The sequence below is a fragment of the Rhinoraja longicauda genome, chromosome 9 (assembly GCF_053455715.1).
Source record: "Rhinoraja longicauda isolate Sanriku21f chromosome 9, sRhiLon1.1, whole genome shotgun sequence".
Classification (NCBI taxonomy): domain Eukaryota; kingdom Metazoa; phylum Chordata; class Chondrichthyes; order Rajiformes; family Arhynchobatidae; genus Rhinoraja; species Rhinoraja longicauda.
In genome coordinates this window covers 53,729,070-53,873,248 of record NC_135961.1, presented here as the reverse complement: position 1 = coordinate 53,873,248, position 144,179 = coordinate 53,729,070, and the positions used below count along the sequence as shown (strand labels likewise).

Sequence of the window (144,179 nt, the reverse complement as noted above, 5' to 3'; positions counted from 1 at the left end):
CTGCCTAACTCAGAAGTGTCTGTGAACCTGGCCGAACTTAATCGGGTCACTCTCCGATCTGTTGACTCAGTTCCTCACATTTCTGTTGCTGTCTCACCAATAAATGTTTTCAGGACATTGGGCTTTTCATTCAGATCTGCAGCAGCTGATTCTGCTTTTATATATAACTCTGAATTCCCCCATGTGGTTAAAAGTGCAGGTCCCTAAGGATTACCAAGGCTTGCCATGTGACACACTCTGCCAATTATGCAACCTCTCTCTCTCTTTGTCAAAGTCACCTCATATTTTGTGTGCTCACATATTTTGAACCTGATGAAATCCTTCCCGTAAATTAAATGGAGGCAATATCGACAAAAGTTTCATCACCATTACAGACCATGAAGGAGAAGTTGCTGTCTTCACACCATATTACCAAACTCTCTATCTCTTTCCCCTAACACAATAGACAATGGAAGATAGACAATAGGTGCAGGAGTCGGCCATTCAGCTCTTCGAGTCAGCACTGCCATTCAGTGTGATCATGGCTGATCTTCCACAATCAGTACCCCGTTCTAAGCTTGTGAAAAAGACTGTGACTGCTGACAAGACTCTCAACTGTTCATGTATCGTCTCTTTTCCTCTCCATCCTCCCAGAAGAAGGATAGGGTTCCTCTTGTTCTCACCTCCCATCCCTGTCAGCCCCACATTATTAATGAGCTTTCCCACTGAGCAATTATGATGAAGGACATGTGCAAGGTGTGGAATCAGTCGGGGTTGAAGCTTGGAAGCAGCAATTTCTTTTTTTTAAATTTTAAAAAAATTTTTTTTTTTTAATTTTGAAAAGCATATGTACAAATAGAAATTAAAAAACACATTTGTTACAGAGTTCTTACATAGCTTCAATTTTTAAATTTTTGAAGAGAGAAAGTAAATTTTTTTAAAAAACTATAAACTTGGGGAGAGAGAATAAGAGGGTTAAAAAAAAAAAAAAAGGATCTAACTATAAAAATTAAAGGGAGTAGATCCGGGAGACAATAACCACAGTTGTACATCCAACCCCTAACTCAAGTTTCAACTTTTAATTTAAATTTTTTATTTTAGTCCTGTGCCAAACCCATTTACTTTTCTAAAAATTCAATAAATGGAGACCATATTTTAAAAAATAACTCAGGTTTGTCGATTAAGGCAAATCTTATTTTTTCCAAATGCAGGGTCTCTGTCATTTCCGTAGTCCACATTTTAATTGTGGGGGTTATTGGTTTTTTCCAGAATTTAAGTATTAATTTTTTCGCAATCATTAGACTGTAATCAAGAAAATGTACCTGACTTGCTGTAAAATTTGTAGTATGTTCTGATAATCCTAATATAATTAATTTTGGATCCATATCTAATTTTTTGTTAATAACTTTAGAAACTATTTTAAAAATCTCCAACCAGAAATTTTGCATTTTGATACAAGTTACAAAAATATGAGTTAAATTAGCTTCTTGAAATTGACATTTATCACAAATAGGAGAGATACTAGGAAAAATCCTATTTAATTTCGTCTTCGAATAATGTAATCTATGTATTATTTTAAATTGTATTAAGGAATGTCTAGTATTTAATGAACATTGATGTATAATTGGCTAATTGGTTAATTGGCTGGGTAATTGTAAAAATTGTCCCTAGTGGGTGTAGGATAGTGTTAATGTACGGGGATCACTGGGCGGCACGGACTTGGAGGGCCGAAAAGGCCTGTTTCCGGCTGTAGATATATGATATGATATGATATATGTTGTAAACTTTCATCCCATATATCTTGCATTATAAGTTGATTCAATTCGTCCTCCCATGCTCGTCTATAAGATTCTGATGACGGAATGTCAGTGTCAAGGAGAGTATTATAAATAAAGGATATTAATTTATTTGAATTATAATGTCGATTCAGGCATACATCAAGTGTTTCTGGACCTCTAAACTTATATTCTTGCATGTGTGATTTTACATAATCTCTAAGTTGTAAATATCTAAAATAATTATTAACATGTAATCCGTACTTCTGCTGTAAATCCTGAAAAGAAAGAAAAGTTCCCTTATGATAAAGATCTCCCACCCTTTTAATTCCATAACTTTTCCATTGAGCAAATCCTCTATCTAAGACAGACGGTTTAAAAGAAGGGTTATTCGCAATAGGAAGGAAAACAGATAATTTACTCAATTTTAACGTAAGCTTTAATTGTTTCCAGGTACGGATAACACTGTGTATAATGGGATTACCTCCATATGTTTTTTTATTTAAATTTATTGGAGCTAAGAGGATCGCACCAATATCAAATGGTAAACAATCCTCTTTCTCCATCTTTAACCAATCCGGTTGTTGATCAGAATCATCCAACCAGCAGGTTATATTTTTAATATTAACCGCCCAATAATAAAATAAAAAGTTAGGTAAAGCAATTCCTCCATTAATTTTAGACTTACATAGATGTCTTTTATTTATTCTATGAGTCTTGTAGTCCCAAATAAAATTAGTAACAATTGAATCAATTTTTAAAAAAAACTTTTTTGGAAGATAGATCGGAATTGCTTGAAATAAGTATAGTAGCTGTGGAAGAAAGATCATCTTTATAGCATTACTACGACCAACTAATGATATAGGAAGTGTTTTCCAAAATTGGATATTTCTGTGTAATTTAGTGATTTTGTGCTCACATATTTTGAACCTGATGAAATCCTTCCCGTAAATTAAATGGAAGCAATATCGACAAAAGTTTCATCACCATTACAGACCATGAAGGAGAAGTTGCTGTCTTCACACCATATTACCAAACTCTCTATCTCTTTCCCCTAACACAATAGACAATGGAAGATAGACAATAGGTGCAGGAGTCGGCCATTCGGCTCTTCGAGTCAGCACTGCCATTCAGTGTGATCATGGCTGATCATCCACAATCAGTATCCCGTTCTAAGCTTGTGAAAAAGACTGTGACTGCTGACAAGACTCTCAACTGTTCATGTATCGTCTCTTTTCCTCTCCATCCTCCCAGAACAAGGATAGGGTTCCTCTTGTTCTCACCTCCCATCCCTGTCAGCCCCACATTATTAATGAGCTTTCCCACTGAGCAATTATGATGAAGGACAAGTGCAAGGTGTAGAATCAGTCAGGGTTGAAGCTTGGAAGCAGCAATTTCTGTAAGTGCCCTCTATTTCTCCCAGTTATCCAATTGCGACGTTGTCCTAGTTTTTTCTCTTTCCATTAGTACAGCCAGCTATCAACAACACATACAGTATATAGACAAGGAAGCACCATCTCTTTCTTACTTCTCGCATCAACCAGTTTGGTCTTACCACATCAGAGATATACTCTTTGGCCTTTCCATCCCTCCCTCACATTCTCTACGACATAAAACAAACTTATTTTTTCTCTTAAGATAGACACAAAATGCTGGAACATCTCAGGTGTTCTTAGGTCAGAACCCTTCTCCCGACCTGAATCATCACCTTTCCATTTTTCCCCCGAGATGCTAGCTGGCCTCCTGGAGTTACTACGGCATCTTGTGTCCATCTTTGGTATAAACCAGCATCTGCGGTTCCTTATTATTATCTTTTCTTTCCCAGTACTGACCAAGGATCCCAGTTTGAAATGTGTACTGTCTCTCTTTCCACAGATGCAGACAGACCTGCTGAGGGTTTCCAGAGTTTGGTGGTTATATTTCGTGTTTGCAGAATCTGCAATTTCTTGGTTGTCATGGATTGGGACATGCTGATTAGAAAGGATCTTTGTTGCATCTAAACATCAGTTACTGAAAGCAAATATGTAACTACAGTGTGGTAACTGTATTGTTATAGGGCTTAAATACAAGTACAAGGATAACACACCATTTACACAGGGCCATTTTAATTTTCCAACCCAGGAGTATAATTACCGCATGTAGAAAAGTTTGGAAAATGATAATATGTCTGCAGCTTGCTTGCTTATTTCTTTTCATATCTTGGGCAGGAAAGGATCAAGTCTTGGGTAATTGTTTGCTACCAATGTTTCTTCTAAATTATTTATTTTGTATGACTGACGTCAAGCTGTAAAAAGTGAAGAGATTATATACAAGTAGGTCGCCAGGACTCGAGAGACTGTGTTATCAGGTAATCTAGGACTTTATTCCTTATGGGGATTTCCTTATTCCTGAGGGGTGATCTTACTGAGGTGTACAAAATCATGAGGGACATAGATAGGATGAAAGCATATAGTCTTTTTTTCCCAGGGGAGGGTAATCAAAAACAAGAGAGCATAGGTTTAAAGTGGGAGGGGAAAAATTTAAGAGGAACTCAAGGGGCTGTAGGTGGTGTTTTCTATATGGAACATGCTGCCAGAGGAAGTGGTTGAGTTATGTGTAATTCAACATTTATAAGGCATTTGGACAAACACATATAGGAAAGGGTATAAGAAAATAACTGCAGATGCTGGTACAAATCGATTTATTCACAAAATGCTGGAGTAACTCAGCAGGTCAGGCAGCATCTCGGGAGAGAAGGAATGGGTGACGTTTCGGGTCGAGACCCTTCTTCAGACATATAGGAAAGGGTTTGAGGGATGGGCAAATGGGACTAGCTTAGTTAGGGCATCTTGGTCAGCACAGATGGGTTGGACTGAATCTAGTCCTATATCTCTCCATATCACCATCTATATCCCTCGTTTCCCATTCCCCTCACTCTCAATCTAAAGAAGAATCTCGACCCGAAACATCACCTATTCCTTTTCTCCAGAGATGCTGCCTGACCCGTTGCATTACTTCAGCTTTTTGTGTCTATCTTCGGTTTAAACTAGCATCTGCAGTTCCTTCCTACATCCGTGCTGTAAGACTCTATGACTCTACTCTGTATGTTAAAATCTGTCAGTTTTTGTTGTGGAATACAGAATTACTTCTCATGACCGAAGGTATTTATTCACAAAATGCTGGAGTAACTCAGCAGGTCAGGCAGCATCTCAGGAGAGAAGGAATGGGTGATGTTTTGGGTCGAGACCCTTCTTCAGTCTGAAGAAGGGTCTCGACCCGAAACGTCACCCATTCCTTCTCTCCTGAGATGCTGCCTGACCTGCTGAGTTACTCCAGCATTTTGTGAATAAATACCTTCGATTTGTACCAGCATCTGCAGTTATTTTCTTATACTTCTCATGACCAGTCATTTCCATGATCTATTTGATAATCTTGCCTTGGTTTGACCTTATTGAATCTGATAAATGTTCATCTGCATCAAACTGATTCGGTTTCTCTCCCTACCTGCTCTGAGCTGCTGAGTGCTCCTGGCTTTTGTGTTATTTTCCTTCCTGTCTCCACAGTCTTTTGTCTGTAACTCTATTGGACCAATATTTCCCCCTGGGCAACTTTCTCCCTCCTAATAGATTCATGAAATCTTTCGGCGTTAGTTATGACTTTCTTCACACTTGCTTTTAATGGAAACATATACGTCAGGCTATTGTTCATTGACTGAAGCACAACGTTCAACACCATCATGCTGTCCAAACTCAGGGATCTGGGTCTCTGCTCCACTCTATTCATCTGGTTGCTCGACTTCCCCATTAACGGGCCTCAGTCAGTATGTATTGGCAACAATATCTCCGCCTCCCTGACCATCAGCACAGGAGCACCTCAAGGCTGTGTGTTCAAACCAATGCTCTACCCTCTGTATACCCACGACTGTGTAGCCAGGCGCAGTTCCAAAGCCATCTTTAAATTCTCCGATTATACCACCATCATTGGATGAGTAATGGTTTTGCTGAGTCAGGGTACTGGAGGGAGAATGATAATGTAGTTGAGTAGTGCCAGAACAATCAGCATCAGCAAGAAAAAGGAACAGCTTATTGACTTCAGGAAGGGAAAGCCGAGGGACTATGCACCTGTCCATGTTGGTGGAATGTCAATGGAGAAAGAGTTAAAGACTTCATGTTTCTGGGCTTTCACATCTCCGATGGTCTGTCCTGGGCCCAGCACACTGGTGCAATCTCAAAGAAAGCTCATCAATGCTTCTACTACCTCAGAGGATTGAGGATATTTGGCACGTTGCCCAATACTCTATCAAACCTTCGCAAGTGTACAGTGGACAGGTTACCAGCTGGTTGCATCATGGCCTTGTTCGAAAATTTGAATGCTCAGGAAATGAAGGAGGCAGCAAAAAGCAGTGGACATTGCCCAGTCCATCATCGATACTGACCTCCACCCCATTGAAGGGATCTACAGGAGGTGCTGCCTCAAGAAGGCAGCTAATATTGACAAGACCCACACCATTCCAGCCCACGCTCTCTTCTCACTGCTATCACTGGGAAGCAGGTGCTAGAGACTGAGAATTGTTACCTCCAGGTTCAAGAACAGCTTTTTCCAATCACCCAACAGGTTTTTAAATTAATTTGTACACCCTAACCACAACTCTATCTCAGCAATGAACAGACTTTACATGACTGTGGTTACTCTACATACTTTGGTAATGCTTTATCATCGTCTAGTTTAATTGGATAACTTACGGCGCTCTTGTTGTTGCTGTTGTGATTAATCTTTACTACAGAGATACAACCCCTTTGGCCCACTGAACACGTGCCAATCAGCGAACACCCCGTAAACTAGCATTATCCCACACGCTAGAGACAATTTACAATATTACCGAATCTAATTAATGTACAAACGTGTATGGTTTTCGGAGTGTTGGAAGAAACCAAAGCACTCGGAGTAATCCCACATGGTTGCACAGAGAACGTACAAACTCCGTACAGGTTAATGTGCCAAAAGCTAGTAAGTAAGAATTTAATTGCTCCAGTCCATTCATGCCGCATATGAAAAATAAACACCACGTTATTATGTCCCCTCACACATCTCATTTCTTTTCGCCCCTCCATTGCATCTGCCTGTTTAATCGCCACTCTTTCTTGCATTTGTATAAGGCATTTCTTTTAGATATGGGTTGCGAATGTACAGGTGTTTCATATCTTCTGCTATTTCAGCCAAATAATTTGCTCAGAGATGAATCAGAACAGCCTCAAATGACTTCTAAACCTTGATTAGCAAAGCAGTGAAGCCAATTGGTATCCATGCTTGATAGGAACTCCAGAGCAGTACACTTCAGTGTCCTTCTCACAGTGAACCAAGAACACGAAACATCTCAATTTTAAACAGAAATACTCAACTGTAAAATCGTAGATTCGGATATGCAAATTGACCTTGAAAGCAGATGAAAGGTAACCCAGGCTGGGCGACCCATCCTGGGACTGTACTTACCCACTGCACAGAGGGACAGAGTCAAGGCAGAGGATATCAGCGCAAACATGTTGTTAAACCTGGTTTGCAAGGATTAGACATCTGTTCATTCAGACCCGATGTTCCTGTCGCTGTTGAGAAGTGACTCTTCAATTTCCCCACAAGATTGTTTCATTACAAATGCGTGGAGTGTAAAGAGGAAGTCATGGGGTGGGGGAGGAGAGAAAGGGGACAGGGAAGGGTTTGCCAAAGTTACCTGAAGCCAGAAATTAAAGATTTGAAAATTGAATTGAGTTGAAACTTTTGAAGAAGTAACCAAATAGGTTTTTGAGGGCAAAGCCATAATTGTTGGAGATACTACAATACAATACAATACAATATATCTTTATTGTCATTGTACAGGGGCACAACGAGATTGGGAATGCTCCTCCCATACGATGCAATAAATTAATTAGCTAATCAGTATTAATTTTAAAAACCCAATGAAACAAATTAGAAACAGTTTTAAAACAGAATAAGGTGCAAGTAGATCTGTGCCGGTTCACTGTGCAATGTGACCATCCGGCTCAGCAGGACCGGTTCATGGCAGCTATGGCCCTGGGGATGAAGCTGTTCCTGAGTCTGGAGGTGCGGGCGTAGAAGGCCTTGTAGCATCCGCCCGATGGTAGAAGTTCGAACAGACTGTTGCAGGGGTGTGAGGAGTCTTTGTGAATGCTGATGGCTTTTCTGAGGCCTCGTGTGTTGTAGATGCCCTCCAAGGCTGGTAGCTGTGTTCCGATAGTCTTCTGAGCTCAATATTTTCGCGATGTTTCAGAAGACGGTGTAATCTCGACCTGACTCGGCATTGTCGTGGTCATTGTCGTCGGGTAAAAGAAAAGTTCGGCGATCTGCTACGACTTTGAAAGTCGCCGGCAGTCGCCAAAAAAATCGCCTAAGTGGGATAGTCCCTTAAATCGACTAGATTAAAAAATGGCTTCATGGAAGGCAGCTGGTGATGGTGATGGGTTGCTTATCGGACTGGAAGTCTCTGACTTGTGGTGAGTTCCAGGAATCAGGGCTGTGCCCATTGTTGTGTGTGGTTTATATCGAGGATTTGGCTGAGAAAGTAGAAGGCATAATTCGGAGATGGCAATAAAATGGCTGATTTCATAGATAGTGAGGATAGTGAATTTGTTATAGAAAGAATATTGTTAAGCTAGAAAGTGTGCAGAGCAGATTAATAAGGGTGTTGTCACGATTTGAAGGCCCGAGCTAGAGCAAGAGTTTGGGCTGGCCAGGACTTTATTCCTTGGAGCCCAGGAGGCTGATGGATTATCTTATAGAGATTTATAGGATCACTAGACCAAGTGGACCCTTTGGGCCCAAAACTCTCCTGCATTTGTACAGCACCCTCTCCCTCTCCCCTCCCCTCCCACCTTCCCCTCCCACCCTACTCCATCCCCCTCAACCCCCCTTACCCTCTCTCCTCCCCCTCCCTCCACCCCCCTCCCTCCCTCCCCCCTCCCCCCCTAGGAGATAGATTTAAACTTTAAAATGTGAATAACTTTAAATATATAACACCGATTTCAATGAAACCTCTTCCATTAGCAGCAAAGGGATGACGGTGAGTAAGGTGGGCCTAAAATTGTCGCACTATCTTGTACCGTTTTGGCTGTAGTTCAGGAACAAACAAACAAGAGTTTTAGTCTATAGATGAGGGGAATAGATAAGGTGAATGCACAGTGTATTTTACCCAGAGTAGGGGAATCAAGAACCAGAGGACATAAGCGAGAGAGAAAAGATTCAATAGAAAACTGAGGGGCATCTTTTGCAAACAGAGGATGGTGGCTATACAGAACGATCTGACAGAAAAGGCAGTTAAGGCAGGTACAATAACTGCATTTAAAATATGTTTGGACAGGTATATGGATAGGAAAGGTTTAGAGAGATCTGGGGTAAGCCTGGGTAAGTGGAACTAGTGTAGATGGGACATCTTGGTCAACTTGGGAAATTTGGGCTGAAGGACTTGTTTCCGTGCTGTGTAACACTATGACTCAAGTACAAAAGTACATTAAAGGAAAGAGGGTAACTAGTGAGTGAATAGGTTTCCTCAGATATAAAGTTACTCTGCCTCAGAATTTTATAAATGTTCCATTAGATCGCCCCTCAGCCTCAGATGCTCTAGAGAAACCAGTCCATATTTATGCAACCTCACCAGATAACGACTGCCCAGGCAGCTTCTCCAAAGTAGCCAGATCCTTGTAATGTGGTGACCAGAACTGCACAAACATTTCTAAATGTTGCCCAAGTTTCACGCAGTTGCAACATGACTTGCCAGCGTTTGCACGCAATATACATTAATGACTTGATTGAAGGGATTAAAAGTACCATTAGCAAATTTGCAGATGATACAAAGCTGGGTGGTAGTATGAACTGTGAGGAAGATGCTATGAGGTTGCAGGGTGACTTGGACAGGTTGTGTGAGTGGGCGGATGCATGGCAGATGCAGTTTAATGTGGATAAGTGTGAGGTTATCCACTTTGGTGGTAGGAATAGGAAGGAAGAGTATTATCTGAAAGGTGTCAAATTTGGAACAGGGGACGTCCAACGAGATCTGGGCGTCCTAGTGCGTCAGTCACTGAAAGGAAGCATGCAGGTACAGCAGGCAGTGAAGAAAGCCAATGGAATGTTGGCCTTCATAACAATAGGAGTTGAGTATAGGAGCAAAGAGGTCCTTCTGCAGTTGTACAGGGCCCTAGTGAGACCGCACTTGGAATACTGTGTGCAGTTTTGGTCTCCAAATTTGAGGAAGGATATTCTTGCTATTGAGGGCGTGCAGCGTAGGTTTACTAGGTTAATTCCTGGAATGGCGGGACTATCATATGTTGAAAGACTGGAGCGACTAGGCTTGTATACACTGGAATTTAGAAGGATGAGAGGAGATCTTATCGAAACGTATAAGATTATTAAGGGGTTAGACACGTTAGAGGCAGGAAACATGTTCCCAATGTTGGGGGAGTCCAGAACAAGGGGCCACAGTTTAAGAATAAGGGGTAGGCCATTTAGAACTGAGATGAGGGAAAACGTTTTCAGTCAGAGAGTTGTGAATCTGTGGAATTCTCTGCCTCAGAAGGCAGTGGAGGCTAATTCTCTGAATGCATTCAAGAGAGAGCTAGATAGAGCTCTTAAGGATAGCGGAGTCAGGGGGTATGGGGAGAAGGCAGGAACGGGGTACTGATTGAGAATGATCAGCCATGATCACATTGAATGGCGGTGCTGGCTCAAAGGGCCGAATGGCCTCCTCCTTTCAACATATGACAGTCCCGCCATTCCGGAAATTAACCTAGTAAACCTACACTGCACGCCCTCAATAGCAAGAATATCCTTCCTCAAATTAGGACACCAAAACTGCACACCGTACTCCAGGTGCAGTCTCACTAGGGCCCTGTACAACTGCAGAAGGACCTCTTTGCTCCTATACTCAACTCCTCTTGTTATGAAGGCCAACATTCCATTGGCTTTCTTCACTGCCTGCTGTACCTGCATGCTTCCTTTCAGTGACTGATGCACTAGGACACCAAGATCTCGTTGTACGTCCCCTTTTCCTAACTTACCTTGCCTTTCACTTGCCTTTTTGTCAATAGTACTTAACTCACGTGTATCAAGAAAGCCTCAGAGTTAGTATTTTAAAATAATCCCTCCAAAATAAGCAGACGTGGTTTTCTTTAGAGTTAACTGCCTCTTCCACTGCTTCTTAAAAATACATTTACCAAAGTGAATAAATTCAGATTTCAGGATGATATTGTCTCTTGCAAAATTTGGTTACCCATCACACATCTCCTCTCTGCCCGACGTTAGGTCGCCTCATATAAAACTTCCCATTGTTGTGACAGATTCTAATAGTGAAAGGCCTGTCGAACATGATGCCAATTTAAATTATTCCCATCTGCCTGCACATGGTCTCACCATTCTATACTTGTCAATGTGTTTATCTAAATGACTTTTAACTGCCACTATCAGATCTGCCTCCACCACTTCCCCTGGCAATGTGTTCCAAGCACCTAACACTCTCTGTGAAAACAAGAACTTGCCCTATATATATTCTTTAAACTTTCCTCCTCTCATCTTAAAGCCATGATATCGGATATTTGACATTTCTAGCCTGGAAAGAAAGATTCTGACTATTCTAACCTGTCTGTGGTGCTGTAGTCAGGAGACTCTTTGCCTGCAGGTCCCGGAGCTGGATGTGTGAACATACATTACAATCGCTCCACCCTTCTAAATCTTTATATCTACAGCAGCATTTCTTACTCTAACTATTGAGGGAGTGCAGCGTATGTTCACGAGGTTAATTCCCAGAATGGCGGGACAGTCGTATGTTGAAGGACTGGAGCGACTAGGCTTTTATACACTGGAATTTAGAAGGATGAGAGGGGATCTTATTGAAACATATATGATTATTAAGGGATTGAACACGCTAGAGGCAGGAAACCTGTTTTCCAATGTTGGGTGAGTCCAGACCCAGGGGCCACAGATTAAGAATAAGGGGTAGGCCATTTAGAACGGAGATGAGGAAAAACTTTTTCAGTCAGAGAGTTGTGAATCTGTGGAACTCTCTGCCTTTTAATGTGCACCATCCTTAGGTTCAAATGCCTTTAGAAATTTAAATACTCTCTATCTACAGGACCTCCTCCCTTCCCTCTGCTTGTTACATACTCAGAAAACACAAAGAATACAACCGAAATGAAATCACGTTGATTTGGTTTTTTTAAAAATGAAACCTTCCTAAATGATTAGCTATTTCTTATTTTACTCAGTCAGGGGATGAGAGCTTTGCAGGCTGAGATAACCTTTCATTGCCCATCCCTCATTGGCCTGGAGAAGATGAGCTGAACACTATGATCCTGGAGGTCATAACGTCATAAGTGATCGCAGCAGAATTAGGCCATTTGGCCCATCAAGGCTCCTCTGCTTTCAATCATGGGTGATCTATCTCTGCCTCTCCACCCCAATTCTCCTGTCTTCTCCCATCACCCCTGACACCTGTACTATTCAAAGTACACCCACAATGCGATGAGGGAGAGAGTTCCAGGTTGTTGAACCAGCAGTGGTGAAGGAAGATTGTTATGTTTCCATGTCAGGATGAGGTATGGAGTGGAAGACAACTTCTAGGAGGGTGGTGTACCCATGCTTTTGCTGCCCTTGTCCTTCCAGCTGGGAGAGATCGAGAGGTCGAGGGTTTGGCAGGTGCTGTCTAAGGAGTCTTGGCGAGTTGCTGAAGATGCTACAAGCTGCTGCTGTGTACCTGTGGTGGAGTGAGTGAATGAATGTTGAGGATGGTTCAATGTTTTTTTATTCAATAGTTCTATATTATCACGTCTGCACTGCACAGTGAAATTTGTGCACCTGTCATCAAGTTTTGGTGTCATTTACAAAAATGAAAGAAAACGCCCAAAGTTTGCTGGATGTACTGGAGCGCCCCCCCCCCCGCCCACCACCCCTCCCCCCCACTTACCCCCCCCCCCCACCATCCCCCCCCACCATCCCCCCCACCATCCCCCCCCACCATTCCCCCCCCCCACCACCCCCCCCCCCATCATCCACACACCTCACCACCCCTCCCCCCCCCACCACCCCCCACCAACCCCACACTGATCCAGGTAAGCCCGGGTGAGCCCCAAGCTGCTTGCAGGGCCTCCTCCATCACCCTCGACCAGCTCGGCCGGTTGACCAACGTCCCTCTCCTTGTCTCCTTACCCATCTGTTTCTGTGACTCAGGGAACACTTCCTGCAGCCGACCCTGAAGGTGCTGGAGGCATACCGCTATTCTCACCCATAGGGTTAAAGGCAAACTGCTCTGCATTGGAAGAGATGGGGGATCTGTTGCAAGTATCCCCATTACCACCAGAGGGCACTGTCGTTCCATAATTCTGCATCAATCGCGGGGGTGGGGGGGTTGAATTGTTATTTTTCCAAAGATATATTTTATTCTGCTTATCAATTTCCAAAGTAACTTTAAGTGGCTCTCCACTTACCAATGAAATTGCAATAGAAGCATTTTGGCCCATAGTTTTTCCCGATTCAAAGCATGATCATTTAACCTTCCTAATATTGGCTGGGACTGCAATAGTGTTAAGGGCTCACCTCAGATGGGATGGAATTTGTTGAGTGTGAGGGAGAGGAGAGGGCAGAGATTAACCTATTCTGGGACATAGGGCAGGGCAAGTGCCTGACGTGTCAGTGAGGGAGCACTTTGGAACAATGCCCAGAGGTCTATGAGTTTAGTTTGGTTTAGTTTAGAGATACAGCGCGGAAACAGGCCCTTCAGCCCACCGAGTCCGCACATTAACACAAGCCTTCACGCAGTAGAGACAATTTACACATATACCTACAAAGCCAATTAATCTACAAACGTGTTACGTCTTTGGAGTGTAGGAGGAAACCGAAGATCTCGGAGAAAATTCATGTGGTCACGGGGAGAACGTACAAACTCCGTGGAGACAGCACCTGTGGTCGGGATTGAACCCGGGTCTCCGGCGCTGCAAACGCTGTAAGTCAGCAACTCTACAGCTACGTTTTAAAATAGTTATGGAAAATTACAATTTAAGTTTTAAATTAGGGCAGGGCTAATTTGAACAGTTATGGACAAGAACTTGCAAAGGTTCATTGGAGAAAGATGTTTGTTGGCAAAGACAGCATTGATCCATTACAATTCACCCAGCACCAAAACAGATCCTTGGCAGACGCCATCTCCCTGGCCCTACACATGTTTACATTGATATTACATCTAGGCTTAAGCTCAGGGGTGACCGAGCATTTGCGGTTGCAGCTCCTAGACTGTGGAACAGCATCCCTCTCCCCATCAGAACTGCCCCCTCCATCGACTCCTTTAAGTCCAGGCTCAAAACCTATTTCTACTCCCTAACGTTTGAGGCTCATTGAGGAGGCGCTGTGAACTGTTTGCGTGCTACTGTATGTTTCATTTTTTTTTCCATTGGAACCTAATCAGATGTACAGCACTTTGGTCAACGTGGGTTGTTTTTAAATGTGCTATACAAATAAAATTGACTTGACTTGACTTGACTTGCATTGGATGTGCTGAGCCCGGTGGGCCGAAGGGCCTGTTTCCGCGCTGTATCTCTAAACTAAACCAAACTAAACTCATAGACCTCTGGTCATTGTTCCAAAGTGCTCCCTCACTGACACGTCAGGCACTTGCCCTGCCCTATGTCCCAGAGCAGCACCCTGTCCTCCCCCACTCCCCCTTCCCCCCTCCCTCCTCCCCTCCCCCTAAACTTTAAAATGTGAATAACTTTAAAAATATAACACCGATTTCAATAAAACTACTTGCATTATCACTAAAGTGACAATGGTGAGTAAGGTGGGCCTAAAATTGTCACACTATCGTGTACCGTTTTGGCTGAAGTTCAGTCACAAACAAGATAACAAACGATAGTTTTAGTATATAAATTAACACGTGTACCGCGATACAGTGAAAAAACTTTGTTTTGTGTGCTATCCAGGCAAATCATACCACACATAAGTACAATCAAACCAGGCACAAGTACAACAGGGAGTGCAAACATATCAAGCATACAGAATAGAGTCTTACAGCCACAGAGAAAGTCCAAATAAAAGAATACAAGGGCCGCAGTGCGGTAGGATGGGAGATTAAGACTATAACTTTATTTTATGCTAAGGGTGTAGTCCCAACTCATCCTTGAGTCCTGGCAATATCCTCGTAAATCTTCTCTGCACCCTTTTTCAGCTTGACATCTTTCCCATAACATGGTTCCCAAAACTGGACACAATACTCTAAATGCAGCCTCACCAACATCTTGTACGTGTACAACATGACTTCCCAACTTCTATACTCAGTGCTCTAACTGATGAAGGCCAATGTGCCAAAAGCCTTTTTGACCACCCTATGATGCCACTTTAAATTAACTATACACCTGTAGTCCTAGATCCCTCTGCTCTACCACTCACTGTGTCGGTCCTGCCCCATGTAAGTCCTCCCAAATGCAACACCTCACACTTCTCTGTATTAAATTCTATCAACCATTCCTCAGTCCACCTGCCCAACCAACAAGATCATGCTGCAACTTTTGATAACCATGTTCACTATCTACAATACCACCCACTTTTGTGTCAACTGCAAATTAACTAACCATGCCATGCACGTTCTCGTCCAAATCATTGATATAGATGACAAACAGCAACGGGCCTAGCATCAAACTCTGAGGCACACCACTAGACACAGGCCTCCAGTCTGGAAAACAACCTTCCACCATCACCCTCTGCTTCATTCAATGAAACCAATTTTCTATCCATTCAGCTAGATCTCCATGAATCCCATAGGATCTAAGCTTTCAGAGCACTACCATGCAGAACCTTGTCAAATGCCTTACTAAAATAGATGTTTACAATATCTCCAGCCTCAACCTTTTTAGTCACATCCTCAAAAAACACAATCAGATTCGGGAGATACGACTTCCCACTTACAACACCATGTTGACTATCAGCCCGTGTCCATCTAAGTACATATACACCGATCAGCCAAAACATTATGACCACTGACAGTTGAAGTGAGTAACATTGGTTATCTTGTTACAATGGCACCTGTCAAGGGATGGGATATTTTAGGCAGGAGAAATGGGCAGGAGTAAAGACCTGAATGACTTTGACAAGGGCCAAATTGTTATGGCCAGTCGACTGGGTCAGAGCATCTCTGAAACGGCAAAGCTTGTGGGGTGCTCCCGGTCAGCAGTGGCGAATACCTACCGACAGTGGTCCGAGGAGGGACAGACCACAAACTGGCGACAGGGTGTTGGGCGCCCAAGGCTCATCGATGCGCGAGGGCAACTAAGGCTATCCGAACTGACTGTGCGAAGACGATGAGCCAGTGGAGGGAATGTGATGCTCTGGGCAATGTTCTGCTGGGAAACCCTGGGTCCGGCCATTCAAGTGGACGTCAATTTGACATGTGTCACCTACCTAAACATCATTGCAGACCAGGTACATCCCTTCATGGCAATGGTATTCCCTGATGGCAGTGGCCTCTTTCAGCAGGATAATGCGCCCTGCCATACTGCACACATTGTTCGGGAAATTTGTCTATCTTCAGACACGTCAAGTACCTTCAGCACCTCTGCTACCATAATACTGATTGCTCTCAACCCAATTCCAGTGACTACCGCAAGATCCCTGTCCTCCTGTCTTTCTCCACGGTAAAAACAGTGGAGAAATACTCGTTGAGGACCTTGCCCATCTCCTATGGCTCCACATAGAATTGACCACTTTGATTCCTGAGGGGTCCCACTCTTTCTCTGATTACCCTTTTCCCTTTAATATGCTTTTAACATCTCTTGGGATTCTCCTTAATGCTATCTGCCAGAGCTATCTCCTGTTCCCTTTTTGCCCTTCTGATTTCCCTTTTCAGCTTCGTTCCCAAAACTCCTCCAGGGAAACACTTGATCCCAGCTGCCTATACCTGTCCCATGCCTTCTTCTTCTAACTCTTGACCATTACAAAAATACTCTTGACCAAATACAAAAATTGGGACATTGTGATATTTCTGTACAAGTTATTGGTGAGACCACACTTGGAGTATTGTGTGCAGTTCCAGTCGCTAGTTATTGGAAAGATGTCACTACGTTGGAGAAGGTGCAGAAGATTCACTAGGATGTTACTGATCCTTACGGGTCTAAGTTATAAAGAGAAGCTGGATTGGCTGTGACCTTTTTCCTTTAGAGCATAGGAAGCTGAAGGGTGATCTTTCTGAAGTGTGTAAAATGACAAGAGGCATGGATAAAGTGAAGGAAAAAAACTGCAGATGCTGGTTAAAGTCGAAGGTAGACCCAAAATAACTCAGCAGGTCAGGCAGCATCTCGGGAGAGAAGGAATGGGAGACGTTTCAGGTTGGGATCCATCTTCAGGCTGAGTTACTCTAGCATTTTGTGTCTACCTATGGATAAAGTGAACACTCACAGTCTATTTCCCCATGGTACAGATTGTAAAACTGGAGGACATTGACTTAAGGTTGGAGGGGAGATATTTACGAGGGACCACAGCGCAACATTTTCACTCAGTCCTCTCTTATTATCCCAAACATAGCTTCACAGTTTAAGCTGCACGTTTATTAGAAAGCTGCCACATCTATATTCAAGCAGTTGAACAATTTGAACAATCAATGCAATATTTTAAAGCAGTAAACAATAACTTGAGGAAGTTCATACAACCATTGCAAAGTCTCCATATATTTGATTATCTCTAAATTCTTATCTTACTTTGGGAAGCAACCGGCTAGCTGATACATGCCATCCAAACAACCAGCTTCAATGTTTTATCCTGTACTTTTATCAATGTGAGAATGATGTGGAGAGGGATGTTCTTTCTTGATGCACATATCCCAAATGTTCCTTCTAATAAATGTCCCTTGTGTCGTATATAAAGCGATTGGAATCTCTGGGCCTTATACCTTTACATGTCTGATGTGTCTGCCTGTGCAGATATCATCCAATCTTCCCTCACCTCGACAAGGATGCAGACACAGATTCCGCTGTAGTTCAGCTGTGGGACGCTTATTTGCTGCCTGTTTAAAGAAAATTAAACAGAATCCAGTTACACAAAGCAAAATGGTGAAGAATGCATGAGTCTGAAGGGTCATCCATTCATGTTCTCCAGAGATGCTGCCTGCCCCCTTGTGTTAATACAGCACTTTCTGTGCTTCCAAGCATGAGTTCAAATTAGTTCGAGACATTGCCCAAACTGTTCCATTGAGTGTCTAAACACAGGCCCAATCTATGGTATGTATCTCTGTCCTTGAATAATGTTGTACCCCCATGGGATCTTAGACTCATAGTCATAGAGCATGGAAACAGGCCCTTCAGCCCACCTTGTCCATGCCAAGCAAGTTGTCATTCTGGGCTAATTTCACTTACCTGCATTTGGCCCTCTTGTCCCTTCCTATTCAAATATCTGTCCAAATGTTCTTTGAAAGTCGTAATTGTATCAGTTTCTATACCTTCCTCAGGCAACTCATTGGGGAAATGGACTACTGTCTGCATGAAAAAGTTACCTCTAAAGGTCCCTCAAAATTTTCTGACCCCTCACCTCAAACATACACCCTTTAATTTTATAATCCTCTACCATGGGGAAAAAGACTGTGAGCATTCACCATGTTCCTCATCATCTTGAACACCACAATATGACCGGCCACCCCACAGACTCCTGCACTCCAAATCTAAAAGTTCCAGCCGATGCACCTCTCCTCAAAAATACCTACACTCGAGATTCCCCACTAGACCAAGTTGCTTCTCTCTGTCCAGCATAGTCAGATTAATTCCCGGGATGGCAGGACTGACATATGATGAAAGAATGGATCGACTGGGCTTATATTCACTAGAATCTAGAAGGATGAGAGGGGATCTTATCGAAACATATAAAGTTCTTACGGAATTGGACAGGCTAGATGCAGGAAAAATGTTCCTGATGTTGGGAAGTCCAGAACCAGGGGTCACAGTTTAAGAATAAGGGGTCGGCCATTTAGGCCTGAGATGAAGAAAAACTTTTTCAGCCAGAGAGTTGTGAATCTGTGGAATTCTCTGCCATAGAAGGCAATGGAAGCAAATTCACTGAATGTATTCAAGAGAGAGTTAGATACAGCTCTTAGGGCTAACAGTATCGAAGGATATGGGTAGAAAGCTGGAATGGAGTACTGATTTTGGATGATCAGCCATGATCATATTGAATGGCGGTGCTGACTCAAAGGGCTAAATGGCCAACTCCCGCACGTATTTTCTACGTTTCTATGTTCTGTTTCAATAGAGAACCTATTAACATCGAAAACATTTCAGTAAGACCCCACTTTCACCACCTAAACTGAAGGAAACTTAAATCAATTTGTGACATTTGCCAAAAAGATGTAACCCTGCTTCACCCTGATGGTAATTAAGGTAAGAATGAGGTTGAGTGATCGCTTAGGGACAGATGCCCTCTCTCTGATATCATAGTGACCGATCACTGAAGGATGTGGACAGGGAATGCGAGCTCCATCTTGGCCACTACCGTCCAATCCCCAACAATTCACGGAACAGCTTTTGTTGGCAATTTCAGAGAACAATATCTGAAACCAAGTTGGAATAATGAATTAGAAATTGACTTGCTCTGGATCCCTTCACCTGGATTAAATACTCAGCATTACCAGGTTTGCAAGGACATGTGTTCATAGCCAACTGATCCAACTCGGTGATGGGTGTTAATTTACTCTCTGCACCAAACTTGTTGTCAGACTGAGCTCCTGACGGCTCATCTTCACGCCTGTCATTCCTGTCTGAATCCTCACCATTTCTGCAGCAGTTCACAGATATCACATGGTGTAGATGTGCCATTGTCAACATACCTTGGAGATGACCGTAGATGGACTGAGTGGGTCTTTGCAAATCCTAGCAGAAAACACAGAAATGTTGGAAACAGCAGCTTAGCAACTCGTGCTCAGTGAAATGCCTCAACGTCCTAAATGTGACTTTCCTTACCATGTAGATGGCGTTTGGATCTGCCTGGTGATATCCTGAATTCTACAACAGAACACAATCGAACAGTTACTTTGGTCAAAAAGCTGGCCTCAGAATTCACAGCAGTCATAACACAGTGTTATTAGAAACTACAAAGTCAGGTGTCAAGTCTGCAGAAGAAAGTGGAGGTTTTGTCAATTTAAGCAAAAGATTGCAGTGGACGTTTTGTCAAGTGCAAAAGGTTGCAGTCACTGCAAATAATTGACAGAGGATCAGGAAGATGAAAGGAACAGAATGCTGGGCACTTCACACAAACCCCATCGGCAGTGGGTGTCGAGCAGCCTGAGAACAACCTTTGTTTCCCAATCTCTGAAACTCACAATCGTCGGGCAACTGAAGGGAGAGAGGAAATAAATCGGAGCAGAGGGTCTGAAAGATTGTAGCAGGAATCCTGGCAGTACCCTTCATTGTCCAGTAGAACAAGTGCTGAATATTTTCCATGCGATGATGAGAGATGTTGGGACTACACTCAAAAGAAAAATATAACATTTCCACACACTGAAACGACTGCAATTTCTAATCTGGGACACACACTCCATGGAAATGGGAACAGCAAGCACACACACACACACACACACACACACTCCATGTCACAGAGGAGTCAGCAGTTTCAGCGGAGCTGAAGTACTAAGAATGATTATCGTCAAAGTCATGGGGAGAGATTTCTGAAAGGATTCTGAAACCATATTAAACAAGAACCTGCCTTTTTGTATGGATGCACACTCCATGGGGTTTTGGAATGGAAGTTATCGGACAATTCTTGCTATTGAGGGCGTGCAGCATAGGTTTACTAGGTTAATTCCCGGAATGGCGGGACTGTCATATGTTGAAAGACTGGAGCGATTAAGCTTGTATACACTGGAATTTAGAAGGATGAGAGGGGATCTTATCGAAACGTATAAAATTATTATACGTTAGAGGCAGGAAACATGTTCCCAATGTTGGGGGAGTCCAGAACAAGGGGCCACAGTTTAAGAATAAGGGGTAGGCCATTTAGAACGGAGCTGAGGAAAAACCTTTTTCAGTCAGAGAGTTGTGAATCTGTGGAATTCTCTGCCTCAGAAGGCAGTGGAGGCCAATTCTCTGAATGCATTCAATAGAGAGCTAGATAGAGCTCTTAAGGATAGCGGAGTCAGGGGGTATGGGGAGAAGGCAGGAACGGGGTACTGATTGAGAATGATCAGCCATGATCACATTTAATGGCGGTGCTGGCTCGAAGGGCCGAATGGCCTACTCCTGCACCTATTGTCTATTGTCTATTGTCTATAACAATTGAAGGAGTTGAGCTAATGGTGGAGCTGATGGCCAAATGCTTGGCCTGAGAGGAAGGTTCTGAGTCAACTAAAGCAGGAGAGGTCCAGAGGTTGAACTCCTCTCAGGTTAAACAGCTGAAGATGAACCATCAGTGGATTGTTAGACATGGTGGTGTGTTCTCACACGCCTGCTCACGAGCAGTGCAAGTCCCTCTCTCCATCAACAGATGCACCATGAACATTTACAAATCATAAAGACATTGCGACAATACTCAATGATCCACAAAGCCAGTGGAGTAAATACCTGATGGGAAGCCAATAGCACACTATCAGGGAGAGGGATCCCAGCACAGGTCTGCTTATCCCAGAAAACCATCAGAACTCACCGGGACATTTCTTGCCACGGAAATGTTTTCATAATCTGCTTCTGGGGTCTGATCATCAGCCACTCCGGACTGGGCTGTGAAATAGAGAACAAGTTCTCACTAAGAGCAGCCTCGGAGCTGTGAATCCCACTTTGCTGCCGAACAGCATAATGACGGCTCTTTGACAATCGAACCAGCCCTTCCCATTTCACTAACACCACACAGCAATCAGACCAGACTGAATGAGTTAGTCACACATACAGGACTGGTGGCTTCCAGAAGCTCTGCATCTGATGATGCAAAGGGCTCCAGTAACAGCAAGAACTAGCAGCACCAAAGGCAGAATGATCCAGGCAAGGCACGTCACCCCAACTTGATTCTCCTTTGTTTGAAAATCTGCAAAGAAATCACATCATTGGGTAAACATCAGTGAAGCGTAATGTCAGTGCAGAAGGAAGCCACTTGGCCCACCGTTCTGTGCCAGCTCTTTGAACGAGTGGTCCACTGATCCCAACCCACTCATTCCCCAGAGTCCTGCAAAAGGGTCTCACTGGAATGTATCCAATTCCTGGTGGAATGCTGCTATTCAACCCGTGTCCACCAGCTGACCCAACTGACCACTGAATAAAGCACAGTCCCTAGAGGCACCCTGTTCCTCCAACCTTCATTGACCATTCTGATATAGATGTACTCTGATAAAGGAAGGAAGGGGAGCACCGAGTGATCACAAGCCAGTGAGTTTACTTGGCCAGTTATTGGAATATATCCTACTGAACCAAATGAGCATTCATTTAGAAATCATTTAATGTCAGCAAGCTAGAATTGGGTCCCGTTGTAACAGTACGGAGGTGACACGCAGAGAGGTCAGGGTGGGAGTGGGAGGGGGGGGGGGGTTAATGTGGTGACAACAGGAAGCTCAAGGTCACTCCTGTAGATGGAGTGGAAATACACCACAAAGCATTCACTCCACATGTGTAGAAAGGAACTGCAGATGCTGGTTTATGCCGAAGACAGGCACAAAGTGCGAGAGTAACTCAGGGGTCAGGCAGCATCTCTGGATAAAAAGGATGGGTGACCTTTCGGGTTAGAACCCATGTTTACACCCTGCACTGTTACATTGTCTGAAGAAGGCATCTGACCTGAAACGTCACCCATTTTATTTCACCAGAGATGCTGCCCGACCCGATGCTGAGTTACTCCAACACTTTGTGTCATCTATGTTTAATTTCCTCAGTGTGGAAGAGACCACGCGCAGAACATCAAATGCAGTACGTCCGTTTGGAAAAAGGGCAAGTCATTCACCGCTTAACCTGAAAAGACTATTTGTGATCCTGGACGGTGGGAAGAGAAGAGGTGAAAAGCCAAGTGATGCTTCTCCAGTGTTTTGCGTGGAGCCATGCCGTATGAGTGGTTTGTGGGGACGGACGAGGTGCTGACGGGATTTTGTCAGATCTGGTGAACAATACAAAGAATGATTGGATGAATATGGCAGGTTCCTGGGCGGAAGGTAAGGAGCAAGGGAACTATGTTCCGATCCACTCCTGGAAAGAGGAGGAGTGGGAGCATAGATGGCAGGAAAATCAATAAGATGTGATCAAGGACTCTTTCCACTCCAGTAGAGGAGAAGTCATTGTTCAGGAAGAAGGAAGACATTTCAGTGGCATCTCTTAGGGCAACTTATTGTTTCTTCCCGTCATCATTTTGGCTCAGTTTGTCCTGCTAGATGCGTCCTTGGGCACACTATTGATGACACATCTCACAGACAAGGAAGCATGATGTGCTTACACATCATCACATTGAATTCAATCAGAGATATTTCCTTTGTACTACCCATTCCTTCCTTCTCACAGAAATGTTTTAATTCTGTTTTTTCTTTCTCCACAGATGCTGCCTGGCCTGCTGGTGGTCACAGGGAGAACATACAAACTCCGTACAGACAGCACCCCCGGTCAGGATTGAACCTGGGTCTCTGGCGCTATAAGGCAGCAACTCTACCGCTGCGCCACTGTGCCACCCCAGTGAACATAAATCTGGATATTTCAAAATGGTTACGTAAAATGACAGAGATAATTTGGAATAGGGGGCTTAAATTGGGCGAGGGCCAATTTCACTGCATTAAATCAGGATCTGGCAAATGTAGACTGTGAGAATTTACTTACCTGCAAGTCAAAATCTGCACAGTGGGACGGATTCGAAGGAGAAAGAACAAGAACTCAAGGTCAACATATTTGTGTGAGGGTGAATGTCAAGAGGAACAAGAATAGGGAACCCGGGATCCTGAGGGTTGGATAAAGAGAAAATAGGAAGCATATGGCTGGTATAGGGAACTAAAGAAGAGAAAAGCCCTCAAGAGTATAAATAGTGCTGGGAGTCGCTTAAAAAAGTTAGGAAGGCAAAGAGAGGTCAGGAAATAACACTGGCAGAGTGAACTAAAGTGCATTTGAAATATATTAAGGACAAAGTTAAAAACTGGGGAAAATATGACTCATTAGGGGCATTGGGGGCAAGCTGTACATGGAGCCTAAAGGTAAACAATAGACAATAGACAATAGACAATAGGTGCAGGAGGAGGCCATTCAGCCCTTCGAGCCAGCACCGCCATTCAATGCGATCATGGCTGATCACTCTCAATCAGTACCCCGTTCCTGCCTTCTCCCCATACCCCCTCACTCCGCTATCCTTAAGAGCTCTATCCAGCTCTCTTGAAAGCATCCAACGAACTGGCCTCCACTGCCTTCTGAGGCAGAGAATTCCACACCTTCACCACTCTCTAACTGAAAAAGTTCTTCCTCATCTCCGTTCTAAATGGCCTACCCCTTATTCTTAAACTGAGGCCCCTTGTTCTGGACTCCCCCAACATTGGGAACATGTTTCCTGCCTCTAATGTGTCCAATCCCCTAATTATCTTATATGTTTCAAAAAGATCCCCCCTCATCCTTCTAAATTCCAGTGTATACAAGCCTAATTGCTCCAGCCTTTCAACATACGACAGTCCCGCCATTCCGGGAATTAACCTAGTGATCCTACGCTGCACGCCCTCAATAGCAAGAATATCCTTCCTCAAATTTGGAGACCAAAACTGCACACAGTACTCCAGGTGCGGTCTCACCAGGGCCCGGTACAACTGTAGAAGGACCTCTTTGCTCCTATACTCAACGTGATGCCCTAAATGAGTACTTCTCATCAGAATTCACCATGGAACAGACGTTGCAGCAAATCAATCCATATGTAGTCGAAGCGCAATCATGAACCGATTGAGGAACTGAGTGGTCTATTTCTGCTTCTAATTCTTCTGTTCACACTAAACTGTTAAAGAGGTCTTGAGATGTGCTGTTCTGTGAGCTTTGATGGTGGATTAGTGACGTTAGCTATCAAGAGAGTTCGGACAACCTTGAATTATTTTCTCGGGAGCGTCAGAATATGATAGGAAAGCTAGTTCACATGTAGGTAGCTGCATTTTGCATACGGAGTTATTTATTGTCCTTGGCATAAGTTGGTATATTCTGTTAGATAGTTAGATAACACTTTGGCTTTGGGCTTGGTTTTCTTAGTTAAGCGCTTATCCTGAAGTTGTAGCACATACTTGGGTTTCAAGTGTAATTTATAAAATTACGAGACCAAGTTGGGCCCAAACCTCTCCTGCATTGGTGCAGCACCCTCTCCTCCCCCACAATATTATGCTTTTTTTATGGTGCATCTGTAGAAATTGGTGAGAGTCACTGGAAACACTCCAAATTTCCTGTTTCTGGCATGCGACCTTTTCTTTGGCACTGGGATGATAATGGTCTTTGAAGTCTTGGGGACGTCAGCATGATGTAGAGTGGGGTGAAAGATGTTTGTGAATACCTCTACCAGCTGATCCGTGGCTCCAAGGTTGAGGCCAGGACTCCATTCAGACCCATTGCTGTCCACGGATTTACTCTCAGGAAGTCTGACCTTACATTTGTCGCAAAGGGTAGTTGTGGAGAATTTTTTTTTCATATTGGAGTGCTGTTCTGTACGGGCCAGCATTTGGTGCACTGTTTTTGTTGTTTGTTGTTCATATTAAAGATTTTGAGGACAATATAGTTAACAATGTTCAAAAATTTTGAAGATCGCAATAAAATGGGTTACAAACTGTACAGTGTGGAAGAATATCCAACATGATATGGTTCCAACAGGATCTTGATCAGTTGTGAAGGTGGGCCAAGAAATACCAAATGGAATTTAACACTGACAAGTGTATGGGGTGACACTTTGGTGTGTGAAACTAGAGGAGGACTAACACAGTAAATGATAAACCCCTGGGGAGTATTGTACCACAGAATGAATTGGGATTGCAGGCGCATGCTTCCCTGAAAGTAGCGATTCAGGTGGATAAGATGGTAAAGAGGGCATATAGCATCTTTACCTTCATTGAGAAGTGCATTGAATAATAAATTTGAGACACCATGATGTCCTTTCTCCTTGGTGAGACCATACATGAGTACTGCAGCAGTTCCAGTCGCTCAGACATAGAGGAATGCCATTAAGTTGGAAAGGGTAGAGAAGAGATTCACTATGATGGTACCTGGATTTGCATGCTGGAATTATAAGGAGAGGTTGGATAAGCTGGGATAATTTTCATTTGAGCAAAGGCTGAAGAATGACGAATATTGTGGTGTACAAGGTTATGTGGAGCATGGATCAAGTGAACATTCACAGTATGTTTCCAAGGGTAGAAGCATCTAAAACTACAGGACATAGGCTTAAGGTGAGTGGGGAGGGATAATAGAGGGACCTCAGGGGCAGCTTTTTCACTTAGAGCATAGTCCTTATCTGGAACGAGCTACCAGAGGAAGCTATAGAAGTGGTTACAGTTATGCGTTTCAAAGATATTTTGGCAGATGTATGGATAGGGAGGGTTGCGAAGGATATGAACTAAATGTGGTTAAATTAGACTAGCCCAGAATACCAACTTGGTGGGCATGAAGGATCTGGTTCCATGCTGTATATCAGTAGGACTCTATTCTCTATGACCCCGCGAACTGTCCACCTGATCTATGATTCTTTCAATAATGTGCAGATGCTGGGGAGGTTTGTCTGGGGGAGGATAGATGCCACTCAGCTAGAAAGAGGGCAACCAGTATATTACCAAGGACTGAGATACAGGGGGAGTTGACAGCTTAGGACTGTATTCATTAGAGCTTAAGAGGATGAAGGTTGAAGTTATACAAGTGTATATAATCATAAGGGGCATAGATAGGTTGAATGTACACAGACTTTTACCCAGGATTTCGGAATCAAGAAATAAGGGGAACAGGCTTTAAGATGAGATGGCAGTCACATGAAAGTAATTGAGGCAAGTACAACAGCAAGACTTAAAAGATATTTGGACAGCTGCCTAGATAGCAGAAATTTATGGGGACATGGGTCAAATGCGGGCAAATGGGCTCGCGTATATGTAATAGAAGCAAGTACAATAGCAAGACAAAGTACATTTGGACAGCTACATTGATAGCAGAGGTTTATGAGACGATGGGTCAAATGCAGGCAAATGGTACGGATACAGTATATGGGCATCTTGTTCGGTGTGAACGAGTTGAGCCAACAGACCTGTCCACCTGCTGCATATGAATCTATGACTCAATGACTCAGTACATTTCTAATAATGAATGTTTCTGTGGAACTGAAAACATTGTATCAGGGTTCCTTATGAAATGTTAACACAGGAACATTATTGGAAATAGAGGCAACATAAAGTACTCACTGGTTACAGTCAGCTGGGTACCTTTTCCAAAGATGTTCCCCCAGATGCCACAGATGTAATCATCAGAGTCATTGATCTTCACCTCTCTGATGGTCAGTAAATAACTGTTACTGGTGATGTCCCTAGAAAGTTGAAATCGCTCGGAATAGCCCGATGACCTGTGAACACTACCATCAGGGTAAAGAGTGAGGATTATTCCATCGGATGTCAATTTATTGCGTGAGTTGTACCAGTGTCCCTGGAACCTCTCCACAGTGTTTCTCACATCGCTGCTCTCCAGGGCACACCGTATTTCCACCCTTTCATTTTCATGCACCCGCAGAGCTTCTGGGGATTGTACCAGGGCCGTGCTTGCTTTTATACCTGTGGGTAATAACAAGTGAATGTCAGAGGGAGCAGAGCCCAGTGGATATAATGACAGTGCCAAACAGGACAGGGACGGAGTAGGATGGGTGGTGAACTAACCAAACGGATGCATTAATGGGGTGAACAGGAGGCTGGAGGCAAGCCTGAGACAATTGGATTCAAAATTGGCTTGGAGGAAGAAATCACAGGGTATCCGTTTAGAGTTGTTTTTCTTATTGGAAGCCTGTAACCAGTGGAGTGTTGTAGGGGTCGGTGCTGAGTCCACTGTTGTTTGTTATCTACATTAACAATTTGGATGATAATGTAGTTAACATTAGAACATTGAACATAGAACAATACACCACAGGAACAGGCCCTTCTCCCCATAATGTCTGCACCAAGCATGATGCCGCAGCAAACTAATCTCCTCTACATGTCGTCCATATCCCTCCACTCCTCTGCATATCCATGTGCCTATCGAAAAATCTCATAAATGCCACAATTAAATGGTCCACATTTGGAGTACTGTGTAGAGTGCTGAACAGCCCATTACTGTAAGGTTGGGGAGGCTTTGAGAGCATACTGAAGAGGTCAACGAGGATGTTGCCTGGATTATTAAAAGTTATAAGGCGAGTTTAGACAAAGTTGGATTGCTTTCCCCAGAGAGTTGGAGGCTGTGGGACAATCTTATAAAAATGCATAAAATTATGAGAGACATAGATAGAGGAGACGGTCAGAATCTTTTTCTCAGGATAGAAATGTCAAATGCTAGATGACACAGTTCTAAGATGAGAGAGGGAATATTTAAAGGAAGTTTTACAGGAGATATGACAGCAAAGTTTAAAAAACATTTAGAATGATAAATGATCAGCCTGGGTAAAGAGGTATATTGATGGATGTATGGATAGGGAGGGTTGCGAAGGTTATGAACTAAATGCGGTTAAATTAGACTAGCCCAGAATACCAACTTGGCGGGCATGAAGGATCTGGTTCCATGCTGTATATCAGTATGACTCTATTCTCTATGACCCCGTGAACTGTCCACCTGATCTATGATTCTTTCAATAATGTGCAGATGCTGGGGAGGTTTGTCTGAGGGAGGATAGATGCTACTCAGCTTGAAGGAGGTCATCCAGTATATTACCAAGGACCGAGATACAGGGCGAGCTGACAGCTTAGGACTGTATTCATTAGAGCTTAAGAGGATGAAGGTTGAAGTTATACAAGTGTATATAATCATGGGGGGCATAGATAGGTTGAATGTACACAGACTTTTACCCAGGATTTCGGAATCAAGAAATAAGGGGAACAGGCTTTCAGATGAGATGGCAGTCACATGAAAGTAATTGAGGCAAGTACAACAGCAAGATATTTGGACAGCTGCCTAGACAGCAGAAATTTATGGGGACATGGGTCAAATGCGGGTAAATGGGCTCGCATATATGTAATAGAAGCAATTACAATAGCAAGACAAAGTACATTTGGACAGCTACATTGATAGCAGAGGTTTATGGGACGATGGGTCAAATGCAGGCAAATGGTACGGATATAGTATATGGGCATCTTGCTCGGTGTGAACGAGTTGAGCCAACAGACCTGTCCACCTGCTGCATATGAATCTATGACTCAATGACTCAGTACATTTCTAATAATGAATGTTTCTGTGGAACTGAAAACATTGTATCAGGGTTCCTTATGAAATGTTAACACAGGAACATTATTGGAAATAGAGGCAACATAAAGTACTCACTGGTTACAGTCAGCTGGGTACCTTTTCCAAAGATGTTCCCCCAGATGCCACAGATGTAATCATCAGAGTCATTGATCTTCACCTCTCTGATGGTCAGTAAATAACTGTTACTGGTGATGTCCCTAGAAAGTTGAAATCGCTCGGAATAGCCCGATGACCTGTGAACACTACCATCAGGGTAAAGAGTGAGGATTATTCCATCGGATGTCAATTTATTGCGTGAGTTGTACCAGTGTCCCTGGAACCTCTCCACAGTGTTTCTCACATCGCTGCTCTCCAGGGCACACCGTATTTCCACCCTTTCATTTTCATGCACCCGCAGAGCTTCTGGGGATTGTACCAGGGCCGTGCTTGCTTTTATACCTGTGGGTAATAACAAGTGAATGTCAGAGGGAGCAGAGCCCAGTGGATATAATGACAGTGCCAAACAGGACAGGGATGGAGTAGGATGGGTGGTGAACTAATCAAACGGGGACAATTGGATTCAAAATTGGCTTGGAGGAAGAAATCACAGGGTATCCGTTTAGAGTTGTTTTTCTTATTGGAAGCCTGTAACCAGTGGAGTGTTGTAGGGGTCGGTGCTGAGTCCACTGTTGTTTGTTATCTACATTAACAATTTGGATGATAATGTAGTTAACATTAGAACATTGAACATAGAACAATACAGCACAGGAACAGGCCCTTCTCCCCATAATGTCTGCACCAAGCATGATGCCGCAGCAAACTAATCTCCTCTACATGTCGTCCATATCCCTCCACTCCTCTGCATATCCATGTGCCTATCGAAAAATCTCATAAATGCTACAATTAAATGGTCCACATTTGGAGTACTGTGTAGAGTGCTGAACAGCCCATTACTCTAAGGTTGGGGAGGCTTTGAGAGCATACTGAAGAGGTCAACGAGGATGTTGCCTGGATTATTAAAAGTTATAAGGAGAGTTTAGACAAAGTTGGATTGCTTTCCCCAGAGAGTTGGAGGCTGTGGGACAATCTTATAAAAATGCATAAAATTATGAGAGACATAGATAGAGGAGACGGTCAGAATCTTTTTCTCAGGATAGAAATGTCAAATGCTAGATGACACAGTTCTAAGATGAGAGGGGGAATATTTAAAGGAAGTTTTACAGGAGATATGACAGCAAAGTTTAAAAAACATTTAGAATGATAAATGATCAGCCTGGGTAAAGAGGTATATTGATGGATGTATGGATAGGGAGGGTTGCGAAGGTTATGAACTAAATGCGGTTAAATTAGACTAGCCCAGAATACCAACTTGGCGGGCATGAAGGATCTGGTTCCATGCTGTATATTAGTATGACTCTATTCTCTATGACCCCGTGAACTGTCCACCTTATCTATGATTCTTTCAATAATGTGCAGATGCTGGGGAGGTTTGTCTGAGGGAGGATAGATGCTACTCAGCTAGAAAGAGGTCATCCAGTATATTACCAAGGACCGTGATACAGGGCGAGCTGACAGCTTAGGACTGTATTCATTAGAGCTTAAGAGGATGAAGGTTGAAGTTATACAAGTGTATATAATCATGGGGGGCATAGATAGGTTGAATGTACACAGACTTTTACCCAGGATTTCGGAATCAAGAAATAAGGGGAACAGGCTTTCAGATGAGATGGCAGTCACATGAAAGTAATTGAGGCAAGTACAACAGCAAGATATTTGGACAGCTGCCTAGATAGCAGAAATTTATGGGGACATGGGTCAAATGCGGGTAAATGGGCTTGCATATATGTAATAGAAGCAAGTACAATAGCAAGACAAAGTACATTTGGACAGCTACATTGATAGCAGAGGTTTATGGGATGATGGGTCAAATGCAGGCAAATGGTACGGATATAGTATATGGGCATCTTGCTCGGTGTGAACGAGTTGAGCCAACAGACCTGTCCACCTGCTGCATATGAATCTATGACTCAATGACTCAGTACATTTCTAATAATGAATGTTTCTGTGGAACTGAAAACATTGTATCAGGGTTCCTTATGAAATGTTAACACAGGAACATTATTGGAAATAGAGGCAACATAAAGTACTCACTGGTTACAGTCAGCTGGGTTCCTTTTCCAAAGATGTTCCCCCAGATGCCACAGATGTAATCATCAGAGTCATTGATCTTCACCTCTCTGATGGTCAGTAAATAACTGTTACTGGTGATGTCCCTAGAAAGTTGAAATCGCTTGGAATAGCCCGATGACCTGCGAACACCACCATTAGGGTAAAGAGTGAGGATTATTCCATCATTATTCAATTTATTGCGTGAGTTGTACCAGTGTCCCTGGAACCTCTCCACAGTGTTTTTCACATCGCTGCTCTCCAGGGCACACCGTATTTCCACCCTTTCATTTTCATGCACCCGCAGAGCTTCTGGGGATTGTACCAGGGCCGTGCTTGCTTTTATACCTGTGGGTAATAACAAGTGAATGTCAGAGGGAGCAGAGCCCAGTGGATATAATGACAGTGCCAAACAGGACAGGGACTGAGTAGGATGGGTGGTGAACTAATCAAACGGGGACAATTGGATTCAAAATTGGCTTGGAGGAAGAAATCAAAGGGTATCCGTTTAGAGTTGTTTTTCTTATTGGAAGCCTGTAACCAGTGGAGTGTTGTAGGGGTCGGTGCTGAGTCCACTGCTGTTTGTTATCTACATTAACAATTTGGATGATAATGTAGTTAACATTAGAACATAGAACATAGAACAATACAGCACAGGAACAGACCCTTCTCCCCATAATGTCTGCACCAAGCATGATGCCGCAGCAAACTAATTTCCTCTACATATCATCCATATAACTCCACTCCTCTGCATATCCATGTGCCTATCGAAAAATCTCATAAATGCTACAATTAAATGGTCCACATTTGGAGTACTGTGTAGAGTGCTGAACAGCCCATTACTCTAAGGTTGGGGAGGCTTTGAGAGCATACTGAAGAGGTCCACGAGGATGTTGCCTGGATTATTAAAAGTTATAAGGAGAGTTTAGACAAAGTTGGATTGCTTTCCCTGGAGAGTTGGAGGCTGTGGGACAACCTTATAAAAATACATAAAATTATGAGAGGCATAGATAGGGTAGACGGTCAGAATCTTTTTCCCAGGATAGAAATGTCAAATGCTAGATGATGCAGTTCTAAGATGAGAGGGGGAATGTTTAGAGAAAGTTTTACAGAAGATATGACAGCAAAGTTTAAAAAAACATTTAGAATGATAAATGATCAGCCAGGGAAAAGAGGTATATTGATCCTATGCAGGCAGATGGGATTAATTTAGATTGGCATTATGGTCTGTAGACATCATGGGCAACATACCCGCTCCTGTGCTCTACTGTTCTATGTCTTCAGGGTGTATAAGGAGCATGATGCACTCACCATGCAACTTCATTCTTAGAGTACTTGTGTTCCAAAACAAATGCTATAATTGTAGAATTCACACTTAATCCTCACTATGGGTGCTGTCTGTATGGAGTTTGTACGTTCTCCCCGTGAGAACATGGGTTTTCTCCGAGCGCTCAAGTTTCCTCCCACACTCCAAAGTCGTACAGGTTTGTAGGTTAATTGGCCCTTGAGTTTAGGATGGAACTAGTGTGCGGGGAATGCGGACCTCAGAAATAGTTGATGCCTTAGTGATAATTTTTCAAAACTCTTTAGATTCTAGAGTAGTTCCTGAGGACTGGAGGGTAGCTAATGTAATCCCACTTTTTAAAAAGGGAGGGAGAAAGAAAACGGGGAATTATAGACCAGTTAGCCTAACATCGGTAGTGGGGAAAATGCTAGAGTCAGTTATTAAAGATGTGATAGCATTACATTTGGAAAGTGGTGAAATCATCGGACAAAGTCAGCATGGATTTACCAAAGGCAAATCATGTCTGACGAATCTTATAGAATTTTTCGAGGATGTAACTAGTAGAGTGGATAAGGGAGAACCAGTCGATGTGTTATGTCTGGACTTTCAGAAGGCCTTCGACAAGGTCCCACATAGGAGATTGGTGTACAAACTTAAAGCACACGGTATTGAGGGTTCAGTGTTGAGGTGGATAGAAAATTGGTTGGCGGACAGGAAGCAAAGAGTAGGAATAAACGGGTCCTTTTCGGAATGGCAGGCAGTGACTAATGGGGTACCGCAAGGCTCAGTGCTGGGACCCCAGTTATTTACAGTGTATATTAATGATTTGGACGAGGGAATTGAATGCAACATCTCTAAGTTTGCGGATGACACGAAGCTGGGTGGCAGTGTTAGCTGCGAGGAGGATGCTAGGAGGCTGCAGAGTGACTTGGATAGATAGGCGAGTGGGCAAATGCATGGCAGATGCAATATAATGTGGATAAATGTGAGGTTATCCACTTTGGCGGCAAGAACAGGAAAGCAGAGTATTACCTGAATGGTGACCGATTGGGATAAGGGGAGATGCAACGTGACCTGGGTGTCATGGTGCACCAGTCATTGAAAGCAAGCATGTAGGTGCAGCAGGCAGTGAAGAAAGCGAATGGTATGTTGGCATTCATAGCAAGAGGATTTGAGTTTAGGAGCAGGGAGGTTCTGCTGCAGTTGTACAGGGCCTTGGTGAGACCGCACCTGGAGTATTGTGTGCAGTTTTAGTCTCCTAACCTGAGGAAAGACGTTCTTGCCTTAGAGGGAGTACAGAGAAGGTTCACCAGATTGATCCCTGGGATGGCGGGACTTACATATGAGGAAAGACTAGATAGACTGGGCTTATACTCGCTGGAATTTAGAAGACTGAGGGGGGATCTTATAGAAACATATAAAATTCTTAAGGGGTTGGAGAGGCTAGATGCGGGAAGATTGTTCCCGATGTTGGGGGAGTCCAGAACCAGGGGTCACAGCTTAAGGATAAGGGGAAGTCTTTTAGGACCGAGATGAGAAAACATTTCTTCACACAGAGAGTGGTGAGTCTGTGGAATTCTCTGCCACAGAAGGTAGTTGAGGCCAGTTCATTGGCTATATTTAAGAGGGAGTTAGATGTGGCCCTTTTTGCTAAAGGGATCAGGGGGTATGGAGAGAAGGCAGGTACAGGCTACTGAGCTGAATGATCAGCCATGATCATATTGAATGGCGGTGCAGGCTCGAAGGGCCGAATGGCCTACTCCTGCACCTATTTTCTATGTTTCTATGCTTCTATGAGTCAGTGGGCTGTAGGGCCTATCTCCGTGCTGTATCTCTAAACTAAAGTAAATGTCAGACTCACACCACATCCCATCCTATGCCAGGTTCTGTAATAGAACTTCTAACACCACCCAAACACACTGGTACTTACCCACCACCAAACAGATGGAGAGGGTCGCAGCAAAAAGGCATTTATCGCTCATCTCAATGGAATGCTGGCCAGAATTTAGTGAATATGCAGAAATCAACTTGGGTCACAATAATGTTCTTTGCTGATTGTGCATTCTACTTCCTTCCTCCAGCAGTACTTGGAAGTATAGAAAGAGGAAGCAGTGGCAATAGTGTTTCTGACCGCTGTTTGCTTCACAAGGGAAGTTAGTTATTTCCTGCAGCATGATGGCCTGACTGATAAGAACACAAGACAGCAGGAGCAGGACTAGGCCACTTAGGCCCTCAAACTCACCCTGCCATTCAATGTGATCATGGCTGATCTACCTCAGGCCGTGTCTCCTCTGTGCTGGATCCCCAGAGTCCACAATCTTACCATCTACCTGCAGTTCAAATCCTTCCAATGATTTGGTTTCCCCAACCCACTGGTGTAGTGAATTCCAGAGATTCACTGCCATCTCTAAAAGAAATGTCATCGTGCCTTGGTTTTAAGTGTTATTCCCATTATCTTGAAACACACAAACCCCTCATTTGAAATGCTCCCACTGGTGAAAACATGGATTCAAATAGCACAGAGACAGGCCCTTCGGCCCGACATATCCTTGCTGACTATACCTGCACAAGTGCACTAATCCAATTTGCCCGCATTTGGTTTGTATTCTTCTATGCCTTACCTATTGAAGTAACTGTCAAAATGTGCCTTAAATGTCGTGATTGTATCTGATTTCACCATCTCCTCTGGTGGTGAGTTGCAGATATCAACCTCCCTATGTGTAAACTTTCCCGTCAGATCTTTAAAAATCCTTTCCTTCACCCGAACCCTCTGCACTCTTGGATTCATAGAGAGCTGTGCTGCACGGATGCTTTTTGACCCACTTTGCCCATGCTGACTGAGCTGGCATATTGGGCTAGTCCCATTTGCCTGCATTTGGCCCTCTAAGCTCTTCCTTTCCCTATATATGTGCAAGTTATTTTAAAAGTCAAAATTAGATCTGCTTCAATACCTTCATCTGACAGCTTATTTCAGATAGTTCAGAAAAGATTTCTCAAGCAAAATGTAGATAGTCCTACGAGATCATCTAGTAGACTAAAAGACTGAATGAAGACTTTCAGGTGGTCTTTGGTAAAGTCATAGAGTGGAAACAGGCCTTTCAACCCAACATGCCCACACCAGTCAACACATCCTATCTACACTAGTCCCACCTGCCTGTGTTTGGCCCATATCCCTTCAAACCTGTCCTATCCATGTGCCTGTCTAATTGGTTCTTAAATGTTGCAATAGTCCCTGACTCAACTACCTCCTCCGGCAACTTGTTCCATACACCCACCACCCTCTGTGTGAAAATGTTACCCCTCAGATTCCTATTAAACCTTTCCCACTTCACCTTAAACCTATGTCCTCTGGTTCTCAATTCCCCTACTCTGGAAAAGAGACTCTGTGTGTCTACCTGATATATTCCTCTTATGATTTTATACACCTCGATAAGATCAATATACACCTCTATAAGAGTTGCACATGAGGCTGCTAAACAATTTAGGAGCCCATGGTATTATATGCAAGAGTACTGGCATGGATAAAAGATAGGCTGATTGGCAGAAGGTAAAGAGTGGGAATAAAGGGACATTTTCTGGCTGGCTGCCGGTGAATAGTGGTGTTCTGCAGGAGTCGATGTTGGGTCCGTTACCTTTCACGTTTTATGTTACCTATATGGATGATAGAATTGATGGCTTTGTGGCCAAGTTTGCAGATGATACGAAGGTAGGTTGAAAGGCTGCAGAAGGACTTGAACAGGTTAGGAGAGTGGGCAAAGAAGTGGCAGATGGACTACATTATAGTAAAGTGTAGGGTGATGCTTTTTCTTTAAATGGGGAGAGGATTCAGAAATCAGAGATGCAAAGGGACTAGGGCATGATGGAGCAGGAAACACTGTAGTAAGAATGGCAAATGGATTGTTAGCATTCATTTCAAGAACACTAGAATATACAAACAAGGATGAAATGCTGAGGCTTTATAAGACACTGATCAGATTCTGAACAGTTTTGGGCCGTATATCCGAAGAAGGATGTACTGGTGTTGGAGAAGGTCCAATAGTCCCATGGATAAATGGGTTGATGTATACCGTGCATTTGAAGGCTCTGGGCATGTACTTACTGGAGTTTAGAAGGATGAGGAGGGATCTCATTAAAACCTACCGAATAATGAAAGAACTAAAGTGGATGTGAAAAGAAGTTTCCAGTAGTGGGTAGGTCCAGGACTAGAGGGCACAAACTCAGAATAAAAGGACACACCTTAAGAATTGATATGAGGAGAAATTTCTTCAGCCGCATGGTGGTGAATCTGTGGAATTCATTGTCACAGATGGCAGTGGAGCCCAAGTCATTGGGTACTTTTAAAGTGGAGATTCATTGTGTTTTTTTATAGTAAGGTCATCAAAGGTTACAGGGAGAAGGCAGGACAATTGGGTTGAGAGGGAAAATAGTGCAGCCATGACCAAATGGCGAAGCAGAGTCAAAGGGTCGAATGGCCTAATTCTGCTCTTATGTCTTAACAGTGGAGATGGTAATGGCAGCTAGGGAATAAAATTGACTTGACTTGACTTGACTTGAAACTTATCCACCTTACAAAAGAGGAGCTGTTGGCAGTCTTGAGGGGCATAAAGGTAAATAAATCCTCTGCCACCAGAGGACTATCGGAACACAGCTACCAGCCTTGGAGGGCATCTACAACACACGATGCCTCAGAAAAGCCACCAGCATCCACAAAGGCTCTTCACACCCCTGCAACAGTCTGTTCGAACTCCTTCCATCGGGCAGACGATACAAGGCCTTCTATGCCTGCACCTCCAGACTCAGGAACAGCTTCATCCCCAGGGACATAGCTGCTATGAACCGGTCCTGCTGAGCCGGATGGTCACAACGCACAGTGATCCGGCACAGATCTACTTGCACTTTATTCTGTTTTAAAACTGTTACAATTTGTTTCATTAGGTTGTTTAAATTAATACTGACTAGCTAATTAAATTATTGCATCGTATGGGAGGCGCATTCCCAATCTCGTTGTACCCCTGTACAATGACAATAAAGATATATTGTATTGTATTGTATTGTGTATTTAGTCCCTTTACCCAATTACCATGAGGTCCAATTCTGCACTGACTCCATTTACAGGTTTGCAGCTGACACCATTATAGTGTGCCAGATTGCGAACAATGATGAGACAGAGCTCAGGAAGGTGATAGAGAGCTTTATTGCATGGTGCCAAGACAATAACCTCTCCTTCAATGTCAACATTATTAAGGATTTGGTTATTGATCAGGAAGAGGAATGAAGTACACGCCCCAGTCTGTATCAATGGTGCAAAAGTGGCAATGGTTGAGATTGTAGGTTTGTACAAACCCACATTTTGTCCTTGTCCAAGCATATTGACACCATTGCCAAGAAAGCACCACCAAAACAGTGCAGTCCATCACTTAAACCAGCCTCCCCCACATGGACTCCATCTATATCTCACACTGGCTCTGGAAAGCAGCCTGCATAATCAAGGACACTTACACTCTGGTCTCTTTACTCTCCTCCCCTCCCATCTCAAGCAGAAGATGCAAAAGTTTGAAAGGATGTAATATCAGATTCAAGAACAGCTTCTTCCCCACTGTTATCAGACCCTTGAACGAACCTCTCATATGTTAGGGATGAATTCCTGATCTTCCAATCTACCTCACTGTGGCTCTTGCGCTTTTATTTATCTGCACTTTTTCTGTAGCTGTACACATGTATGGTATGATTTGCCCGGATGACATGCAAAACAAAGTTTCTCATTGTATCTCTTTACATGACAATAATAAACCAATACCAATAATAAGCATCAATAATAAGTGATCAATATCACTTGATCAGAAATGAAAGTTGAATTGCTAAACATAATTATTTGGGCCTCCGTTGCTCAGTAAAAGTCATGTGCCAACAAAAATCCCAAGCCGAAGTGTCACAGTTCTAAAATCATAGAGGTGTACGGCACAGAAAGAGGCCCTTTGGCACAACCTTCCTTGCTGATCAAGTTGCAACTCTTAAGTGAATGAACCAGTCCATGTCTCATGTAGCAAGACGCAGACAATATTTAGGCATTTGATACTCAATGGAATCACAATCACTGAGTCACCCACCATCAACATCCTGGGAGCCAGGTACTCAACTGGAACTGGCTTCAAGAACAGGTGAAGGACCGGATTGAATTGAATTGAATTGAATAAAATTTTATTAGCCAAGTATGTATACATACAAGGGAATTTGCTTTGGTGCTTTGCTCACAAAAGGATAAAAACACAATATATACATGATATCCATGGCGATAGTACTGGGAACGTGATATGGAACCAAGTGTGGAAGAGGCGAGGAGCAGATGGAGCCAGGTCGGGAAAGAGATATGAAGGGTAAACCAAGGGAGATGAGGTGGATAGGTGTTGGTGATGGGCAGGTGGAACCAGTTGGAAGGAGGGTGATGAGTCTCAGTAAAGGAGAGAGGGGTGTCGGAAAATGTGAAGAAAAGATAAGAGATCCTATGTGGACCATTGGGATTGGAAGAACAGGGGGTCATAAGATCATCAGTGATAGGAGCAGAATTAGGCCATTTGGCCCATCAAGTCTACTCCGTCATTCAATCATGGCTGTTCTATCGCTTCCTCCAAACCCCATTCTCCTGCCTTCTCCCCGTAACCCCTGACACCCATACTAATCAAGAATCTATCTATCTCTGTCTTAAAAATATCCATTGACTTGGCTTCCACAGCCGAGGCAATGAATTCCACAGGGTGTGGGTTATTGAATGGTAACATTGAGGCTGAAGGATCGGATTTACTCATAGAACATAGAACAATGCAGCATGAGAATAGGTCCTTTGCCCCACAATATCTATGCTGAACATGATGCAAAGACCAACACTTGTATACCAGTACATAATCCATATCTCTCCATTCCCTGCATATCCATGTGCCTATCCAAAAGTCGCATAAATTCTCAGTGTCAGAAAGCAGAATGGTATTGTGTTGGGGCCCAGGAAGTTAGAGGGAAGGGCGGTGGCCCTGATGGACGGAATCTGTAGTCTTCCTCACTCAGGTGAAGGAAGAAGGTGAGAAGAGAATAGGTGAAGTCTCCCTGGTGGAAAGCCAAAACCCTTCCTACCTTTCCAGTCATCAAAGGGAGCTGAGAGAGATGCAGAAATGTTATGAAATATTCCATCACATTGAAAAAGTATCAAGCGACTGATAGGAATTTTATTGAATCACAAATCAACAATCTTAAACTTATTATTTTTTATTAATGTGTTTCCATCAAAACGCAATATTGATAATGCTTGTGGATGAAAGCAAGAGTGTGTTGGGGTTCAGTGCGTGGGTCACTGGATAACCTCTCCCTGGAGCCCTGGGTCATCAGAGGGCAGGGCTGGTTGTAGGGTGCTGTACGCCCTCCATATTCTTCCCACCTTGCACATGCCACCCTTCAAATCATCCCTGCCAACCAGGGAGGCAGGAACAGTCCAAAGGTTCCCAGCAGGCAAACAATGATGAATATCCAGAGAAAGATACGGTCAATCACCATAGCCACGTACTTCCAGTCTTCTTTTACCTGAAATGACGGAGGAGAAGGAATAAAGTCAGGTTAAAATTAGGGGAAATGTGGGGCTGTTGTGTGTGGATATCTGCCGCCTACCCATCTTAACAGAGAGCTTTTCCAGGATCCACTATTCAGGAGACAGGGTCTGGACTCGAATCCCCAGGTCTCCTGGGTTCTCAGGGCAAAGTCCGATGAGTTCCTAGTAGATACCTTGTAGGAAATTCCAGTCACATCAACGAGTGAAGTGGACCAGAGAAAACCTTGGTCTTTTTGTATTACAATCTGCCCGATTGTTCCAGAATTCATTGGGAAAGAAGGATTGATCTCCTGGACCCTACAGCCAGCAATATTAGGGAGCACATTCATGAGGCGTTTTTGTTACATTTGGAAACATAATAGATTTGTTGTAAGGATCACAGAAAGAGCCCATTCATCCCAACCGGCAGCAGTATTTATACTCTGCGTGTAACTGCATTAACTCAGCCTACCTTTTCCTCCTTGTTCTCATATATGCATCTAATTTTCTGTTGCAGATATATGTTTGCTTTTGGCATTTGGCGAGTTCCACTTTCCAGTCGCCCAGTGGTTACCTCTTCCAATTCCAAATATATGCTCCTTTCAAAGTCACAGAAGCATAGTTATACGGCGGAGATACAGGCCCTTTGGCCCAACTATCCAAACTGACCAAGTTGTTTTCATGGGCTAGTCCCATTTGCTCATATTTGGCCCATGTCCCCCAAAACACTTCCTATCCGTGAACCTATCCAAGTGTCTTTTAAACATTGTAAATGTATCCGTCCCTACCACTTCCTCTGGTAGCTCGTGCCATGTACCCACTGTAGAAACAAGGAACTGCAGATGCTGGCTTACCAAGAAAAGATACAAAATGCTGGAGTAACTCAGCGGGTCAAGCTGTGTTCCTGGAGAACAAGGATAGGTGACATTTCGGGTTGGAACCCTCCTTCAGAATGATTGCAGGGGTGTGAGGGGTGGGGGGTGGGAAGAAAGCTGGAAGAGTACTCTGCAAGTGAAAATGTTGCACTTCAGGTCCCTTTTAAACCTTTCCTTAAACCTATGTCTCACCTTATTAAACATATTCTCACCTGAAAACTATATCCGCCAAGTGTTGGATCTCCTGCTCTGGGAAAAAGGCAGTGAGAATTCATGATTTTATACACTTCTGTCAAGTCACCCCTCCACCTCCTCCACTCCAGGGAAAACAGCCCCAGCCCCAGCCATTTTTTACATGCCCGAAAATCTCTGCCATGATCCTATCCTAGCACCAGCCCCAGAAAAGGATCAAGCCCAAGTTCCTCAGTGATTGAGTTCTGAGCAGTCTCTCATGAACCTGCTACAGATTCCCCTACCCTTCAGAGCACTGGATCATCTGATGAGATGTTTTGCCACAGGTCTATTCAGAGATGGGAACCTTTCCCCAACTGAACAGGAATAGGTGACAGTGCGTGCTGCCAGAACGAATCATGGAGAGACACACCACATAAACAATACCTTGGCCCACTCCTGAGTCCATGCTGACCATTCACATGAATTTACACAACCATTTACACTAATCCTACATTAAACCCACTTTTTTTTATTCTCCTCACATTCCCATTAACTCGCCCCAAGTTCTACCACACACCTAGACCCTAGGGAAATTTATAGTAGAAAATTATCCCACCGACCTGCACGTCTTTGGGATGTGGGAGGAAACCAAAGCACGCAGAAGGAACGCACGCGGTCACAATGAGAACCTGCAAACTCCACAGAGTAAAAGTATGGGAGGTCAGGATTGAACCTCGATTGCTGGTACTGTGAGGCAGTGGCTTTCCCTTCTGTTCCACAGAACTACTCAACATGGAGGCACTCCACAGTGAGACTTAAATCCTTATGCGATGACTCAGAGAAGTTTGATGAGAGGATGAGAGGAATGTCCCCATTGTACCTCCCTGATACTCAGCACATAGACAAGGTTCAGTGAGTGCAAACTTTGCCTTTGTGCGATGAAGTTGTTGGAGTTGGGCAAGGGGGAGGGAGATTCAGTCACTTTGTTGTGCTCTGAGAGGCTATGTTACTGTCAGAAGTAAACTATTGATATGGTTCTTGGAAGCAGTGAGTTAGGTCCAGAGTTTTGGGTGCAAAGTCACTAATAAGCTGAAAGTTACTTATGAAAACCTGGTAGGAGTAAGGTATTAATTGCATGAAAATATTAACTACATTAATGTGGCATGTCTCATGGTCAGAGGAAAAGGTGATGAGATGGTGTTCTTTAACTTATTAAAAACTTAAACGGATGGTTTTATGACAGAACATCAAAGCAGATTCTGTGACCTGGTAACTAGAGAAGGCTGGCGATTCCCAGAGAAAATAAAATGAACGCTCTATGCTGGCTGGGATGCAGATAATAATGGAGAACCTAGTGTCAGCCTGCTATGGCTTTCCAGCTGGTATCGAGTCAATTAGTTTGGTGCAGTCAGAATGGGTTTACAGGAGTTTAGTTTAGAGATACAACGTGGAAAGGGGCCCATCGGCCCACCGAGTCCACACTGACCAGTGATCCCCATTCATTAACACTATCCTACGCACAAGGGACAATTTACAATATTTACCAAAGCCAATTAACCTACAAACCTGTACGTCTTTTGAGTGTGAGAGGAAACCAGAGCGCCCGGGCAAACCCACGCAAGTGACGGGTAATGGAAGCCTCCCGGTAGTTTTCACGTTTGAACATGCAAACTCTGTACTGAAAGTACCCGTAGTCAGGATTGAACCAGGATCTCTGGCATTGAAAGACAGCAGCTCTACTACTACACAATGGTGCTGCCAAGTGCCCACACAGGGTGCACGAAGACCACTTGAGTTAAGCCAGATATGAGGAAGGGTCATGACTACATTACCCACACAGGTCGTGGGATCTGACCAAATGGGATTGATTCATCAATGGGTTGAGATAATTAGGATAGTGACAGACTGCGAGTCCATGAAACGGGGTACTTAAAGCTCATACGCAAAGGTTAAGTAGGCAGCTACTGTGAGCTCTGAGTTGGATCCTCTACCTTGGTGTCGGTTTAACACCTTGATGAATGGAGAAGATGAAGGCCATTGTGGCTCTTGGTTCATTAGATCATAAGATCATGTGATAAGAGTAGAATTAGGCCATTCGGCCCATCAAGTCTACTCCGCCATTCAATCATGGCTGATCGATCTCTCCCACCAAACCCCATTCTGCTGCCTTCTCCCCATAACCTCTGACACCTGTACTAATCAAGAATCTATCTATCTGTGCCTTAAATATTTCCATTGACTTTGCCTCCACAGCCTTCTGTGGCAAAGAATTCCACAGATTCACCAATCTCTAACGAAAGAATTGATTACTGTTCCTGTCCAACTGACCCAACCCAATGTGAGGGAGTCTCCACATTGACTATGGACCGTCTGTCTGCTTTGTATCATTACAGCAGAGTGATTATGTAGCCATCATTACTTTGTGAACTGATAAAACTGCTCTGTTCCAAGATCTTTGAAATATCTTGATATGCAAGCCCATCTATTAGTCCCTTTTCTCCATGGTCCCTTTGTCCAGGAAGCCTCCCAAGCACCTCCCTTGCTCCTTCCCCACCCCAGCCCTTAAACCTTATCAACTGCAAACCCCGTAGACACTCCACAATCACCCAGCCACATGTTTCTGTCCTTCACCAAACCATGCACCTCTTGCCCCAGTCCACCTGACTCTGCTACTTCTGGTCCCCACCTCATCCTGTCCCCACCACAATGTTCCCAGCCATTATCTCTTCCTCCACCCAAACCCATGCTGTTCTGTCTCAAACTTCCCAACACCTCCCTGGTTGCCCCACCCTGGCCCTCTCCCCACCCAATCCTCCCAGCACCTCCTGCTCCCGTTGCACCACCGCTACCAACTCTCCCAGCTCCTCCGCTGACCCTACTCCCCACCCAACTTGTGCCCCACCCATCCCATACCCACCGAGAAGTCCGCGTCTTCTGCCCGCAGGTGGTTGGCGATGTAGTTCACGCCCTCCAGCGCCCGGAGGATGTTGGCAGACAGGAGTGGGTTAGACTCGGCCTCCATGCTCCCACTGGGACTGCTCCTCCAGCCATGGTCAGCTCTCCCTCCCGGGCACTTGCCAGTCTCCAGGTGGCTCTGGCAGCCACGGGCATGCAGGCCCAGCGACGATCTCGCCTGACACAACGCCAAGCCGGCACTGGAGTCCCTGAGCTCGGACCGTGGGCATCCCTGGCAGGGCCCCAGCAGCCCGAGGTGGTCGGCGAAGGTCTCCGCCTGACGTCCCGGTCTCCTCATGAAGAGCCAGCGGGGGACAAATTCCAGGAACACCTTGTGGACCCATCGGGGCATCTTGTGGGTGTTGGGCGAACGGTGGTGGACGTTGAGGACGAAAACTGTGATGACAATGGAGAGGGTGACGAAGATCATGGTGAAGAGCAGGTACTCGCCGATTAAAGGGATGACCAGGGAGGTGGAGGGAATGATCTCCGTGATCAGCAGCAGGAAGACAGTAAGCGAGAGCAGGACGGAGATACAAAGGGTGATCTTCTCCCCGCAGCCCGAGGGGAGGTAGAAGACCAGGACAGTAAGGCAGGAGATGAGCAGGCAGGGGATGATGAGGTTAATTGTGTAGAAGAGCGGCAGCCTCCTGATGATGAAGGAGTACGTAATATCGACGTAGACTTCGTAGCAACAGTCGTACTTCTTGTTGTTGTAGACGCCCACAGCATTGATGATGGCCCACTCGCCGCTCTCCCAGTAGTCCTTCAGGTCCACGTTCCTGTCCATGTTCCGCAGGTCAATCTTGGACTTGTCGTGGGTCCAGGAGCCGAACTTCATCTTGCAGTTCTGCTGGTCGAAGGGGAAGAAGGTGACGTCGATGTTGCAGGAGCTCTTGTAGATGGCTGGGGGGATCCACTGGACCAGTCCGGCGGAGAAGAGGTGAGCCTTGGTCATGTGTGTCACGGCAAACTCACCATCCGCACTGCAACCAGGAAACACAGGGCAGCACTCCCACCACACAAGGAGAAAACAGGTACTTACACGTGCAATGAATTGCCTCATCCTGGCTCAGTCTAAACCAGCTGTCCTCCAACATTAGTGAGAAGCTAACTTCAAATTGATTTAAATGATTCCAGTCTAAGTTCGTGGAGTCCCTGGGATAACCGTTGTTCTGCTATCAGCACAGGCACGATGAGCAGGACTTTCAAAACTAATGGTAATCGATTTAATAGCTATGAGTTTATTTATGTTGCTGCAAGCTAAAAATGCTAAAGGCTGCGTGTAACATTGGTTAATGCCATATCATTGCACAAGTGTCAATAGAAACAATTGCTTGTCAACATCAATGAAAACCCGCAGTCAAACTGATGGATTATGTTCACGTTCATAAGTCATAGGAACAGAATTAGGTCATTCGGCCCATCGAGTCTACTCCACCATTCAATCATGGCTGATCTATCTTTCCCTCACAACCCCAATCTCCTGCCTTCTCCTCATAACCTTTGACGCCCTTAATAATCAAGAATCTGTCAAACTCTGTTTAAAAATACCCAATGACCTCTACAGTCCTCTGTTCTGAAGAAACAATGGTTCTTGTTACTATGGGGAGGTTACATGGAAATCTTTTTTTCCCTAACACTGTTTTCTTCCAAAACAGCCTTTTTTCTGTTTGTCAATTTTCAAAGTAACCTTTAAATGATCGTTAGTTCCTGATCAAAATTGCATTATAACTAATTCAGCCCACCTAATACAAATTGTATTCCCTAATTCATCATGCGTGATATACAATTAGCATTAGTTTAGAGTTAGAGCATGGAAACGGGCACTTTAGCCCACCAAGTCCATGCTGACCATCGATTACCCGTTCACACTACTGCTATGTTATCCTACTTTCTCATCCACTCCCTACACAATAGGAGTAATTTATAGAGGTCAATTAACCTACAAACCCACATGTCCTTGTGGTTTAGAGGGAAACCCACGTGGTCACAGGGGGAAGGTGCAAACCTCGTGCAGACAGCACCCGAGGTCAGGATCAAAGCCGGGTGTCCAGCACTGTGAGACAGCAGCTCTACCAGCTGTACCACTGATTATGCCATCCATAATTGGAACACACATTATAGCGGAACTGACAAAAGCCGTTAACTTAAAATATGCGCAATGGGATAGTGTTGAGAAAGTTTTACTCTGTATGTAACCCACATTTTTGTGCCAGGGCAGTGCTGAGGGAGCCTTCCTCACTATCCTGGCAGATTTGGGATCAGTGGTCCAAATCTTGCTCATGTTGATTGGCAATTGCCTGATTTGTAGTTTTAATGGATGTGCTGATTTATCGTCTGAAATTGGGCAAGTTGATCAGCAGGTCTCTCTGAAAACCTATGTTCAACACATTCCTCGCCAACCCCCTCCACCCACTCCCCCCCCTCCCCTCCCCCCCACCCCCTCCCCTCCCCCCCCACCCCCTCCCCTCCCCCCCACCCCCTCCCCTCCCCCCCCACCCCCTCCCCTCCCCCCCCACCCCCTCCCCTCCCCTCCCCCTTCTGCACCACCTCTCGCAACAACCAACCTTAGTGAGACTTACTTGTTGTACAGAACAATGTCGGGTATCCAGATCATCTCAGATGGGACACGGATTGACGTAATGTTATCGAACTCCCCAGTGTCCCATGTGAGTCTGTAATCAAACCATTCCTGGAACAGACGGGAGAATTAGAAATAGAAAATGACAGTTTAGTTTAATTTTTAGTTTAGAGTTGCGGCATGGAAACAGGCCCTTCGGCCCACTGGGTCAGTGTTGACCAACGATCACTCGTGCACTAGCACTATCCTACACACTAGGGACAATTAATTTTTTTAATTGAAGCCAATTGACCTGCAAACCTGTACGACTTTGGAGTGTGGAGGTGCCCACCTGGTAACAGGAAGAACATACAAACTCCGTACAGACAGCATCAGTAGCCAAGATCGAACCCAGGTCTCTGGCATTGTAGGGCAGCAACTCTACCACTGCGCCACCCTGCCGCCAACTATTTCACTATTCTAAGGAGACATTGATCTAAAATAAGGGATATACATATAGGTATCAAACCAAAACGTTGTTACTTTTATCTAAGAAGCACTCAAGCCCATGAGGTGCCAAGAGGTCCCTTGAAAGCTTAGGACACATTTGGAATGTTCTGTGCAGTTATGGTCCCATCAGGATGTGGAAGCTTTGGAGAGGGTGCATAAGTTTACCAAAATGGTTAGAGGGCGTAGTTTTAAGGTCAGACAGTGAAGTTTTAAGAGAGATGTGCGGGGCAAGTTTTTTTCTACAGTGCGGTGGGTGCCTATCACACACTGACAGGGGTGGAGGTGGAAGCAGATAAGAAGTGGCATTTTAGGTAGGCACATGGATAAGCAGGGAATGGAGAGCATGCAGAGGAGTTTAATTGAACCTGGATCATGTTCAACACACACACTGTAGACTGAAGAGCATCACCCTGTGCTGGACTGTTCTATATTCTGCAGGTGTAGACTTGGGCTACACTATTGGTACTTGGCACAGCCATGAGAGATTGGTTTTGATGCCCATTGTGCAAGCTCATAAAAACTAAAGGCGGAGAACAAGGAGACCTAACCCAGCAGCTTTTGATCCTGGGATGGCCCTGCCCTGAGGTGCAAACTGGCAGACCCACCTGCTTGAGCCATACATTGGTCGTCATCATTTGGTTCTTCTCATCCTAGAGGAGGTGTCACAGAGATAACAATCAGTCTCAGACTTATGGTCAACCAGAAATAAATCAGCTGATGTGGTATGAATGACAAGCCCAGCATTTACCACTTATACCCAACTGCCCTTAAACCTCATGATAAAACATGCCCAACATCATATTTCCATTGCAGTCTAAAGGGTCCTGACGAGAAACATCATCTATCCTTTTTCTACAGAGATGCTGCCTGACCTGCTGAGTTACTCCAACACTTTGTTTAGTTTAGTTTAGTTTAGTTTAGTTTAGTTTAGAGATACATGGCAGAAACAGACCCATCGGCCCACTGAATCCAAGCTGACCAGCGATCCCTGTACACTAACACAATCCTACACACTAGGGACAATTTACAATTTTTACCGAAGCCAATTAATGTACAAACCTGTGCGTCTTTCGAGTGTGGGAGGAAAAACGGAGCACCCGGGGAAAACCCACACGGTCACGGGAAGAACATACAAACTCCGTATAGGTAGCACTTGTAGTCAAAATCGAACCAGGGCCTCTGGCGCTGTTATGCAGCAACTCTGCCACTGCACCACCGTGCCGCCCACTCTGTGTCTATTCCCGATACAGAGCCTCAACTCACAGATCCGGTACAGAGAAGGTTTCCGGCAAACAGAGGAATAGATTCTAGGACAGACACCAAAGTGCTGGAGTAACTCAGCGGGCCAGGCAGCATCCATGGAGAAAAAGGATGGGTGATGTCTTGGGTCTGAGCCCTTCTTCTTCCGTCGCCTTCGCCCCCTTCTTCTGCGGGAAAGAGTCCACACAGCCCAGTGATGACCCCTTCTCCTGCCTCCAACATTCCTCCTCCTCTTGGACTTCCCTAGACTGCCATCAACCCTTTCTGGACTTTTATTTTTCTAACTTGCTGGCGAGACATCTTTTTTTTAAAAGCAGTCTGAAGAAGGGTCCCGACCTGAAATGCCACCATTCCTTTTTTTCTCCGGAGATGCTGCCTGACCTGCTGAATTACTCTGGCACTTTGTGTCTATCTTTGCTATAAACCGGCATCTGCAGTTCTTTGTTTCTACAATAGATTCCAGGGTGTGCTCAAAACCTACTTCGAGGGAGCTCTTCTCTCTGCAATATTGTCATGTATTTAAATGATTTGCATGAAAATGTACAAACCATGGTTAGTACGTTTTCAGATTACCCTAAAATAGGTGGTATCGTAGATGATGGGGGTTATAAAGAATTACAGCGGGATCTAAATCAAATGGGTAACTTGGCTGAAGAATTGCAAATGGAGTTTGATTCAGGTGAGTACTAGATAATGCATTTTGATGTCAGATCAGGGTAGAAATTTCCAGCGAGTGGTAGGACGCTAGATGGAGTTGTCGGGCAGAGGGACCAAGGGGTGCATAGTTCCCTGAATGTGGCATTGCAGGAAGATAGGGTGATGAAGAATGTGTTTGGCATGCTGGCGAATTGAGTGGAGAAGTTGGGACATTATGCTGTTATTCTATAAGACATTAGTGAGACATTAGGCACTTGGAGTATTGTGTATAGCTTGGACACCCGGCCGTAGGGAAGTGCCTTTAAGCTAGAAAGAGTGCAGAAAATCTTCACTGCAATGTTGCCGGGACTCAAGGGACCTGTGAGAGGTTGGGCAGGCTGAGATTTTAATCCTGTAGGAGCTTGAGCAATGACATTATAAAAATACAATGTCACCCCTTGGGGGGTGAGGGGAGGGGGGGGGGGGGTGCAAGTGATCACTCACTCTGTCATATAATGTCTCATCTGAGGAGGCACTGGCTGGGTTTTCTGCACTCTCCTCTGCTCCAACTGCACCTCACCCTTCTCCTCTGATGCCTACATTCTCCTCCCCGTTCTGTATCACCCTTCCCTTTCCTCCTACTTTCCCTTTCCTCCTGGCACCCTCAACTCTCCCTTACCCCAAACCCTACAACATGCACTTCACCCCCTCACTTTTCTCCCATGCTGCCCTGTATCTGGTCCCTCAGAATAGGGGAGGCATGGTGGCACAGCGGTAAAGTTGCTGCCTTACAGCGCCAGTGGCCCAGGTTCGATCCAGACTATGGGTACTGTCTGTGCAGAGTTTGTACATTCTCCCCGTGACCACGTGGGTTTCCCCCGGGTGCTCTAGTTTCCGCTCACACCTCAAAGACACACAGGTTTGTAGATTAATTGGCCTTGGTAAAAAGTCGAAATTGACCCGAGTGTGTAGGGGAATCGCAGTCGACCGAAGGTCCTGTTTCCTCGCTGTATCTCTAAACTAAACTAAATTAAGAACATTTCCCTCTATTAAAAGCCAAAGTCCAATTTATACCTCAAAATAATCCACTTAGGAACCTATTCTTCCTGTCTGAATGGCAACCTTCATGAACCCTAACCCACAGAAGCACTAAATTGCTTTAGGTTGCGATGAGCAGGAGTGTTGACCCCTCTCCAATAAGGCAAACACAATTCCCATATCTAGATCACTGCTGCATTCACAAGTTCTTGCTTTGTGCATGGGCCTCAGTGGAATGGAAAGGGTCAGGGTGCAGATCACTCTCTCACTCTGGGGAATATCGAGCTTCCATCCAAACTTTCTCTTCTGCCTCCCATTTACCAGCACTGTATGAGTGGATGGAGGCTCACAGGGTGTGTTAATGGTTGCAAGCCACAGCAAATTGCCAGAGATAATCAAACCCACTCAATCTCTAAAATGCAGATAACAAACCACAGAGTGGATATAAATGATTCAGGAGCAGGGTTGTTAAACTTTAATATCTATTCCTCTAAATCTGTTTATTTGTGTCTGGTTTCTCCATCGTCAATGAGTTATAAACATGCAAACAGACCCATCGGCTGCCTCGTCCATAAGATGCCTTCATGTGCTCTTCTCATTTGCCTGCATTTGGCCCACACCCCCCTAAACCTGTAATTTTCCAAATATCTTTTAAATGTTGTAATTGTGCCTGCACTTCCTCGGTCAACTTGTTCCATATACTCAGCAACTTCCCTGTGAAAAAGTTGTCCCTCAGGTTTCTGTTAAATCCTTCCCCTTTCATCTTAAATTTACCCCCTCTTGTTGTAGACACCACAGCCCTATTTCCACTCGAGTTATCTGTGCCCTTCATGATGTTATAAATCCCCACTCGGTCACCCCTCAGCCTCCTGTGCTCAAGGGAAAAATAGTCCAAGTTCTACCCAGTATCTCCTTACAACCTGAGCCCATCAGACCCAGCAATATCCCAGTGAATCTGTTCTGCACACTTTGTAGCTTAATCAACCTTAATCAACATTAATAAAATAAAAACTCCTAGCCATGTTACTCCACTCCCAAAAGGTTGTTTGCAGAACTTCATTGTACTTTTCAACCTCTCTCTACCTTAAAATCTACCTTAAACCTTCCGTCGTTAACCAAGTTTAGTTTTGTTTTGTTTCGAGATACAGCATGGCTAAAGGCCCTTCTGCCTACTGAGTCCATGCCAAACATTGATCACCCATTCAGACTACTTCTATATCAGTTCTAGTCAAAAGTGGAAACTAGTAATAATTCCTCTTTCTCAACCACTCCCGACATTAGAGGCAATTTTACAAAGGGCAATTAACCGACATGGAAGGAAGCCCACATGGCCACAGGGAGAACTTGCAGTTTCCACATAAACAGCAACCAAGGACAGGATCAAACCCGGATTTCTGATGCTGTGAGGCAGTAATTCTATCAGTTGTGCCTCTGTGCCATCCCAGTCTATGGCTATAGGGCAGAAAGCTGCTTGCGGGTTTCTTATACTCTGCTGGTAGACTTCCTCAGTTAAATCCTTTCCTACAAAGGACATTCCACCTCACCCCCCCCCCCCCCCCCCCCCCCCCCCCCCCAGCCTCTTAATCCAGCCAGGAGCCAGCTGTATCTCACCACATCAATGAGCTGGGCAATGGAAAGGCCAAAATTCACAATGACAGCATCCGAGCTGTTGGCCACAGGTCTGGACCAGCGGTTGTACCCAGTGAAGAGATGCTTGAAGAGTCTCTCCTCTGCCTGAGAGTGCGTGTTCTCCTGACCACAAACTGAAAATAAACCAGAGACAGAGACATCAGCGGGAGATTCTAGGTGGAACTGAGTAAATATCCTGGAAAATAGCAGAGAGTGATGGGGATACTTAATGGTTCCTGCAGTATCTATGAAAAGAGCTTTAGAGTCAAAGTGTGCAGGGAGGAGCTGCAGATGCTGGTTTACACTTAAGATGTACACCGAAGATAGGCTGCTTGACCCGCTGAGTTACGCCAGCATTTTGTGTCTATCCTTAGAGTCAAAGTTTCAGGTTGATGATCTTGCAACACAATGTTCATCTGGTGGTTACCTTAGGTTTTTAAATATTCTACTAGTAATAGAGCCATCACTTCATACACCCGTACAACACTTCAGCCCAACATGTCCATGCTGACCAAGTTGACATTAGTTCCTCATCCCATTTGGCCCATATCCATCTAAATGCTCCCTCCATACCTGTCTAAATATCTTTTGAAAATCATAATTATATCAAACTCTATAGCTTCCTATGGCATCCCATTATCCTCTGGCATATATACAGACATTCCATATTCCATGTATTTCATGTAAATCATCAGAGTGAAAAGGTGCGTCTTATATCTCTCCCCTCTCAAGCTAATGCCCTCCAGTTTTAGAATCGTCTACTCTGGGAATAAGACTGTGAGCATTCACTTCACCTATGCCCCTCATAATTTTGTATACTTCACTCAAGTCATTTCTCAGTCTCCTAAAGAAAGTGCTCCAATCTATCCAGGCACCCCTGTGACTCAAGCCCACGTCCAGGTAACATCCTGGTGAATGTCTTCTGCATCTTTTCCAAGTTAATGACGTACCTGCGCCTAACCCATATCCCTCCAAACCTTTCCTATCCATGTGCCTCTCCAAGTGTCATACGAATGTTGCAATTGTGCAACTTCAACCTCTAATCATTTCATCAGATTAATCAAACACGACTTCCTTTCATACGTGCATGGTGGCTCTGCCTAATCCTTCAATGATTCTCCAAGTTCCATGAAACCACTTATTTCTTAACTGGGTAGCCCATTCCTTCTACCCAGAGATGCTGCCTGGCCCGCTGAGATAATCCAGCATTTTGTGTCAATCTTTCCCAACTGATTCCAGGCTGTGATGTTCAGCTAACTGGCCCATATATCCCTGTTTCCTCTTACCAGGTTTCAGTGGTGCTAGGATGATAGTTGCTATCTCCCAATCAGTAAAAGGCATTTGATAATCACTGGAACTTTGAAGAAGGATGGACACACTTCCCACTGTTTTGAAATGTGGGGAAGACTGTCCACATTCCTGGGAATATATCACCCGTTTGTTTTACCAATGCTACTTTCCCATTCTCTGCTAACCTGTTGTTCTCTACTTCCAAGAAACATACACACACACACACACACACACACACACACATATATACACACACAAAGTGCTAGAGTAACTCAGTGGGTCTTGAGGACATGGCTAAGTGACATTTCAGTTTGGCACTCTTCTTCAGAAAACATTTCTTAAGTCTGAAGAAGTGTCTTGACCCAAAACGTCACTCATCCGTGTCTTCCAGAAATGCTGCCGACCCATTGAGTTATTCCAGCACTTTCTGGTTTTTTTGTGAAGCAGCATCTGCAGTTCCTATTATCTCTGTTCCCTATTTCCAGGAGGATTTCCTTGAAGGCAGGCATAAAATAATTATTTAATTTCTCTGCCATTTCATTATAACCTAATATAAATTCTGCTGTTTCAGACTATGTGACCCTTATTAACACTTGCTAATGTTTTCCTCGTTATTAAATCTGCAGAAGATTGTACAGTTTGTGCTTATCTTTCGCACCAGATTTCCCTACATTCTACTGTGCCTTTCTGTCTTGTTTGCTGAATTCGGATACCCCTCCGAAATGAGTCTGTACTAACTGTACTAACTGCGCTGTGCAGAATACAGCATTTCTGGCGAACATGGTTAGGTGCTGTTACGGAAGGGTCCCAACCCGGAACGTCAACTATCTATGTTCTCCAGAGATGCTGCCTGACCCGCTGAGTTACTCCAACGCTTTGTGTCTTTATTTTCCGGAATTAAATATTGGCTCGCTTTTAGATTTATATCATTTTCTTTTCTACGAATAGGCATGTGTTAAAATACAAGCAACACTTTGACGGGAAACGTGAGAGGGAATAAAATCTGGCATTTCCGAGTATCCCAGAGACTGCCCCCATCAATGTTATCCGGAGCGCTCCATCAATGTTAATGCTCCTACAACAACGTGGCGCTCCTTTAGCATCGCGCCCTGCTGGTAAACCGCGACATTGTGTCTCCGATATTTCAACCGTAAGTTGCGTCTCTGGTGAGAATGGTGGTGGTTGTGTGTATATATGTGTGTGTGTGGGAGGGAGAGGGGGGGAGAGAGTTGAAGGGTGGGGGAGGGGCTCCTCGTTTGAGGGGGTAAGTATTGGTGAAAGAGAGGGCGAAGAGACGCAGAAGGCAGTGTTCTCACTCACCGGGTGCGTGGAGAGCCGCGGAGAGTGCGAGGATGAGACGAAAGCCTCTGGCCACTCCACCCTCCATTGAGGTCGGCGCTGACTGGTGGCAGATCCGGGTTGAGACTCCGGCGTTAATCGGGGGTAAATGCTAACGGGTGCGGCACCTCGTCCCGCGGACTCCCAGTCTTTGCGCTGTCCTCAGTGCTGAAGTTGGTGGGGCGTATGCGCGGGTAGAGCGACGCGTTCAGCAGCGGACCTGCGAGGAAAGGGAGAGCAGATTATATTATTTTAAATAACCTCAATAAAGCAGAGTGCTCGCAATTTAAAGAAGCTTCCGTTAAGTGACTAAAAGGAACGGGGCCATCCCGACGTCCCAAGGGGCTGCATCCCGGACATCGAATCATGATCAGAGTCCACCCGAATCTGGATCAACGCACTCACACTCTCGCACTCACACAGACATACAGGTTCACACACTCACACACAGATACAGAGACACACGCTCACAGACACACTCAGACAGATACATAGATACAGAGACTCGCTGAAAAAGTCACAGTCAGGAAGATACATAGATTCATAGGCACACGCTCACATACATACAGCGACACGCAGATGCAGAAACATATTCACACGGATACAGACAAACTCACACAGAACCTCACGCAGACACAGAGACAACTCACACAGACAGAAACTCACACAGATACAGAGACAAACTCACACGGATACAGAGACAAACTCACACGGATACAGAGACAAACTCACACAGACACAGAGACAAACTCACACAGACACAGAGACAAACTCACACAGACACAGAGACAAACTCACGTAGATACAAAGACATAGATACAGAAACACACACAGATACCGAGACAAACTCAATCAGAGACAGACACCCGCACAGATACAGAAACTCATTCACACAGATATGGACACAGACACAGAGAAAACATCGCGTAGATGCAGACGCAATCGCACAGACACACACAGAGCCAGACTCACGCGGTTACAGACAAACTCACACGTATACGGAGACAAAGTCACAGATACAGAGACAAACTCACACGAATACAGAGACAAACTCACACATGTACAGAGACAAACTCACATATTTACAGACACGCCTACACAGATACAGAAACGTATTCACAGAAATATAGAAAGACATCCACAGACACACATATACATATTTACAGATACAGAGAAACATTCGCACAGATATACTCATTCACACTATCACGGATACAGACACGCCCACACAGATACACAAACTAATTCACACTGATATAGAAAGACACACAGATACACACATACATATTTACATTGATATAGAGACATTCACAGACATATAAAGACTCATCCACATAGACACACAGAGAAACGCAAAAACACGCACAAGGTATAGATGCACACTTACACAGATAGAGAAACACACTCACACAGACAGGGAAACACACCAACAAGGATACAGGGACGAGTTCATACATTCACGCGGATACAGACGCACCCATCTTCGGCATACGCTCACAAACTCGCACGCACAGACACACACTCACAAACTCTGACACTAAGGCACGCGCTCACACAAATACAGGCACACACTCACAAACTCACAGATATACTGACAGACAGACAGAAACACACTCGCATTGACGCACACCAGCTCGCATTCATTGGGATATACTCATGGGTACACTTTTACGTATAGAGATACACACACACAAATACATGGAGACACGTACGTTGACACGCACACACCTTGCACATTTTCTCTCACACGCGTGCATAGATGTACACTATTTCCAACGATGCACACACACACACACACACACTCACACACACACACACACACACACTCACACACACACACACACACACACACACACACTCACACACACACACACACTCACACACACACACACACACACACACACACACACACACACACACACACACACACACTCACACACACACACACACACACACACACACACAACGGAGCCTTAAACCTGCCGCAGTTCTCTGGAGCTCTTCTGAAGGTGCCGGCGATATCACGTTGCTCGGGATGGAAGTGTTGGGAAGGCGATGCTCCGCTCCGCATCGCTCCCGCAATGGGAAAGGGAGAGTTGGTGCGGAACCTGGACAGTTCCCCCGACAGCATCTATTGGAATGATCTCCTCAGCAGCGGAACAGCATGGAGGGGGGCGCACACAATCACTTAGAGCAATGAGCGATGGGAGGGGGGAGGGCAGCAAGAGACTGTTCTAGTTTTTTTAAAGAGATACAGCACGGAAACAGGCCCTTCGGCCCACCGAGTCCGCACCCCAGCAATGCCCCGCACATTGACGCTATCCTACACACACTGTGGATTTTTTTTTAAACACTGATACCAATACAATTAACCTACAAACCTGTAGCCTTTGGAGTGTGGGGGTAAACACAAGATTTCGGAGAAAACCCATGCGGTCTCGGGGAGAACGTACCAACTCCGTACAGACAGCACCCGAACCCGGGTCTCCGGCGCTGCAAGCGCTGTAAAGCAGCAGTTCTACCGCTGAGCCGCCCTATACAAGACTGTGTGAGTGTGTATCTGAATATGTAACTGTGTACCCATGAGAGTGTATCCGTATGAATGCGAGCCGGTGTGCGTCAATGTGTGTGTGTTTCTGTCGAGCTGTCAATGTATATGTGAGGGTGTGAGTTTGTGAGCGTGTGCCTGTGACTGCGAGTGTGTGTCTGTATCTGCCTGAGCGTGCGAGTTGAGTGTGTGTCTGAGTTTGTGAGTGTGTGTCTGTGAGTACGTGTCTGTAAGTGCGAGCTTGTGTGCGTGTCTGAATCTGCGTGAGCGTGCGAGTTGAGTGTGTGTCTGAGTTTGTGAGTGTGTGTATGTGAGTGCGTGTCTGTAAGTGCGAGCTTGTGAGCGTGTGCCTGTGACCCCCATCTCCCTCGAAAACGCAGCGAGGGGACGTTGGGTTGAAGTCTAGACACCGCCACTTGCTCCCGGGTGAGTGGGATGGGTGAAGGGAAGTGAGGAGTTGATGATGGGGAGAACTGGAGGAAGGGAGAGGAGCCCCTGGTTGAGGAGGGAAGAGAGACACAAGGGGGGAAACGGTGAGGGTAGGAGGAGGAGAGACGGGGGATGGGTTGAGATAGCGCGGAGGGATGAGGAGAGAAGAGGAGAGGAGAGGAGAGGAGAGGAGAGGAGAGGAGAGGAGAGGAGAGGAGAGGAGAGGAGAGGAGAGGAGAGGAGAGGAGAGGAGAGGAGAGGGAGGAAGAGGGAGGAAAAAGGGAGTGGGTCGAGAAGGGATAGGGGAGAGGATCTGGAGTGGAGGAGGGACGAGGACTTTAGAAAGAGGAAGGATTTGGAGCGGGTGCGAGTGTGGAGAGAGAAGGCTGGAAGAAAAAGGGAGGAGCGGGAAGGGTGGGGGAGAAAGGGATGAGCGGGGAGGGTGGGGGAGAAAGGGAGGAGGGAAGGTGGAAGGAAGGTGAGGAGAATGGGCGAGAGAGGAAGTGAAGAGTGGTGTGGGAGGGGAAGGAAGGAGAAAGGTTACTGGGACGGTAGAAAGGGTTGGAGTGAGATAGGGTAATAGAGGACGTAAAAGAAAAGGGAGGAGGAGGAACGGGGAGGACTAGAGTCGAGAGTGCTCAGTGGAGAGTGAAAGGAGGGAGGCTAAGGGTAGGGAGGGGAGGCAGGGATGGGAGCACTGGACTGTGAGATGAGGAATGGTTCAGACAGCTAATAAACAATTCCATTAGTGGCACCTGGACCCAGCACTGTGCGTCGGCTCACAAAGGGGGATGTATAATCGATTTGACAGAACAAAGCTCTGGAAATCGTCTCTTAAATCACCTGGAATAATCGGATTACGGCGCCCAGACCAAGCAGATTGGGGGAGCAGCGCCGAGACGACATCTGCCACCGGTTCCCTCGCCGCCCACCCGGGGACCGGGACAGGGGAAACGCGGGCTGGCCCGGCCCAGGGGCGAATCAATACCAGCTGTAGAGGGGGCAGGAGGGGCAAGAATGGATGGGATTAATGTGTAAGAAAGGGCGATCATTTCCATGGGGTAGAGAGAACAGAGGCTAAAATACAGAGACAGGCAGACGACGCTGCCAGGGGTATGTGTGTAGCTGGACTGTTGGTGATGAGCCGAGAAACGGCGCGGGATGCGAACGGAAAAGGACGGGACAGGAGGGGCAAGAATGGATGGGATTAATGTGTAAGAAAGGGCGATCATTTCCATGGGGTTATACTATAGTCATTTTAATTGTCAATGCGAACTAGAAGAATTGATATGTAGGCAGATCGTAGAGGGTCCAAACGCTCAAGTGGCCGAGCAGTTCAACTCCCCCTCCCATTTCCAGTCTGACCTTTTTGTCATGGGCCTCCTCCAGTGCCATAGTGAGGCCCACGTGGAAATTGGAGGAACAGCACCTCATATTTCGCCTGGGCAGCTTGCAGCCCAATGGTATGAACATTGACTTCTCCAACTTTAGATAGTTCCTCTGTCCCTCTCTTCCCCTCCTCCTTCCCAGATCTCCCACTATCTTCCTGTCTCCACCTATATCCTTCCTTTGTCCCGCCCCCCCCCTGAAATCAGTCTGAGGAAAGGTCTCGACCCGAAACGTCACTCATTCCTTTTCTCCTGAGATGCTGCCTGACCTGCTGAGTTACTCCAGCATTTTGTGAATAAATACCTTCAACCACTATTATCGTATCAGCTTCCAACACAACCAGTGGCAGTACGTTGCAGGCCCCCTCAAGTTGGACTATTCGCATTCTATTTCAAGAAAGCTTCTCGGATACTAGTAACAAATTCAAAGCCTTTCGCACTTAGAAAGTCCCAGCCTAAAATTGGGGAAGTTAACGTTATCCAGTACAGCAGTTCTGTTGATTTTGAAGCTTTCCTTAATCTGTCAATATATCTGTTCCTCTATCTCTCGCTGGCTGTTGTGAGGCCTATAGTACTGTTGGTGATGAGCCGAGAAACGGCGCGGGATATGAACGGAGAAGGACGGGACTGGAAGGGCTGAAAATTGTTTCAGAGTTTTGCATCTGCCTTTGTCAAGTGTTTCAGAGTGATTGCACCTTTCCTATTTTTGAGGCGCACCCATATTACCTCAATGGATCACGTTGGATAACAGGGCTCACGTAGTCGACCTCCCCGTGGTGAGCCCTGTCAACTGACCTCAGTCAGGCGAACGACAACAAACAGAGACAGCAGAAGCAGAAGCAGCTTCGTAACTTCTGCTGCCTCAAACGCAAGAAGAAGAATGGATGAACACGCTAGCATGTCCTCTCTGAGTGCCACTCTGACATTCTCCCCGATTAGTAATGCCTCTCCTCCACCTATTTTACCTCCCCCTCTATCACACCTGGAACATTTTGCTGCCAGACCCGTCCCTCTCACAAAAAACTCTCCATAATTGCCACACCATCATAGTCCCAAGCACTGATCCAGATTCTAAGTTCATCCACTTCACCATGATGTTCTTAGATACGGGGGAAAACGTTGTTTTGCGTGCTATCTGGAAAAAAATCATAGCATTAATTAATATATCAGGTAGTACGCAAGAGGAAAAAAAACAGAGAGCAGATTATGGGTACAGAGAAGAGAAAATGTAAGACCGCAACAAGATGCAATGGGAGATCAAGGTGGAGGGCTAACAAAGGTTTGATCCGGGGAAAGAAGTTGTATGGGTATGTCAGGTTTAGGAAATTTGTATCGAGTAAGTCCATTGAGGTTTATAGGGATGTATTTGAGAAATGAATTAGGAAGGTACAAATGGGTCTTGAAATTTCCTTGGCAAGTAGGATTAAGGAGAAACCTTGAACCTTTTATAGGTGTATTAGAAGCAGGAGGGTTATTAAAGAAGGAACAGAGCCACTCAGGGATCTAAGATATAATTGGTGTGTGGAATCAGGGAATATGTGTGATGAATACTAAATGAATACTTATCATTAGTTTCTTGGCACTCGTACCGAGGTACAGTGAAAAGCCTTTGTTGCGTGCTAACCAGTCAGCAGAAAAACAATACATGATTACCATCGAGCCATCCACAGTAGACAGATACATGACAAAGGGAATGTCACGAATAAAATTTAGTGCAAGATAAAGTTAGCAAATTACAATCAAGGATAGTCCAAGGGTCTCCAATGAGGTAGATAATAGTTCAGGACTGCTCGCTAGTTGTTGGTAAGATGATTCCTTCTCATCGGTTTCACCAGAGAGTAGGATGTAGAGTCTGGCACGTTAAGGTGGGGATTAGGGTATGCTGATATTCCGGAACATGTCTGTATCAGGAAGAATAAAGTGATAGATATATTGGAGCATGGAGCATATTACTGTGGATAACCCCACAGGACCTGATGAGATTTACTCCAGGATGCAAGGTGAAGCAAAGGAGCCGCTTGCAAGGGCTCAGACAGAGATTATTTCATATTTTCATTCGTCATGGCTGAGGTACCATAAGACTGCGTGAAAGCTAATATATTGTTCCTTTGCCCTTGCTTTCCCTCTCTCGCCATCCCCTTGCCCTTCTCAGTTCTCCCACCAGTCTTACTGTCTCTGACTACATTCTATCTCTGTCCCGCCCACTCCCCTGACATCTGTTTGAAGAAGGTTCTCGACCCGAAACGTCAACGATTCTTTCTCTCCAGAGATGCTGCCTGACCTGCTGAGTTACTCCAGCATTTTGTGTCTACATAGAAAATAGGTGCAGGAGGAGGCCATTCAGCCCTTCGTGCCAGCACCACCATTCATTGTGATCATTGTCTACCTTGGATGAGAATGCACATGGTCTGATTAACAAGTTGGCAGACAACACCAAAGTTAGTGGAGTCGTAGACAGCAAAGGAGGTTGTGGGGCATAGATCAGCTGGAAAGTTGGACGGAGTAGTGGCAGATGGAATTTAATTCAGACAAGTGTGAGGTAATGCACTTTGAGAAGTCAGACTCTGGTAGGTCATAGAAAGGGCAGGGAGCTTTGGTGTACAGAGAGCTCTTGGGGTGCATATTTCAGGCAAATAGTCAAAGTCGTTGTCCTGGTACAGACTAGAGAAAATGGCACAGGTTCATTTCTGTACTGGAGGGATCTATGGGAGAATGAGGAGTGAGAGAGAAATAGAGAGAGGCAGAGGGAGAGAAAGGAGAAAGAGGGGAAGGTGAGAAAGAAGGAGAAAAGAATGGAGAAAGAGAGGGAGAGAGAGAATGGGAGAATGAGAGAGTAGGGAGCAAGAACACATGGAAACAGGCCATTTGGCCCCACTCATCCATGCTGATCAGTGGCCAACCATCCATGTTAACATCACCCCCCAACATTTGGTCCAGATCCCTTTCTGTCTGAGACATTCCAGTGTTCTTTTGGATACTACTTAAATGCTCTCATTTAGTACATTATTGCCAAGGGACTCAACTCTGCTAATGGGAACCTGTTCAGCATTTATGGACATTTGATGGACTGACTAATTTAGTCTATTGGGTTAGAGTCATCAGTGTTGGAAACTCTGGCATTTCACTTAATTTAATAGCATCTTTGGTATGAACCATTATCTCTGCAGTTCTTTGTTTCAACATTCTAAGGTTTGTACACTGTGCCTGTATCACACTGTACATACGACAATAGACCCAACTTGATTTGATCCCTGAAATTATCCCTTCTGCAGTCCTACAAAATCAAATCTGAATTTTCACACTAAAATCTTATGGTCATAAGATCATAAGTGATAGGAGTAGAATTAGGCTATTCGGCCCATCAAGTCGACTCCACCATTCAATCATGGTTGATCTATCTCTCCCTCCGAACTCCATTCTCCTGCCTTCTCCCCCTAACCTCCCACTAATGGAAACATCCTCTTCACATCCACTCTATCCAAGCCTTTTACTATTCTGTATGTTTCAATGAGTTCCCCTTCATTCTTCTAAACTCCAGCGAGTACAGGGCCAGTGCCGATAAACGCTCGTCGTAGGTTAACCTACTCATTCCTGGGATGATTTTTGTAAACCTCCTCTGGACCCTCTCCAGAGCCAGCACATCCTTCCTCAGATATGGTGCCCAAAATTGCTTACAATATTCCAAATGCGGCCTTATAGAGACTCAACATTACATCCCTGTTTTTGTATACGAGTCCTCTTGAAATAGATGCTGGCATTGCGTTTGCTTTCTCTACTACCGATTGGGTTAGAGTCGTCCGTGTAGGAAACCCTAGCATTTCACTAAGTTTAATGGCATCTTTGGTATAAACCAGAATCTGCATTCTGTTTGTTTCTACATTGCACTTTGTTTACATTTCTAGATTTCTACTTTGTTTTTACACTGTGCCTGTATCGCACAGTACAAATGACAATAAACCCAACTTGACTTGATCCACAAAATTGTTCCTTCTGCTGTCTTTCAAAACCAAATCTGAATTTTCACACTAAAATCTTGCGTGAGTTTTCACGGGGCTGCTATTTTTCCTCATCCCCATACCACAAGTATACTTACGGTCCCATACTTGACGTGTAACTCTGCAACCTCCCTCTGTTTATCATCCCCGGCAGATTTCCTCCACAATGTCACCATCCTTACAGTTGTAAAGAAAACCAGCGAGTAAGTGCACCTCCCCTTTTCCGTCTCACCGGCCAACGTTGTTGAACTACATTGTCTTCTCTCTCCAGCACTAAGCCCCGAAGGCATGACAACTGCCAGTGCACTAATTGTACACAGACGCTTGCAATTAGCATTCATCCAGTTTCGGATTTTTTTTTAAACCGTGGCAGAAGAAACTGTGAATTCTGTGAATCGTGAACATTATTCCCCGTGATGGTGACCACAAGGTTGTAAAGGCTGACAAATGTTAGCAGTTCAACATTATCTGTCACAGATGTAACCAGCCCTCCCTCCAGATAGAACAGGGATAGAGCTCCGCTGGTCCTCACCTTTTACCCCATCAGCTTCCACATCCAATACGTCATTCTCTGACATTATTGCCAGCTTCTACGCGATCACACCGCCAGCCACATCTTCCCATTCCCACCCCTCCCTGCTTGTCGTAGAAACCACTCTCTGCATGACTGTGGTCCGTTTATCTCTCCCCATCCACCGCTATCCCTCTCCATTAACATACGCCGTTACCATAGATGCCTTCTCCTCCTTCACATCTCCGTCGCCTCCATTCAGGTTCGAACTCCACCTCATTCCAGGTTAGACAGTGGTGTACATGCACCTCCGTCAGCCTCGGCTATTGAATGCAGTGCTCCCGATGTGGCCTCTTCTACATCAACGGGACTGAGCATTGACTTAGTGACCGTTTCACCGAACACTTGCACTCTGACCCCATGGCTTTCTGGAGCCCCTGTTGCTTACCATCGCAACTCTCCCTCCCATTCCCACACCAACCTTTCTGTCCTCTGCCTCCTCCACTGACAGAGTGAGGGCACGCACAAACTGGAAGAATAACACCTCATAATCCCCCCATTGAACATTGAATTTTCCAATTTCTACCACTGTCACCGCTCATGCACATCCCTTTCTTTCCGCCCTCATCCCCAACCCCCTGCCTGTCTGCCTGCCCAGTTATTATTCCTCCATCTCCTCTATGGAATCCAAAGTATCAAATTCAACCCACTCTTCATCCACACCTCCCTATTCCAGGTGCCCTATTTTCATTCCCCCCATCCCCAGTTCCCATCAATCCACCATCATCACTCCCTCTGGTTCTACATTTCACACCCTTTCTTGTCAGGGATTGGCACTCTTTTGCCTTCCCCACTTATCAACTCCAGCCTTGGTAACTACCTCCACCCTTCTCTTCCCCCAACTGACTCATCTGCCAATTAACCCCATCTCACCTGGATCCACCTGTCACTTGGCTGCTCTTAGCCTGCCCCTTCTCTTCAATTCTTCCAACCAGTAAGGTGTGCTCCAGGTAATGCTGTGAGTTGTTTACTGCAGGGAGCTGCACTGAGTACTCACAGAGACCAATGACAAGTCCCAGTGTGAACAATGTGTGTTTGTGGATAAGGGAAGGGAGTCATGTCATGCAGATCAGATATTCAAATGCAGGAGGTTGCTGGTCACCATGGCTAGAGGCTTGATATTGCAGAATATTGGTACATTGCTGCGAAATGTTCATCAGAGCTAGTTTCTTAGTTTAGTTTAGAGATACAGTGTGGAAATAGGCCCTTCAGCCCATCGCGTATATGCACCAACCAGCGATCACCTAGCACACTAACACTATCATACACATTTAGGGACAATTTGCAATTTTTGGCAGAAGCCAATTAACCTACAAACCTGGACATCCTTGGAATGTGGGAGGAAACCGGAGCACCCGGAGAAAACCCATGCGGTCATAGGGAGAATGTACAAACTCTGCACAGACAGCACCCGAGGTCAGGATGGAACCCGGGTCTCTGGCACTGCAAGGCAGCCACTCTACTGCTGTGCCACTGTGCTGCCAATAGGAGCTATGTCCCCCATTCACACCTCAGGTTCCATGATTCTCCCCACCGATCCTCTCCACATGGCCACTCTGCAAGGCACCACTAATAGGCAGCATTGGGAGTAAGTATGAAGTTCATCCAGAGAACTAGCATAACAGCCATAAGAGATGGGATGAAAAAAACCTTGGATATTCAGCAAGTTTACCACACAGTATTCCAACCCTTGACATCAGGCATTGGACAGGACAGGACCCAGTTTGATGCACGTTGGTAACAATTTTATTATTAAAATTCTACATCGGTGATACACAAGATAATATTAATCAGAAATAGAACAATTGCTTGGACTTTGAGCCCTCTTACCTGTCATATAGCGCAGGTCAATACACAAATTAATTGCACTGTTTTAACTGAATTGAAATCAACGGCAATCAATGACTCTAAGGATTACATTAGATGATTAATATTAACATTCAGATTACATAACAGAAGGTAGCAATTCCATTATCCTGCAAAAACCGATTTCTTCAGTGCAACGTAAACAAGTTTGAAGGTGGGGCAGTGGTTTGGTTGCAGTTTGTGAACAAGCCAACATTGCAGTCAGCAGTATCCCGAGAGTGGAACTTGCACACGATGTTATTCCACCAGCCAGATTTCTTCCTTCAAGTGTAGGACATGTGACGTCTCCTAAATAACTTTGCTGAAATCACTTTTAGAAAATAAAACCATTGGCTAACTTCCAAACTCCACTGGAACACAATGTTGCAAAGATTGGGATATGGGTCTGAAGAAAGGTCTCGATCTGTTGTTTTTCTCCAGAGATGCTGCCTGACCCACTGAGTTACCCCATGTATTCTGGATGTATTCAAGAGAAAGATAGATATAGCTCCTAGGGCTAACGGAATCAAGAGATATGGGGAGAAAGCAGGAACAGGGTACTGATTCTGGATGATCAGCCATGATCTTATTGAAACATATAAGATTATTAAGGGGTTGGACACGTTAGAGGCAGGAAACATGTTCCCAATGTTGGGGGAGTCCAGAACCGGGGCCACGGTTTAAGAATAAGGGGTAGGCCATTTAGAACGGAGATGAGGAAAAACCTTTTCAGTCAGAGAGTTGTAAATCTGTGGAATTCTCTGCCTCAGAAGGCAGTGGAGGCCAAATTGGATGCTTTCAAGAGAGCTAGATAGAGCTCTTAAGGATAGCGGAGTCAGGGGGTATGGGGAGAAGGCAGAAACGGGCTACAGATTGAGAATGATCAGCCATGATCACATTGAATGGTGGTTCTGGCTCAAAGGGCCGAATGGCCTACTTCTGCACCTTTTGTCTATTGTCTATCATATTGAGTGGCGGTGCTGGCTCGAAGGGCCAAATGGCCTACTCCTGCACCTATTTTCTATGTTTCAATGTTTCCAGCATTTTGTGTCTATCTGGGATATCTCCAGTCTCTTGAGAACAAAGTGCGGGAGAGGGTCCCATCTCCACACAGGCTCAGCTTCACCACAGGACTAGAGTGGGAAGCCTCGCCTCTTAACCCAAGTTACCCTGGACATCCTATTTATAAACACTTCTTATAAATCATTCTGGAAGAATCATTGCTTATTGCAAATTAAAGCTTCCATTTTCATGGAATTTTAAAATCATACAGTGTGGAAATAGGCCAGTGTGTCAGGCAGCATCTCTGGAGAAAACGGATGGGTGACATTTCAGGTCGGAACCCTTCTTCTGACTCGAAACGTCACCCATACTTTTTCTCCAGAGATGTTGCCTGACCCGCTGAGTAACTCCGGCACATTATGTCTATCTTCGGTATAAACCATCATCTGCAGTTTCTTCCTACACATGGAAACAGTCCATTTGGCCCCACTCATCCATGCTGATCAGTGGGCACCCTTCCATACTAACCCCACCCCCCAACATTTGGTCAATATTCCTGTGTTCATCTGGATACCTCTTAAATGCTGTCAAGTTCTACATTATTGCCTAGAGATTCGGCTCTGCTAATGAGAAACTGCTCTGCATTCATGGACAATTGATGGACTGACTAATCAGTCCATTGGGTTAGCATCGTCAGTGTGGGAAATCCTGCCTTTTCACTTTGTGAGTTAGTCCCCATAATGAATGGGTATGATGGTGTCGTTTCGATTGTAGTGAATCGGGATTCGATTGTAGAGAATCGGATTGTGGAGAATTCGGGATCACTCCTCATTGAATATCAGGCCTCCGATCTCTACCTGACCTTTGTTTAATAGCACCAGGGAAAGGTGGTGATCCATGTGGAACAATGGTGATCCATGGGAATTGGCAGTGAGGTGGGGCCAGGTGGAGTGAGAGTGGTGTGGGAATGGGAATGGGAGTGGAGTGGGAGTGGGAGTGGAGTGAGAGTGGGAATGGGAGTGGGAGTGGGAGTAGAAATAAGAGTAGAGTAGGTTGGAGTGGAGTGGCAGTGGGGATGGGAGTGGGAATGGGAGTGAGTGGGAGTGGGAGTGGGAGTGGAATGGGAGTGAAGTCGGAGTGGCAGTGGGAGTGGGAGTGGAGTAGGAGTGTAGTGAGAGTGGGAGTGGGAGTGTGGGAGTGGGAGTGAATGGGAATGGGAGTGAAGTGGGAGTGGGAGTGGGAATAGAAGTGGAAGTGGGAGTGAGTGAGAGTGGGAGTGGGAGTGGATTGGGAGTGGGAGTGGGAGTGGAGTGGGAATGGAGTGGGAGTGGAGTGGGAGTGGAGTGGGAGTGGGAGTGGGAGCGGGAGTGGAATGGGAGTGGGAATAGGAGTGAGAGAGTAGGAGTGGGAGTAGAGAGGAATGGGAGTGGAATGGGAGTGGGAGTAGGAGAAGGAGAAGGAGAATAGGAGTGGGAGTAGAGAGGTGGGAGTGGAGTGGGAGTGGAGTGGGAGTGGAGTGGGAGTGGAGTGGGAGTGGAGTGGGAGTGGAGTGGGAGCGGGAATGGGAGCGGGAGTGGGAGCGGGAGTGGGGCGGGAGTGGAATGGAGTGGGAGTGGGAGTGGAGTGGAGTGGGAGTGGGAGTGAAGTAGAGTGGGAGAGGGAGTAGGAGCGGGAGTGGGAGTGGAATGACAGTGGGAGTAGGAGTGAGAGAGTAGGAGTGAGAGTAGAGAGGAATGGGAGTGGAGTGGGAATGGGAGTGGGAATGGGAGTGGAATGGGAGTAGGAATAGGAGTGAGAGAGTAGGAGTGGGAGTAGAGAGGAGTGGGAGTGGAGTGGGAGTGTAGTTGGAGTGGGAGTGTAGTGGGAGTGGGAGTGTAGTTGGAGTGGTGGGAGTGGGAGTGGGAGTGGAGTGGGAGTGGGAGTGGGAGTGGAGTGGGAGTGGAGTGGGAGTGGAGTGGGAGTGGGAGTGGGAGTGGGAGTGGAGTGGGAGTGGAGTGGGAGTGGGAGCGGGAGCAGGGGTGGGGGTGATAGCTGGAGTGGGAGTGGGAGTAGGAGTGGAGTGGGAGTGGAGTGGGAGTGGAGTGGGAGTGGGAGTGGGAGTAGAGTGAGAGTGGAGTGAGAGTGGGAAGCCTCAGCACAGTTCTTTACACAGCATGGGGCTGGATCTGCAGATGAATCTTCTGTCAACACAGACCTTCTCACATCTGTGCGACAGGTCTAAGGTGATAGAACTGCAGATGCTGATTTATACCAAAGGTAGACACAAAATGCTGGAGTAACAACCACAGGCAGCATCTCTGGAGAAAACGTGTAGGTGATTTTTAAGGTTGGGATCCTTCTTCTGATTCAGTCTGAAGAAGGGTCCTGACCTGAAACGTCACCTATCCGTTTTCTCCAGAAATGTGCCTGGCCCGTTGAGTTATTCTAGCATTTTGTATCTAATCTTGGACAGTTCCGGGGTAGCGGCTATACATATGAAAGTGGGTCCCAGCGGTGAGCTCAAAGGTGTGGAGGGTGAGCACTGGGATTATGATGGGAAGATGTGGGAAGTAAACTCTTCTAATCACTGTGTAGGATTTGTGCAACACCAGTACATAAGGTGGGTGCCAGAAAAATAGCTTCCAAGTGGGGTTTCATTCCAGAGTCCATCACTTGCTGAAGTCTTCATCATTGCAAACCCGATAAATTGGCTTCTAAATATTTCCGGGAGGTGTTGACATCTATTTTGTCTATTTGAAAGCAGAAACCACTCGCTTCTCAAGTGCCAGTCCCTGCCTGGAGTAGAGTGTGTGGGCGACCAGCGGCAGAGAGCAGGGTTCCTCTCAGTACATCTTCTGGCCAAGAACAGACTCCAGCTGGCGTGACTTTCCCATGTCTTGGCTCAGCTCCATGGCCAGAACCTCTGACGTCTGCTCTACTTGGCTCGCAAGGCAATGGATGGTCCGAAGCATTGCTTCCATCTTCCCAACCTTCTCCTTGAACCTAGGAAGAAGGGAGCATCAGTAGACATCCCATCAGCAACTCCAGGCCTGGATCCTCAATTACCAGGCACAAAGTTAACCCAGCACAATCTAAAACCCGCATGTCATACAGGGAGTGTCATTTAGTGTCCGGCCCACGTTTAAAGGATGTTTAATGAAACTTTGTAAATATTATGATTTGGTGATGGGACGGACGAGAGGGGGATTGAAATGATCTTTAACCTATGCTGTTCCCTTCCCTGAGAGTGTCTGGTGTGACTGTATAGAGGCAGCTTCACTCTGTGTCTGATCCTGAGAATATGTGAAGGAATGGTGAAAAGGGAGCTTCATTTGGTGCTAACATGTGCTCTGTGAGTGTATGATGGTATAGAGGGAGCTTCATTTGATGCTAACATGTGCTCCGGGAGTGTGTGATGGGATGGTGTAGAGGGAGCATCACTCTGTGTCTAACCTGGTCTCTGTGAGGGTGTATTGCGACTGTTTAGGGGAGCTTCACTCTGTGTCGGACCCAAAGCATGTGTGATGGGATAGTGTTGAGGGAGCTTCACTCTGTGTCTGACCTGTGTCCTGGGAGTATGTGATGGCTTGGTGCAGAGGGAGTTTCACCCTGTGTCTGACCTTGAGAATGTGTTGGGATGATATAGAGAGAACTTTACTTCAACCCATCGCAGATTGGGACGGAACAGTTTAGAGGGAGCTTCGCTTTTTGTCTAACCCTGGGAATGTGCGATGCAATGGTGCAGGGAGTTTCACTCAGTGTCTAACGCTGGGAATGTGTGATGGGAAGCTATAAGGGAGCTTCACTCTGTCCAATCCTGGGAGTGTGTGAGGAGACAGTGTAGAAGGAGGTTCGGCACATCTAACCTGTACTCTCTCTGCCGTGCGAATCCTTCCACCCACAAGATGAATTTATGAGCTATCATCGACTGGCTTGAGGCCACAGTAGGGGCAGGTACTTACTTTGTGAGACGGCTGTCTGTTGAGGGCTGTGCCTCAAGGCTTGCCCCAATGTCCGCCATGATATTGTTGGACTCCTCGTTCTGTAGCTTGATGTCCAGCAGGGTGTTCGAGATCACCGACTGGTAGCTGCCTTTCCCAATCTCCTCCTTCATCGCCACCACTAGACTTTCCAAGCTGGAGCTGGTGCCGTCCATCAGCCCCTTTACCGGGCCCAGGTCCTCTTGAGTAGCCGGAAGGGTTGCCTCATGCTCCCTGGTCACCGAGTTGGTCAGCAGGGTGATGGAACAGGTGTCGGAGACTTCCTCCTGGTCCTGCAAGATGAATTCAGCCACACCGTCAGCCGCAGCAGAGTCATTCAATGGCAGGGTGAAGAGCAAATCCCCGGGATCGAGCTGGAATCCCTCATGATCTCCACTCTGTCCACCACTGCCAGGGAGAAGGAAGGTTACCAGAATCCACCGGAGGTTCCACAGGAGTCTCATGATGAGCTGCAGAGGAATTGGAGAATTTTCCTGATATTATCCCTGAAATTCAATGCACCCCTTTGTTACTTCCAGCCTTTATTCATCTAATGAACTCTCATTCAGGTCAGTGATGGCCTTCCAGCATCAGCATTAAACATCATCAGCAGTAAACAGTAATGCAGTATCCTTCTCCAGAACCTGACCTGCTGAGTGTTTCTCGAACATGCAGCGTTTAGTTTGGATTTCCAGACTCTGGCTTTACTTCTGTGCTGAGCAGGTCCCTCTCTTCCACCCTCTGCAAACATCACCCAATCCAATCCACCTGTCCCTTCCAACGCTACCAGAAGTGACAATAATGCACACAACACAAGGGGCAGCCTATCCAGCACAACAACATAGGAACAGTCAACGATAGATACAATAACTACAGGGACTGCAACTGATACGACGACACAGGGACATACACTGATACACACAACAACACAGGGACATACACTGATGCACACAACAACACAGGGACATACACTGGTACACACAACAACACAGGGACATACACTGATGCACACAACAACACAGGGACATACACTGATGCACACAACAACACAGGGACATACACTGGTACACACAACAACACAGGGACATACACTGATGCACACAACAACACAGGGACATACACTGATACACACAACAACACAGGGACAACACAGGGACATACACTGGTACACACAACACAGGAACATACACTGGTACACACAACAACACAGGGACAACACAGGGACATACACTGGTACACACAACACAGGGACATACACTGGTACACACAACACAGGGACATGCACTGATACACACAACAACACAGGAACATACACTGGTACACACAACAACACAGGGACTGGCACTGATACAGCAACAACACAGAACAATCACACACACACAACATTTGAACAGTCACTGATACGCACAACATCACAGGGACAGACAGTGATACAACAACACAGGGCCAGTCACTGATTCAGCAATGATACAAGAACATTTACATACAATTACAATAACATGAACAGTCACTGATACTCACAGCAACACAGGGGTAGTCACCAATACACACAACACAAGGACAATGACTGATATGCACACCAGCATAGGAACAGTCAGTGACACACACAATGACACAGGTACAGTCACTCATGCACAACAAAACAGGCTCAGCCACTGAGACACGCAACCACTGAGGTACAATGTTTTCAAATTCATCCATGTGATGTGGACATTGTTAGCAATCCCAACATTTATTGTTCGGTCTTAATTGAACCTGAAGTGAGAATCAGTCAAGAGCCAACTACCTCCATGTCAGATAGGGTAAAGACTGCAGATGTTCTCCCCTAAAGGACTACTAAATCAGATGAAATTTTATAACAATCCAGCACTTTTACATCTCTGTTGTTGAGATTATCTTTTTATTAAAATGACAGCACATTTAAATACTTCAGTTTAAACCAGCAGTCTGCCCTGGGTTCATGTCCATGCATCAATGGGCAGTAACAGCCACCACATTTACAGCGAACATAGAACAGTACAGAACAGGAACAGGCCCTTTGGCCCATCATATCTGTGCCAAACATGATGCCAATGATTTCCAGGGCGCTCGAAGGGCTGCTCCACACTGACACTGAGGTACTGACCACAGCCAGTTGGCTCCAGATATACATGGCTAAATCCCTGCATTCCTTCTGTCACAAATTACTGCCAGCAATGGGGATCCCCAAATCATTTCTCAGACCAATCCTCAAACCAATTTCCCCCCTTGACTCACACGTTCTCCTCTTTCAGAAAAACACTCGCTACATCCCTCACATGCACTGCCCCCATATCTCTCCTTTCTCACCCTCTCTCTTTCCTCCCACTCTCTCACACTTCTCTCATTCTCTTTTTCTCACTCCCTCCCTCCCTCTCTCACTCTCCATTCCCACTGCCACCTTCCTCTTCCACCGATATATGCCCTCCCTCTCACTCCCCCTCTCCCCACCTCAATCCTACCCACATTTCATCCCCATCGTTACCCTCCCACCCACACTCCCTCTCTTCATCTTTCATTCCCTCCCTCTCACTCCTTCCCTCTCTCACTCCCTCCATCCCCCATTCTCTCTTTCAGACGGATTCACGAACTCCCTCACACTCCCCTCCCCACATCTCTAACACTCGCTCGCTCCTATATTCCTTCACTCCCTATTCAACTCACTTTTTCTCTCTCCTTCCGTCATTGCTGCCTCATTGTCTCTTTCCCTCTGTGCCTTGCTCCACCACACACTCCGTTACCTCACTCCCTCCCACCCTCTCTCCCTCACTCCATCCCTCCCTCTCCCACTCCCAGAACATTACCGTACACTAACACTGCTGTGAGTTGAGTGGACTCTTCCTCCCGGCCGCCCCACAGTGCTTTCCTGGAGTGCTCTGAGTGCTGGGATCTCTCTCCCAGTCCTTCAGTTTCCCTGGGACAAACTGTCTGAGCAGTGGGCTGCATCCATTCCTCAGGCCTCGTGTGCTTGGTGCTGAGATGTTCTGGGCTCCTGTTCCTTGTTGATTTATTTTCCGTCGGATGCTGAATGCTTCAGTTCACGCACATCTGTAATATGTTAATGACTGGCAGCTGGAACCTCCAGCTCAGACGGAGTGGAAATAAACACGGACTTCCCAGATGTGTCTTAAAGGGACAGTGGCAGCAAAGGTCCCAGACCCGAAATATTAACTTGTTTTCTTCTTCCACAGATGCTGTCTGAACTGCGGAGTATTTACAACATTTTCTGCTTTTCTTCTGGAATTTGTAGGCCTTAGTTGTAGAAAATACATACAAAATGCTGGAGTAACTTAGCGGATCAGGCAGCATCTCTGGAGGAAACGAAATGGTGACATTTTGGGTCGAGATCCTTCTTCAGACTGAGAGTCAGGGGAGGGGGAAACTAGAGATATGGAAGGGTACAAAGAACACGAAGGGAGTGAAAAGGACAGATCAAAGCTGACGATGATCAAGGAAATGTACAATGGTCCATAGGGAACAGTGATTCCCCTCTTCCATTATAGATGAAGCTCTCACGAGGGTCTCCTCGATATCCCGCAGCTCCGCTCTTGCTCCCCCTACCCCCATTCGACACAAGGATAGAGTTCCCCTTGACCTCACCTTTCACCCCATCAGCTGTCTCATACAGCACATAATCCTCCGACATTTTCGTCACCTCCAACGGGATCCCACTATTAGCCACATCTTCCCATCTCCAACCCATTCTGCTTTCCACAGAGACCGTTCCCTCTGCAACTCCCTGGTCAACTCGTCCCTTCCCACCCAAACCACCCCCTCCCCAGGTACCTTCCCCTGCAACTGCAGGAAATGTAGCACCTTTCCCTATACCCCACCCCCCCCCCCCCCACCCCCCCTCGACTCCGTCCAAGGACCTCAATAGTCTTTTCATGTGAGGCAGAGGTTCACTTGCATCTCCTCCAACCTCATCTACTGTATCCGCTGTTCCAGCTGTCGACTACTGTATACCGGTCAAATGTATGGTGGGCTGAAGGGCCAGTTTCCGTGCTGTATGGCCCTGCTCTATTGCTATGACCATTACTATGCTCCAGATGGGGAGAGTGTTGGAGAGAGAAGACAAAAGGATGGGTTGGGTGGAGGCAGAGAAAAAGGGAGAGATGTGGTTGGGAAGATACCTTGAAAAAGTGGTGCGCTTCCTTCTTGTAACCAACTACCCATTAGAGTGAATATTAATTGTCTAAAGTCCACTAATTCCTCCTATCCTCAAATTCATTCCCTCCACTATTGAATTTGCCAGAATCAAAAAATCTGGAATTCTCTCTGGAAACCTCATCCCCACATCCTCCTCTCCTTTTGAATGCCTCTGACTGAATTTCGACTTGGGCATAGTTTCATACATTCACGTTAAGAAAATATGAGGCTTAGAGAGAATCTGAGAATATTTTCACCTCGAGGGTGGTTGGAATCTGGGAAATGCCAACTTGGGAGAGTGGCCTGTATGACACCTAAGTATCTGGATGAACACGAGTTACCATGGCATAGTTGGCAATGACAATGCGGCACAGGGCAGCACAGTGGTGCACAGTAGAGATGTGGCCTTACAGCTCCAGAGACCCAAGTCCAATCCTGACTACAGGTGCTGTCTGTACAGAGTTTGTATGTTCTCCCTGTGACCAGTGGGTGCTCTGGTTTCCTCCCACATTCCAAAGACGTACTGGTTGGTAGGTTTATTCACAAAATGCTGGAGTAACTCAGCAGGTCAGGCAGCATCTCGGGAGAGAAGGAATGGGTGACGTTTCGGATCGAGACCCTTCTTCAGACTGATGTCGGGGGTGGGACAAAGGAAGGATATAGACTGATGTCGGGGGTGGGACAAAGGAAGATTAATTGGTAGGTTAATTGGCTACTGTAACATTGTAAATTGTCCCTAATGTGTAGGATAGTGCTAGTATATGGAGATCACTGGTCGGCGTGGACTCGGTGGGCCAAAGGGCCTGTTTCCATGTGTATCTCTAAAGTCTAAAGACTAAGTGCTGATGAATTGAATTAGTGCAGAAGGCTACTTAATGGTCGGTATGGACATGGTAGGGAAAAGGGCCTGTCTCTGTGCTGTAGGACTGTGATTCACCTGTTCTAATATTTCCTTCAGTGTCTCAGAGTGCAATTATGTTGATGAAGTTCCTATGATTGGGCCGATTACTGAAGGGGTAATTGGAGATGTAAGATGCTACTAAGCCTGAACCAGTTTAGAATGAACAGAAGGGGTTGCACAATTAACTGAAATTTGATCTGCTACTATTACAACGATTAACCTACAAATTGCTATGATGGTTTACAAGATTATCAGAAGCATAGATGGGGTAGATGGTCAGAATTGTTCTCTCATGACGAGCTGACAAAAACAAAGGGCATAGATTTTAAGGAGCAAGGTAGGAGATTTAGAGGTTATCTTAGGGAGAATTTTCTCACACAGTAGGTGTTTGAATTCTGGAATGGATTCCCTGGGGGGGTGTGATGGAGAAGAGGAATATCGTCTTTATCATTGGAAGCAAAGTGACGCAGCTGATAGAGTTGCTGCATCACTGTGCCAGAGATCCGAGTTCAATCCTGACCTCAGGGGCTGTCTACGCAGAGTTTACACATTCTCCCTGAGGCCGCCTGGGTTTCCTTCAGGTGCACCGGTTTCCTCCCACAGGCATAAGATGTGCAGGTTTGTAGGTTAATTGGCCTTTGTAAATTGCCCTTAGTGTGCAGGGAGTGGACAAGAAAGTGGGATAACATACAACTTGTATGGACGGGCGATTAATGGTCTATATGGACTCAGTAGGCTGGAGGGCCTGTTTCCATGCTGTATCTTTCAATCAATTGATCAATTAATCAATCTTACTATAGTCACAGAATGCTGGAATAACTCAGCAGGTCAGGCAGCATCTCTGGAGAAAATTGATAGGTGATGTTTTAGCCTGTGACCCTTCGTCAGAATGTTCTCAATTTTCTCCAAAGATTTTTTCAGACCTACGTAGTTACTCCAGCACTCTGTGTCTATCTTTGGTATAAACCAGCATCTGCAGTTGTTTTTTGATCACAATCATTCTTACCTGGTCTGCCTAATATGGTGGCATAGAGGTGCAACGGTTAGTGATGCTGCCACACAGTTCCATTGACTCTGGTTTGATCCTGACCTCGGCTGTTATCTATGTGGAGTTTGCATGTTCCTGTAACTGTGGATTTCCCCCAGGTGCTCCAGTTTCCCCATGCATCATAAAGACGTACGAGTCAGAGGGTTACATCGAGCAATACAGCATCACAGGAACAGACATTTTGACCTATGATGTCTGGTCCAACCAAGATACCACTTTAAACTGATCCCATCTGTCTGTATATGGTCCATATTCCTCTGTTCCTTGCTTATTCATGTGTATGTCTGAACGTCTGAAACTTTGGTATCATTCCTGCTTCCCCCACGTCCCCTGGTAGCACGTTCCAGGCACCTACCACTTTCTGTATAAAATACTTGCCCCACACATCTCGTTTAAATATTTCTCCTTTCACCTTAAAGCCACGACCCATACTATTTGACATTTCCACCCTGGGGAGAGAGGTTTGCCTGACGATAACTTTCATCACATTTATCAGGCAAATTTTCAGCCTCCAGCGCAGCACCAGAGACCCGGGTTCAATCCCAACTTTGGGTGCTGTCTGTACAGAGTTTGTATGTTCTCCCCGTGACCGTGCGCGTTTTCTCCAAGATCTTCGTATTTCCTCCCACACTCCAAACACGCACGGGTTTGTAGGTTAGTTGGCTTGGGTTTGTATACCTGATATAAGGGTAAATTGTCCCTAGTGTGTGTAAGATTGTGTTAATCCACCAAATCCACCCAAAACTTCATCCTCAACATTGATGGTCTCCCAGTATCCACCTCACCTCACATCCGGAATCTTGGAATCATCCTTGATCAAACCCTCTCCTTCGACAAACACATCAAACACATCACAAAGACAGCCTTCTTCCACCTCAAAAACATTGCCCATCTCCGTCCATCCCTCTCCTCCACAGCTGCAGAAACCCTCATCCACGCCTTCATCACCTCCCGTCTGGACTACTGCAACAGCCTCCTCTATGGCGCACCCTCAAAAATCATCAATAAACTTCAATACATTCAAAACTCCGCTGCCCGTCTACTCACACATACCTCGATCCGTGACCATATCACCCCCGTACTTTATAAACTCCACTGGCTCCCCATCCCCCAGAGAATCCAGTACAAAATCCTCCTCATAACCTACAAAGCCCTCCATAACCTGGCCCCATCCTACCTGACCGACCTCCTCCACAGGCACACTCCCACCTGCACCCTCCGCTCTGCCGCTGCCAATCTCCTATCCCCCCACATCCGGACCAAACTCAGATCCTGGGGGGACAGGGCTTTCTCCATCGCTGCTCCCACCCTATGGAACTCACTACCCCAAACTGTTAGAGACTCCTCCACACTCACCACATTCAAAACATCGCTGAAGTCTCACCTGTTCAGTACTGCCTTCAACCACTGAAGGTCACCTCACCTTCTGTCTCCTTTCTCTGTTCATTTATTTATTTACTTATTTATCTATTTATTCATTTCCCTATGTTCTCAAAATCTCTGTAAAGCGCTTTGAGTATAAGAAAAGCGCTATATAAATAAAATGCATTATTATTATTATTATTATTAATATGCGGGGATCGCTGGTCGGTGCAGACTTGGTGGGCCAAAGGGCCTGTTTCCATGCTGTATCTCTAAACTAACCTAAACTAACCTAATACTCTCTGATCCAGGCAACGTCCTGGTGACCTTATCCTGCACTGTCTTCAAAGCCTGCCTATCCTTTCTGCAATGGGGTGACCAGAACTAAACACAATACCCCAAATAAAGCCTAACCAAAGTTCAATACAACAGCAAGATAACTTCTAATTGGACTTTTAATTGAACAATATAAATAGCTCCCTGAGTGTATTTGAGTGGACAGGAATGAGGGGAGAATAAAGATAGGAATAGATTAGGATTAGCGAAAATGGTCAATGGGGAAGATTGGCATGGACTAGGTGGGCTGAAGGGACCATTTCTACATTGTATAATACCATGACTCCACAACTCTATAATACAGATTGTACTGAGAACTAAGGTACTCTGAGCATGCCCTCTGTATAATGTGCAGTATCAGCTTGGATCTTACACTGAATTGGGATTTAAAGACATAATCTTGTAACATAGGCAGAGCCACTCCATATAGATGACACCCAGTGACTTGCCTTGGCCTTTTCCACTCTTGCGGAGAGTCCACTTCTGTTCACTCTTCCCTTTCTGATGACAGGAGACAGGGACCATCTATAGTGTCAGTGTACATTAGGCTTCACCCTGACTGCTACTGACTACAGCCACTCCGGGTGAATAGTATTAAATGAGAATCTTTACAATGTCACCCTTCACGTTTTATCCTTTCCAAGTTCCTTGCTGCCTTTGGGACATTGTACAGAATGACACGAGTTAACACAATGATTTATGATGCATGTATCTTCATAATAATCAGCAGTCTGTCCTTGGTTAGAGATAAATAGTCATACATAGTCAAAGAATCACACAGCACATAAACAGGCCCTTCGGCCCACTGAGTTTGAACCAACCATCACGTACCCATTTATTCTAATCCTACATTGATCCCATTTTGTTAACCCCATATTCCCTCAATTCCCCTCAGATTTTACCATTCATCCACACACTAGGTGCTGTTCACAGTGCCCAATCAACCTACTGACCCGCACATCTCTGAGATGTGGGGGGAAACTGGAGCACTCGGAGGAAGCACTTGCCATCACACTGAGAACATGCAAACCCCATACAGTCAAGATTGAAGCCCGGTTGCGAGAGCTGGGATACACACGTGGTGAGGTGGTGCAGAAGTCTCTCGAGCTGTGTCGTCTCCCTGTATGTGCATCCCAATGTCTAATGCAGACGTATTAAATGGCCTCCTTTGCTCTGAAAACATCTAGCACAGGGACCTCCTGGAGGTTTGGTCACGGGAACACAGGGGAAATGGGAGCCATCAGTTCAGGTTGACTTGGAGAGAGTTGCCACGGGTTAGGGAAGGGGGAGCAGGTTTTGCCAAGAAGGTGATGAAAGACTTGGCAGAATTCCCAACTCTTAACTCCACAACCACTGGACAGATTAATATTGGAACAACAAGGACTGGAGAGACACTGGAACGGCCAAGAACAACAACATTGCTTCCCAGTGGAACAAACTCATATTGGGTTCTTGTTTTAAATACAATCATTAGGCTATCGGAGAGAAGTCCCTGAAATCACACAAACCAACCTCCCTTCCATTGACTCCATATATACCTCATGCTATGAAGACCAGCTGACCAGCAAGGATGAGTCACACCTCGGCCACTCACTCTTCTCCCCTCTCCCATCGGGCAAAAGGTATAGAAATGTGAAAACGCATACCTCCAGATTCAGGAACAGTTTCTTCCCGGCTGTTATCAGGCAACTGAACCATCCTACCAACAACTAGAGAACAGTCCTGAACTGCTATCTACCTCATTGGAGACCCTCAGATATTTGATTGGACTTTACTGACTTTATCTTGCAGTAAATGTAACTCATGATATTCCTTTTATCATATATCTGTCCACTGTGGATGGCTTGACTGTAATCATGTATTGTCTTTCTGCTGACTGGTTAGCAGGCACAAAAGTTTTTCACTACACGTCTCAATAAACTAAACTAATGAACTAACTAATGAACTCTGAGCTCATACACTGCCCATAGATAAGAATTTCAAGAAAAATGGCTAAGCAAATGATTCACTCTGTGAATATGTTTGAGGTTGGTAGTTATTGGAAGACACCAGCTGTGATATCTAAATCTTTCCTATCATGTACCTGTCTAAAAGATTGTCCCCTGAAGGTCCTTCTGCAGTTGTACAGGGCCCTAGTGAGACCGCACCTGGAGTACTGTGTGCAGTTTTGGTCTCCAAATTTGAGGAAGGATATTCTTGCTATTGAGGGCGTGCAGCGTAGGTTTACTAGGTTAATTCCCAGAATGGCGGGATTGTCATATGTTGAAAGACTGGAGCGACTAGGCTTGTATACACTAGAATTTAGAAGGATGAGAGGATATCTTATCGAAACGTATAAGATTATTAAGGGGTTGGACAAGTTAGAGGCAGGAAACATGTTCCCAATGTTGGGGGAGTCCAGAACAAGGGGCCACAGTTTAAGAATAAGGGTTAGGCCATTTAGAACTGAGATGAGGAAAAACTTTTTCAGTCAGAGAGTTGTGAATCTGTGGAATTCTCTGCCTCAGAAAGCAGTGGAGGCCAATTCTCTGAACGCATTCAGAGAGAGCTAGATAGAGCTCTTAAGGATAGCGGAGTCAGGGGGTATGGGGAGAAGGCAGGAACGGGGTACTGATTGAGAATGATCAGCCATGATCACATTGAATGGCGGTGCTGGCTCGAAGGCCAAATGGCCTCCTGCTGCACCTATTGTCTATTGCCCCTTAAATATCTCAACCAATGCCTCTGGCAGCTTGTTCCATATACTTACCACCCTCTGTGTGAAAAGGTTGCCCCTCAGGTTGACCGTAAACCTATGCCCTCAAGTGTTTGGTTTCCCTGCCCAAGAGCAGAAGATTGTGCATTACCCTTATCTATGAAATGACCCAAAAGCTTCTGAGCATATCACATTTCCACACTCACTGTTACAATGCCTCAGCACAGCCTGTGGTGGGGGCAGTAAGAGAGGGACAAGCAACACCACTCCTTCCAGATACCAGGGATGACTCGGGGTTAAAATCCAACTGCTTGTTGCAATGGTCAGTGCTTCACTGGTCAGGGCTGGAATCTGGGAATCTCCCTCAGTGACAACAGTTTAGATGTATCCCAGAGTAACGAAACAGGAGTTTCAGCAAACAGGCTGCTGTCGGAATGTTGGCATCGTTCCATGAGTGAGTGCGTGTTCTGGGACGATGCTGATGTCATCTCTGGGCACCAGACAAATCTCAGCTCTCTCACTTGCAAAAAATGTTGATTATAATCTTCCAGCCTCCGCTTTTTTCCTGCTCTTAGCCAGAGTGGATGGAAGAACACAACACAAGAGCAGGACTGTGCCACTCGGCCCTTCCAGCCTACCCAGCTATCGAATACGATCGTGGCTGGCCTGGCGCAGGCCTCATCTCCTCATCTGGGTCAGTTCCCCATCACCATCAGTCTACTGAGTGAGATCCCATTCTGCACTTATCTCCCTCCCAATCACTTACAGTCGGTGAGCAAGGAGGGCCGTCGGAGAGCGATGGGGGCTGCCAAGTGCCAAGGGGGGCCTGACAGGGGGGCTGTCAAGAACAAAGGGGGACCTGGCAGGGGAAGGTCACCGAGAATGTTGGGGGACTCGTGGGAGGGGGGCGCTGACAATGAAGGGGGACCTAGTGGGGGTATTGCTGAGAACAAGGGGGTGAAGGGTGGAGGAGGGGGGTGGCAGACAGTCCTGCCAAAACGTGGCGATATTGTGTACTGCCTGGGCGAGGTCTGCTGTATGATTTTACTGGGTTATATGCAAAACAAAGCATTTCACTGAACCTCAGTTCATATGACAATAAAGTATCAATGAATCATTGAATCTGTTGAAATCAAGGCTCCAGCACTCTCTCTCTCCAAAAGGCCCTGTATTTGCTCAGGAATGATCAAAGGTTTACACTGACAGAGCAAGCTGGCAACTCCTGAAGAATCATAGAGTCAAACTATACTGTTAAGAGAGCCATGAGTGCACTCTGAAATTATTTCACCTGTTCTACAAGTAACTGCAGATTAAATTGTCAAAGACTAGAGGGCATAGCTTTAAGGCAAAAGAGGATGTGTTTTTTACTCAGAGTGCGGGTGGGTGCCTGGAACGCGCTGTCAGGAGTGGTGAAGGACGCAGTTATAATGTGGCATTTAAGAAGCTTTTAGAAAGGCACATGGGTGTGCAACGAATGGAGGGATAAGGATCATGTGCAGGTAGAGGAAACCAGTCTTAACAAAAGACACAAAATGCTGGAGTAATTCAGCAGGTCTTGCAGCATCAAAGATACTAGAGGAACAAGATGAACCACTCCGTTGAAATCACAATAAACTGAAGTGTAGTACGTAAAGGAGCGTAAGGACGCCATTTTAGTAGGCAAAACCCACCGTTCGCTATGCCTCTTGCAGTGTAATCAGTGTTTTGGGGCAACAGTATGGGTGACGATACGATTAAAATGCAGAATATATCTCATCTATCAATTCACAGATTTTTGTTATTTTTCTTTTTAAATGTTTCTGCAGGTTTCTGCCTACTAAAATGGCGCCATGACATACTACGTTTTTTTGGGTCGAGTGGTCTATCTTGTTCCTCTAGTATCTTTAGGCAGCATTTCTGGAGAACTTTGGCCTTCTTTTGACCCATATTCCTATCCAGGTTCCTGTCCAAATGTTTTTCAAATATTGCCATTTGGTTGTAATTAGAATGGCAATTGGCAGAGATTGAAGTTCAAGGAAATTTTGTTAATCCCTTGGATGTGAGCATCACTGAGAAGACGGGAGTTTAATGTCCATCGCTAATAGCCTGTGAGGAGTGATACCACCTTCTTGAACCTCATCAGTCCTTCCAGGGAAGAATATTTTCTTTCTGTCTGTTCCAGCCGGTCTTTTTTTGTTGCTTCCCGAATCGGTACCAAATGTTTCAGTCTTGGCACTGACAGTGGGGAAGAGGGGGCTGGAGGGTTGGTGGAGAGCTGATGGGGGAATGTTCAGGATGGGCAGTTAAGCTCATGTTTAATCTTTCTCAAAGCCGTTTTGTCCCTTGGAATCAATGGCAGAGTTGATTGGAGAAATTGTATGCTTTTCCTTGATCGTTCTATCAGATACAAACTTTCACAGGGAGCCTTTGAAAGTAGTTCTTTGTAACTTTCACGATGAAACTGAGTGGGGAAGAAGAGATGACTCACAAGATAATGATCAGATGACTGCTGTTTAAAAAGCTTTTAAATGTCAGGACATTTTCCATTGTGTAGACTGTCTAGCTTTCCATATCAGTACATTTAGCATGATTCATCAAGTCATTCGACAATGAAATGGTCCATGCCAGAAGTGCCATTTAAGCTCTTCTCAATTGCCCATTTTCAACCCATATCCTTCTGAACTTTCCCTATCATGTACCTGTCCAAACGCCTTTTATAATTGTTATTATTCAACCACTTCATCTGGCATTACATTTCATACACGTATCACCCTCTGTGTGAATCAGTTGCTCATTGGGTTCCCATTAAACTTTCCACTCTCACAAATCTGGGCATTCTAGTTCTTTATTTCCCTACCCAGGGAAAAAGGCTATGGACACGCACCCTATCTATTCCCCCCCCCCCCCCCCCCCCCCCCATGATTTTATACACCTTTATTAGATCATTATTCTGTCTCCTACGCCGAAGGACTGAGGCTTACCCAACATATAATTCGGCCCTTTGAGTCTTGGCAGTATCCTCTATGTATTTTCTGCGTTCTTTCCATCTAAGGGCATCTATCTTCTGGAAGGTTAACCAAAACCATGGACTTGTACCTTCAGGTCCCTCTGTTCTGCAACACACCCCAGGGCCCCGTCTTCACTGTGAAAGTCCTACCCTAATTTGACTTGCCAAAATGTTATACCTTGCACATATCTGAATCAAACTCCATCAGCAATTCCTCAGCCCACTTGCCCAGCTGATTAAGATCCCCTGCAATTCTTGGTAATTTTCTTCACTGTCTATGCTACCACCTATTTTAGTGTCATCTGCAAACTAATGACCATGCCTTGCCCATTCTCATTCAACTCGTTGATATAGATGACAAATAGCAATGGGGCCAACACTGATCACTGAGGCAGGCCACTAGTTATGGGTCTCCAGTCCAAAGAAATACCTTCCACTATCAACCTCCGCATCCTACCTTTGAGCAAATTTTTGTTTAAATTTGCACTATTTACAATGAGGTGGCTTTCACAGTTCCTGAAGGCAAACTTATCGCAGTGAGAGTCATCGTGAGGAGGAAAGTGGAAAGGCAAAATTTGACTTTTTACACAGTCGATGATTCCCCAAAAGCTGAAGACGGCGTTAAAATTGGGGTCAGCATTACCAGAGCATCCTTCTTAACTTAAGGACATCCCAAAGTGCTTCACTGCCAATGGACACTTTGACGTTGGGTTGCTATGGTAATCTAGGATCCAGGCAACGTTTGACAACCTACAAGAGCTCGAAGATAACTTTTACAGAATGTGAGCGCTGCATGGACTGTCATCTTTGCCTTGGGCATGTTCCATGGAAGGTCATCTTGAGCGATGGTAGAGTGGGGTCACCCACTATCCTAATGATTGATGTTCCTTGTTCACCTCTTTCTTTCCATTTAGCAACTAGAGGAGTTCGACTTTCGAATCCAAAGACCCGGGTTGTGGTGCCTGAGGGAGCAGCTCATTTCAGGCCAGGTGATGGCTTTGGAAAGCAGACACAATAAGATCCAATGGGTGGTAATAAAGCTGTTAGAGCTGTTGCAACAGTCCTAATTTAATCCTGCATTTGACTGCTATCTGAAGTTTGCATGTTCTTGCTGAGGCCATGTAGTTTACTCCAGGTTCCCTGGTTTCTTCCTACAACTCAAACATGTGCACGTTGGTCGGTTAAATGGCTGCTGTAGGTTGCCCTCATTGCATGTGAGAGTGGTAGAATTGGTGGGTGAAAAGGGCAGAATGGAAAGAAATGTAGGGAAAGTAGATTGCAGGAACGTCCAGAGACACAAGATACTGCAGATGCTGTAATCCTGTGCGAAAAAACAAACTGCTGCAGAAATTCAGACTGAAGAAAGGTCCCGACCTGAAACGTCATCTGTCAATTTTATTCCACAGATGCTGCCTGACCCACTGAGTTCCTCCAGCAGTTTTGTAATTGGAGGAAAACTTAGTGGTGAATGGGATTGCTCTGTAAACTGGCATAGACTCGATGGGCTGAATGGCGTCTAATGCCAGAAGGAAACATGTGAAAGGTGACAGTGTCAGTTCCAGCGTTTATTGCCCACAGAGTCAGAGAGTCATACAGCGTAGAAACAGGACCTTTGGCCCAACCTGCCCACACCGACCAACATGTCCCAGCTGCCTGCGTTTGGCCCATACCTCTCCAAACCTGTCCTATCCATGTACCAGTCTCACTATTTCTTAAACACAACCTCACTTGACTTTGGGAAGGAAGTAGAGCTGCCTTCTTGAGCTGCTGAGGTCCTTTTGGTGAAGGTATTCCAACAGTGCTATTGGAGACTGAGTTCCGGGACTTGGACCCAGCGACGATGAAGCACGAGCGATATATTTCCAAGTCCGGATGGTGTGTGACTCATCAGCGGTCAAGATGCGTTTGAAATGGTTTCTCGATCAATGGACCTGGTTTCACGGCATTATCCATAGTGACTCCACAAAGTTGCACCATTTGGACTGATCCATCAGCTTTTCTAGGCAAAGTCATTGAGGATTCAGAGTAAAGGTGAGCAAATGGAATTGAGATAGGGACCACTCCCTTCATACTGAGGGCAATTTACAGAGACCAAATAACTTACAAACCCGCAAGTCTTTAGTGTGTGGGAGAAACCCAGGAGGAGGAATGTGCCATTGGCTCACATGGGCAGTAGAAGTGCAGATTTGTAGGTCAGGTGCCTGACAAGTGTAAAAGTGCAATTGATGCAACAAAGGAGGATTAATGACTGGAGTGTTCGCTGGGATGCAATCAGTGTGAAGGAGTAGAGCACCCCTAAACTATATCCAGAAGGTTGTTAACCAGTATGCACCAAACTCACCATGGCCGCTGCAATTCCGGATTTAGTTATTGGGAATGAAGCCAATTGTCTGGAGAGAAAGCATTTCAGTGCCAGCGTTAATAATTCACTTACATTTATCACTGTTATGAAAAAATGACAGGAATGAAATAGAATAAAGGTTCTTCCTTGCAATAAGGCCAATTTGAGTGAAATGTGAAGTGATTTGGCACAACTGGAATGAGAACAGTGACCTAATGGAACTTGGAGCAATGGGAGACATTCAAATGGTTGTGGGTGAATGTAGAATTTTCGAGTCATTCAGCCCAAAAAGTCACCCTTCAGCCCACCTTATCCATGTTGACATATCTCTATTAATCCTATTTAAAGCACTTGGTCTTCAACATTTTATGCCTTGTGATTAGATACTTTCTTAAATGTTGTCAGAATCTCTGCCTCCACCACCTCCTCAGCCAGTGTGTTCCAGATTCCAACCAGCCTCTGAGTAAAAAAGTTCTTCATCAGAGCTGTGATAAAGCTGCTGGTTCACTGCGCCAGAGGTATGGGATTGATCCTGACCTCGGGTGCTCTCTGTGTGGAGTTGCATGTTCTCGTTGTGACTGCTTTTGTTTCCTCCACTAGTGCTCCTCCAGTTATCTCCCACATCCCAAAGACATATGGGTTTGTAAGTTATTTGGCCTCCTCAAATTGCCCCGCCCCGCGTATGTAAGGAGTGGATAAGAACTTGAGATAAGATAGAACTAGTGTGAATGGGTGATCCATGGTCTGCATGGATTCAGTGGGCTGAAGGGCCTGTTTCCATGCTGTATCAATTAATCAATTTATCAATCAATCAATCTATCTATCTATCTCCTCCAAACATTTTAACCCTTACTCGAAACTTGTACTCTCTAATTCTAGATATCTCTGCTACAAGGAACAGTTTTTGACTATCCATCCTATTTGTGCTCCTAATAATTTTGTATATCAGGATCTACCCACCTACGGCTCAAACCCATACCCTCCTCCATTCCAAGAAAAATCAGCTCTTTCAATCTTTCAGAATTGAAATACTCTGTCCCAACAACATACTGGTGAATTCACCATCACCATCTCCATCACAGGAGAAAAATTAGTGACGGACATTTATTACAAGCCCACCGACTCGCACAGCTATCTGGACTACACTTCTTCCCACCCGGTCCCCTGCAAAAAGTCTATCCCCTACTCCCAATTCCTCCGTCTACGCCGCATCTGTGCCCGGGATGAGGTGTTTCAGACTAGGGCTTCCGAGATGTCCTCGTTTTTCAGAAAACGGGGCTTCCCCTCCTCCATTATAGATGAGGCTCTCACTAGGGTCTCTTCTACATCCCGCAGCTCCGCTCTTGCTCCCCATCCCCCCACTCGCAACAAGGACAGGATCCCCCTCGTTCTCACCTTCCACCCCACCAGCCAGCGGATCCAACATATCATCCGCCAACATTTCCGTCACCTACAACAGGACCCCACCACTGGCCATATCTTCCCATCCCCTCCCCTCTCTGCATTCCGCAGAGACCGTTCCCTCCGCAACTCCCTGGTCCACTCGTCCCTTCCTACCCAAACCACCCTAACCCCGGGCACTTTCCCTTGCAACCGCACGAGATGCAACACCTGTCCCTTTACCTCCCCCCTCAACTCCATCAAAGGACCCAAACATTCTTTCCAGGTGAGACAGAGGTTCACCTGCACCTCCTCCAACCTCATCTATTGCATCCGCTGCTCTAGATGTCAACTCATCTATATCGGCGAAACCAAGCGCAGGCTCGGCGATCGCTTCGCTGAACACCTGCGCTCGGTCCGCATTAACGCCACTGATCTCCCGGTGGCCCAGCACTTCAACTCCCCCTCCCATTCCCAGTCTGACCTCTCTGTCATGGGCCTCCTCCAGTGCCATAGTGAGGCCCGCCGGAAATTGGAGGAGCAGCACCTCATATTTCGCCTGGGCAGTTTGCGGCCCGGTGGTATGAACGTTGACTTCTCCAACTTCAGATAGCTCCTCTGTCCCTCCCTTCCCCTCCTCCTTCCCAGATCTCCCTCTATCTTCCTGTCTCCACCTATATCCTTCCTTTGTCCCACCCCCGACATCAGTCTGAAGAAGGGTCTCGACCCGAAACGTCACCCATTCCTTCTCTCCCGAGATGCTGCCTGACCTGCTGAGTTACTCCAGCATTTTGTGAATAAATCGATTTGTACCAGCATCTGCAGTTATTTTCTTAACATACTGGTGAATCTCCTCTGCACCTTCTCCACTGCAATTGTTTATTTTCTATAGGGCAGTGACCAGCTTGTTCCCAGAAGGCCCCTTGGACGACATGGTGTATTGAGAGTTGGACAAGGCAAACACAAACTAATGTCACATTCTGAGATATTAGTACAGTGGACAACTATATAACAATTAAGAATATAGAGGAGTAAAACTGAGATGAAACTTCGGAAAGCATAAAGTTAAGTACAAAGGTAGTAGCAGAAAGTGGTGGGCATTGCTCATTCCATCAGGGGTCCTGACCTTCTCACCATCGAAGGGATCTACAGGAAGGGATCTTCAAGAAGGCAGCTAATATCATCAAAGACCCACACACTGTGACCACGCTCTCTTCTCACTGCTACCAACGGGAAGAACCCTGAACTTTCAGGTTCATGAACAGCATCTTCCCATCAACCATCAAGTTCTTGAAGCACCTTCTTCAGACCTAATCACAATCCTACATCAGCACCGAACCATTATAGACTTTGCACTATTATGATTGCATTACCTACTTTGATTTTTGCACAATCATGATCCAGTTTACTTAGAATAACTAATGATTTATCGTGTATTTATCTTTGTTGTTGCATCTAATGTGCGTAGAAACCTTGCCTGCAGCAAGTAAGAATTTCATTATTCCGGTTCAAATCCAGTGCATGTGGCAAAAAAAACTCTTAACTCGGATTTGAACTCTTAGATTTAATCTGATTAATTCCCTTTCTTCTCCAGAAAGCTGCAAAGCCAGAGATAGAGAAATGTATATTACTTTCACGCACACGGCATTCGTTGTTAACAGATTTCCAAGGTAGATGATTAATTATAGGCCAGTGAGCTTTGTCCTCTGGGTAAGCAAGCAATAGATGGAGAAAGAGAGTGAGAGACATTGATAGAGAGAGGGTGGGAGAGAGAGGGAGAGAGAGAGAGAGAGAGAGAGAGAGAGGGACAGGGTGGGGAAGATAAATCAGAGGATGTGCGAGAGAAACAGAAAGATAGAGAAATAAATAGAGAGATACAGAAAAGGGAGAGGGAGAGCAAAGAGAGATACAAACAATGAGAGAGCGAGAGAGAGAGAGAGAGAGAGAGAGAGAGAGAGCGAGGGAGCGAGAGAGCGGGAGAGAGAGAGCGAGAGCGAGGGAGCGGGAGAGAGAGAGCGAGAGAGCGAGGGAGCGGGAGAGAGAGAGAGAGAGGGAGCGAGAGAGCGGGAGAGAGAGAGAGCGAGAGAGCGGGAGAGAGAGAGAGAGAGAGAGCGAGAGACAGAGAGACCGAGAGAGAGAAAGAGAGAGAGAGAGAGAGAAAGAGAGAGAGAGCATTGTGATGGGGCAGGATACTTTATAGAGGTACTGAGGTGGGGCTTGGTGTAGGGCTTCAATATGAGACTGATTGAAAACTTGGATAGAGATGGTAATCATTGCAAGACAAATTCAAATACAGTAGCTACATCAACAATTGCCATAAGATATTGGACTAGAGAAAGAATATGGCGTCACCACCAAGGAGAGCCATGGGGGCATGATGTCGATTGATGTGGACTGTAAGGGTGGTACAGTGTGTGGGGCATGGGATACAGTGTGTGGGGCATGGGATACAGTGTGTGGGGCAGGGGGTACAGTGTGTCTGGGGCAGGGGGAGGTACAGTGTGTCTGGGGCAGGGGGTGATACAGTGTGTGGGGCATAGGGTACAGTGTGTCGGGCATGGGGTATAGTGTGTCTGGGGCAGGGGGTGATACAGTGTGTCGGGCAGGGGGTGATACAGTGTGTCTGGGGCAGGGGGTGATACAGTGTGTCTGGGGCAGGGGGTGATACAGTGTGTCTGGGGCAGGGGGTGATACAGTGTGTCTGGGGCAGGGGGTGATACAGTGTGTCTGGGGCAGGGGGTGATACAGTGTGTCTGGGGCAGAGGTTGGTACAGTGTGTGGGGCAGGGGGGTACAGTGTGTCTGGGGCTGTGTGGTACAGTGTGTCTGGGGTCAAGAGTGGTACAGTGTGTCTTTACCGGGCATGGGGTGGTGTCCGTTTTGTTTGTGTGGTGAATAGGTACAGTCGGTCTCCTGCTCGGTAATTTCACCATTACCGAATGAATGATTTTAAGTCATAAGATCATAAGTGATAGGAGTAGAATTAGGCCATTCGGCCCACCAAGTCTACTCCCCCATTCAATCATGGCTGATCTATGTCTCCCTCTGAACCCCATTCTCCTGCCTTCTCCCCAGAACCTCTGACACCCGTACTAATCAAGAATCTATCCATCTCTGCCTTAATTATATCAACTGACAAGGCATCGACAGCCTTCTGTGGCAAAGAATTCCACAGATTCACCACCTTCAGACTAAAGAAATTCCTCCTCATCTCATTTCTAAAAGAACGTCCTTGAATTCCGAGGCTATGACCTCTGGTCCTAGACTCTCCCATTTTGCACCAGACTTTCTGACCATTACCCCTTTCTCATGGATCATGACTGGCATCTTTCTACACACGGAGGGCCCTTTCCTTCGACCCCACTGACCTGCCACCCCTCACTCCGCCCTTCAAAGTTAGTGGCCCTCCTTCCATCACCATCCACTTCCTCCAGGCCTGCCCTGTCTCCTGGGCATTTGGAGAGGAGCCTGGAGTTGTCTCTGGAACGAACCTGTCCCTGATTTTCTGTCCCTCTGGCGGCAGCTGGAGCCCAGATGTTTATCCGTCAGGTACCCGTGGGAGTTTCCATGCCGACGTTCCTGGTCTGTCGGTCCAGTGAAGTGAGACACATTGGGGCATCCTGCAGTGCTCACCCTGGAGGCGTGTGTGTGGTTAATATTTAGTGTTTGAAGAGGAGAGGGCACCTCCTCACCATCCCCTCAACACGAGCAGTGGTCTGGCTCTGCAGCCTGGCACCTGCTGTAAGTCCCTCCCCACCCATCCCAAGGCAAAACCCTCCGCAGAGCAGTGAATAATTCATGTCATCGGGGATACTTAGATTTATTCTACCCCGCGGCCAATCACGGGTTTAATTAGCATGTTAATAATAGCACAATGTTATTAATGGCAATGTTCTTATCCATCAGTGCCCAGTTATTAAAGAACGCACCAAGGTTGATCCAGGGACGAAGCACCCTCTAAATAAACACCCACCCTTTCAGTTCATTTCTCTCTAATCAAAGTCTCCAGCAAGAAGGGGGAGAGGCCAATTGTCCCATCATGGCTCTTCTAGCTCTGATGGAACACTCCATATTCTCCTAATCCCCTGCTCGTTCGATCCACGGGAGGTGCAAATGCAAACATGTTGTGTTGGCTCTTTTGCACAGTATATCCCAGAGCAAAGAGTCAAGCATCATTACTGCAAGGGGGAGGCCATTCAACCGATCAAATTAGTGCCAGCTGGAAACAGGCACTTCAGCCCAACTTGCCCACACCAGCCAACATGTCCCAGCTACCTGCTCGCATTTGGTCCTTATTCCTCCAAACCTGTCCTATACATGTATCTGTCTAACTGTTTATTAAATGTTGGGATAGTCCCAGCCTCAATAACCTCCTCTGGCAGTTGATCCATACATCCACCACCCTTTGTGTGAAAATGTTACCCCTCAGATTCCTATTACATCTTTTCCCCTCCACCGTAAATCTATGCTCTCTGGTCCGTGATTCACTTACTCTGGGAAATAAACTGTGCATCTACCCAATTTATTCTTCTCATGATCTTATACACCTCTATAAGATCACCCCTCATCCTCCTGCGCTCCAAGGAATAGAGTCCCAGCCCACTCAACCTGTCCCTAAAGATCAGGCCCTCTGGTCCTGGCAACATCCTCGTAAATTTTCTTTGTACCCTTTCCAGTTTGACATCATCTTTCCTAAAACACAGTGACCAGAACTGAACACAATACTCCAAATGTGGCCTCACCCACGTATTATACAACTGCAACATGACCTCCCAACTTTTACATTCAATACTCTGGCTGATGAAGGCCAATGTGCCAAACGCCTTTTAGACCACCCGATCTACCTGCGACTCCACCTTCAAGAAACCATGCACCTGCACTCCCAGATCTCTCTGCTCTACAACATTCCCCAGAGCCCTACCATTCACTGTGTAGGTCCTGCCCATGGTAGACTTCCCAACAAGCCCACCTGGCCAATCAATCAAGATCCTGCTGCAAATTTTAACAACCATCATCACTATCTGCAAAACCACCCACTTTTGTATCATCAGCAAACCTGCTAATCTTGCCCTGTATCTTCTCATCCAAATCATTGATTTAGATGACAAACAGTACCGGACCCAGCACTGAACCCTGAGGCACACCACTGGTCACAGGGCTCCAGTCCGAGGAGCAACCTTCCACCATCACTCTCTGCTTACTTCCATGAAGCCAATTTTCTATCCTTTCAGCCTTCCCGAGCAGCCTACTATGCAGAACCTTGTCGAATGCCTTGCTTAAGTCCATAAATGCAACATCTACAGCTCTGCCCTCATCAACCTTTTTGGACACGTCTTCAAAGAACTCAATCAGATTTGTGAGACACGACCTCCCACGTACAAAACCATGCTGACTATCCCTAATCAGCCCTTCTAAATACCTGTATATCCTATCCCTCAGAATACCCTCCAGTAACTTTCCAACCACAGATGTTAAGCTCACTGGACTATAGTTCCCAGCATTTTCCCAGCAGCCCTGCTTGAATACAGGCACAACATTTGCCACCCTCCAGTCTTATGACACCTCTCCTGTATTTAAAGATGATGCGGAAATTTCAACCAGGACTCCCGCAATTTCCTCTCTGCTTTCCCACAATGTCCTTGGATATATCCCGTTTAAAAATAATCTAACCCCCCTCTACCTTAAACATATTTAGGCTCCCTGTCTCCATAAGATCATAAGATCATAAGTGTTAGGAGTCGCATTAGGGCACTCAGCCTATCAAGTCTACTCCGCCATTCAATCATGGCTGATCTATCTTTCCCTCTCAGCCCCATTCTCCTGCCTTATCCCCATAACCTCTGTCACCTTCCCTCACAGACAGGACAGGCTGTCAGAGGCAGACTGATGGTTAAGCTTTCAGCGTCCACTCCCAGGGGCTGAAATGAAGGATCTGCTGGCGGTGATGGAAAGGAAATGACAGGGAAGAGATTGTTTGACCCGTGACTTTGCTGATACGGAGACTCTGGGGAGAGGAGCTCGAAACACACGGCCCCGAGGCTGCAACATTCAGCCCTGGTTACAAATGTGCCAATCAGCTCGAGCGAGGATCTGAATGAAATATAAATAAACGGAAGAGTTGATTAAATGCCACGCTTCAACAAACCCTGGCAGCCTGCTCAGTGCCGCAAAGTGTAATTAATGTTGACAGCTGGAACCTAAAATACAGAAAAATAAAGTACGGTCAAGAAATCCAAGTCTACAGACAGACACATGCACTTCCAAAAAAAATCGCTTGTCTTCCAACCAACTTACAGCCGTTTGTTTTAGGTTAGGGTTACTAACTGATCCAATTCACACTCAGTGCACTCATCTAATCCCATTCACCACTGTGGGATGGATTACTATGTTTCCATGCGCTATTTAAATGCATGGTACAAGAGATCGAAGATGCTCGAATCTGCGGCAAAAGGGGAGAGCTGCTGGAGAAAATCAGTGGGTCAGGTTGGATGGTTGTGAATACTGTACCTGTAGATAAGAAGAGCTGCCAAGAAAAACCTGAGGACTGGAGACCACTAGGCCTAACATCTATGGAAGGAAAGTTCGTGGAGAGAATCCTGAGGGATAAGATATACATGGATTTGGAAAGACAGGCATTAAATTGAGAATGACAGCATGATTTTTTGCATCATGATTTTATGGGAAATCTTGCCTCACGAATTTGATTGTTTTTGAAGTAACCAAGAAGGTGGATAAGAGCAGGGCTGTAAACAGCGTCTATATGGGCTACAGCAAGGTCTTTGATAATGCTCTGCATGTAGGCTGCTGGTCTGGAAAGTTAAATTACATAAGATTTATGGACTCTCGGAATCCATATCTCAAGGGATATGGGGAGAAGGCAGGCACAGGTTACTGATTGTAGATGATCAGCCATGATCACAATGAATGGCGGTGCTGGCTTGAAGGGCCAACTGGCCTCCTCCTGCATCTATTTTCTATGTTTCTAAGATCCAATGAGAGAGACCTAACAATACAGAATTAGCATAGTAGTAGGAAATAGAGGGTTATAATGGAAGGTTGTTTTTCAGACTGGAGGCCTGGGTCAAGTGGTGTGCCTCAGGGATCAGTGCTGGGCCCATTGCTGTTTAGAGTCTATATCAATGATTTGGATGAGAATGTACAAGTCATGATTAGTAAGTTTTCAGATGACAAATAGGTGGTATCGTAGACAATGAAGCTGATCATCAAGAACTACAGTAGGATTTTGATCAGCTAGGCAAGTGGACTAAGGAATGATAAATGAAGTTTAATTCAGATAAATGTGAGGTGTTGGGAAGTCACACCAAGGTAGGACCTTCACAGTGAATGGTAGGGCCATAGGGAGTATTGTAGAACAGAGTGATCTTGAAGTACAAGTACATAGTTTCCTGAAAGTGGTGTCGCAGGTAGTTAGGAAATGGCTTTTGGCAAACAGGCCTTCATCAATCTGGGAATTAAGTACAGAAGTTGGGACATTATGGAACATTATGTTACAGTTGTAAAATCTCAACTTATTCATTAAAGTTGATGATTTTCTTGTTCTTTTGGATGTAGACATCACTGATCAGGTCAGCATGTATCACCCGTCCCTAAATACCCTTGAGGCAGTGGTATTAAGTTGCCTTCTTGAAACATTGCAATCTCTCGGGTGAAGATGCTCTCACGGTATGGTTGGGAAGGAGTTCCAGCATTTAGATCCAGTGACGAGGAAGGAATGGCGACGTAATTTCCAGGTCGGGAAAGTGTGTTACACACGTGGGGTGGTGGAACCTGAAGGTGGTGGTGTTCCCCTGCACCTCGTTCACTGTGGTGATCCCAGTCACTAACTCCCGTCCCCTGGCAGTGTTGGGTGATGACAATAAGTTTAACATCCTGACAACCGGAGGGGGGTTTAATGAGTAACTTGGTGTGTGGAAAGATGAGCAAATCCTTTACCTCAATCAAGTTAATTAATTCCAAAGTTGAAAGAAAACACGGGCTAATTATTCTTCGTCTAAGGTCACCTGTAGATGAACATTAACCAGCAGTTTAATGGGTCATCTCACTCAGCATGGCAATCAGACTACCCTGATATGTTGGCTGTTTACCGGCTTTATATTGTACATTCCACTTAGCCAGGAGACTCTTGTCCCTCTTGTTGCCCAACACCCGTCACTAATGACCCTTCCACCCACCCCAATCACACTACTTCCTACCCTCAATACCCTCCTCCCCCGAAGCAAAGGGTTGGGAATGGTTGAATATGGAAAGGCCGCTGTCATGCAGTCCATGAATGAATCCCTTATCCCATCAAAGGGGTTCCCTGTAGACCCTATGTGAGGGCAGAAGCTCATGTGGAGGGAAGCACACGGAATTAGACCCGGAAATAGACCTATGGAGAGGGAGGTTGATGAAGCCATCTCCTCTTCTACCATCTAGCCAGACCAGCAGGAACCCATCCCTAAATTGGGGCCAGAGTGTCTGAAGTGAATGAATGAGAACATGACTCTGCAGTTACACAGTAACTCTCTCAGTTAGAGTCACATTCCTCAGCCCATCGCAGCCCTTATTATCCCTTTCATTTGATGATTACACAACAGGAAAATTCCAGTTTCAAGTTAACCCGATCCAAGGAAGGAACCCAGGAGCAAACTGGACCCTGACCAGTCCAACAGGAAGAAATAGTGCACCTTTATTACATGACTGCAAGTGTGTGTGTGTGTGTGTGTGTGTGTGTGTGTGTGTGTGTGCGCGCGTGTGTGTGCGCGCATGTGTGCATATGTGTATGTAAGAGGGTGTATGTGGGTAAGTGATTTGTGATGCCTACGTGAGAGAGGCGTGTGTGAAAGAGGGTGTGTGCAGGGGAGTGTGTGTGATGCTTGTATGAGTGTGTGTGTGGGAGAGAGGGTGTGTGTGTAAGAGGGTGTATGCGGGGGAGTGTGTGTGATGCTTGTAGGAGTGTGTGTGAGAGAGAGTAGGTGTGTGCGTAAGAGGGTGTATGTAGGGGAGTGTGTGTGATGCTTGTACGAGTGTGTGTGTGAGAGAGGGTGTGTATGTGTAAGAGCGTGTATGTGGGGAGGTGAATGTATCATGCTTGTGCGAATGTGCGAGATAGGTAGTGTGTGTGTGTAAGAGGGTTTATGTAGGGGAGTGTGTGTGCTGCTTGTGTGTGATGTGTGTGTATGTGTGTGTGAGTGAAAGAGGATGTATCTGGGGAGTGAGTGTGTGATGCTTGTGCGAGTGTGTGTAAGGGGTATGTACAGGGGAGTGTGAGTGTGTATATGTGGGTGTAAGTGTGCATGGATTGGCCTGCCCACACTCCCACCCTCTCTCATTCAGTGGCTCCAACTCCCCAAATCCGATCTTCAACTCTTCTTGAGGACAGCACAGCCCTGCTCACACCAATAGGAACACCAGCCTGCACACTCATCTTCTCACACCTGACACATACGTGTGCCACCATGCCGCTACACGCATGCACCTGGCTTCACATATAACCCTTGCACACCTGCCCTCACACTCCTGCAATCATACACTAACCCTTACACACACACACACATACACAACCGACCCCACACACAGCTGCCACACACCCTGCATACTCACATCTCTAACACTGCTGTGCACACCTGCATCCATCGCTGTCACCCAACATCAGCCTCCCTCACCATCTCTGTTACACTGCCACACACACCTGTGCACTACAACCGTCCCCTTACACTCGTCACACCCACTCTGTTGCACCTACTCTGTCAGCTGTTACTCCCACCCGACCTGATGAGTCTGCATTTGCAGTATTGTGTTCAGTTTTGGTCACCCTGCTATAGGAAGCCTGTTGTTCAGCTGGAAAGAGTGCAGAGATTTACAAGACTTTTGCCTGGGCTTGAGGGCCTGAGCTATAGAGAGAGGTTGGGCAGGCTAGGACTTTATTCCGTGGAATGCAAAAGGATGAAGGGTGATCTTATAGAGGTGCATAAGATCAAGATTCGGGCAGCACGGTGGCGCAGCGTTAGAGTTGCTGCCTTACAGTGAATGCAGCGCCGGAGACTCGGGTTCGATCCTGACTACGGGCGCCGTCTGTACGGAGTTTGTACGTTCTCCCGGTGACCTGCGTGGGTTTTCTCCAAGATCTTCGGTTTCCTCCCACATTCCAAAGACGTACAGGTATGTAGGTTAATTGACTGGGTAAATGTAAAAATTGTCCCTAGCGTGTGTAAGATAGTGTTAATGTGTGGGGATCGCTGGGCGGCGTGGACTCGGTGGGCCGAAGGGCCTGTTTCCGCGCTGTATCTCTAAATCTAAATCTAAATGAGTGGAATAGATAAAGTGAATGCACAAAGTCTTTTATCCAGAGTAGGGGAATCAAGAACCGGAGCACATAGGTTTAAGGTGAGCGGGGGAAAATTTAATAGGAACTTGAGGGGCAACTTTTGACATGGAGGCTGGTGAGAATATGGAATGAGCTGCTTGTGGAGGTTGTTGAGGCAGGTACTATAACAACATTTAAAAGGAATTTGGACAGGTACATGGATAGGAAAGGTTTAGAGGGATATATGCCACACACAGGCACGTGGGACTAGTATGGATGGGGCACCTTGTTCGGCCGAAGAGCCTGTTTCTGTGCTGTTTGACACTATGACTACGACACCCAGCAGCCTCATTACATCTGCCCAGTTGCCCAGTTGCCCAGTTGCCCAGATCCCAAGCCAGGCTAGGATCCAAGGTCGCTTTTCCCTGGGATCATTGGCAAAGCCCTGAGCCGTGATTGGAGACTGTTCAATCCCACCCCGCAAGATGGAGTGACCCTAACAGTCACAAACATGCAAAATCGCTCCAAAGCTATTCAACACTGAAAATACCATTAAATAAATTACTTATTAAAACAATATTGAAAAGTTCTGACAACCCCCAAAATCAGAACAAAGGGAATGACCTTAGAACTCTCACCGCACCAATGGATGTGCCTCAGACCTCATCTCCTCTTCTGCGCCATTTCCCCAAGACCCTCAATTCCATGATCTTTCGAAGATTTATCTCCCTTCTTTTTAAATCCTCCCAATGATCCAGCCTCCACCGTCCAGGGTAGAAAATTCCAGAAACTCCACCCAATGTTTCCACGCACCTCAGTTTCAAAGCATCGCTTCCAAAATTTGAAACTCTATCTCTTCATTCAAGACTTTCCAGCAAGTTGTCGTATCTCGCCATCTACCCTCTAATGCCCGTCAAGAACCTTATCTGTTGCAATAAAATCATCACTCGTCTTACTAAACTCGAGTGAAAACAGACCCAATGTCTTCAGCTGTTCACAGAGGCATTGGGTCATGCAGCATGGAAATGGGCTCTTCGGCCCAACTTGCCCATGTTGACCCGAGCAAGTTCCATTTGTTTGTATATGACCTGTAACTGGATAAACATTTCTGTGGAAACATATAAAAACAGGGAACTGCAGATGCTGGCTTACAAAAACGGAGTGCTGGAGTAGCTCAGCGGGTCAGGCCGCATCTCTGGAGAACATAGCTGGGTGATGTTTCAGGCTGGGACCCTGCTGTGGTCTTCTTCAGTTCAGGGAAGCTTCTACTGCCGAGGGTTGAACTCTTGGTGAAATTCCCTGAGTTCCCCAATTCTAGTTGCTTCATTACAGGAAAGATGGGGAGGCTTTGGAGCTGATGGCTCTGTTAGACTTCATTGGTTAACTGAGGATGTTTGTGAGGGGTAGTTCCTCTGCTTCAAAGTTGTCTGTCCCTCCTGAGACTATGTACAGTGTAAAGATACACTGCCATTGGAGGCAATCCAAAAACATTGTGGAGGCTTTGGAGAAGGTGCAGAAGGGGTTCGTCAGAACAAAGCCAGGATTAGACAATAGACAATAGACAATAGACAATAGGTGCAGGAGTAGGCCATTCGGCCCTTCGAGTCAGCACCGCCATTCAATGTGATCATGGCTGATCATTCTCAATCAGTACCCCGTTCCCGCTTTCTCCCCATACCTCCTGACTCCGCTATCCTTAAGAGCTCTATCTAGTTCTCTCTTGAATGTATTCAGAGAATTGGCCTCCACTGCCCTCTGAGGCAGAGAATTCCACAGATTCACAACTCTCTGACTGAAAAAGTTTTTCCTCATCTCAGTTCTAAATGGCCTACCCCTTATTCTTAAAATGTGACCCCTGGTTCTGGACTCCCCCAACATTGGGAACATGTATCCTGCCTCTAATGTGTCCAACCCCTTAATGATCTTATACGTTTCGATAAGATCCCCTCTCATCCTTCTAAATTCCAGTGTATACAAGCCTAGTCGCTCCCCTTCTAAATTCCAGTGTATACAAGCCTAGTCGCTCCTTAGAGGGTATCAGTTAGAGGGAGAGGTTGGATAAGCGTGCATTGTTTTCGCTGGAGCGTCGGAGGCTAAGTGGTGACCTGATGGAAGTATATAAAATAATGAGGCAGACATAAAGTAGACACTCAGAACCTTTTTCTAGGGTGGAAATAACAAAGGCTAGAGAACATAGCTTTACATTCAGAGGAGCATATTTTAAGGGAGATGTGTGTGGCAAGTTTAATACACCGAGAGTTGTGGGTGCCTTCAATGCACTGCAAGGGGAGGTGGTGGCAGTAGATACATTTAAGACACTTTTAGATAGGGACATGGATATGAAGGAATTAGGGATTATGAAGGGATATTGATCACAGGTACAGACAGACAAGGAAGATTTGTTTAATTTGGCATCATGTTTGGCACAGACATTATGGGATGAAGGGCCTGTTCTATTTTCTATGTTCAGTGAATAAACATAAACAAACATGCTAAAATGGAACAGGGCTTTGTGGCCAGAGTATGTGATGGACAATTGAGTGCCCATCTGTTGAATGCCCTTATCCTCAATTGATCTGTCACATGATGCCTTCGGGAGCGGTAAACCCAGCACTGGGTTAAGTCGTCCAATTATTCATTACCTCCATTATCACCATCAGGAATGTTGGGAGCATTCCTCCTGCAACAAGAGTGCAGTCACACCAGGGACTGCCTCTCATTTGGGTGACGGTTTGCTTATCTCCAGGCTCTCTCTCCTTTTCTCCTGAAGTCGTGTTCCTGGCTCCTACAGCATATTCAGCAACCATGGTAAGGTTGTTCCTGCCTAGTCTGGGACAGAGTGAGACTGCACGTAGGATCAGGAAAGAGTTAGAATGTGTGCAATGATGACATGTAGAATCCATCCTCAGATCCACATGGGTGATGTTACAAGATATCGGGGTGGGCAGGTGAGTATTTGAGGTAATCACCTCGCTGGCTGAGGATGTTGAGGAAAGCTTAAAGTTGTGAGGGGTTTTGACTGAGAAAACATGGAGAAGCTGCTTCCCGAGACGGTGTCCCGAGGAAGTGGACTTTCAGGGAATGACAGAGATCTGGGACTGGAAATAGGGAAGGGATTGGGATTAAGATCCAGGGTGGAATCTGAGAATGGGACCATGGGTAGGGATATGGACTGGGATCTAGAATGGGATTTGGGACTGTGATCTGGGAATAGGATCTGGGAATATATATTGTTGGAATCCGGATTTGATATTTGGAGCAGGGATTGGAAATTGCAAAATCTCTTCAGAATGTAATCATGAAAGTAATTATCAACACTGTTGTGCACTCTTTATATTACACTGCTACATTTTATTGCATTTTTTATATCTATTGCTTTGTAAATCAATTGAACTCTTGGTTTTATTGATAGCGTAACAGTGGGCTCAGTGTCGCTGAATGTAGTTCCAGGTTCAGACACTGTTCTAGCCCCAATTATTGATTTATTTTTCTATGTTTCAAATGATATTTAAGGAGGCAACTGAACCTGCCTACCAGCAACTAGAGAGAGATCTTAGCTACTATCTACTTCATTGAAGACTGTTGAACTACCTTGAACCGGACTTTACTGGACCTTACATTGCGCTAAACGTTATTCCCTTAATCATGTATCTATCCACTGTGGATGGCTCGATTGTAATCATGTACAGTCTTTACGCTGACTAGCTAGAAAGCACGAAAAAGCTTTTCTCTGTACCTCGGTGCACATGACAATAAACTAAAGGGCGGCATGGTGGCGCAGCGGTAGAGTTGTTGCCTTACAGCACCAGGCGATCAGGTTCGATCCTGATTACGGGTGCTATCTGAACAGAGTTTGTACGTTCTCCCCATGACCATGTGGGTTTACTCTGGGTGCTCTGGTTTCCTCCCACCTCCAAAGACGCACAGATTTGTAGGTTAATTGGCTTTGCTAGAATTGTAAACTGTCCCTAGTGTGCAGGTTAGTGCTAGTGTGCTGGGATCGTGGTTGGCGCGGACTCGGTGGGCCGAAGGGCCTGTTTCCGCGTTGTATCTCTAAACTAAACTAAACTAAGGTAAGCTAAATTAAAAGCTTCCAGAACAATCCCATTTGTCCCATTTCCCTCAAATCTATTCTCTATCACCTATCTATTAACCTCCCATGAGCTCCTTAGCAGCCAATTAACCTAATTGCATACCTTGGGGATGTCGGAGGAAATCAAGGCACCCAGCGGAAAACCATGTAATCATAGGGAGAATGTGTGCACTCTGCACAGATAGCAGCCAAGGTCAGGATCGAACTAGGGTTGCAGGAGCTGTGAGGTTCACAACTCTACTTCCACATTTCTTGCTCAGATGTGAGAATTTCCTGAAGACCTAGTCTCTCCAGATAGATCAGCGTATTTTGCAGAGAACTTGTTTAGGCCATGTTAATTGAGCTCAAATTTTAAATCACTCTCTCTGGTGTTGTGATGGTCCACAGTTCCCCCTTCAAATAATTAGCTTCGAGTGGTGACCTGGTGATGCTTGAATCACTCGCTTTGCCACTTCAGCTCAGCTTTAATGGATAAATTCCATTCAACTCAAAGTGTAATCTCATGTTCTTTACCAAGGGCAAATGCCAAGAGGTCACAAGCTGCTTTTTAAGAATGTGCCCACGGGAAAGAAAGAATATATAATGATGTTATAATGCTCAGTTAGTGAGATACACTCTTTACTGTTTAAGTACACAGGACCTCTCCAGATCCAGGAATCCAGGTAAAGATATGAACTGGGATCAGTGTTGGAATCTAGGACCATGGTCTGGGAATGGGATCTAAGAATCTGTGGTTGGATTTAAATCATTTCTTCCCTGCTCGTGTCAGACTACTGAAAGGACTTCTCATTGGCCAGGGTAGTCCCCATCTCCCAATGTACCTCATTGTGGATCTTGCACTTTTTAAAATCTGCACTTTCTCTGTAACTGTAACACTACAATGCTGTCAGCACCATATTCTGCACTCTGGTGGTATTTTTCTCTTTATATTACCTGTTGTATTTGTATATGGCCTGATTGTACTCATTGTAAGATTTACTGGGATAGCATGCAAACTTTTTCATTACGCCTTGCTAAATGTGCTCCAGAATAGCATCTTAGCCTCCAAGCTCAGGGATAATGTGGGCTCATACAAGTGTCTGAACAGGCACTTTCTGTGTGTCTAATCCATGCTGCCCTGCCTTGTCCTGCGAGTGTGTGGTGGGACAGCGTAGAGGGAGTTTCACTCGATATCTCACCCTGAGAGTGTGTGAAGGGACAGAATAGAGGGAGATTCACTCTGCATCTGACTCTTTTTTATTCCTTAACAAGGAAATCAGTTACAGTACTGGACAGGACAAAACCACCCAACATTTTGCAAACATTAATCAATCAGTCATCAGATCCACAATGTACATATCCACAATGTACTTGATACCCTGCGATGACCAGCGCTCACGGAAGGCCTCCAGAGTCCTCATGGATATCGCATTTCCCTCTCCAGGGACACGCGGGCAAAGATAATATCTGACCCAGGGAGTGTGCGATAGAACAGTGTAGAGAGAGCTTTACTCTGCATGCAACACAACATTTTTGTTTTTCTTCGTCAAGAAGCTTCTCGGCTTAAAATGAACAAATTGAACCTGAAACTGAAAGTCGTGAATTTGGATTTGTTTCTTGTTCTCTCTGAAAGTCCATTTCAGCGCCCATTGGGATTGCTGTTTATCTCACTCTGAGTCACCTGTGAGCATTGTCCCAGTTTTCTATAACCTTGCTCATGAATTTGAAATTGAAGCGGAAACAGAAGTGAGATGAACAAGTACCTAAGTGAGCCTCGTCCCACAGGGCTCAGTCTGTTATTTAATTACACATTTGAAGATTGATCATGCACTAAATCTGATTTATAAACCCAAGTAACCATTTCACTTTCCCATCTTCCATTTCCTACACAATATCACATAACCACACATCATCCTGTCTCAGAAATGTATTACTGTTGCTGCTCAGTTTCAATCCAAGAACTCCCTGCCGAACAGCATTGTGCAGGTAAATTAATCCCATGCATTAAATACGGGTCTTGTTAAAGCTCTTCGCATCTTGAAAAGGATTCAAAAGATAACAGTCCTCATCATTTTCCCTGGTAATAACTAATAACAGATTACAGAAGAGCTTCTGAGTGCTCCGGAAACGGAACAAATTAGATCTAAAACCACCCGGGTGATAGGAGCCAGAGGGTAGTGGTGGGTGGCCATTTCTCTGCCTTGAAATCTGTAAGGGGTCGGTGCTGGGATTTTGGATGAGAACGTAGATCGACCAAGCAAGTGACTCAGATGAGAATGAAGAAGGTGGGATGAATTAGTTTACACATAGCAAAGAAGGTCCTCGAAGGGTACAGCGGGTTATGGATCAACTGGAAAGTTGGGCAGAATGGTGGCAAATGGTACTTAATTCATAAAAGTACGGGGTAGTGTACTTTGCAAAGTTAAATTCTGGCAGAACATAGAGAGTAAATGGCAGGGGCATCAGAAAACAAGGGCACAGCTTGCTGAGAGTGTTGGCACGGGTGGACAGGGTAGTGAAGAAGGCATTTGGTATGTTTGACTTCATACACTGAGGTGTTAAGTGCAAGAGGTGGAACATTATGTTGCAGCTGTACAAAACATTAGTTAAATTGCACTTGGAGTATTGTGTACAGTTCTGGTCACCAATAAGGATGTGGTAGCAATAGAGATAGTACTGAAGAGATTCATCAAGATATTTGTTTACACAGAGAGTGGTAGGGGCCTGGAACACTTTGCCAGGGGTGTTGGTGGAAGCAGATATGATAGTGGCATTTAAGGGGCTTTCAGATGGGCAGGTGGAAGTGCAGGGAATAGAGGGGTATGGATCATGTACAGGCAGATGAAATCAGTTTAACGTGGCATCATGTTCAGCACAAACATGGTGGGCCGAAAGACCTGTTGTTGTGCTGTACTGTTCTATGATTTATGTTCTATGTTGCCTAGAAAGTAAGGCTGTAGTAATCTTTTTAGAAATACAACTTGGAAACAGACCCATCAGCCTACCATGTCCATGCTGACCATCGATCACCTGTTCACATTAGTTCTATGATATCACTCCTTACACACAATGGACAATTTACAGAGACCAATTAACCTACAAACCCACACGTCTTTGGGATGTGGGAGGAAACCGGAGGACCCGGAGGAAACCCATGCGGTCACAGGCAGAATGTGCAAACTCCACTCAAACAGCACCCGATGTCAGGATCAAACCCTGGTCTCTGGTGCTGTGAGGCAGTGGCTCGAACAGGAGACATGGGATACACTGGGTTTATTTATACACCGGGAGGCTGAGGAACGGCCTTTTAAGTTTATAATATTATGAGGGACATACGTAAGACAGATCATCAGAGGCACCCCTCACTCGGCAGGGTAGCCTAAACTAGAGGGCACAGGCATAGGGTGAGAGGAGAGAAATTTAAGGGATATCTGAGGGGTACGTTTTCGACAGTGGGCGGTGAATATCTGGAACAAGTTGCCACAGAAAGGGATGGAGGCAGATGAAATTAGAACATTTCGAAGGTTTTGGGCTTGGGAAGGTGTAGAGGGATTCTCACCTGTTGTAGGTAAGTGAGAATTAGGTAGTGCCCAGGAAATATTGGAGGGTTTGACCTTTGCCAGCTATGCCCTCCTTACCCAGAGTATACTAGACAGTGACAAACACGTAGAACCCCTATAAACACATGATATTATTGAGGTCACGTTACAGAGTCAAAGGGAGATAAAACATGGACACGGGTCCTTCAGCCCATCGAGTCCGCTACGATCATCAACTTACATTGATACATTTTATTCTCATAGAATCATAGAAACATAGAAAATAGGTGCAGGAGTAGGCCATTCGGCCCTTCGAGCCTGCACCGCCATTCAATATGATCATGGCTGATCATAACGCTCGTTATTGGACTCACTACACTACAAACCTGTACGTCTTTGGGGAGTGTGGGAGGAAACCGGAGCACCCGGGGAAAACCCACGCGGTCACAGGCAGAACATACAAACTCTGTACAGACAGCACCCGTAGTCAGGATTTAATCCGGGTCTCTGGCGCTGTAAGGCAGTAACTCTACTGCTGTGCCACTGTGGAATATGGGGCGAATCATAAAGGGGATTGATATGAATAAATGTTATATGTGTGGGTGTCGGTAAGTTAAGACTCAGTCCGCTGAAGGGCAGGTATGACTATTCATTAAATCCTCACGCGTCAGGAGAGGGGACGCTGTGCGATCCTGGTGAGTTAGACTCCAGCAACAGGCTGTCCTCATCGCTCCATACGACCACTCCCAGGCAGAGCTGCCAGGGTAATGGGCAATGTCAGCCCCAAAACGGCCATTGGGTTGGCCCAAGGTACATTCAGTTTGTGTATCTGCTTTAAGCTGCCCTGTCCCACTCTGCTACACACATCCTGACCTTTATTTAGGTCCAAGGCACCGAGGGCTACCGGTTCCGGAACTGGGCGAACACCTACACCTGCCAGCCGGAGTTGTACTTCGAGCCTCTGTCCGTGGAAGAGTTGCGGCAGGTGAGCGAATCGCACAGTGTCCTGCGCGTACCGCGGGCGAGGGGTAGTAATGGGCCAATGCACAGAGCCAGCTCGGAGGGCAGGTACAGCTACGGGTCGTGGAGAGGTGAGGGACGAGAGTAAATTGTAACGAGGGGAGGATCCTGCTTTAATGAAGCATAACCTCACCTGACGGACTGATACACAGCAGGAGCAGTGAGTGAGGAAGAGAGTGGACACACTGGGACAGTGAGGTAGAGAGTGAACACACTGGGACAATGAGGTAGAGATTGTAACACTGGGACAGTGAGGTAGAGATTGTAACACTGGGACAGTGAGGTAGAGAGTGAACACACTGGGACAGTGAGGTAGAGATTGTAACACTGGGACAGTGAGGTAGAGAGTGAACACACTGGGACAGTGAGGTAGAGGTTGTAACACTGGGACAGTGAGGTAGAGAGTGAACACACTGGGACAATGAGGTAGAGAGTGAACACACTGGGACAGTGGCGTAGAGATTGTAACTCTGGGACAGTGAGGTAGAGAGTGTAACGCGGGCACAGTGATGTAGACAATGTACCCTTATGGAAGGTATTTTTCCAGTTTCTGCCCAGTTTCTATCTTCCCACAGAGGGAACATTTCCTATTCCAGGTGCAGTGACCCAGCTCATTGCCTGTGTCCTGTCCACAGATCCTGGAGATCGCGCAGCAGCGCAGCAAGCGGGTGAAGATCGTGGGCTGTGGGCACTCACCCTCCAACATCGTCTGCACTGATGACTATCTCGTCCAGCTCAACCACCTCAACAAGCTGCTCAAGGTAAGGTTGGGAGCACACGCTCATATCACAGCACAGTCCCCTTACACATCTTACCCAGGCTGCCCTCGAAAAGTGAAATAGGTTCTTCCACACAAGGTAAGGTTTTGTGTACACAGGGAGCAAAGGGATCTGGGCATTTGGCAGGAAAATGGTGTTGACATGGGAGACCAGGCATCATGTTATTGAGTCATGGAGCAGGAACGAGGAGTGAAATGGCCTCCTCCCATGCCTATTCCATGCCGATTATATATTTGTGTTCTGGTTGCCTCCATCAACTGCCCTTCAATGAGGCAGCGCTGATTGATATTCTTCCTTGGCAGGTGGATAAGGAGAAGCAGCAGGTGACCGTCGAGGCAGGAATGGTGCTATCTGACCTGAATGAAGAGCTGGCTTCGCTCGGACTGGCACTGTCCAAGTGAGTGTGCAAACTGATGGGTTATCTGCACAACCTGCCCATACAGCTTCCAACCTACCACTCCGGGTCAAACTGGCTGGGCTGGGGAGGAAATAGCCTGCAGACTCAGAGGGAGGTCATTAACCCCAAAATGCACCAGCCCTCGACTGGATCCCCTCAATATTCTCTGCAACCCATCACTTTCCTTCCTGGGATAAATAAAGTTCTATCGTATCGTAACTTAACCTGTTCGCTGCCAAGTTTTTTTTTCACTATTGGCCACGATCTGAGTATACTCGGGAGAGGCATTGAACAGGTTAACTCTTCCTGCCCCAATATACTTTCACTCATCTCTGCCCCAGTCTCTTTAAGAACATTGTCTACTTCCTGAGATGTCAAAATTGTTTCTCCAAGTGTTGTCTGCAGTGTCATTTTCTTTCCTGTGTATTTTGCTAATCATTAACTCTCAGTCTTGGGGGTTTGGGGGTTGGGCAGGAAGAAACTAAAATAACTAGTTATTTCTTTCTTGGTTACAGTCCCCCAGCACCTTGCCCATGTCAAACATAAGCCTATAGTTTTCCTATCTTTCGTCTTCCTCTTTTCACATATTTGGTTTTCCAATCCATTGGAACACTCCCAGAGCTAAGTGTGCTTTGAAAAGCTTTGCAATGTCCTCTACCATGAAATCTGGTATTGGTTTATTAAAATTTAATGAAAAGTGTTGGTCCAAATTATCTACCATTTTCTGTTTCTCGTTATTATTCCATCAGGGATCCCACACTTACTCTGACCACCGTCACCCTTTTTATCTATATCAACCCACTGCGTCCATGCTGACCATCGATCACCCATTCAGTCTGGTTCTATGTTATCCCACTTTCGCATCCACTCCCTACAAACCAGGGAAACCAGAGAAGTTTAGAGATGTTAATTGACCTATAAACCTGCATGGGATGTGGGAGGAAACCAGAGCACACAAGGGAAACCCACACAGTCACAGGGAGAAGACGCAAACTCCACACAGACAGCACCCAAAGTCAGTATCAAATCTGGGTCTATGGCACCGTAAGGCAGCACCCCCACCGGCTGCACCATTGTGCTGTCCATTTTTTCTCTCATAATTATAATTTGCGGCACGGTGGCACAGCGGCAGAGGTGCTGCCTTACACCCGGGTTCAATCCTGAATACAGTTGCTTGCCTGTATAGTGTTTGTACGTTCTCCCCGTGACCTGCATGGGTTTTCTCCAGGATCTCCAGTTTCCTCCCACACTCCAAAGACGTAGAGGTTTGTAGGTTAATTGGCTTGGTATAATTATAAATTGTCCCTAGTGTGTGTGTAGGATAACATAAGTGTGCAGGGATTGCTGGTCGGCACGGACTCAGTGGGCCAAAGGGCCTGTTTCATCGCTGTATCACTAAACTAAAATAATTTTTTATCCTTCTTGCTAACTATTTCATCTCTCATGGCTGGTCCCTGAAAAAATCTCACACCTCCTGTCTACCACTCTGGTCTCCCCCACCTTCATATGTTTTAGTATTTATCTTGACCTCCTTGGTTCAAGAACAAATGGTTCATTATTCTCACTGAGTCCTACTTTCTAATAGGGGATACATTTCTGCTGATCATGACAAAATGGTTGCTTAAATATCTGACACTCCTCACCTCCTCTCTTTTCACTTAACCTACTTCCCAAGGCCATCCTAAACAATTCTACCTTCATGCTTTGATAATTGCCCAGTAAGTTTGTAACTGAGATTCTTGCACAGACTGCATCTGGAATTAGTTTAGTTTTTTTTTTAGTTTTGTTTAGAGGTACTGCATAGAAACAGGCCCTTCGGCGCATTGGGTTTGCACTGACCAGTGATCTCCATACACTCACCCTATCGTACACACTTGGGACAATTTACAATTTTCACCGAAGCCAATTAATCTATAAATTATATATCTTTGAGAGGAAACCAGAAAAACTCACGCGATCACGGGGAGAACGTACAAATTCCATATAGATAGCACCCGTAGTCAGGATTGAACCTGGGTGTCTGGCGCTCTACGACAGCAACTCTACCGCTGCGCCACTGTGCTTCCCAAATGATCCCATGTTGTGATCACTATTCCCCAGAGGATCTTTAATTAACAAATACGGTAAGACCTGACTAAAGCCTTCCTCCGTGAGTTTTCTTCCTTCTTCATTTGCAGGCAGACATTAACCTTTCACCCTCACTGGGCAGAGCGACGTGCATCCACGCACTCATGCTTGCGGTGAGAGGTCAGAGGTCAAACAACCATGTTAACCAGTCTCAATAAAACACTCTGCCTAATCAGAATGCAAGAGTGATGTGTGATGTATAAATTACTTGTATATGTTCACAGCAGTCTTGCAGGTTTGTGACATTAATGTACAGAGTGCTAGTGAATCATGTACTGACCTCAATGATTAAATGACACTCAATGATGTGGTTACTGCCCCAATGAAACATTGGCAATTATTTATCACAGCGAGAGAAATAAGTCTGCATTCATCAACTATCAGTATGTTACAGTGAGGTTATTAAATAAGTTAATTGTTCACTATCCGCTTGCTGTGTCAGATCTGTGCAACATTGTGTGTTGTCGAGGTAACAGAGCATTTCAACTGCACCATGCTAAAACAAACCCACTACAGCCGATGTCAGGGGTGGCACGGTGTCACAGCGATAGAGTTGCTTCCTTACAACACCAGAGACCCGGGTTCGAACCTGAATATGGGTGATGTGTGTACGGAGTTGGTAGGTTCTCCCCGAGACCACGTAGGTTTTCTCCGGGTGCTCCGGTTTGCTCCCACACCCCATAGGTGTACAGGTTTGTAGGTTAATTGAGTTTTGTGAAAATTGTAAATTATCCCTAGTGTGCAGGATAGTGCTAGTGTAGATCATAAGATTATAAGTGATATGAGTAGAATTAGGCCATTCGGCCCATCAAGTCTACTCCGCCGTTCAATCAAGGCTGATCTATCTCTCCCTACTAACCCCATTCTCCCGCCTTCTCCCAATAACCTCTGACACCCGTATGTGGTGATTGCTAGTTGGAGTGGACTCAGTGGACCAGAGGGCCTGCTTCAAGGGCCACCGTCCCACGCCGTGTACTTGGGTATGGCTTGATTGTACTCGTGTACAGTATTTTCTGATTTAATTGAATAACACCCAACCAAAGGCTTTCCACTGTGTCTCAGTACACTTGACGTTAATAAACCAATACCAAATACTAATCCAGATGACGTCGAGGAGGCACAGTGAGAGGAACACCAGAAAGAGAGGCCAGCACCTCTGAGTTACTTCCAGTCTTGGATGAAAATTTACCACAACCCCTACTTTCAGCCCTGGCACACAATCAATTTTATTGTCAGTCGCATAAAGCAGCACAAAGTCTTTTGAACAGGACCTGAAATGTAATCTGACAAGATTTGATTTCTGCTCTCCCTGAGTCATTAAAATCCTTGGATGCTGATCATTTGCGATAAAAGTGCCATTCGTCAGTTTCCACACAAACAGGGCAGATTACACAGGCACAGAATCAGCTCCATCCATCTCTGGGGATGGATGGGGGTTGGGCCTGGGCGTGGGAGGGGGAGGGCTGGCTCCACCAAGGGGCTCTTTTATCGCATGTCTCAGACAGGCAGGGGGACATTTGATGAATTTACAGCCATCATACTTGCGCATATACATTAAGTGCATTGTGTATGTTGTGTGTATTCTGTGCGTTGCGCACATTGAGTGTGTTGTGTACATTGTGTCTTGTACATTGAATGCGCTGTGTGTGTTATGATTGTGTTGTGTACATTGGGTGTGTGTTGTGAGCACAGTTTGTACTGCGTGTGCACCTGCACTCTGTCCGCCAGGGAAAACTGGACCTCCCGTTTCCTCGCCATTTCAATTTCCCTTCCCATTCCCTCACTGACTTGTCTGTCATTGGCCTCCTCCACTCCTCCAGAGTGAGACCAAATTCAAACTTAAGGAATAGCTCTCATATTCTGCTTGGGTAGCCTATAACCCAATGGCAGGAATCGGTCCCTACCCCTACCCTCCCTACTGTCCCTCCAACAACCGCCCTTCTTACCAATTACATACTACCCCTCTTACCCAGTTTCTTCCTCACCCACACCATCTGCCCATCACTCAAATACTCCACTTATTGGGTTCCTTCCCCTCCATCCATCTGCCCTCCCCATCTCCCTTATTTGATCCCAATCTCCATTGATCTTTCCCATCATATTCCATCATCTACGACCCCTGGTTACCTCCAGCATCATGTCCCAGCCTCTGTTATCCCCACCCACCCCTCCCTCCCTCACCCTGACCCTATCCATCCTCACCTGGATCCACATATCATCGCCAGCTCTTGACCCGCACCCTTCACCTCTTTGTACTGGCTCTCTCCCCTCTACTCTTTCAGTCCAGAGGAAGTGGGAAAGGTCCCATTCTGTCACATCTACTGTCCATTTCTCTCCACCTGCCCAATCACCCTATCTGTGCCAGGAACTAATCCTATGCCGACATGTTCATACTAACAGCGTGCCTTTGCTCCTGCAGTATCGGCGCGGTGTCGGATGTGACCCTAGGAGGAGTGATTGGAACTGGTACCCACAGCACTGGCATCCAGCATGGCATTCTGGCAACCCAGGTACCAGCTCTGCCCATGGGCGATTGGGGCACCAACTGCTTCTCGGTGGGAAGTGTACTAAAATCCAGGCTGGATAAATCCACCAGACCTGTCCCCTCACACAGCCTTTCCCTTTGCATTGGAATCTCTTAAAACAATAACAGTTGGTTAGGCAGTGTCTGTGGAGAGAGAAGCAGTTGATGTTCCTAGTTGCCGTCCTTTCACCAGGACTGCTTCCCTGAGTGGGGGTTTCCACAGCACCTGCTTATGTCTCAGTGAGATTCGCTGGTTAAGGTTAAGGACAGAGGTTATTGACTGCCTTCAACAGTGGATGTATCAAGTCAACAACAATTATTTTTTTAATGACCGTATTGGCAAGGTATTGGCACCTCTAAAAAGTTAAAAACTAGATTTTTTAATGTTTGGAATTTTAATTTTTATGATCTTCAATTTTAAATTATCAGTCAATTAGCAGTTAATTGGTCACAAAATCAAAACAAGATGGGTTATATTGATGGAAAAATTGTTGATAAATGTAGCTTGATTTTTAATTAACATGCGCCTTGCCTTTATTTCTACAAAATAAGTACTGGCCAAGAGTGTTTAAATATCATATGCACCAGGGATCAATTCAATTAAATTCTTACTTGCTGCAGCTTTATAAACAGGCATTAAATACAAGATCACGACAAATGTATACAATACATTTTTAGTTACACTGGACAACTAGACTGTCGCTGAAGTATGTGGTGCAACCTACACAAAGTCCATAGTAGTCCATTGCTGAGGTAGGTTTGTAGTTAGGGTAGTGCAGGGTGGTTCAAGCTGTTCAACCTGGAGGTAATAGGTCTTAGCCTCTTGTACCTTCTTCCCGATGGTAGTAGCGAAATGAGAGCGTGACCAGGGTGGTGTGGGTCTCTGTTGATATCCGCTGCGTTTTTTAGGCAGTCGTAGATCTTCCCATAGATCCCTTTGATGGTGGAGCAGGCCGCCATGCAACCAGTCAGTATGCTCTCCTCTGTACACCTGTAGAAGGTGGGTTAGCTGAACCAGAGTCCAGAGTTACCCCGTTCCTCTGTTCCCACCCTGACCCAGCAGTGTGTGTTCATGCTATTGCTTCTCCTCTACACCCCCGAGACCAAGACAAGCTGGTGAGGTGTTTTCCTGGGGTCTTCAATTTCTTTTAGTCAGAGGGTGGTGAATCTGTGGAATTCTTTGCCACAGAAGGCTGTGGAGGCAAAGTGAGTGGATATATTTAAAAGGCAGAAATAGATAGATTTTTGATTAACACGAGTGTCAGAGGTTACAGGGAGAAGGTCTTAAAGCTCTAGCTGCTTTAACCCAGTCCATCTAACTCACCTCTGCTCCCCTAGGTGGTGGCTCTGACCCTGATGACTGCTGCCGGCGAGGTCCTCGAATGCTCGGAGTCCGTGAACAGCGAGATATTCCAGGCCGCCCGGCTGCACCTTGGCGCGCTGGGGGTGATTCTGTCCGTCACTATCCAGTGTGTGCCCGCCTTCTGCATCGAAATCCAGCAATTCCCACAAACGCTGACAGAGGTACAGTACCCTCCACCGCCAATGGGGGCAGTGTACGGGGATCACTGGTCAGAGCAGACTCGGTGGGTCTTAGGGCCTGTTTTGCGTGCTGTATCTCAAAGACTTAAATTAAAAATAGTGTCCTGGACCCAACCATCCTTAGCTGCCTCATCGATGACCTTCCTTCGGTTATAAGAAATGGGGGAGTTTGCAGATGATTGCACAATGTGCAATTCCATTCCCAACTCATTAGCAAATGAAGTAGCCCATACCTGCAGGCAGCAAGGCCCGGACAACATCCAAGCATGGGCTGATAAGTGGGAAGCAACCCCTACACTGATGAAGTGCCAAGCAATAGCCATCTCCATCCAGCGAGAGTCCAGCCACCTATCCTCACGTGTTCCCTCCATGGGACCATCCGGCCTTGGAAATCATAAGATCATAAGGTCATAAGTGATAGGAGTAGAGTTACGCCATTCAGCCCATCAAGTCTACTCTGCCATTCAATCATGGCTGATCTATCTCACCCTGCTAACCCCATTCTCCTGCCTTCTCCCTGTAACCTCCGACACTCGTGCTAATCAAAAATCTATCTTTTTCTGCCTTTTAAATATATCCACTGACTTGGCCTCCACAGCCTTCTGTGGCAAAGAATTCCACCGATTCACCACCCTCTGACTAAAGAAACTCCTCCTCATCTCCTTCCTAAAAAAGGTCTTTTAATTCTGAGGCAATGACCTGTAGTCCTAGACTCTCCCACAAGTGGAAACATCCTCTCCACATCCACTCTATCCAACCCTTTCACTATTCTGTATGTTTCATTGAGGTCCCCCCTCATTCTTCTAAACTCCAGCGAATATAGGCCCAGTGCCGTCAAACAATCATCATATGTTAACCCCATTCCTGGGATCATTCTTGTAAACCTCTGGACCCTCTCCAGAGCCGGCACATCCTCAGATATGGTGCCCAAAATTGCTCACTATATTCCAACTACCGTCTGACCAGCGCCTTATAGTGCCCCAGCATTACATCCCTGCTTTTGTATATAAGTCCTCTCGAAATAAATGCTAGCATTGAGTTTGCTTTCTTTACTACAGATTCGACTTTAGTTTAGTTTAGTTTTGAGATACAGCGTGGAAACAGGCTCTTCGGCCCACCGAGTCCGCACCAACCAGCAAACCCCACACATTAACGCTGTCCTACCACAAGGGACAATTTACACATACACCTAGCCAATTAACCTACATACCTGTATGTCTTTGGAATAGAAAATAGGCACAGGAGGAAGCCATTTGGCCCTTCGAGCCAGCACCTTCGAGCCAGCACCCAAATTGTGGGAAGAAACCGAAGATCTCAGAGAAAACCCACGTGGTCACGGGGAGAACGTACAAACTCCGAACAGACAGCACCCGTAGTCGGAATCGAACCCGGGAGTGTGGCATTTACAGTCATTGAAGCTTCTCTTAGAAGTAGAACGGTGACAAGGCAATTGTTGATAGAAAGGATTAATTGCAACAGTTTTACTTTCCATTTTAATTTACTATTTGGGCTGAATCAAAAAAATGAATTACACTTTCTTACAAAAGTTAAGGATGAATTTCAAATGTTGAAGAAAGGAATTCAATCATGGTTTAAAATGAGAGTTTAGGAGAGAGTGAGAAGCCCATTTATCAACAGAACAGGCACCTTAGCCATCGTTCAACTCACTGGCACTTTCTGTTTTTTATGTTGTTACAGCAGTGACTATTTGGCCTTTTGAGTCAATGCTGGCTGCTTGTGGAATAATTTTGTCAGTCCCATTCCCCATCTTTTGCTCCCTGGCCCTGCAAATTATCCACGCTCCAGTTTCTATCTAACCCTGTGAAAATGCTGACAGACTCAAGAGTTTCAGATCATCACCACATTATCACATCTCCTTATACCGACAGCTCATCTGCTCCCAGAGCAGAATTAGGTCATTCGGTCTACTCCACCATTCAATCACTTCCATCGGGTCTAATCCGCCATTCAATCATGGCGGCTGATCTATCTGTTCCTCTCAACCCCATTCTCATGCTTTCTCCCTATAATCCCTGACACCCATACTAATCAAGAATCTATCAAGCTGTGCCTTAAAAATACCTAATGGTTTGGCCTCTGCAGCTGTCTGTGGCAATGAATTCCGCAGATTCACCACTCTCTGACTAAAGAAATTCATCCTCATTTCCTTTCTAAAGGTATGTCCTTTTATTCTGAGGCTGTGGCCTCTGGTCCTAGACTCTCTCACTTGTCCACTTGTCCTCTCCATATCCACTCTATCCACGCTGTTCACTGTTCAGTAAGTTTCTATGAGGTACCCTCACATCCTTCTAAACTTCTTAGCAGGTCTAAAACAGTTATGACTTTGTATCCTTTCCACCTAACATCTATTTCTCTCTGGTTCTACATTTCACTCCTTACTGACCTTTCTTATCACCGTTTACACCCTCCTGTCTTCTCCACTTACCACCTCCAGCCTTGGGTTATTACCCCCACCCTTCTTGTCCCCGGCTTACTCGTATCACAATCAACCCCTCTTCACCTGAACCCTCCTATATCCTGCCAACCCTTGCCCAGCCCCTACCTTCCACTTCTTTCTATCTCCCCTCAAATCATCAGCCTGAAGAAGGATCTCGACTTAAAATGTAGTCTGTCCATTTTCCTTCATGGAAACTGACCTGATGAATTCCTCGAACAAAGACACAAAGTGCTGGAATAACTCAGCGAGCCAGACAACATTTCTGGAGAACATGGATAGGCGGCATTTCAGGTTGGGATTGAGCAGCCTGAAGAAGGGTTCCGACCTAAAATGTCGCCAATCCATGTTCTCCAGAGATGCTGCATGATCCGCTAAGTTACTCCAGCACTTTGTGTCTTTTTTGGTAAGTGAAACTCTGCAGTTCCTTGACTCCATGAGTTCTTCCAACAGTTTGCTTTTACTCAAGGTTCCAACATCTCCAGTCTCTTGTGCCTCCATTTGGCCTTTGATTCAAGGAAAGGAAAGGAGGGGAAAGAAGAGGAGTGAAATGTAAAGCCGGAGGCAAGGATAGGAGTGGAAGGGAATGGTGGGATGGGGAAAGAGGGGGGATAACAGGGAGATGGAAGAAGTTATAGAACTGAGAGTTGAGCATAAGGCAGAGGGAAAAGAAACGGAGTGACTGGGGTGGTGGGAGATGTTGGAAGAAGTGTTAGTGCACCAGGGTGGAGAGGGGAGGGGGGTGAAGTGAAGGTGGACTGGTGGGGTATTATCGAATTAAGAGAATTGAATGTTCATACAGTTACATACAACATCTGAGCTCCATCCTTCAGGGTCGGTGTGAGGCTGTAAAGGACCTGCAGCGACAGAGTCAGTCTCACTGATGAATGGTGATATTGAGCTGTCAGCAGGCTGATTAATAGACGGCTCCACATCCTGCAGGTCGCTTCCTGCGTGATCTGGGCAGGTACATCCCTGCAGTGAGACCACGAGCTGATCACCGCTGCCTTTCGCCAACATCCTCATCACTCCTGCCTGCTGGACGACCTCCAGCAGCTCCCAGGAAACCTGGCATCGGCCGGTTACACATTAATAATGACCTGCTTACTGCCACTTGCTGGAGACATGACTGTGGTCAGACTGACTCAGTGCACTGACCCTGCATCGATCAGCCCAGCACAGCCCCACCATCAACATCCCACTGTCTATCGCACTCACTCTACCCATTATCCCTTCAACTGAAGTAAACATGGATAACAGATCGAGTGCGATCCCTTACATGTGAGTGAGTGGGTGTGTTTGCACACGTGTTAGAGAGTGTCTGTGCAAATGCATGTATGTAGGCTTACACACGCATGTGTATGTGCATATGTGTACGCAAATACACGTATGTAGGCTTGCGTATATATGTGTGTGTTTATTTGTTTGTGCGTGTGTGTATGCCAGTGTTAGTGTGTGTAAATATATGTAAGTAGGCTTGTGCAAGTGAGTGTGTATGTGTCTGTATGCGTGTTTGTGTGTGTATGTGTGCACGCATCATACTGAGCCTGGAGTGGGGGGAGGAAGGTGGGACTCATCCCCTCCCCCTCCAAAATCCCCCTTCCTAATGTAAGCACCCAAATTGTACCACAAGCCCAATCACCCAGCAGCACCAGGCTGGAGTGAATGACAATTACTGTAATGCATCTCCAGAGGAGCTGGCACTGAGATGGTCCACCGGAGTCAAGGGTGACCCACTTCCACTCTGCTTCACTGGGTCCTTCTGCCAATTACGCTGGGCCTCCCTGAATTCCTGACATCTGTTCCCCAAGGTCCTCAATACCATCCTGAACCTTCCCTCCCCACTTTGAGTGGTCATTCCTTGGGTCTGTGGAGAGGTTGAGTTTCTTCAAGGAGACTTAGAGCACATCCTTGAACGCTTTACAAAATTAAGTGTTGGGCCAGACAGCATCTGTGGAGGGAAATGACATCTCCCTCCATCTGGGATGACATCTGTCCATTCCCTGTGGCACAGTGGTGCAGCGGTAGAGTTGCTGCCTTACAGCGCCAGAGACCCAGGTTCGATCCTGACTATGGATGCTGTCTGTATGGATTCATACCTTCCCCCCGTGACCTGCGTGGTTTTTCTCTGGGATCTCCAGTTTCCTCCCACACTCCAAAGACATATAGGTTTTTTGGTTAATTGCCTTGGTAAAATTGTAAAATTGTCCCTAGTGTGTGTAGGATATTGCTAGTGTTGGGGATGATCATTGGTCAGCATGGACTTGGTGGGCCGAAGGGCCTGATACCGCGCTGCATCTCTAAAGTCTAAATTCTAAAATCATTCCCCTCCAAAGATGCTGCCTGACCCGCTGAGTCCCACAGCAGTTGGTCTTATGTTCAAAAGATTCGAACATCTGCAGTTTCTTATGTCTCATTGAATCCTTTCCTCTGTTAACCTGGGAACCTCTTCCCAAGCTTGGAATAGAAAGTCTGCTTCGGGAGTCCGTGTGTAAAAGGGTGCTGACATTGGCTTGCTTAAAGTGTTGCGAGCATGCCTTCAATGGTCAGTGCATTGGGTGTAAGAGTCAGTAAATCATGTTGTAGCTGTATAAAACTGCAGTTAAATCACTACCAAGGACATTGCCTGCAGTTCCGCTCACCATACTATAGGAAGACTGTGCAACCCAGGATGCTGCCATGCTTCCATTCCTGAGGTAGAATGACTGTAGGGTCGATTTGTAAACCAGATGAGGCATTTATACAGGCACGTGTACAGGCACAGAATGGAGGGATAAAGATCGCGTACAGGCAGATGAGGTTAGTTAGATTGGCATCAACATCACTGCAGACACTGTGGGATGCAGGGCTGTATCTGTGCCGTATGAAACTATGACACTAAACACAAACAGAAGCCGAGTGTCTTTTCACGCCTTACGTAAAAGTCCCAATGCGTGTGAACAAAAGGTTATGTTTGAGTGTGACAGGATGTATAGATGTTGTGTTTGAGTGTGGCCGGATGTATAGATAAGGTGTCGATAGTAAATGCATGTACATTAGCACAGTAAAGCCATCCCATCTGTATCTATGAGGATGTCTTTCCAGAGCGTCACTGTCAATAAGCACTGTGCCTGTATTCCCAAAGCACACATGAATAAATAGTGTGAGGCAGAGACAGCCTCATAGATGCTCCTCGTTAGTTACACTCTCCTGCCTTCATTGTCCTCGTTTGTGCATTATAGTCATGTGCACCCTGAGAACAGTGACCCACATAAACCTGATAGAGTTCAGTCTGCCTCGGGCTCCAGCAGCTGTGAGATTCTGCAGCAGGCAGTCTGACTCTTTCATTGAATTGCTTCTGCTCTATTTCTCTGAGAGTTTAGCTCTGGGATTCTGTAAACTTCCAAAGTCTGCATCCGTTATCCTCAGTGTACAATGCAACCAGCCACTCAGCCCTTCAAACCCCCTGACCCAGCAGCTAACCACATTTCATAGGTTTAAGGTGAGGGGAGAAAGATTTTATAGGAACCTGAGGGGTAACTTTTTCACACAAAGGGTGGAACGAGCTGCCGGAGGAGGTAGATTTTAGATTTAGATTTATGTAGGCTGGTATTATCACAATATTTAAGAAACATTTAGACTGATAGACACAATTTGCTGAAGTAACTCAGTGGGTCAGGTCCCGTCACTGGAGAAAAAAAATATATAGGTGACGTTTCGGGTTGAGTCCCTTCTTGAGACCTATTCCTTTTCTCCAAAGATGTTCCCTGACCCGCTGAGTTACTCCAACATTTTGTGTCTATCTTCGGTGAAAACCAGTGTCTGCATTTCCTTCCTACACATTTAGACAGGTACATGGGTAGGGCAGGTTTAGAGGGATATGGGCCAAACGCAGGGAGATGGGACTAGTGAGGATGAGACAAGCTGGTCGGTGTGGGTGAGTTGGGCCGAAGGGCCTGTTTCCACACTGTATGGCTCTATAACCCTCAGACCCATTGCGTAGAAGTACAAAATAACATTTGTTCCTTAGATGTAGGCATTGATGAATTCCATCCACTGCTGACTGCCGTCAAGAATCAGATGAGAAGGTGCTGGTGAACCACTGTACTCTTTCTACAGTGGTAGCAAGGGGCAGCACAACATATAACATATAACATAACATATAACAACTACAGCATGGAAACAGGCCTGTCCGGCCCTACCAGTCCACGCCGACCATTCTCCCTGACCTAGTCTCATCTACCTGCACTCAGACCATAACCCTCCAATCCCCTCCTATCCATATACCTATCCAATTTACTCTTAAATAATAAAATCGAGCCAGCCTCCACCACTTCCACCGGAAGCCCATTCCATACAGCCACAACCCTCTGAGTAAAGAAGTTCCCCCTCATGTTACCCCTAAACCTTTGTCCCTCAATTCTGAAGCTGTGTCCCCTTGTTGGAATCTTCCCCACTCTCAAAGGGAAAAGCCTACCCACGTCAACTCTGTCCGTCCCTCTCAAAATTTTAAAAACCTCTATCAACCTCTAACAGTGGCACTGCAGTAGATTTGCTGCCTTTCAGCGGCAGAGACTCGGGTTTGATCCTAACTACATTGTCTATATGGAGTTTGTAAGTTCTCCCTGTGACCGTGTGGGTTTTCTCGGGGTACCCTGGTTTCATCCAACACTCCATAGACATGCGGGTTTGTAGGTTAATTGGCTTCTGTAAATTGTCCCTGGTGTGTAGGATTGAACTAGCGTATGAGTGATCATTGGTTAGCGCGGACTCGGTGGACCGAAGGGCCTGTTTCCACGCTGTTTCTCTAAACCTCTAGTGAAGGGGCTCCTGCTGATGGGGAGGGAGTTACAGCATTTTGGCCGGTGGATACAACAGAGCGGAAATATATTTCCAAGTTGGGGTGCTGTGGGACTTCAAGAAAAGTCAAGTGTTTTATTGTCGTATGTTCCGAAACGGAACAATTAAACTCTTACTTGCAGCAGCACAACAGATATGTAAACATAGTACCCTGTAAATCTAGACATTACAGTACTCAGATTCCTAAACCTTCTTCCCGATGGCAGGAGAGAAATGAGAGTGTGGCCAGGGTGGTGTGGGTCTCTGATGATGCTGGCTGTCTTTTTCAGGCAGCGATTCCTGTAGATTCCTTCAATGGTAGGAAGGTCAGTGCCCGTGCTGGACTGGGCAGTGTTCACCATTTCTTGCAATTTTCTTTGTTCCCGGGCGTTCGGGTTGTCGAACCAGGCCATGATGCATCCAGTCAATGTGCTCTCTACTGTACACCTGTAGAAGTTCAAGAGAGTATTCGTTGGCATACCGAATCTCCTGGACCTTCTAAGGTAGTGGAGGTGTTGATGGGCTTTCGTAACTTTGCATCAATGTGCTTGGTATTCCTCTGCACCTGCTATCCTTATCCTCGTTGTCTGAGGTGAGGTGCGGTGGGAATTGGCTGGATGAGTAACTGCACTACATTTTGTACAAGGTACACATTGCAGCCACTGTGTACTGGTGGTGGAAGAAAAGAATGTTTAGTGCGGTGGATGGGGTGCCAGTCCAGAGGGCGGCTTTGCCTTGGAGTGAATGGCATCCAGGGCAAAAGAGAATATTTCTCCACACGGATTTTCCATTGCATTTTCTTCAATCTCAATGTATAGTCAGCCTGAATGGTCTTGTTATACTGTTTAGATAGCGCTGTAATGTTGGAATGCATCCAATTTGTGTATGGCAAACTCGTACAAAATGCGATGAGATTGTAAATTAGTTCAGCTAGAATGGGTGTGGTGTAAATAATGATCTCCGGGTGCAGAGACATGTCAGAGATCTGAACAATTGTCTGTAAACACAAGTCTGAAGAAGGGTCTCGACCCGAAACATCACCTCTTCATTTTATCCAGAGATGCCGCCTGACCCGCTGAGTTACTCCAGCATTTTGTGTCTGTCTTTGATCACCTGCAGGTTCTGAATGATCTGGACATTCACCTGAAGCAGTCGGAGTATTTCCGCTTCCTCTGGTTTCCTCACACGGAGAAGACCACGGTATTCTACGGCAACCACACGGACAAGGTGCTGTGCTCCCTACCTTTGCTCTCTGAGTTTGTATGTCACTGGTCATTGTGTCACAGTTAGATAGCGCTCTAGAGGCTAGTAGAATCAAGGGATACGGGGAGAAGGCAGGCACAGGTTATTGATTGTGGACGATCAGCCATGATCACAATAGACAATAGACAATAGACAATAGGTGCAGGAGGAGGCCATTCGGCCCTTCGAGCCAGCACCGCCATTCAATGTGATCATGGCTGATCATTCTCAATCAGTACCCCGTTCCTGCCTTCTCCCCATACCCCCTGACTCTGCTATCCTTAAGAGCTCTATCTAGCTCTCTCTTGAATGCATTCAGAGAATTGGCCTCCACTGCCTTCTGAGGCAGAGAATTCCACAGATTCACCACTCTCTGACTGAAAAAGTTTTTCCTCATCTCAGTTCTAAATGGCCTACCCCTTATTCTTAAACTGTGGCCCCTTGTTCTGGACTCCCCCAACATTGGGAACATGTTTCCTGCCTCTAACGTGTCCAACCCCTTAATATTCTTATACAATGAATGGCGGAGTTGGCTCGAAGGGCCGAATGGCCTCCTCCTGCACCTATTTTCTATGTTGCTATGGTCACTACAATCAATGTACAGAGGGCCACACTGAAGAGGGCACAACACTGGAGTTCCTCTTGGGGAACGAGGTAGGGCAAGTGACTGAAGGGACTGTGGGGGAGCACTTTGGGTCCACTGACCAGAATACTATTAGTTTTTAAATACTTATGGACAAAGATAGGACTGCTCCACACATTAAGATCCTACAGTTTACAGCTCAGATTATTGTCACGTGTACTGAGGTACAGTGAAAAGCTTTTTGTTGCGTCAGCGGAATGACAATTCATAATTACAATCGAACCATTTACATTAAGGCAAGGCTAATTCTGGTGGCATTCAGCAGGACCTTGCAGTGTGAGACTATTTGCACGTAAGGGAACATGTGGCAATTGGAAGGCTTTGAAAGATATGATGATAGGAAGAGCTCAGGGTTAGCATGTTCTTATTAGGGAGAAGGCGCTAATAGTTCAGAGACAGCATGTTCCTGTTGGGGTGAAGGGAACACTGGTTAATGAGATATGTTGAGGTTCTGGGTCAGCGCAAATAACCCAGAACCATACAATGGTTTTATGAATTGTGATGTCTTGGATCATTTACGAATTAGCAAAGTGGAGCGGTTGGCTATCTTAAAGCCAAGCAAGGTGGATATATCCCACGGCCTGGCCAAATGCATTCTTGCAACTTGTGGGAGGCTTGGGGAAAAAATTGCAAGGCCCTTGCAAAGACATTTGCTTCATCTTCAGCCATTGGCGAAGTTCCAGAAGACCAGAGGGTGGCTAATTTTGTATTTTTATTTAAGAAAGACAGCAAGGAGAAGTTGACGAACTATAAGCCAATGAGCCCGACATCAGTGGTAGGTCAGATCCTGGGGGGATTCTTCAGGGACAGGATCTACATGCTTTTGGTGAGACAAGGACTTTTTTGGGATAATCAAACATAGAACGTAGGTGCAGGGGTAGGCCATTCGGCCCTTCGAGCCAGCACCACCATTCAATATGATCATGGCTCATCATCCAGATTTAGTACCCTGTTCCTGCTTTTTCCCCGTATCCCATGATTCCATTAGCCCTAAGAGCTATATCTAACTCTTTCTTGAATACATCCAGTGAATTGGCCTCCATTGCCTTCTGTGGCAGAAAATTCCACAGATTTATAACTCTCTGGGTGAAAAAGTTTTTCCTCATCTCAGTCCTAAATGGCCTACCATCTTATTCTTAAACTGTAACCCGTTTTTGGGCTCCCCCAACATCAGGAACATTTTTGCTGCATCTAGCCTGCCCAATCCCTTAAAATGTTTATATGTTTCTGTAAGATACCCTCTCATCGTTCTAAATTCCAGTGAATATAAGCCCAGTCGATCCATTCTTTCATCATATGTCAGTCCCACCATGCTGGGAATTAACCTGGTGAACCTATGCTGCACCCCCTTCATAGGCAATCAGCATGGCCTTATGTGAAGAAATATTGTCTCACAAATCTATGAAAGTTGTTTGAAGAGCTCAACGAGAGGATTGATGAAGGCAGAGCAGTGGACATTGCCTATATGGATTTCAGCAAGACCCTTGATGAGGTAGGCTGGTCTGGGAGGTTAGATCGCATGGACCCAGGAAGAGATAGCTAACTGGACATAATTGATCTGATTGTAAACAGCAGAGTGTGATGGTGGAAGTTTGTTTTTTGGACTGGAGATCTGTGACGAATGGGTGAAAACGTACAAGACTGGAACACCAAGTTTGTTGAAGATACTAAAATAGATATTGTAGGCAATGAAGAAGGTTGTCAAAAGTTACAGCAATAGCTTGGTTAGCTTGGTAAGTAGGCTGAATGACAAATGGTGTTCAATTCAGTTCAGTATGATGTGTTGCCTTTTGGAAGTCAAACTAGGGCAGGACTTTCACAGTGAGCGATAGGGTCCTGGGACTGTTGTAGAATAGAGGGACCGAGGAGTACAAGTACATACTTCCCTGAAAGTGGCATCATAAGTTGACAAAGTGGTACAAAATAATATTTGGCATGCAGGCCTTCAGCACTCAAGTTATTGAATACAGGAGTTGGGACATTCTACCAGTTGTACAAAACATTGGTGAGGCCACATTTGGAGCATTGGGTTCAGTTTTGATTAATCTGTTTTTTAAAGACATCATTAAACAGGAAAGAGGCCAAAGAAGATTTACAGAAATATTGCCAGGACTCAAGAGACTGAGTTATAGGAGGAGGTTGGGCAGGCTTGGACTTTATTCCTCGGAGCACTAGTAGACCGAGAGTGACGTAACAGGAGTGTATAAAATCGCCAGGGACATAGACAAAGTGAACGTACGCAATATTTTTTCCAGGGAATGGGAATCAAAAACTAGAGCATATCGGTTTAGGTGAGAAGGGAAAGATTTAGTAGGAAGCTGAGGGGGAACTTTTTCACACCGAATGATCGGTATATTGAGGTATCTGCTAGTGGAAATGGTTAAGGAGATACAATGACAACTTTAAAAAGACACTTGGACAGGTATATGGATGGGAAGGGTTTGGAGGGACATGAGTCAAACATGGGCAAATGGGACAAGCTTAGATGGGCACATGGTTAGCATGGACAGGTTGGGCCAAATGGTCTATTTCCATGCTGTATGGCTCTGTGACTATGACAGTAATACGACCTCACTCCCTAATGACCTGAAACGCACTGGTGCTGAAACATCTCAGCTGCTGCTCTTGTGAATCATTATCTTTTTCAAGATCAATCACAATTCTCCAGAATCAAATTGGAAACAGCCCACCTGATGAGATCTCTCGCTTCCATCCTCGCTCCATTACACAAACACTGTGGTTGCAACATCATCAATGTTTATTATTCAGCAAAATGACCAAGTTCCTGTTGTCGACTTACAAATATGTTTTTAGTGAAGGGATGGGGAGGGATGTTTGAGGGGAGAGAGAGAGATTGTCGACTTACAAATATGTTTTTAGTGAAGGGATGGGGAGGGATGTTTGAGGAGAGAGAGAGAGAGAGAGAGAGAGAGAGAGAGAGAGAGAGAGAGAGAGAGAGAGAGAGAGAGAGAGAGAGAGAGAGAGAGAGAGAGAGAGAGAGAGAGAGAGAGAGAGAGAGAGAGAGATACACGTAGTGGAAAAGAGATACGTAGTGGAAAAGAGACACGTAGTGGAAAAGAGACAGAGAACAGTGAGAGAGAGAAAGGGAGATAGAGGGGGAGAGGGAGAAAAAAGATGGACACAATGGGAGACAGAGAGAGAGGAACAGCAAAATTAAAGAAGAGAGAGGGAGAGAGAGGGAGACTCGGAGACGGCTAGAAATAGTGAGGCATAAAGAGACAGGGAAACAGAGAGAGGGAGAGTGAGAGAGAGAATGTGAAGTAACAGGATAAAGTAGGAGAAAGAGAGAGACAAGGAGAAAAAAGAGAGACTCACAACTATACATTTGGTTCATTGCCATTCTATTCTGACTGGGCAAGGCTCAGAGTGCTGGTCTTACCAGGATGTGACATCACCAGGATTCCTGAAGGCACTGTCCCAGCAAAAATCCACCACCTACAAACCTCTCAACATTCTTCCTACAATGACCCTCCATTCTCTCTACCCCAGACCTAACCCAGCTTCAATCCACCCTCCCAATGAACAAGCATGAGTTTGGGAGTGAATGAATGGGGCTTTTCTACTGAACAGGAGCTTGTGCCCTCTGACACGACTTGCTCAGGACTAGAGGCATAATGTTGGTAGTGGGAGGCAGGGGACGGAACATCAAAGGGATTCACATGGATGTTACCAGGACAGGAGGGCTTTAGTTATAAGGAGTGGCTGGATAGGCTGGGCCTGATTTCCCTGCAGTGTAGGAGGCTTTTCACTGTGCCTCGGTACATGTGACAATAAACTAAACTGAACTGACTGAACTGCGACTGAGGGGTGACCGAGTCACGGTTTAGTAAGATTATGAGGGGCATAGATAAGGTGGATGATCACAGTCACTTCTCAGGGTAGAGGATTCTATAACTAGAGGGCATAGATTTAAGATGAGAGGGGAGAGAATTAAAGAAGATCTGAGTGGCAACATTTTCACACGGAGGGTGATGGGTACGTGGAACCAGCTGCCAGAGGCAGTGGCATAGGTGGGTACAATTACAACATTAACAATACAGAAAGTAGAACAGGAATAGGCCCTTTGGCCCACCATACCTGCGCCGAACATGATGCCGCTAAATTAATTTCCTCTACATGCACGTGATCCATATCCCTCCACTCCCTGCATATCTATGTGCCCATCTAAAAGCCTCTTTTATGCCCCAATCTTATCTGCTTCCACCAACACCTCTGGCAGTGTGCTTCAGGAAACAACTCTGTGTAAAAAAAAAAGGTCTCCACACATCTCCTTTAAATTTTCCTCCTTTCATAATATACCTACGCCATTTCCACCCCGGGAAAAAGATTCTGACAGTGCACGCTATCATTGCCTCGAATAGTTTTATACACTTCTAACAGGTCTCCTCTTAACTTCTGTTGATCCAGAGAAAATAATCTGAGTTTACCCAAAAGTCATCTAGACAGGTACATGGATGGGGAAGGTTTATAGGGATAGGGGTTGAACATGAGCAAATGGGACGAGCTTGGACAAACAATCTTCATCGACATGGATGAGTTGGGCCGAAGGGTCTGTTGCCGTGCTGTATGATTATCAATAATAGCTTCAAGATGGGGAAGGGGTCCACAAGAATTCAATGCTGTGCACATTAGTGCAAGAGCCCCGGGCATTCTGTGCACGAGGGATAACAGGGAAGGCCCCTGACTTACCTTCCTGAGGTGTGGGTCTACTGCCCCATCTCCACCTCTCACACCCCCTATCTCTCTCCCTCTCTTTCCTCTCTCACTCCCCCTTTATCTCTCGCTCTCTCTCTCTCTCACACATCTCCCTCTCTTTCCCTCTCTCTCCACCTATCATTCCCACCCCACCCCTCTCCCTCCCTCACTCCCTCCCTCTCTCTCTCATTCTCTCTCTCTCTCTCTCTCTCTCTCTCTTTCTCTCACTCACCCTCTCTCCCTCACTACCACCCCCCCTCCCTCTCTCCCCCTCTCTCTCTCTCTCCCCCTCTCTCTATCTCTCTCACTCTCTCTCCCTGTCTCTCCATCACTACCCCTCCCTCTCTCTTGCCCTCTCACTCCACCTCTCTCACTCTCCCTCATTCCTCTCTCTCTCTCTCTCTCTCTCTCTCTCCTTCTCTCTCTCCCTCTTTCCCCCCTATATCTCTCTCGCACTCCCTCCACCCCTTCCTTCTCGCACTCTCTCTTTCTCTCTCTCACATCCACGCTGTGATTTGTCTCATAGCCGATCAAGACCACCTCCAACTGGCTGTGGGACTACGCCATTGGCTACTATCTGCTGGAGCTGCTTCTGTGGATCAGGTGAGTGGGAGAATCGCCCAGGCCACCATCCCAGGCCACCAGTTTAAGGGACTCCTGTCCCTTAAATCGCCAAACTCTCTGGGTAACGCCTCAGGTTTCCGATCCCAACCCGTGAGCCCCAAGCCCATTGGCGTGCAAGTTGAAGATCACACACCAAGATATAGCCATTGCAACACACCCCCTGACAACACTCCCTCTATCTATCCCCTCTCTCCCACCAATTCCCAAAGGCTAATGCCCCAGGAACAGGAGTTCAAATCCCACCACAGAGACCCAGGGATCTGGAATTCATTGAACAATTTGGGAAGGAAAATAGTTTCATCGAAACTCCATTTGTGTCTTTCAGGGAAGGAAATCTATCACCTTCCTCAGTCTAGCCTGTGTGTGAATTCTGATCACAAACATGTTCTGTTCGGTTTTAGTTTTAAAGATGCAGCGTAGTAACAGCACCTTTGGCCCACCAAGTCCATGGCGACTATCGATCACCCTACAATAATTCTATGTTATCCCAGGTTCGCATCCTGCACACAAGGGGCAATTTAACGAAGCCGATTAACCCACAAACTTGCGCATCTTTGGAATGCGGGAGGAAAACAGGGAACCCGGAGAAGCCCCAGGTGGTCACGGGGAAAACGTACAAACTCCTCACAGACAGCACCCGTAGTCAGGATCAAACTCGGGTCTCTGGTGCAGCGAGGCAGCAACTCTACTGCTGCGCCCCTGTGCCGACCTACATGGCTGGTGTTAAACTGCCCTCTGAAACAGTGGCAGTTCAAGGAACAGTTAGTGCCAACCTTGGTAACGGCCCATCAATGAAAATGACGGTTGCCCGTGTCCTTACACAAAACCTCCTCAAATCTGTCCCCAGCACCCACCAACATCTCTGGATTCAACAACATCTTACCTTTAAATTCCTCGTCCTCGTCTTCAAAATCCTCCCTAGTTTAGTTTAGTTTTTTCATTTCAGAGTTACAGCGTGGAAACCCAGAGTCAACCTTCAACCCAGAGTCCGCACCAACCAGCGATCCCCGCACACGAACACTGTCCAACAAACACTAGGGCCGATTTTCAATTATACCAAGTCAATTAGCCTACAAACCTATACGTCTCACGGTGGTACTGTGAGGCAGTAACTCTACCGCTGCGCCACCGTGCTGCCCTTTCGCCTCCTGCTCTGTAACCTTCCCCAACCCTGGAAAGCCCTGCGTTCCTCCAGTTCCATCCTCCCGATTTTTCCTGGTGTTAACCTCTCCGCCAACCGTTCCGCAACCTCAGCAGCCCGGACGTAATGCTCCAGAAGTGCCAGCTTCAAACCCGACTCCTCAGTCCACATTTAAGATGACCACAAACATCTCAAGTTTTAATCAATGGGCGGCATGGTGGCGCCGCAGTCGAGTTGCTGCCTGACAGCGCCAGAGACCCGGGTTCGATCCTGACTACGGGTCTGTCTGTACCGAGTTTTTGTACGTTCTCTTCATGACCTGCGTGGGTTTCCTCTGAGATCTTAGGTTTCCTCCCACCCTCCAAATACGTACTGTAGGTTAATTGGCTTGGTTATAAATGTACAATTGTAGGGTAGTGTTAATGTGTGGGGATCGTTGGTCGGTGCGGACTCGGTGGGCCGAAGGGCCTGTTTCCGCGCTGTATCTCTAAACTAAACTAAATTCAATGTGTTCTCCAAAATCTCCGCACATGAACCAACCTCAAGCATTTTCCAGATAACTGTCTCGTGGGTAGTGTGGACACTGGGTGGTGTGGTACAAAGGCAGGTTTCAATTCCAGTTTATTGTCATACGTGTGGGAACAAACTGAGTTACACTAAAGATAGTCACACAATGCTGGAGTATTTAGAAGGATGGGAGGAGATCTTATCGAAACGTATAAGATTATTAAGGGTTGGACACGTTAGAGGCAGGAAACATGTTCCCAATGTTGGGGGAGTCCAGAACAAGGGCCACAGTTTAAGAATAAGGGGTAGGCCATTTAGAACTGAGATGAGGAAAAACTTTTTCAGTCAGAGAGTTGTGAATCTGTGGAATTCTCTGCCTCAGAAGGCAGTGGAGGCCAATTCTCTGAATGCATTCAAGAGAGAGCTGGATAGAGCTCTTAAGGATAGCGGAGTCAGGGGGTATGGGGAGAAGGCAGGAACGGGGTACTGATTGAGAATGATCAGCCATGATCACATTGAATGGCGGTGCTGGCTCGAAGGGCCGAATGGCCTACTCCTGCACCTATTGTCTATTGTGTATTGTCTATTGAGTAACAGCAGGTCAGTTGGAATCTCTGGAGAAAAGGAATAGGTGATGTTTCGGGTCGATACCCTTCGTCCCTTGACCCGAATCGTCACCTATTCCTTTTATCCAGAGATGCTGCCTAACCTGCTGTTACTCCAGCATTTTGTGTCTATCTTCTTTATTGTCAAATGCACAACTAGGTGAGGTACAACTACAATGAAAATCTCGCTTGCAGCATCAGAGGCATATACACTCATAGCAAATAAATTCATAAATTATACATCCATTATATACAAATTAGACATACAATTCTGCAAGGCAGTAAAAAGAAAAGACTACGAAAGAAAAACAAGACATTAGTGCAAAACACAATCAGAATAAATGAGTCCATATTATTGCAAGAAGTGGTACTTAGTGTTCTGTTACTGAAGATTAGGGTTGTGCGGGTCGGTAGGAGAACCTAGAAACAAGGAAATACAGATGCTGGTTAATACACAAAAGGACACAAAGTGTTGGAGTAACTCAGTAAGTCAGGCTTCATCTCTGGAGTACATGGATATGTGAACATGAGGTCTGAGGAAGGGTCTCAACCCGAAATTTGACTTATCCATGTTCTCCAGAGATGCTGACTGGCCTGCTGAGTTACTCCAGCACGTTGTAGGAAAGTAGCTGTTCCTGAATCTGTTGGCGAGGGACTTCGGGTTTCTGTACCTCCTGCCCCATTTTAGCAGCATAGTCTGAGATGGTGGGGATTGTTGATGACGGATGCCACTTTCTTGAGGCAGAACCTCATGTAGACGCGTTCAATGGTAGGGAAGAGCTGTGTCTGATGTTTTTAATGTTTATCAGGGTTAAACCTAGGTCAGAGTTATGAGGGCAGGTTTAGAGCTCATCGAGTTGCCTCGGAGGAGCTGAGGGTTGGGAAGGTAGGCAGGGGAGGAGTCGCTAAAACAAGAGGCACCTCTCATCCATTACCAAGCAAATCTGCTGATTTGATATTGGCTGAGCACTGCCCTCTGCTGGAGTATCATAGTATGAGACCATGCACACAACCTACATCCTTCTTAGTGTAGATTAGTGAACTTTAGAGATACATCACGGGAAAAGTCCGCCCTGACCAGCGACCCACCATACACTAGCTGTTTATCTCTAAACTAAACTAGACAGTATGTTTGTGCTGTTAGATGCTGTTTCTCTTTGACGTCCATGATCCGAGATATTTGAGGTGTTCAGTGTCTGCCTGAAGCTTCCCTCAGCTTTGTCAGGAATTCCCACGACAGGATGGGGCTGTTAACTTTTTTGAACAGTTCTGTGCGAGTGTTGTTAAAGCATTTTTTCCCTGCTGATGGTAATCCCTAGCCACAGTGGAGTTGAGAGTGTTTGCACTGGGCGTGCGAACAAGGTGGCGTGCCAACTGAATGTGATCACATTCTAGATGCTAAGGTGATGGTCTGGAAGGTAACGCTAACATTTATCTGTTGCCTCTTGAGCTTTGACCCTCGCACCTTGACCCTTGACCCCGGCTCAATTAAGTCTAACCCTGACCACTGGCTTTTGTTTTGTGCAGCACCCTCTTCCCCCGCCTGGTGCCCTGGGTCACTCGCTTTTTCTACTGGCTTGTTTATTCGGCAAAGGTCACGCAGGTGAAACGGAGCGACAAAGCTTTCAACTTTGAGTGCCTCTTCAAGCAACACGTGTCAGACTGGGCCATCCCCATGTAAGCAGCCTCTCCCCTCTGTGCGACCGGTGGGGAGGGCGGGGAGAGGGGTGTTGGAACATCTAAGCCTCGTCCAGACCCATTGTTCCTCCATCCTCTCAACCTCTCTCCATTAAGCCACTTCTTTTCACCCTTCCTTTCCACTCTGACTTCTTACCCCTCACGTAACGCATCTCTCAGACCATGCAACTCTCCCTCATGAATCTCTCATTCCCCTTACCATCTCTCTTCCCTCAGTCTCCCCGTCTCATCCAGTCTGCTCTCTGCCTCCGGTGGTATTTGTATTTGGAGGGTTTCCACCCACAGTTTGGGCCCCACATGGTTACTGCCTGAAGCCTGATGAGAAGATAAGAGGAGCATGAGTTGGCTACACCACCCCTAAGGCAGTTCTGCCATTCAACAGCTGAACCTCGACGCTGTCTATTTTCCTACAAAGCGTGGTGGGTGCCTGGAACATGCCATGGTGGAAGCAGATATGATAGTGGTGTTTAAGATGCTTTTAGATAGACACATGGATATGCATCAAATGGAAGGATATGGATCATGTGCAGATAGAGGAGATTAGCTGGCATCATATTCAGCATTGTGGGCTGTAGGGCATGTTCCTGTGCTGTACTGTTCCATGTGCTGTAACCATGTGTCTACTCAACCATTGAACATCCATATGGCATTGTGTAGGAGAACTTCAGGGATCCAGTTAAACACCCACTCCCTCAGATGATTCTTGTTCTACACTCGGAACTATGTGAAGTGTTGGAATATCTCAGTGGGTCAGGCAGCATCTATGGAGAACATGGATAGGTGATGTTTTGGGTCAGGACCCTTCTTCAGATTGATTGGATCTCCTGCTCCACGCTCTCCAGTCTCAGGGAACAGCCTCTCACATCTACCCTACTGATGCCTCAAGGAGATCCCCTCTCATTCTTCTGAACATTGAGAACAGGCCAATCTCACTACCCTTTTAACGTCTTCTTCCCTTTTTTCACCCCAACCCTCCGCCCCAGTCAATGGCTTACCCTCATGAACCTACACTGCACTAACTGAAGGCCAGTCTGCTCTTAATAAGATGTGGTGGCTAACACTGTGCTTCCAATATGATCTTATCAAAGGCCCAAACTTAACTCCAAGTTTGGTCTCATCAAAGCCACCTTGATACATCGATCCATCCTCCCTCCTGCATACTGAGCCAAAATATCTTAAAATACTCTCAGAACAATGTTCCAGAATCTCTGAACACCAATGTTCTCACACTATTTAATTAACATTCTGACTTTGCTTTCTTCCTACACATTACAACTTCAATTCTGCCCCTAATACATTCCACCTGTCAACTATTTTTCCTTCACACTGCCTATGACCCAATGCAAGGTTGCTGTGATCTCCTCACCATTCATTGTCTCTTATTCTTATATCACCAGCAAACTATAATTATTTCCACTGACTCGTCATCCAGGTCATTAATACAGACTCTCATAGTTGCACTGACATGTATATCACTATCGAATGTAGACACAAAATGCTGGAGTAACTCAGCGGGTCAGGCAACATCTCAGGAGAGAAGGAATGGGTGACGTTTCGGGTCCAGAACCTTCTTCAGACTGAAGAAGGGTCTCGACCCGAAACGTCACCCATTCCTTCTCTGCCGAGATGCTGCCTGACGCACTGAGTTACTCCAACATTTTGTGTCTACCTTCAATTTGAACCAGCATCCACAGTTATTTTCCTACACGGTATATCACCGCAATGGGGATCTTATCGAAACGTATAAGATTATTAAGGGGTTGGACATGTTAGAGGCAGGAAACATGTTCCCAATGTTGGGGGAGTCCAGAACCAGGGGCCACAGTTTAAGAATAAGGGGTAGGCCATTTAGAACAGAGATGAGGAAAAACTTTTTTAGTCAGAGAGTTGTGAATCTGTGGAATTCTCTGCCTCAGAAGGCAGTGGAGGCCAATTCTCTGAATACATTCAAGAGAGAGCTAGATAGAGCTCTTAAGGATAGCGGAGTCAGGGGGTATGGGGAGAAAGCAGGAACGGGGTACTGATTGAGAATGATCAGCCATGATCACATTGAATGGCGGTGCTGGCTCGAAGGGCCGAATGGCCTACTCCTGCACCTATTGTCTATTGTCTATTATCACTATCTGTAGCTTACCGATTTGAAAATGGTGCATTTATTTCTACTTTCCTATCTTTTACTTCTGTTAACATTTTATCCATATCCCCATATAAACCCTTACACTGTGAGATTGTCATAGATACTCGCCAAATACATTTTGGAAAATACAAATATATTATATCTACTATATCTCCTGTATTGGCCCTCAAAGAACCCTCCTGAGCGTAGAATAGAGAAAGACATTCTGACCCGGCTACACGCCCATTGTCAGACACCCGTTTACACTGATAATTTTTTTAATTGTCCCCTCATTGCCATGAACACAGGGCCTGGTCTTTACATAGACTAATTAATCCACCATTTCTGTGTGTCTTTGGGATGTGGGAGGAAACCGCAATAACCAGGTGAAACCCACATTCACAGAGGGAACATACAAACTCCACACAGGCAGCACCAGAGCTCAGGATCAAACCTGGGATTACTGAAGGTGTGCACCAGTGCAATCCAGCTGTGCCACCCTTTGCTTTCACCGTGACAGATATAGAGTTTTGCTTAACCTCTCTCCCGCTCACAAGCTCCCTAATTACACACTATACCTTTACATCCCCCTGCATAAGACTGCCTACTGGTTCAATGTCATCTGGGCTTGATTTTAGGAAACTAGGACATGGTATTCCCAGGAATATTGCATTGGTGTCTTCTCAGATACCGAGCCTGGGTAAGATGATGAATGGGGGAGGTTTCTATTCAACACTGTGTTTGCTTGGTGCAGCAACAAGACAGGCGCCGCGCTGTCTCAGCTGAAGGAATGGCTGGACAGGAATGCCGATGTGCGGGTCCATTTCCCGATCGAGGTGCGGTTTGTTCGTGCTGATGAGATTCCGCTCAGCCCCTGCTACAAGCAAGACAGCTGCTTCATTAACATCATCATGTACAGGTAACGGGACAGGCAAGCCGAAAGGAATCAGCTTCACGGACAGCAGACCTGGTCTAGGACAGTACGTCCCACGACTGACCCTGTTCACCATGGTGCAGGAAGGAACTGCTGATGCTGGTTTACACTGAAGTTAGACACAAAATGATGGAGCACCTCAACGGGTCAGGCAGCATCTCTGGAGAAAAAGAAATAGGTGACATTTCAGGTCGAGACACCTTCTTCTGAAGAAAGGGTTCTTCTGAGACTGAAGGGTTTTGCCTTGAAAGGTCACCTATTCCTTTTCTCCAGAGATGCTGCCTGACCTGCTGAATTACTCCAACATTTTGTGCCTATCTTCCCTGTACACCACATGCATGGTGCATGTATCTGTCTGTGTAGGTGCCCCAGTATCACCTGATGTACACCCCTTTTATGTGTCCCTGTGTCAGATACTGTACACCTTGTGTGCATGCCCCAGTGTTGGACGCTGTGCGCTCAGTGTGTGTGTGTGTGTGTGTGTACGTGTGTTCCAGTATCAGCCCAGTAGATGGTGGCGCAGCAGTAGAGTTGCTGCCTTGCAGACGGGTGCTGTCTGTATGGAGTTTGTACGTTCTCCCTGTGACTGTTTGGGTTTTTCCTGGGTGCTCTGGTTTCCTCCCGCACTCCAAAGACGTACAGGTTTGTAGATTGATTTGGCTTCGGTAATTGTAAACTGTCCCTATTTGTAGGATAGTACGAGTGTATGGGAATTGTTGGTTGGCACTGCTTGGTGGCCGAAGGGCCTGTTTCCACACTGTATCTCTAAAACTAAAAATTAAAACTAAAAGCAGCCATTGTACGCACCTTATCTTTGTCCCTGTGTCAGACAGACACTGTACACTGCTTGTGTGTGTCCCAAATGCTGACCTCTGTACCCCTGTGTTTGGGGTTGGGTCAGCCTTTGTACATCCCATGTGTGTCAGGCACTGTCAACTCCTGCACACCTCATGAGTGTGTTATTGTGATTGATTTACAGTCTGTTAATGGTTCTAGAATGGAGCAGGGCCAACACATGTCAAAGTCGTCTGTTGTCCCAGAGTTTGGGGTAAATATGCTGCTCCCCTGCCTCTGAGTGTCTCCCCATTAATTGGTGTGTTCCCTGTATCTCCCCCAGACCCTATGGTAAGGAGGTGCCCCACAAGAGGTATTGGGAAAAGTACGAGGAGATCATGAGGAGGAATGGGGGAAGACCACACTGGGCCAAGGTGAGTGACAGTGCTTAAGCTTTCTCATGGAAAACACAACTGACTACTAGGAGAGAGGAACTTGGCGAGAGCCTTCATTACAAGATCTCGATCCTAAAAGAACACAGTGGGGCAGCGGTAGAGTTGCTGCCTTAGGGCGCCAGAGACCCGGGTTTGATCCTAACTACGGGTGCTGTCTGTATGGAGTTTGTACATTCTCCCCGTGACCGCGTGAGCTTTCTCCAGGTGCTCCGGTTTCCTCCCACACTCCGATGATGTACAGGTTTACCCGAGTTGGCTTCGGATAGGGCTAGTGTATGGAGATCACTGGTCGACCAGGACTCGATGGGCTGAAGGGCCAGTTTCCACTCTATCTCTAGACTAAACTTGTCAGTTCGCTCAACGTGAAAATACAGGCCATTTATTCAATTCTTCCTGCAGCCTTAACCTCTGGTGATGAAAACCCATCCATCTGAACATTTTAGAGATACAGCGTGTAAACAGGCTCTTCTGCCCATCAAGATTGTGCCAACCAAACCTAGAGTTCCACCCTACAGAAGACAATTAACCTACAAAACTGCGTGTCATTGAAAAGTTGAATGTGTACCTTTCTCAATGGATGGTGCCAGACATTCTGGGTTTGTGCAGAAATGGCTGCTTTTGATCTAATCCTTGCTCTGTCTTGATAATCCAGGCTAACAGCTGTGTCCACAAGGACTTTGAAAACATGTATCCTGCTTTCCAAAATTTCTGCTCCATCCGAGAGAAGCTGGACCCTTTGGGAATGTTCCTCAACAACTTCCTGGAAAAGGCCTTTTTCTAAGAATGTACAATTATCCTCTCTCCATCAATAAATAACGTTATTGGTGACTTTGTGGAGGGTTTTTTATTGATTTATTCTTTCAGATTTGGATATTGGGATTAGTATTGATAGGTGTTTGATGGTCAGCATGGACATGATGGACCAAAGGGCCTGTTTTCTGCGCTGTATGACTCCATGAATATGTTTGTTAAGACAACATCTATTTGCCCATTCCTATTTGTCCCCTAAATCCTTAATCTCCTGCAATTCTTCTGGTGTATTTATGGTGACAGTCTTGCTGAGCTGTATGCAAAACAAATGTGTTTCATTGTACCTGATAAAGAAACCATTGAACCATTGAAATCCTGGAGCTTGTTGTTCAACAACACTGTGGAAGCACCTTCACCAGAAGGACTGCAGCAGATCAAGACGTTGGCACACCCACCTTCTCAAGGGCATTTAGGACTGGTGATAAATGGTGGCCTGGCCAAAACAAAAACAGCAGGTCAGAGGAAGCTTTTGCTAAGTACCAACAGGATATTATTTTTCAGCTTTTGACTCTCTGCAGGGGCACTGAAGTCATTGTGAGATACCATCTCCGCTGTCAGTACTGATCATGTACATAACTTACTCAACAAGTGTTATTTTCCAGTGATCAACTCTCCTGCCAACGGACAGTATGTGGGGTCATCTAGCCTCCGTCTCCTGTCCTTGGATAATCCCTTCACTCTCTTTCCCTCAGATCTGCTTCCCTATTCCCAGGACAGCTGTTCTCGAGAGGGTGGAAAGGGAGTCAAAGTAACGCGGATGCTGGAGCAACTGTCATGAAGTTCCATTCACCCAGGTCCAATTCTAACCTCCATTGCTGTCAGTGTGGTCTGCATGTTCTCCCTGTGATGGCATGGGTTTCCCCAGTGTGCGCTGGTTTCCTCCCACATCCCAAAAATGTGCTTCATTAGCCGCTGTAAAGTGGCCCTAATTTTTAGGCGATATGTGGAAGCTGGGCAGTTAATGGGAATGTGGAGGGAATTTTAAAAATGGGATTAGTGTAAATGGGTGGTTGATGATCAGCATGGACCAGGTGTGCCGAAAGGCCTGATTCCATGCTGTGTATTTATTTCTAAGAGGGCTGGCTCAGCTCTGCCTGTGCTGTAAAGCTCAGGTTCCCCTTGCCTCTCTGTAATTAGCTGGAAGGAACAAGCAGTGCTGAGACAGCGGATATTAATCAAGTGATAATTCTACTTTTAAAATGCAAATGCCAGTGTGACCTCCAACAATTCATCAAACGGTCACTTGAAGTCCTCTGCATACTAAATTCCAAGTTGCTACGGATAATTGCGGCATTTAAAAGTGATTTTTAGAAACATTTCAAACCTGCACAATGCACGACATGGTGGCGCAGCAGTAGAGTTGCTGCCTTACAGCGCCAGAGACCCGGGTTCAATCCTGACCACGGGTGTTTGTTTGTACGGAGGTTGTACGGTCTCCCTGTGACCACGTGGGTTTTCTCCAGGTGCTCCGGTTTCCTCCCACACTCTAATGACGTAGTAGGTTTATTTGCTTCGGTAAAATTGTAAATTGTCCCTAGTGTGCGTAGGATAGTGTTGTGTGCAGGGACCGCTGGGCAGCGTGGACTCATAAGTAATAGGAGAAGAATTAGGCCATTCAGCCCATCTAGTGTACTCTGCCATTCAATCACGGCTGATCTATCTCGCCCTCCTAACCCCATTCTTCTGCCTTCTTCCCACAACCTGACACCCGTACTAATCAAGAATCTATCTCTGCCTTAGAAATGTCCATATACTTGGCCTCCATTCCACAGATTCACCACCCTCTGACTAAATAAATTCCTCATCTCCTTCCTAAAATTTTGAGCATATGACCTCTAGTCCTAGACTCTCCCACTAGTGGAAACATCCTCTCTACATCCACTCTATGGAAGCCTTTCACTATTCTGTACATTTCAATGAGGTTCCCCCCTCATTCTTCTAAACTCCAGCGAGTACAGGCCCACTGCCGTCAAACGCTCATCATACGTTAACCCGGTGGGTTGACTTGGTGGGCCGAAGAGCCTGTTTCCCCACTGTATCTTTAAACGAAACTAAACTGAATTTTGGTCCCATGGGTGAATACAGTCCTGTCCCTCTCTTTCTCTGACAATGGGTCAGTGTGCTGATAATTGAAACATCTTATTTCACTGCTTCTTCACATATCACACAGGGACACTTGTTCCTCTTGCTGATCGTCGTGCACTAGGGAGGGTTGACTGCCCTCTGTGGCTCACTGATATCTAGTGTCCTCTGGTGTGATTACTGGAAGCACCGGTACCTTCAATGTACATCTATGACATAATATGGATTTAAGGGCAGGGCAGAGGGGTTAAAAGGGGGAAGTTTCCTCTCGTGCTCTTTAAGATGGCCAGCTAATGTTTGACCTGTGAGAATATTACATGGATGGATTTAAAACAGGGAATGTTGAGCAGATCAGGCATTATCTGTGATTAGAGAAATAGAGCTCACATTTCAGGTTGACTTATTACGGCTCCATAAAACATCACCACCTGTTAGCCCTCTGGTGGTCTGATACTTCACCCCAAAATTAAAAAATTACGTTCAGAAATGAACTCGCTCATTCCCTCCAATATCTACTCCACCCATGTCCCTCACTCTGCCTGCACTCTCCAAGTCTGACCCAACATGCTAATTGCTTTGCCACACATACCCACAGGATTCCTGAATTCTTTGATATTTATAACACAGGAGGCCACTCATCCCATTGAACCTGTACCGGCCATCCATACGAACAGCCTAGTCTGTCCAACGCCATTGCTCTTTCATAGAATCTGGAACAGCACAGCAGAAGAACAGGCCCTTCAGTCCACCATTCTGAGCTGACCATGATACCAATTTAAACTGGACATGATCCATTTCTCTCCATCCCTGCTTGTTCACATGTCCAAAATCCTCTTAAACATTGCCATCATATCTGCTTCTACCATTTCCCCTGGCAGTGCGTTCCAGGCACCTACCAATCTCTATGTAAATAAACCACATTCGTAAATCTCCTTCATTCTTTCCCTCACCTTAAAGCTATGCTTTATAGTATTTGGTACTGCCACCCTGAGAAAAAGGCTCTCTACTTCTCACAATTTTATATTCTTCTATCAGTTCACCCCTCAGCCTCTGTTGTTCCAGAGAAAATAATCTGTTTTTTTCCATCTCCACATAGCTAATACCTTTTAATCCACACGGCATTCTGGCAAACCACTGCTGAACTCTCTCCAAAGGCTCCACATGCTTCTTGTAATCCAACTACCAGAACTGTACACAATGCTCTAAATGTGACATAACCAAAAGTTTTATAAAGCTGCAACATGACTTAGCAACTTTAGGATAAAGAGAAGTTTAGAGGAAATTGGAGGAAGAATTAATTTTCATCCAAACGGTGGTTGGAACCTGGAATGCATTGCATATAGGAGTGGTGAAAGCAATGTAACGAAGTATTTAGACGAGTACTTAAACGACCAAGGCAGAGAAGGCTGTGTATCAAAAGCTGATAAATGAGATTTGTGCAGATGTAGTGTGTAGAAAGGAACTGCAGGTGCTGGTTTACCAGATAGACACACAGTGCTGTAGCAACTTACCAATGTGAAGAAGGGTCCCGAACCAAAATGTCACCCATTCTTTTTCCCCAGAGATGCTGCCTGACCTGCTGAGTTACTCCAGCACTTTGTGTCTTTCTTTAGTGCAGACGGGTACTGGATGGTCAGCATGGACATGGTGGGCACGACAGGCTATTTCTATGCTCTATGACTTGAACACAATATCTAGCTGATGATCCAGTATGATACTGAGGGAGCATTGCATCTTTCATCACAGAGCAAGTACAGCTCTTAATAAAGGCCAGCCTTGCCAGAAAACACCGAAAATCTAAGAACGCAATATAAATTAAATTGGCACGCAAGGAGGACAAGTTGACTGAGTGGAGAACACATGGCAGATACAGTACACTATCGATAAAGATTTAGTGTGTAAGAAGGAACTGCAGATGCTGGTTTAAACAGAAGATAGACACAACAAGCTGAAGTAACTCAGCGGGTTATTCAGAGTAACAGGCAGCATCTTTGGAGAGAAGGAATGGGTGACGTTAATGGGTCAAGACCCTTCTTCTGAAGAGGTACGGGGCAGCAGAGTTGATTGTGGAAACGTTTCTTCAGCATCCAGAAAATAAACCTTACTCAATTAAGTCTTAATTAATCTAGGAAAGTGCATGTGTAGAATAACATGGAATTCATTCATTCATTTAACAAAAAGACAAATATTTAATTGACCATCTAAAGTCCTACAGAGTGATCACAGTGAGTAGGTTGACTTTGGAAGTGTTCCGCCTCTGAAACGTCAGAAGCTTCCAACTGTAACATATAAATGTGTCTCCTTCTGACAAGAAGCTGGTTTATAAATAGCAGTGCGTGGAGTAGCCAGGCCTGGCTGCAGGGGCTGCTGCAAGTCTTTCACAACCATCAAGCCTGACCCCAGCCTGGGTCACCGCTTGCCATCCTTGATCCCAGCCTGTAGTCAGTGTCTCTCACCCCTGACGCTGGCCTGTGATCAGTGTCTCTGACCTTTGACCCAAGTCTGTGGTCAGTGTCTCTCACATTCGACCCTAGTCTGTGGTCAGTCCCCATCCCCTGCCTATTGGTCAGTGCCCATCGCCCCTGACCCCAATCAGTGCCCAGGCCCCCGAGCCTGGTCAGTTCCCCTCAGCTCCCTCCTCCCTCGCTCCATGCCGGTTTGCGGTCATTGCCCTTGTCCCCAGACTGGGGTACGGATCAGGTGAACTTGCTGGTGCGGGTGGTAGTAGTAGTGACCCTGACGGTAGAGCTCCTCCTCCGCGCTCAGCCACTGCTGCTGCTGGAACTCAGGGAAGAAGAAGGAGATTTCCCTCGCCGCCGACTCAGGCGAGTCTGAAATGGAGAAATGAGAATCCAGTGTCAATACAAAGCCTCCAGTGAGAGGGCTGGGCAAACTAAACACTGCCCTTGGTTTGTCGACCCCACTAGAAGGATGCCATTAAGTTGGAACGAGCACGGAAAAGACTTATGAGGATGTTACCAAGGATCGGAGGACAGAGATTTGGACAGAAGTTGGGCAGGCTAGGGCTTTATTCTTTTACTTTAGACTCTCGAGATACAGTGCGGAAACAGGCCTTTCGGCCCACCGAGACAGCACAAACCAGCAATCACCCCATACTATCCTACACACTAGGGACAATTTACAATTTTACCAAAGCTAATTAACCTACAAACCTGCACGTCTTTGGGATGTGGAAGGAAACTGGAACACACGAGAAAATCCACGCAGTCATATGGAGAACATGCAGACTCCATATTGGCAGCACCCGAAGTCGGGAAAGAACCCAGGTTTCTGGTGCTGTAAGGCAGCAGCTCGACCGCTGCGCCACCGTGCCGCCCAATTCCTTGCAGAGTTGGAAACTATGGGGTGATCTTATAGAGGTGTATAGAATCACGAGGGACACAGACAGGGTGAATGCACACAGTCTTTATCCCAGGGAAGAAGAATCAAGCACTAGAGGGCGTAGATTTATGGTGAGCGGAGAAAAATGTAATAGGAACCCAAAGGGCAACTGTTTCACAGAGGTGGGGGTGGATACATGGAATGAGTTGCCAGAGGAAGTAGTTGAGGTGAGTACATTAATAACATTTAAAAGACATTTGCACAGGTAAATGGTTAGAAAAGGTTTAGAGTGACTTCGGGAAAACTCAAGAAAATTGGATTATTTTGGACTGGCACTTGATCAGCATGGACTAGTTGGGCAAAAGGGCCAGTTTCCATGCTATATTAGCATGGTTTGAAGTATTGTGCAACAGTTCTGTTTATCCAGCTATAGGGAGGATGTGCTGAAGTTGTAAAGGATGGAGAAAAGATACATGAGGATGTTACTGTATCTGGGGCTACAAGGGGAGGCTGGATAGGCTGGGGTTTTAACTCTTGAAACGCAAGTGGCTGAGGGGTGACCATATAGTGGTTTATAAAACCATGAAGGGTGGAGATAGGTGAATGGCTTTTTCCCAGGGTATGGGGAATCAAACACTAGAGGGTATGGGTTTATGCTTAGAGGAGAAAGATCTACTAGGATCCTGAGGTACGTGGATTTCACACAGAGGATGGTGAATATGTGGAACGAGCTGCCAGAGGAAGCTGTATAGGCAGGGATAATTACAATATTTAAAAGACATTTGCACAGAGAGAAGGTTTACAGAGACGTGAGCCACATGTAAGCAAATGAGACTAGCTCAGGAAGACATCTCACCTGAGCCATGTGTGGTATTCCTGGTGTCTGTCAACCCCAAGTCTCCACGGATCGAGTGCGGAGCAGAGTAGCGTGCGCGGAACACCCTGGTGGGACCCATCAGCTGCCGCCAGCGAGTCACTGCGTCCTCGTGAGCCAGGATGTATGCTCTCATGGGTCCACTGCCAAGCAGAATGGAGGTGAAACGCCAGGGTTAAAAACAACTGCGTGCATGCCCGCGGAAAGGTGAACATACAGCAGCTTGGTCAGAATACTGCATATACAGTCTATTTGCAATGCACATAAAACCCACCTAGCCATGAACTCCACCACTCGCTGATAGAAGAATCTACCTGGAGACAGCAAATCAAGAACAAACATTCTGTCATCAGTGACGAAACCCAAAGGATCTGGAACTTTCACATAACAATATTTACTTAACTGAAAGACTGCACTGCCACCAACTATCTTATTGAAATGTATAAGATTATTAAGGGGTTGGACACGTTAGAGGCAGAAAACATGTTCCCAATGTTGGGGGAGTCCAGAACAAGGGGCCACAGTTTAAGAATAAGGGATAGGCCATTTAGAACTGAGATGAGGAAAAACTTTTTCAGTCAGAGAGTTGTGAATCTGTGGAATTCTCTGCCTCAGAAGGCAGTGGAGGCCAATTCTCTGAATGCATTCAAGAGAGAGCTAGATAGAGCTCTTAAGGATAGCGGAGTCAGGGGGTA

At 45.9% G+C, this 144,179-nt stretch overlaps 4 protein-coding genes across 7 annotated transcripts in view; 1 reads left to right on the top strand and 3 right to left on the bottom strand.

The window, feature by feature from the left end:
- Positions 1–39,764: 39,764 nt before the first annotated feature.
- Positions 39,765–63,568, bottom strand: chrna2b (cholinergic receptor, nicotinic, alpha 2b (neuronal)). Of its 4 annotated transcripts, none has more exons than XM_078405509.1 (7): positions 63,479–63,568; positions 54,373–54,610; positions 51,745–51,896; positions 47,805–47,849; positions 46,712–46,821; positions 44,089–45,112; positions 39,765–40,118 (listed from the first exon to the last, which is right to left on the bottom strand). In XM_078405509.1, the coding sequence occupies exons 2-7, from the start codon at positions 54,437–54,439 to the stop codon at positions 39,993–39,995; spliced, it is 1,524 nt and encodes a 507-aa protein (XP_078261635.1). In that variant the 5' UTR covers positions 54,440–54,610; positions 63,479–63,568; the 3' UTR covers positions 39,765–39,992. The 4 variants fall into 4 exon arrangements, with proteins under 4 accessions (XP_078261635.1, XP_078261632.1, XP_078261631.1 ...); XM_078405506.1 differs by lacking the exon at positions 63,479–63,568 and adding an exon at positions 62,849–62,888; XM_078405505.1 differs by lacking the exon at positions 63,479–63,568 and adding an exon at positions 56,374–56,529.
- Positions 45,060–137,157, top strand: LOC144596755 (L-gulonolactone oxidase-like). Its single transcript, XM_078405510.1, has 13 exons — positions 45,060–45,163; positions 54,001–54,202; positions 106,143–106,244; positions 106,915–107,040; positions 107,361–107,455; positions 112,002–112,092; positions 113,445–113,630; positions 122,041–122,148; positions 128,049–128,125; positions 131,927–132,076; positions 134,968–135,132; positions 136,265–136,355; positions 137,029–137,157. The coding sequence occupies exons 2-13, from the start codon at positions 54,116–54,118 to the stop codon at positions 137,155–137,157; spliced, it is 1,407 nt and encodes a 468-aa protein (XP_078261636.1). The 5' UTR covers positions 45,060–45,163; positions 54,001–54,115.
- Positions 68,991–70,591, bottom strand: LOC144596867 (uncharacterized). Its single transcript, XM_078405731.1, has 2 exons — positions 70,110–70,591; positions 68,991–69,150 (listed from the first exon to the last, which is right to left on the bottom strand). The coding sequence occupies exons 1-2, from the start codon at positions 70,589–70,591 to the stop codon at positions 68,991–68,993; spliced, it is 642 nt and encodes a 213-aa protein (XP_078261857.1).
- A 4,310-nt stretch (positions 137,158–141,467) lies between the features above and the next one.
- Positions 141,468–144,179, bottom strand: part of nme6 (NME/NM23 nucleoside diphosphate kinase 6) — a 15,962-nt gene continuing 13,250 nt past the window's right edge. Inside the window, exons 4-6 of the mRNA XM_078405912.1 lie at positions 143,759–143,798; positions 143,467–143,627; positions 141,468–142,099 (exon numbers count right to left, since the gene is read on the bottom strand). Of these exons, the coding sequence (XP_078262038.1) occupies positions 141,933–142,099; positions 143,467–143,627; positions 143,759–143,798 (368 nt within the window). The 3' untranslated portion in view covers positions 141,468–141,932. The remainder of the gene's footprint in view (positions 142,100–143,466; positions 143,628–143,758; positions 143,799–144,179) is intronic.

Coding starts and splice junctions, on each gene's coding strand:
- LOC144596755 (XM_078405510.1), top strand. CDS start 54,116: ATGTTAATGCTCCTACAACAACGTGGCGCTCCTTTAGCATCGCGCCCT. Junction 54,203..106,142: donor GTGTCTCCGATATTTCAACC/GTAAGTTGCGTC, acceptor ACCTTTATTTAG/GTCCAAGGCACCGAGGGCTA. Junction 122,149..128,048: donor ACGGCAACCACACGGACAAG/GTGCTGTGCTCC, acceptor TTTGTCTCATAG/CCGATCAAGACCACCTCCAA.
- chrna2b (XM_078405509.1), bottom strand. CDS start 54,439: ATGGAGGGTGGAGTGGCCAGAGGCTTTCGTCTCATCCTCGCACTCTCC. Junction 46,822..47,804: donor CCAATGTATGGCTCAAGCAG/GTGGGTCTGCCA, acceptor CGTCTGTTCCAG/GAATGGTTTGATTACAGACT. Junction 45,113..46,711: donor GACATTGTTCTGTACAACAA/GTAAGTCTCACT, acceptor TCCTGGTTGCAG/TGCGGATGGTGAGTTTGCCG.
- LOC144596867 (XM_078405731.1), bottom strand. CDS start 70,591: ATGAGACTCCTGTGGAACCTCCGGTGGATTCTGGTAACCTTCCTTCTC. Junction 69,151..70,109: donor ACAGACAGCCGTCTCACAAA/GTAAGTACCTGC, acceptor CCTTCTTCCTAG/GTTCAAGGAGAAGGTTGGGA.